Source organism: Equus caballus, chromosome 3, assembly GCF_041296265.1.
Source record: "Equus caballus isolate H_3958 breed thoroughbred chromosome 3, TB-T2T, whole genome shotgun sequence".
Lineage (NCBI taxonomy): Eukaryota > Metazoa > Chordata > Mammalia > Perissodactyla > Equidae > Equus > Equus caballus.
Genome location: NC_091686.1, coordinates 5,133,811 through 5,277,989, shown reverse-complemented (window position 1 = coordinate 5,277,989; position 144,179 = coordinate 5,133,811). Strand labels below are relative to the sequence as shown.

General features: G+C 40.9%; 1 protein-coding gene across 5 annotated transcripts; it reads left to right on the top strand.

Annotated features, from left to right (window-relative positions):
• The first annotated feature begins 35,042 nt into the window (after positions 1-35,042).
• On the top strand, positions 35,043-137,378 carry TOX3 (TOX high mobility group box family member 3). Of its 5 annotated transcripts, none has more exons than XR_002806128.2 (8): positions 35,043-35,385; positions 107,671-107,736; positions 111,762-112,016; positions 124,642-124,911; positions 129,193-129,420; positions 131,376-131,456; positions 135,418-136,234; positions 136,411-136,777. XR_002806128.2 is itself a non-coding variant. In XM_023634763.2 (8 exons), exons 1-8 carry the CDS (start codon positions 35,299-35,301, stop codon positions 136,462-136,464), a joined length of 1,764 nt encoding a protein of 587 aa, XP_023490531.1. In that variant the 5' UTR covers positions 35,043-35,298; the 3' UTR covers positions 136,465-137,378. The 5 variants fall into 5 exon arrangements, 4 of the variants coding, with proteins under 4 accessions (XP_023490531.1, XP_023490991.1, XP_023490533.1 ...); XM_023634763.2 differs by having other exon boundaries at positions 111,765-112,016; positions 135,418-136,143; positions 136,411-137,378; XM_023635223.2 differs by having other exon boundaries at positions 135,418-136,143; positions 136,411-137,378.
• The last annotated feature ends 6,801 nt before the right edge of the window (positions 137,379-144,179 follow it).

Genomic DNA, 144,179 nt, shown 5'->3' with positions numbered 1-144,179 from the left:
GGGGGGGCCGGGGGGGGTGGCCACACAGCTAAGGCAAGTCGATGTACATGGTGGACGCGATGGCATCTTCACGGAATAGAACCTGTTAAACCAGGCCACAAGCAGGGAGACCCTACTTTTTCTTATGGGATGCAGTGATAAAGAAATTACATAGTTATTTGAGAGGAACATAAATAAAGATTAATAGGTTAATGAGTTATTTTCCTTTCATTACTACACTATTGTACTTTATTATAATTGCTTTGCACTCATTTAATTAAATTTGAACTGGGGCCAACACAAGATAATTTGTTTTCCCTGTACTGAACAATGAGTATGCAGATTGGGTGTGCTGAAGCAGTAATCAGCCCTCTGTTTGCAACACTCTTCTACTCTGAGCAGACATTATAATTGATAATTTGATTGTTGCAGCACTCTGTGCAATATATTTTAAAGCAACATTAACATAATGGAAATTATGTTGTGAGCTTAATCTCCGCTCTGCACCAAGAGGCTATCTGGCTCCTCCGCAAACCAGCGAGGGTCTGACGGCAGCACTTCTCCCTCTGTCTCTCTCTCTTTCTCTTTTTCTCTGTCTCTCGTTATCTTTTTTTCTCTCTGTCTCTCTCCCTCCCTCCCTCCTTTCTCCTCTCTGTTCCCTTTCTTCCCATTTCTTCTTTCCTCCTCTCCATCCTCCTCTTTTCCATAGTTTACCCACACCTCCCTCCTTTCCTCCCTCCCTTCTTTTCCATCTTCTCTCCCCTCTGGCCCTCCTTCCTTCCCTCCCTCCTTCACTTTCTTGTCACGCCTGGTTCTCTAGATTCATGGAAGAAGGCAAAAGGATGAAATAGGGGTGTTGACAGCAACCACTCCTCAGCTACATTTGCTAATTTTGAGACCTGTTCATGTCCAGGACCTGCAGGGAAAGCAGACAAGGGCCTTTCCCGAAAACACCCAAACGAGAAATTATTCAATGTGGTCAGCGCGACAGCCACCCCCACACTTCGTGCTTGCTGATAAACATAATGGATTGATGCCCAAGGTGGTCATGTGCTCTCTGAGGGCATTTCTGCAAATTTTGACAGAAGAGGACAAACCCCTGGCATTCCCTTTGTCTCAAGTCCAACCTTCCCTTGGAGGTGCAAACATTTTCTTAAAAACATTTGGATTTATCCTTCTAGATACATTCTGGGAAATAATTATCTTTGGTCCAAGGATTTCCTGTCCCACAATGGAAACTAGGTGTGACCTTCTGTTTGATAATCCCAGGACACAGATCTCGCGCACAGGTGGGGAAACCTCGTGCCCAGGTGACTTCTGTTGAATTTTCATAACTCTGTAAATATTTATTTCTATGTTTGTTTTGGGAGGAAAAACACCTGTGAGTGGTTGGCAATGACCACGTTTGTTCTGGAAGAGCCTAAGGAGAGGGGAAAGAAAGTTCTTTGTCCTCCTTTAAACTGTCCAGGCTTTGAATTTGTGGTAAAAATTTAATTTCTTGTAAGAAAAGCCTGCTCTTTAATCTCTGCTCTTTCTAAGGCCTGGGCACCCACACTGTAGTCTTCTGTTAGATTTTCAAACTCTCTCTCAGTGTGGAGGGAGGATGCTGTCACAGAGAGCATGTCCTTTGGAGTAGGCCACTTTTTGGAGAGGCTGGATTTGTCTCTGTAATGTATTAATTTCTCCAGTGAACACTTGAGTGTCAGAGCAGGCTCTGAGTCTCTTTTTTCCTCTTCTCCTTCTATGTTTTAATTTTTTATAGAAAATTAGCCAGAACTTTACTTATGCACACACCAGTTCCCAGTTCAGAAGCTAGCTCTTTGAGGTTTTCCTCTTTACCTTGCTGTCTCCTTGTTTGCTTGGAGAGTGTGTCTTTTAGTCTCTCTCATGTCGTGAGGTGGACTTCTCCCAGCTGGGTTTACTGTTCTAATTATTTATTTATTTTTTACAGAAAAAGGGCTCAGAGACTTAAGTGTTTTTACACTTTACCCCTTGTTAAAATAAGAAGAAAAAAAAAGAAGAGAAAATCCACTTTGCCTGAACGGACGTGCTTCCTCTCGTTCACAGATGCTGTGTTTAAGCTGCGAGGCCCACAGCTGGGATGTGGTTCCAGCCTAGAGACACAATCCCAGCTTCTTGCATCAGCCCACCCATGGCTCCCTGCCTCCAGGGACATTGCTAAGGAAGCCTGCTCCCAAGCAAGGACCCAAGGGTGGACTCTCGAGCACAGGTATCAGGTATTCAGACGTGCAGCAGTTTCCCACTGAGAGAAACCACAGCAAATGGCCTCTTCCTGGGTCCTGACCGTGGATTCCTGGTACCTGCAACCTAGACAGACATCATAGCACTTTGGCATATTCAGCTTGGCTCCTCATCTCTTATAGTTTTGTTCCTAAGAAGGATTCAAGTGCGAGTAACTTGTTTGGAGATGATCCAGTACACACTAGGAGGGGAATAAGGGATTGAGACCAGGCAGGAAGACAGCCAATAAATGATGTCATCAAGCCAGTGGGCAACTGGAGCTCAATCCTGTCAGGAATCCCTGGAACCAGTGTAGAACATGCAGACAGAGTTAGCTCACTGGGACGCGAGGGAGCTGGGGTATCCGTATAGCTGCTCCTGTCAATCATTGGTTGAATGGCTGCTCTAGAGGGGTGTTCATTCTCTGAGATATCCACCCTGCTGAACACGTAGGCAGAGCAGGCTCTGGACACCAGAGGAGGATCTCAGGTGAGATACGGAAGCCGGCAACTGGAAGGCCGGCCACTGCAATGCACATGAGCCATGAGGTTAAGGCCTGAGAGAATGCGGTTGAGCATCAGCAGCCTCTGCCACGGCTTTGCTGGTGATGGGAATAATATTTATCATCCAGTCAGCGCTCATGATGGATGTCATACCAAGCGCATCACAGAGTTGGCTCTATCAACCTTCACAACAGCCCCAAAGTGGGTATTATTATTGTCTCCATCCCACAGATGAGGAAATGGAAGCACACAGAGTTAATTAACTTGCTGAAGAGGTAGCGTCAGGATATTCAAACTCAGGCAGCCTGGCCCCAGAGCCTCCCTCTGGGGGGCTGTGCTAGACTGCCTCTCATGGCTTTCTGGTCGAATCTGAGTCCAGAAGCTCTAGAGACCACTGCTGCCCAGCCATAGCTGCCAGTTGTTGACTACTCATGTGCCTCATCCTGGGGAAAATGCTTCCCATTCATTATTTTGTTTTAATTTTCTCACTGGGGCCGAGTGGTATATATAGTTCTCCCCATTTTAGAGCTAAGGACAGTGAGGTTCCAAGAGGGTAATTGCACAGCTGGCGGATGAGAGTCAGGGTTCAGACAGAGGCATCTGCACACCAGACACCGAAGCCATGACGTCAAGACGCTGCGTGTTCTGCCCTGGCCTCCACAGCAGGAGCAGGCAAGTGATGAGGAGAACCAAGAAAGTTACATCCCGAGTCAACCCAGAGGAAGCAGGTGCATCGAGGTCAGGCAAGAAATGAAGGTCACTGAGGACATCACAGACTCCCGCTTCCTATCATGAATGTGGCACAATTAGGTGCGGTGGTTGCTGTTTTTTAATAACCTTTCATAAGATCTAAAGTGCTTTACAATCTACTTCCCCTTCACCTGGCGCAGTGGCGGGGCTACCGGAACGGAGCCAACTCTGCCAGGCTTTCAAAAACTATTCCTCCAACACTTCTTTGAAAACTCTTCCCTCTGTCCCTGAGACTAACAGCACAGAACAACAGTGTCCCACAAGTTGGAGTTTGGGGGTTGCATGCATTCTGTTTCACACATGGGGGCGATAGCCAAACCCTGCTGAGGGCACATGGTCATTTTGGGGGTGCTGGATCAGGCGAGGGAAGGAGTACCTGCCTATGTTCCTCTGACAGGCGTGCTGGGCACTCACTAGGTGGTGCTAGTCAGGGGTCTTCCTCTCTTATCTTTCCTTCACTAGCTCCTTCTCCCCTTTTCTTCTTCATTTGTCTCTTGTGTCTTCCATTTCCTGTCAAGAAAAGGAAGCCCAGTGTGATGGAACAAGCAGTGCCCAGGAAATCAGGAGACCAGGTCGTAGCCAGCAAACAATGATGGATGCTGCATCCGGACCAAGTGGCCCAGCTCTGTGCTTCAGTTGCTGACCAGCCAAGCGGCTTCCTTCCACCCTAGGTTTCAGTATCCGATCTATACACGTGCAAATGCACTAGATTCTGATTTTCACCTTATTTGAAAAGATAATAGAACTTTTCCTACACTGTTTGTAGTACTTTCAAGCTTGTATTATTAAAATGTTATATTTTGCATCAAAAAACATTCAAGATCATTGGCATTCCTTGAAAAACCAGCTCTGGCCATGTAGGCCATGCTGACCTACACTCCTCGTGCCAACTGTCTGTTGGCGCTGAGTTCCACTGCCTCTTCTAGGTGGGGCGTGCCTTCTGTCCCCAGAACTTCATCTCACACCCACTCTGCTTTGGGGTTTGTAAGAGGCTGAGGAAAGTTATAGCGCTGAAGGGACCTCAGACACTCCTAAAAATGCATACGAATAGGGAATTTATGTATCTGTGATTTACTGTGTGAGAAAGACTGCAAACAAAACAAGAGGCCAGCGATAACCTGGGACTGACATTGGACGACGGTAGAAATAATGTGTCCGGCATGCACCATTTTCAAGATGCCTTCGCAAGTGGGAGTTCATGGATCCTCCAACCGGAGAGGCGCGGCCACCAGGTTCTGCTGTGCTCATCGCAAGATGAGGAACCTGAGACACAGAGAGGTGAAGTCACTTGCCCAAAGTTACAAAGCTGCTGACTGTCAACGGCCAAATTCAAACTCAGGTTTGTGCACTCCTGGCCGGGTGCTGCTTCTCCTCTATCAGGAAGTCTCTCCACCTCCGTTTGAAAACTACCTTCTGTTTCCCCATTGCTCCGTCCACTTGGCTCCTCTAAAAACTTGGCAACGATACAGGGCAGCTGTTACTGAACACATTTCAACAGATAAGAAAACTGAGGCAGTCAGGTCAATTGACATAAAAGCAAGCAAGCAGTTTTCTCGGTGGCATAATTTGAGGGATAGTACAAAGCCTGTGCCCCTCTCTCTCTCTCTCTCTCTCTCTCACCCCCTCTCCCCCCTCCCCCTCTCTCTCCCCTTCCTCTCTCCCTCTCTCTCTCTCTCCCTCTCCCCCTCTATCTCCCTCTCCCTCCCTCCCTCTCTCTCCTTCCCTTCCTCTCTCTCCCTCTCTCTCCCCCTCTCTCTCCCTCTCTCTCTCCCTCCCTCTCTCTCTCTCTCTCTTTCCCCCCTCTCCCTCCCTCTCTCTCTCCCTCTCTCTCTCTCCCTCTCTCTCTGGATATGAGAGGCTCTAATACACACCCCCCTTTTCTTCAGGGAGAAAGGAGAGATCAGAAAGTACCTAACACCAATCTTGCTCACTTTCAAATTTGGAAACATCAGTCCTGGATTCTTTTCTCTTTTTCTCCCCTTCCTTCCTGCTTCCCTTCTTTTTACTATGAAAACAAAGAATTATCTAACCGTATTTCAGATTTTCAAAATGCTACCTGGACTTCTCAGTTCTTCTTATCAAAATACATAAAAGGCAGCGGGATGATGAGTTGTACTTCCTGAGTTAGGATACTGAATCAGCAATGGAACTAACAAGTCCGGTTTCACTCAGGGACTTAGAAATGAGGCTGAGAACAGACCCTAGATCAATAGCTCCCTATTTCAGGGTGAGCCAAGCTAAGTCTCTCAGAAGAATTGTTGCTTCAGTTTCAGGAACATCTACTTGTGCCAGGTATCTACAAAGATACCCAGGTATCTGCTGGGTACTTTATAGACAAAGTCTCATAAACCCGCAGGATATTCCTGGGAGAGCATATTGTCATCTCCACTTCACCACTGGGGAAGCTGAGGTGGGCCCAAAACGCACAGAATGCTGCCCAAGGTCATCCCACAAGCTGCGGTCTGATTCCAAAGGCCGCATTCCCTCTACCACACTGATTTTGCAATAGAAAAAAAATTGTCCATAGTGCTCCCCCCTTCCACCAATAATCCTGTGAGTCAGGATCCTTCCTTCATCCCTTTATCCCTGGTGACCCCTCCTGGCTTTCCTACAGGTCCTCTGGCATTGTCTGAAGGTGAGATAATGTTTGGGCCATTTTGCCATCAAAGAGGCTTCAATAATACAAAAGGAAAGACAAAGTCCTACATAGTAGCCAGTTGTGCACTGGAGTCAGCTCTTGATTCTCTGTTCATTTTAGAATTGTCACTTTTAATGTCCTTTTGGAAGAGACTAAAGCTGATTTAAACAGAGTAACGAACATTCAGGAAGGGAAAGGCTCACGCCACACCCTTGACATGGTGTGCTAAGAAGGAGGGAGTAAACATTAACCAGAAGGCAAACACGGAAACAGAGAGGTGGTGCACAGAGCAAAAAGCAAGCGAAGCTGGATAACAGGAGCTAAGCGCTGGGATTTGGCAATCCGCCAAAGTCTGGGTTCAAATCCCTCCTTTGATACTTACTAGCTACATGGTATTAGGCAAATCACTTAACCGTTTTTAGCCTCAATTTTCTCTGTAAATCTGGGGTGGTAATAGTACATTCCTCTGAGTCTTGTTCTACGGAGTAAATGATACAATGTATAGAACACATTTAGGACAGCGCCTAGCTTTATTATGGGCTCAATCAATCATAGCTCTTATTATATACAATTAAACTGCAATTAACCTATTTTCAGGCTCTCTCCTCTCAAATTTCTTTGCTATGCTCATCTTTCAAGAAAAAGATAACATTGGGGTTTTTATTAGTTTACTCTTTTTAAATTTCTACAGCATCTTCTGTGGCCACTACAGATGCAGCTGAATCACGTGCAGTGCGAAGCTCTGAGCCCCGGTGAAGAAGGGCTCCTTTCTGATGAGTGGGTGAGACTGTGTAAGCACCGAAGAAAGGGGGTGACGTGTCCACTGGCCTCTCCTTACGGAGGAAAGAAGTTAGACAGGAAACCAACAGGTTTTTAGAAACCTTTGCAGAACAGCATTTGGGGAGAATGCCAACTGTCGATTAACCCATGTCCCAGTCCTGGGTAGGGGCATCCTGGTCAACTGATGTCATGCAGAAATGGAAACTGGCAGAGATCGGAAAGCAGCCTCCATAAGACTTAGAGAAAATAAGCTCCTGGTTCGTAAGAGGCAGGATGAAAACGACACCGGACCTTCCTGAAAAGAGAAAAAGAGGGTATCCGATAGAACAGTGCGTGGTTTCTGCGATGAATGCGGCGATTCTGGCTGGGTACAAAAGTCTACTGTGCCATTTTGGATACCTTATTATGAAAAGGATATTGTGCCATTAGTGAGGCCCAGCGCAATACAGCCCAAGTGATCGGGGGCACAAAGAGCCGTGGATACTTTAAAAGGGAAGTGAAACCAGGCTGGTATTCTCCAGGAAAGGGGAGATTGATGGAAGGGGATTCACGGAGTGACACAGCATTCTGAAGTGAAAACGGAGAATACAAGCTAAAAAGACTATGGGAGTTTGTTGGTCTTTCTTTCTTTTTGCCTCTTTTCTGCTTTCTTCTAACCCCAACAAGTAGGCCAGTCCAAAGAATTGCATATTAACAAGGGCATTCAACGTATGGGCATTTAAAAAAATATGAAACATTTACCTGGGAACCAAACAGAGAAAAGAGAAGAAGAGAATGATGCGTTACAGAATTAAGGCAAGGAGTGCCTACAGCAACCATTCTGATGATTTTGGAATTGCATCAAACAATTGGAGAAAAGGAAAAAAGCAAACCCAAGAAATGCTGAACAGTTCATATGCTCCAGAACTGGCTTTGAAGTCAAACACCTGGGTTCAACCCTCACCCATTAGCTGTGTGACTTTGGGCAGGTCCCTTAACTTCTCTGAGCCTCAGGAGCAACAGAAGCCCCTACCTCATTGTGTTTTTGTGAAGATTAAAAATATTAATGTATATAAAACAACAAGAATAGGGCCAGCCATGGAATGGGCCCTCTTGAAGTAGTTATTATTGTTGTAGCTGTTATCAGTGTTGATCCACATAGCACCCCTGGGGGAAGGTGCATGGTTTACATGTGAGGAAACCAATACTCGGGGAGGTTAATATTTCGGCCAAGGTCATAGAGGCAGCAAATGATAGAGGCCGTGTTTTATCCCTCGTTTGTCTGACACGTTCATTCCCTATCCTGCCTCATGGCAGGTGACAAAAGGAAAGACAAAAACCTTCAACTAGCTTGTTTAATCCATGCTTCCTTCGTAGACAATGCATTTTTCTAGGAATCTAAATCATTACCCATATTTATAAGATTTCCACGCTTCTGAGGGCTCTGCAGGCCTCAGTAAAAATCGGGCTTGTATTTGGAGATCGTGGGGAAATGCACATCCTCAGCTGTCAAAATAAGTGGGGCGTGGCGACTGCATGCGTTGCAATCGGATAAAAATAGCGTTTAAGACAACGGCTTGGGAAAAAGGGTTCAGTTATTTAGCAAGCGACTACAGAGCATTGCTGAAGAGTCGTAAAGCTTCTGTGTGCGTGGCTGTGCTCCCGCCCTCTGTAAGCTTGCTGTCCCCCAGAGGCATCTGTGTAGAAGGCTGCTCTTCTGATTCACCATTACCCACTTCTTTCTTGTTTACAGTTCAGAGCCTGGATTTTGTGGGGGCCATCTAGCCCCAACAGTGGATCATGCTTGGCCTAAAGCAATCTGCACAACCCGTTCTCCTTTGCCAGTGATAGGTCAGGGATGGGTGTACGGCCCAGTTTTGGCCAATGAGATGTAAGGAAATATCTGCAGGAAATGGCTGGTCTCTCTCTGGCAAATGAGACATATAAGAATTCTTCTCCCATGACTGCTTTGTTCCTGCTTGATAGGCTGGTTTGAGGCTGTGATGCTTGGAACCACAGCAGCTGTGTTGCAACCATGAGGGGAGAGATTGCTGATACACTGAGAATGGCAGATGAGAGAGACAGAAAGAGCTTATGTTCTTGGTAATAACCTCATTAAAGTGCCAATCTTAGAACCACTTGCTTCCATATAGTTTGTTATGTCAGTTTACTAAATGTTTTCATTGCTTAAACCACTATTACTTGGATTTTCTGTTACCAGATCAATAATACAAGACTATCTTGGGATGGGACCTGAGTATGTATGTTTTAAATATTCGCAAATCACCCTAATAGGGTTAGGGTTGAGAACTACTTTCTGCCCCATGAAAATCCCAGTTCCATGAGAAGTGTTAGGGCTATTCAGAAGAGGAAGAGACTTCTTTCAGGGTGGAGTATCAGTGAAAACATCTCAGAGAAGGTAGCTTTTGGTCATCCCTGGGTGAGATGAGTAGGATCTGGGCCTGTGGGGAGAAGAAAGAATGGTATTTGAGTGAGCAAAGCCCTCAGAAGCAGAGGCTGTCTATGGGAGGGGAAAGTAGCTCAATTTGGCTGTACCACAGGGTGTGAAAGTAGGAGATGAGGCTGGAGAGATGGTTTGGGTCTGGAGTGGGTGTTGGGTGTTAGTTTAATGCCATGCTAAGGACTTGGTGTCTGACGCTGAGCTGGTGGCTATAGATGATGAAAAAGAAGTTTAAGACCCAGCCTGAGCCACTGAAATGCTTCCAAAACAGGTGGCAAGACTAGAAATACTCACATGAAACTCCCAGGGACACAAATAAGCCATATATAATTAAACTTCCTAGTGGATGGCACAAGGAGAAATAGACTCAGAATTTCAGAGTTGGGAGAGAAGGACATGAGGCAGAACAGGCTCATGGAATTATAGGATGTTAGCAGCAGAAAGACACCAAGCAGCTCAGTGTCTGACTTTCTGAATGATGCTGGAATTCCATCTATGGCACTCTTGGGAAATGAGCCACTGAACTCTGTCTAATCTCTTCTGAGACAAGGATTTCACTAGTTTGCATCTATTATTAGACAGTTTCAATGATCATTCAGTTTTTTTATTACATTATACCAGCATCAATCATCTTATAACTTCAGCCCTAGTTTTGTTTTGTCTTATAACTGACCCTAGTTTTGCCCTATTAGTCTGGGGTGGAATAAATTGAATTTTTGGTTCCATTACTCTAAAATGCTCATACATCCGGTTCCCTTCCCATGGCTTCATAGTGGATGAAGCATATTTCCTTGACCCTTGACTTTGGGATGGCTTGACTTGGGCATTTGGGATGTTGGTGGATGTGGTGCCAGCAGAGATTTTAATGTGTGTGCCCATTTGGGAACACCCTTTCGTGCTTCTTCTACCACTATCAGAAAAATATTCCTAGGGGCACCTACTGATTCCCAAAGAAAAAGACGCATATGGAACAAAACTCAACCCAAGCCAAGACCTGGAGCCAAGCCCAGCCAAGCCTACATCAGATCAGACAAACTCCAGCTCATCTGCAGATATGTGAGAGGCAAATACATGTGGTCATAAGCCGACCCAGCATTAATGTGGCAATAGTCAACTAAAACATAACAGCAACAAGGAACAGGTTTAGTCCCTTTTCCACCTGAATGCTCTTCAAATAGATGGAGGTCACTATTATTTCCTGAAAATATTACCATTTTATTCTCTTTTATCCCCACTGCTGATGAGCATTCCTTGTGTGCCATGCATCCAAATCCCTCCTGTATGTAATTGCTCATTCTTTCACCCAGAACAGAGCACACGGTGGTACAGATGTAATATGCCCCTCACAGAAGCTACAGGATCACCACTGCCCTTTACGGAAAATAATACTTTATCACTGTGACCTAAAATAGCTTTAAATAAAAAAAGCGGTTCCGTTATCAGATCATATTCAGCTTTGGGTTAATTAAAACCTTCTGCTCTTTTCTGACTCAATTGCTGTCAATCCAGCTCCTCAACTGTGTACTTACACAATTGACTTTTTAAAATGTTAAATGCAGATTCTATTACTCTTAAATTGCGTATAGTTGGTTTTGACCTAACAACCTGGCCTGTCAATACAGTTTGAATCCTGATTCTGCCAGCAAACATACCAACTATTCCTTCTGTATTTATGCCATCCATAAATTTGGTGAGTATGCCTGCCATGTCTTCATTCAAATCACTGAAGAAAGAATATCGAACACAACAGGGGTAAAGAGAAGAACCTTATGACACATGTCTAGAGACTTCCGGGTTGAATGTGAATATGATTGGCGGAAATCAGCAACAAATCCCTTTTTCATTGTACAGCCATCCTGTGTTTTAGCATGTCGTCCACAAGAATATTATGAGTGACGTGGCCAGAAGCCTTGCTTAGATCAATGCTTACCAGTGAAGTAACTTCACCAGAAGTGGAAATTGGTTGGTACAGTATGATCTGCTCTTGGAGAACCAATATTGGGTCTTAGTAATTACCTCTTTTCTTTCCTATGTGCTTATCAACATTGTTTAACGATCTTGACCATATAACTGTCAGGTAGCAATATTGAAATAATGTCTCTAATCTTGAGAACCTGTCTTTAAAAACTTTTAGGAAATTTCTTACTGATGAAGTAGCGTAATTTGGTACGATGCGCTCTAAGAGGATGTGTCTTATCAGCACAGCCTCCTGGACTCTGCCCAGTCTCTCTCATTGTCTCCTGGACTAGACACCACCTAGAGCACCATCCCGGATGCATCCTGGCCTTGCTACAGGTGGGCGGCCCCGACATGGGCTTGCACTGCCCCCACAGTTATGAAGCGGGGTTCCTACAGACCCTGCCGGGGCTTCCAGAGGGAAGGGCTCACCACAGTGGCAGCTCCGGACTCAGGACAAGCAGGCACCCCCTCTTCTCACTCTCACCTTATGCACTTCTCATCTCCTGCCCCAAGACCTTCTGTTGCCACTGAGGGGCAAGACACCATGACACCTGCTGGACACCTTCATGTGTGCGACCCAGAAGTACAGAGGAACTGAAGTCTCTTGGAAATCCTTCTTCCTTTCTCCTCACAGAGGGGTAATATGGCGACGAGGCAGTTTCCTATTGTCTCCAAGAAGACATCCAGTAAGACTAAGCCCTGGGCGTGTCCTAAGTAATCCACTTCCCTGTGTGGCTCTCCTTCCTTGCCTCAGAGCACACAAAATTTGGCCACAGCGTTGCTTCCTAAGTGAGCTGATGCTGACAGTGCCCCGCGTGATGCCCTTGGCACTCGCTTCCTCTACTTGCTGACGACTTCCTACAACCAGAGCTTTCTCTGGCGTCTCAGCCTGCGATGTGGCAGACCGGAAGTGCAGGAGAATTGATGCCCCCAGGAGCAGAGGATAAATACCTCAGATTCCTCCCTCTTTGGGTGGGATGCCTCTAAAGCAAGTTCTGCCCCGTCTCTCAGAGGTCCCCAGTGGGACCGAGCCCCAGCTGCCCAGGGTGCTAACCATTCCACACATCCCTTATCGAACCCTATCCTTTCTTGTCTCACTTTCCCACCCCTGTTTTGGTGCTTCTTGGGCTCACCTCCCAAATAAGTTACTTCCACTAAAATCCTTGACTCTGGACCTGCTTCTTGGACAACAGAACCTAAGGCACTAGGGAACCTGAGGCCTCAACCATGATGAGAACACTTCCTCCCGAACATCTCCCATTCTGATGGAATGAGTGACAAGGGTATTCGTTAGCCAGACGGGGTTTTAATTCTTTCCTCTATTTTTGCATACTACTTCTGAGTAAAATTTTGTCAAAGACCTAAATCATCAAGGTTAATATAATAAGGTGTTATCATGGTGTTGCAGCTTATTATCTGCAACATTATGTTAGTAGAGCTCACTGTTTTACTTTTGTGAAAGTGTTATTTCTGTGATTTGAATAGGTAAAAGTGGGAACATAGTAAAAAATACGTGAGAAAGGACAGACAGTAAAAGTAAGTCCTCCCCTTTCCAAGTCTACCATTCTCTTATTAGTTTCTTAAATATCTTTCCAGAAATATTCTATACATTAACAGTCACACATGAGCGCATACAAGCACACATGGTCACACGCAGGCACACGCTTGTCTTCCTGTAGTGCAGGTAGAATCCTGTGCTGTAGACCCTTCTGAGTGTTGCTTTCTCACTTGAGAGTAAATCTTGATGATCATTTCACCGCGGTAAACCTAGACTTGCCTCACTCTTTTCATAGCTGGGCAAGTCTCCATTGTATGGATCAATTTTGCGTTGATGGCTATTTAGATAATCTCACTTCTTTAACATAATTTCAACTGTAACATAATCTAAAACCTTAAAACAACAACTGTTTTACTTGCTCACAATTCTGCAACCTGAACTAGGCTTGGCTGGGCAGTGCCGCTGGCCTGGCCTGTGGTCGTTCCTGCAGAGGTGTGCGGCTTGCCGGCTGATTCGGAGCTGGGCCCACTGGGCACACTGGGATGGCTGGGTCTCTTCTGCTCACTTCACATGCCTCCGAGCCTCCCTCTTTCCTCCTTGGCCTCTCTATATGGCCTCCCCAGCAGGGTAACCGGACTTCTCATGCAGTAGCTCAGGGTTCTGGACGCTGCCAGACCTTCTCAGAGCTGAATCCAGAAACCGGCCTGTCTTTACTTCTGCCGTATTTTGTTGGTTGGACCAGGTCATGGGCTCAGACCAGATTCAAGGGGAAGGGACTTCACAAAGGTGTTGATGTAGGGATACGTGGCTCACTGGGGGTCAGCAACCTGACAGACTACCACAAGGGACTTCAGGGAAACTCACTAGATAGAGGATCAGGGCTCCCAGCAGATGTACCTCCCCTTTTATCGGATTTGTGATATTTTGTTTGAAAAGATAATTACACTTTTTAATAATACCTGAAAATCACTAATTTGCATCATGGAGTCATAAGAGGATTTGGAGAGATCATCCAAGCCTTTCCCTTCATTTGACCTATGACAGATCTGAAAATCTGAGAGGTTAATGGTCAAAAGGATTACAACATTCCCCTGACTCATGGTCACAGCGTCCGTGTCCCAATTCTTTATCCCTCTTCTTAGCCTTTCTTGCTTCCCATTGATTTCCCATCTGTGGGCTTCCACCCATTCAGTTCCTGGTTTAACAAACATTTCTTGAGCACCTGCTATGTTCTCGGCACTGTTCCGGAAGGTCAATATTTCAGTAACATAGTAATTCTAGCCTTGCATCCTATGAGTGCTGTGCTGGAGCCGGCTTGGACCATCTCCTGAGATCTGCTTGTGTTCATCTACCACTCCACAGTCAGTGATGTCCGCCATGTTGGTAGCTTGAAATCGGCCATGGTGGGGATATTTACAGCACAAAATTGGCAAGCACTACCATCAGGACATTTTTCCCCCCAAGAGTTGGTTGTTAAACGTTTACCAGCACATCCTAGACTCAATCTTTAATCACATTCTCTTTCAGGCTGAGAGGGGTTCCTTACACAATCTACGCTGACTGATAGGTCTCTGTATTTTCATTTATTTACTCTTCATTAAGTAAATCTTTATGGATCAACTACCGTGTTATAGGCCATGTCTAAAGGAGGCAGCCTCTGTTCTTCACCAGATAATTGCTTTCAGGCAGGAATGTGGACCTAGTGTTGCAACATCTGATTGGTTTAAGAGAAGCTGGTGATCCAGATTTTTGCGTAGAGTTGCTCAATTTTTAAATGTGAGCAACAAATAGAAAATTTCAATTTTGAATTTTCAAATTCAAAAACCTAACCACACCTTTAAGTTATATTGGTCAGGGGGCCACCAGTTTGTAACCTCTGTTCTAATCCTAACAACGGTGCATGACATCAGGCTCTAGCCTCTCCACTCCTCCCTCCCACCAATCTTGCTGCAGTTAAGCCACCTGGAAATCCAGGCACACACACACTGTACTTCACCCTGTACCCTATGTCTATCCTGGTAAGTTTTAGATGCATGTTTAAAATACTGTCCTTTGCGTAAAGACCTTTCGGTGCTCCCCAGTAATGCCCACTTCTCCAGCTTCACATTCCAGTCTCCACTAAGCTGCACTGGCCTTCTTTTAGTTTCTGGACAGCCCACGCTGTCTTCTGCTACAGGGCCTTTGTACTTGCTGTTCCTTCTTCCTAGAGCACTGAACTTTCATCTCATCAACTCAACACAAAGATTATTTTCTCAGGGAATCTCCATTCTCCTAGACCAGACCAAGTTCCTCTAATTTATCCTGTTTTTGCCATATTTTGTTTCTTTGTATCCTTGTGGTGGCCATGAAAATGCACTTCTTAGATCTCTTACTGAGGGGAGTTTAATCGACTGAAACCCTGAGATGCTGTACTCTGAATGCACCGTCACCTCTCTGCGGAGGCCACACTTTCCCCATGACTGAGCACAGCAGGAAGACCAAGGCAGGTCTGTTCTTGAGAACATGGGACTCTTCTGACGGCAACCTTGGCCTTGCCAGGACTTCCTCAGAACCACACTGTCGTCTGAGACTGCCCATCCGCTCCTTCACAGAACCGCTTCACCGTTTGATGGCTCTCCCAGTCTTCTCCAGCCCCCTCCCTATTTTCACTCACAAATAAATCTCTTGCATGTTTAGTCCTGCCTTAGCATCTTCTCCTTGGAGGCCCCGAACTAACACAAGCATCTATTACAGTGGTAAATTTATATTTATATGTGCAATTATTTGACAAATGCTTACCTCCCAGACTAGACTGCGAGGGCAGGATTGGCTCAGGGATGTGTTTATCTTTGGCTTACCCCTAAATCCCAGCGTGTCCCCCGGGGCTGGCGCACAGTGGGAACTCGGTGAACACCTGCTGATGAGCAGACAGATGAAACAACTGAGAATACAAGGCATTTTGAAAATAGAAGGTGTGGTTAAATGTAATGTATGCTTGTCCTAACTATAGGCTGCACTCAGTTCAACATGGGAAACTGAAATTGGGGAGTGTCCCTGGAGAAAAGGTAAATAAACGTGAGACAAATTCAGCCAGTCCAAGTAGTCCACGTGGTAATTTCAAGACTGGGAATTGGAGCACATTTCAGTGTACTTGGAGGGATCTCTGGTTTCTCCCTTCCCTAAGCCATGACTGTTTGGTAACAGAGAACACACTGAACTGACAAGAAGAGTCAGTTCAAATACTGGTTGAGACTGACAGTCCTAGAAACAGCAGCCATGGAAGCAGTTGACAAAGGAGTTTTGAGACCTGACTAACTTGAAATCTACAAAGACCCAGCTCAGCATCTTGGGCAAGTCACTTTCTCTCTTCCGATTTTGATGTTCCCATCTGCACCACGGGAGTGGTGGCCTGGGGACTCTGAGGCACTTTGAGCTTGGACAACCGGATTCTACGTGGAGAGGACAGAGGTCTGGGAGGAGCGTCCTCTTTCTAGTTCCGTACTGCATTCCCAGTCATCCGCCACGGTGCCTGGTACCAGGAGCTCTCAGGAAATCTTGCTTGAATGAATTAGTGGAAATGTGAATGGAGGAACCTCCTCTTTCCCCTGGGTACACAGTGTTTCAGGGCCCCAATCTGGGCTTGCAGGGAAGGCAGGAAGCAGCTGTTTACCTTTGAGGGAGAGGTTGGGTGATGTGCCTGTGTAAACAGCCATTTACCCAGGTGTCAAGAGGAGCAACTGAGAGAAAACACACATTTATTCCTTCCCTTATGGTAATGATCCAGAAATCCCAGCTTGTCTCTCCACATTTTTCCAGGCACTGCTGGAGTGGGAGCCTGGTTTTTTTCTGACCCGGTCTGGGGGCCAAGCAAGACTTTCACCCTCACTGCCGCGCCCCCCACCATGCTCCCCACCCCATCTTACCCCAAGTTACTCTCTCTCTAGTGACCTTTTAGGGAAAATATCAGCAAATATCATGATGTTTTCGCCTGCTTGCTGTCTGTATCCTTCCGCTAGAACGGAAACACCTTGAAAATAGATCATTTGTCTTGTTCACTGCCCTATCCCCACACCTGGAGGAATGTCTAATACTTGGTGGGGCTGCTCAGTGAATAGATGTTGACTAACTGATGGACAAGTGAGGTTTGCTCCACGCCTGGTCTAGTGCAATCACTAGCCCAAAGTGGTGCCTGAAATTTCTACCACCAAACTCATCTCTTTGGGGTAAGTCAGCATCCTTTACTCAATCATGACATAACCACTTTCACAGATTTGTCACATCTCCTACTCTTATTTACTTAATATATTTCTCTAATTCATCTCTCCTCTTTAATTTAAATAAATTTATTTAAAATACACATTGTATGTCATGATTGTAAATGGAAATCAATATCACTTTCCATACATAGAAAGTAACCATAAAAATAAACACAGTGGTCATAAACCTTAGTGCCAAAGGGATGGTGGATGGAACTCTATTTTGACATATTTTTTCCTTTGTAATACTAGGCATTTTATTGTATGTATTAATAAACATTATTTTGATACAGGATCCATATGCTTCACCAGACTTCTGAAGGAGCTCATGGCATCTTCCTTAAGAACTCCAGAGAAGAGATACCAAGATACACTCTGTCAACGGTCCAGGCTTGAGGTCTGTTCTTTATTAAAAAAGAAGATCAAATAGCGTTAGGATAGTGTGAAAGATGTGTTAGCATCACCCTGAGACCCTCAGTGACATAATCAGAAGGACTAAAAGGGAATAGAAAAGTGAAAGACTTTTTCAGTGTAATTTAGTCTCTGTGGGCCAGACTAAGTCATCTCAGGGGCCTTGGGTTAAGGTAGGGTCTTCAGAAATCCCAAATAAATTGCACGAAAAATATTTAGGGTTAAATTAAATTGTACATAAATTATTTAGGGTGAGATTGTAAATCCACTATTTTGGATTAATTTATCAGTTCATATCACTAATTATTTGTTGCATGACTATTTTGTACAAAGCTCGTGTGCTGAGTTCGTGTACTAAACATTTCTTGAGTAATGGAGGCAGAATGTCTATATAACCATGATATCAATACGTATATGATAAAATCTAATATCTGTCATGTTAGGTGGATCCCATGATGCTAGGAGGGTGGTAAGGAGGTAACTCAGTCTGGGTTGGAAGGCGGGGCCAGGAAAAGATTCCTGAGGCAGCAATCTTTGAGATAAATCTGAAAGGGTAAGCTTACCTTTTATTTTTCAAAATTGCCTGGTCATGAGACCTGCCTGTAGGACTCATTAAAATACAGATTCCTGGGCTCTAATTCAGATCATTTGGACCAGAATCTCCAGTTAAAGGGCCTGGAAATCTTTTTTTAAAGAAGTGCCCCAGGTGATTCTTATGATCAGACAAGCTTGGGTGCCACCATGTCACCTAAGGTAGTGGCTTTCAAACTTGGCTGTGCATTGGAATCTCTTAGGTAGCTTGTTAACACGTAGAAATTGAGGCTATCTAATCAGATTCTCCAATTAAAACGACATGACCATGAAGGGGAGCAGTTATGTGGTGACAGTCAAGAAATAATGTACAACCGAAATCTCACATTGATGTAAAGTATTATGAACTCAATAAAAAAATTAATTAAAAAAAATGTCGTGACCATTTTAAGATACTCTCAAGATAATTCTTGTCCTTGCCATATCTTAAGAATCACTAAGCTAGATTGGAGGTGAGTGGCATTGAGGTTAGGGTGTGGACAATGAACATTCCACGCAGAGAGAAGAGTATAAGTAAATCCTACATGGTGTGGTATTTGGGAACCTACAAGTACCAGAGCACAAAGAGGGACCACAGTAGGAAGAGCCCCCAGGGTGGTGGTAAGGAGCCTGGAATTTCTTCTACAAGTCAGTGCTTCTTACTGACATAAAGCATATGTAGTTGGAGAAGCACCCAGCAGGATCACCTTTAGAAATTCGATGGGATTGGGGGCTGGCCCCGTGGACGAGTGGTTAAGTTCGCGCGCTCCACTGCAGGCGACCCAGTGTTTCATTGGTTGGAATCCTGGGCGTGGACATGGCACTGCTCGTCAAACCACGCTGAGGCGGCGTCCCACATGCCACAACTAGTAGGGCCCACAACGAAGAATATACAACTATGTACCGGGGGGCTTTGGGGAGAAAAAGGGAAGAGATAAAATCTTAAAAAAAAAAAAAAAAAAGAAATTCGATGGGATGAAGCATTAGAAGTGGGAAGTATATGAACAGGGAAGAACACCAGAATATTTTTTCCAGTAACTCCTCCAGCTTTAGAGTTCATTTAAAAAATTATTGAAGTATAACATACTCATAGAAAAATGCACAAATCTAAGTACAGAAATTGATGAATTAACGCAAAGTCAATATACCCACCCACCACTCTGATGAAGAAATAGAAGACTAGCATCATCCCAGAAACTCCTCGTGTTTGCCCTACCAGTCGCTTCCCTTGCTTTATCCCCAAAGCTAACCACTATCCTGACTTCTAACACCATAGATTCATTTTCTTTATGTTTTGAACTTAATAAAAATGGAATTTTTGTACAGTATATACTCCTTTGAGTCTGGATTCTTTCATTCAACATTATGTTTGTGAAACTCATCTGTGATGTTGCATGAAGTAGTTAATATTTTCATTTTTGTGTAGTATTTCGGTCTACGAATATACAGTACTTTATCTATTCTATTATTGTTTCCAAATGTTGGCCATTAAAAATTATAGTACTATGGACATTCTTAGATATATTTTTTTGCTGTACATATGTATGCATTTATGTTGGGCATATATCTTTGAGTGGAGTTTCTGCATCAGAGGGCATGTGCCTGTTCAATTTTATATACAGTGACAAAGAGTTTTGAAAGTGGTTTTTACCAGTTTATAATCCCACTAGAAGTATGAGAATTCCAGTTGTGCTGTACCCTCACCTCACTATAAACAGTCTTTCTTATTTCAGCTATTCTGGTGGGCATGCAGTGGTAAATCCTTGTAGTTTAATGCTGCATTTTCCCAGTGACTAATAAGGTTAGACACCTTTCCATGCATTTATTGGCCATTTGGAGACCCTTTTGTCAGGTGCCTGTTTAAATGTTTTGCCCATTTTTCTATCTTTCTCTTATTTATTTGTAGAAATTTATATCTATTCTAGATATGACTCTCTTAGTTTTAATATTTCAAATTTTTCTCTCACTCTGTAATTTGCTTTTCCACTCTCTTAATGATGTCCTTTAATGAAGCGATATTCTTAATTTTAATGAAGTCCAAATTACCAAGTTTTTCCTTTGTATTATTTACCATGTTCTGTTAAGAAATCTTACCCTATCCTAGGTCATGAAGGTGTTCTCTTATATTGTATTTTGGAAACTCTATTGTTTTACTTTTAACACGTACAGCTACAATCCATATTGGGTGTATGGGATGAGGTGTTGATGAAGACTTTTTTCCGCGTGGATTTTTAAGGACTCAGAATCATTTTCTGAAAAGATTATTCTTTCTTATTGCTCTGCAGTGTCACCTTTTTCATAAAACTAGTGTCCATATGTGTGGGAATCTTTTTCTAGACCGTCTGTTACTTCCTTTAGTCAATTTTCCTATCCTTGCACCAATACCACATTGTCTCAATTACTGTAGTTTTATAGTAAATCTTGTTCTCTGGTAGTATAACTCCTTCAACTTCTTCTTTTTCAACATAGTCTTGCTATTTTTGGACATTTTTATTTTAATATAAATTTTGAATCAACTTGTCAGTTTTCAGAAAACATCTGCTGAGATTTTGACTGGTATTGCATTTATTCTGCATAGAAATTTGGGGAGAGTTGATATCTCTACAATACTTATTCCTTTGTTTTTGAAGCTTCTCTTTTAAAATTCTAGGTTGGCAATTATTTTCTTTCTGCACTTTGAATATGTCATTCCATTGTCTTATGACATCCATCATTTCATTTAGAAGTCACCTGTAAGTGTAATTGTTACTTCTTTAAAGGAAAGATGTTTCCTTCCTTTAAGATCTTTCTGTTTGTCTTTGGTTTTTAGTAGTTTTACTACAATGTGCTAAGTATTAATTTCTTTGTATTTATCTTGTTTGACGTTCAAAATCCTTCTTGAATTCTTAACGTCCTTTGTTTGTTTTGAAAAATTTTTAGCCATTATTTCTTCATGTATTATTTCTGTCCCATTTACTCTCTCCTCATCTTTTGAGACTCTAAATAAATATCTTTTTAGAAAAACGATGTCCACGTGTCTGCTAGTTTCTTAACTCCATTCATCGTTCTTTCCTCTCTGTCTCTTTGTTTTAGTTCAGCTATTTTCTTCTCACATAGCATCCAGCTCACTACCTTTCCCTTCATCTGTGCTAATCTACTGTTGAATCCATCTGATTTATTAATTTCAGTTATTTTATTTTTCAATTATAGAATTTCAATTTCATTTTTTATAGTTTCCAGGTTTCTGCGGAAATACTCCATGTTACAATCTAATTTCTTTAAGGTATTAATCATGGTTATTTTAAAGTCCATGTCTAATAACTCCAATAACTGGACACTCTATCATCTATTTCTTCAGTCACGTGGTTTCATCTCCTAAAATGACTGGTAGTTTCAAATTAGATGTCAGGTGTTAGATATTAAAAAAAAATTAAGATAATTTGAGACTCTGGGTAACTTGATTTTTTTATTAAAAACAGAAGATTTGCTTTTACTTAACTGACTAGAAGCAAATCACTTAATCGAATCAGGGACTGATTTGATTATTCAATTATTAAAACTGGACTTCACTCTTTGTGAGGGCTGGCTTATTGCTGGTTCATTCGTACTTCTGGGGTATATCCTTTTGTGGATGTCAACTGAAAATCTGGCATGCTTATCATGGCCCCTTTTCTGTATTGAGTTCTGAACTACCATTTTCCCTCTCAGTATGGTAAGCCTGCCAGAAGCATTGTTCACCTTCTCTGCTCTCAGTCACTGATTATAAATCCGATAAAGGTTTTGGGGAGAGGGGGGAAGCAGGCTGAATATTGAGCTAACCTCTTGGCACTTAAAGATCTTATACCCTCATGTCCTTACAGCCTTGGTAGCTCTCTGATGCCTTCAAACTCCATCAATCAAATATTTCATCTGGCTTTTCTGGTTGCCCTTGCCTGATGGATTGCTGTGGGGCAAATATGTCTGCGCTTACTGGCTCTAGGATATTGTTACATAGGAAACGGGAGTTAAAGAGAATATGTATGTGATCCTATGTTCATTAGAATAAAAATATGGATAATTTTTTAGAATATCCTTAGAAATATAATCTGAAAAAGGAGTCACCTAACCATTTATGTTAATTACATATTACATATTTTCTACACTGTATATTTTTGTCACGTTTGGACTTCAGTTTTTGAGGAGGATATATTCATATTGAAAGGAAAACTCATAAGATTATTTCAAAACATTAAAGAAATAAAAATGGCATAATAGACAAAGCAGCTGGAAAGTGAGATTGTCCTTATCTCTGTTTCCTAATTTGGGAAAGCCAAGCTTCCAGAATATCCAGCTATCTAGGGAGAGATATGGTACCGTGTTTGGATATTACAGTAACTTCCCCTTATTAAGCTACATTACGGAGGGGCCTCTTAGTTCAGGGGTTTTCCAGGTTGGTGAGTTACCTGTGGGGACCCAAAATTAGTTACTGGATCTTGTTACCTACTTGATCTGCAAATAAAAGAGAAACCAAAATTATGGGAATCTTCCAACTCTAGGAAAACATTTACTTAGCCAAACTAACTTTAGCATGCAACTAATTAAAAAGGACTTCTTTCTGGGAAAGAGAAAACACAGCTCTATAGAGTGCTACAATTTATATAAGGGCTCAATTTGAAAACTCTATTCCATCATTTGGCAAGTGAATACTGAAATCCGAATTTGGAAGTTAATACTTATCTGAGCTAATTTTCATCTTATTCATTCTACCCAGGTTTCTAGTCTTATATGATCATTTTGAATCTGAATTTTGTTCCCAACTATATGAACTGATGTTCCCATCATTTTGTCAACTGAAAATTCAGTAGGCATAACTTCTATGTCCTAAACTAAGTTATTTATTAAAATGTTGGAAAAATTTTACAAAATCAGAATCAAGGGCAGAATAAAGTGAGATTTATTAAAGGCTTCTCTGCAGGCTGTCAATAACAAATCAACACCCTTTGTGTGTGATCGTTCAATCTACTTCAAATCTACCTGACTACAGTATAAACTTATCCACATCTCCCTCATTCCTCTAGAGTTGCCAAATGTTTCATTCTAATTCAAATCTTCTCCTTGGTGAACTTACTTAGGTGTAGACCACAAGAGCTAGCCGTTATGTACCTGGCCACAGTAGACTGGACCAAGGGTGAACAAGTTGGGCCAGTCAGATATTCTATCTCAAGAGTTTTGTAAACAGTTGACAAGAGAGTAGATCGTAAAAGTTCTCATTGCCAAGATAAAAATTGTAACTATGTGAGGTCGTGAATGTTAACTAAACTAACTGTGGTAATCATTTTGCAATATATACATATATCAAATTGTTATGTTATATGCATGAGACCTATAAAATGTCATATGTCAATTATATCTGAATAAAACTGGACAAAATTTTTTAAAAAGAGGTATGGAGCCCGAGTCTGTTAGCTGTACAGAGCCAAACAGGAGGGTCATGTGACTTAGGGGCTGAGGCCACCATTGTGGTCCACCCATGATGGGCCTTGTACAAGCAGAAGAGTTGGAGTAATCTGTAGGGATAAAGAAAGAACCAAAACATACATGCTGGGAGAAAGAAAAATTTAAGAGCAGAAAGAGGGAAAAAGATGAAGAGAGTAGCTGCCTGTTGGCTTTCTAGTTCCCATGAGGTCTAACTTTATAACCTGCACTTTGATTCTGTGAGTTTTTCTGTAGTTTTAAAATAAACTCCCTTTTTGGCTTAAGCAAGTGTTATGACTATGTTCCCCCCTAAATTCGTATGTTGGAGCCCTAACCCTGAGTACCTTAGAATTTGACTACACTTGGAGAAAAGGCCTTTAAAAAGATGATTAATTTAAAATGAGGCCGTCAGGGTGGGCTCTGCCCCAATGTGACTGGTGGCCTCGTAAGCAGAGGAGATTAGGACATACAGAGAGACACTAGGGATGTGCGAGCATAGAGGTATGAACACGAGAAGTGGCAGCAAGAGGGCGGCCATCTGCAAGCCACCAAGAGAGGCCTCAGGAGAAATCAAACCTGCTAATACCTTGATCTGGGGCTTCCAGCCTCCAGAACTGTGAGAGAATACGTTTCTGTTGTTCAAGCACTCAGTCTATGATATTTTGTGTAAGAACCCTGGCAAACTAACACAGCAAGTTTAAGTGGGTTTCAGCACTTTGAGTTGCATATAACAGAAGACTTAGACTTCATAGGATCAGAGGATAAGAAAATGTATTATTTCGCATAACTAGAAATCTGGAGGAAAAGATCTCCAGGGTGGGTTAATTCAGTGATTCATGACATCATCAAGAATCTATGTTCTTTGCATGTTTCTGCTTCACCATGGTCGTCTCAGTATGTCGGCTCTGACTTCAGGCTAGATCCCTTCATGTTCACAAGATGGTTGCAACATTTGCAGACACGACCTTGTCCAGAAGAAGAAATTATTCTATCTTCTGGAGTGTTTCCTTTAAGAGCGAGGAAGCCCTTCTTAGAAAACCCCTTCACTCTTCTGCACATGTCTAATTGACCAGAAATGCATCAGAGTCTGTGATTAAACTAATCACCGGCAGTGAAAATGGGACCATTGTGATAGAATCTACCTTGGATGAATATGGCCCATATGGAGGAGGGTAAGGCCTACATAAAATGGAGGCAGCGTTAAGCAAAAAGAAGGGGGAATGAATTCAGAGCAGGTACCCAACAGTGTCTTCCCAGTTCCTTTTACCAATGTTCCCTAGACAGCAATTATATCTACAAGACTATCATGGAAAGTTTTGACAAATGTGTTGCTGAAATAGAGATACCTGCCCTAATCTATTAATCCAGTGAATATATACCAACAAAAACAAATACAAAGTAAGTTTGGATTTCTGTATTTTTATAATTCTGCATATAACCCTGCATAATTTAAAAGTTTTTGTATGCATTCTCTCATTTGCTATGGATACATTTTACAAGAATGAGAAACTGAGGCTCAGAGACTTGAAATGATTTGCTCAAGAACACATGATATTTACTTCTGAAAGAGCGGAAAAGTGACGAGGGGGTACATGTCGGTGAGCAGTGATAGATTAAATTAGAGCCATAAAGTAGTAAAATCATAGGAATCTAGGTCAGATTATGAGGACCCTGAATGTCAGGGGAGGAGTTTCAAATTGATTAAACATATAGGAAGATCTTACCCTGAGGAGTGATATGATGCAATGATATTTCGGGAAGATTGATCAGCCACTGGTTCCTCAAAACAATTCATAGGTGGCTTAACTAAATAGATACAGAGATCAGACTCAATTTTGGATTCATTTATTTCCTTCAGCCAATTTATTGTGCATATACCATGTGGGAAGTCCTGTATTCAGCAGTAGGGAACAGAGAATGAACAAGACAGATATGGTGTCTTTCCTTGTGTCAGTCAATGCCAGAGGGATCAGGCTAGGCTAGGCTAGGCTGCAGTAACAAGTAAACACTGATATCTCATGGCTCGATATCATAAAGATATGTTTTTGCTCATGTAAATTCTGAGGCTTGAATGGCCCTCTTTTGTCTTCTACCTATGGCATCTGGAACATCAGGTGTTCCAAGGACACCACAGCAGGGCAAGAGAGATGTGGAGGATGCACCCAGCTCTTAATTGTTTCAGCCTAGAAGTACCACATGTCTGCTTACAGTCCATTGGCCAGAACTTGTCACATGATCTCTCTCCTAATAGTGAGAAGGGTTGGGCAATACATGGTGGGGGTGGGGGGTACTACATGAACACTGGGAAATGATAACTGTCTCTACAACAGGTTTGATAATAAATATCTCAGGTAAAGACTTGTTTCTTTTTTATTTGCTTATAAAGTTGTACTGTGCAAGGAGTGGTTATATAAACATCATTTTAATGACAACTTCTGCTTGAGGAGAAAAAGTATCATATATATTAACCTTGCATTCAGACTGTGAGCATAAGGAGAAGATAAGGAATAACAAGTCAATACTAAAGAAAGGTGACATTTTTATTTCTTTGCCCTGCAGTGATGCATTAGAAAGAAAAGACCTCAATTTGCATCGCAGCTCTCCTGTGTGCTACTTATGTGTCCTTAAGCAAGACATTTAACCTCTGTGAGCCCACTTCTTCAACTTAAAAAAGAGAATAATACTGTCCAGCTCAGAGAGATGTCATGAGGATTAAAATGAAATAAATATACATATGCAAATATCTACATTGCGCTGCAACTGGCACACGGTATAAACTCATTAAATGTTAAATAAGTCTGCTGTACGTGAGTCAAAGCAAATTTTAGATCAGAGCACCCAGCCATGTTTTCATGTCATCCTCCATGTAGCTTCTTGCATCAAATCTAATTCAGTGGCCTGGCGTTCAAAACTCCATTATGTCGCACTTCTCATCCTGTCTCCTCCCCCAGCAACTGCCCAGCATTTCAGCTCACCAAGCTCTTCCCTTCAACACTCACTCACTGCTCCACCTAAACAATTGTACTTACTGTCTGAGACTTCTGATAAGACTCTAGAAAAAACACTTCCCATGTCACTAATTGCATTGTTGCAAAGTGTCGGGGCTCCTCTCTACAGGAGGATCATGCTTTCTGCTCCATTGGCATCAGGCTTGGCCATCTGACTTGCTTTGACCAGTGAAGAGGGAATGGAAGTGATGTGCGCAGAAGCTCGGAGAGCCAGAGCTTGCTTCCATTATCTCTTTCCGCTGCCACAAGACCAGAGAGGGGCTGCTGTTTCAGCTTTGGTCCTGAGATGAAAATGTGGAGCAGAGCAGCAGCTGGCTGGTGGTACACGGAAATATGGGTGAGCCATAGTCCTTTGTGGTGGTAACCCACTATGATATTAGGGGTTGTTACTATGGCATAATCTACCCAAGAAATGGCTGATATAAACCCACATCTTTACCACATATAGGATCTCTTCTCTTTAATAACTGATCTCTTTTCTTTAATAACTGTGTTCAAAACTTCCCTCCCCAGGAGGCTTTTTTATCTCTCTTGCCTCCCCTAAATGTTTTCTACTTTCAAATGTGTTCTCCATGACGGTTGCATTGACTATCCTGATCATAAACAATCTTTCCCTTTTCTTTTTTTTGTTTTTTTAGGAAGATTAGCCCTGAGCTAACTACTGCCAGTCCTCCTCTTTTTTGCTGAGGAAGACTGGCCCTGAGCTAACATCTGTGCCCATCTTCCTCTACTTTATACGTGGGACGCCTGCCACAGCATGGTGTGCCAAGCGGTGCTATGTCTGCACCTAGGATCTGAACCAGCAAACCCTGGGCCGCCGAGAAGTGGAACGTGGGAACTTAACTGCTGCGCCACCGGGCCGGCCCCAATCTTTCCCTTTTCTAAGCAACACCCTAACATGTTATCTGTAAGAATATCTGTAAATAAATGGTTATTTACTTTAGCGAGGGAATGCTTCTCTTGTGACACTGATGACAATATTTCATTATTATACTTTCCCTGTGTCCTATAATCTTCAGTGTGGACAAGGATCATGCTTTTTTCCATTTCTGGAACCTTAGCACCACGTACCTAGAAGGGCATGGTAAAAACTTGTTGAACACTTGGCACTTCAAGCCCACAGTGGGAACTCACTTAGCGACATTTCTAGATTAAGAGAGCTTAGTCTTTCAGCAAAATAATAGCTGACATCTGACTACAGACTGTGGAATGGGTTTCTTTAGACCAGTTAAATGCAAAGCTTCCTGAAGTTTCTTCCCCGGGGGCCTGAGAATTGGCCAGTTCCACAGACATTAACCAGAAAGTTGAACCTTCAGTGGCTGTAATGTTGTTGTCATTGGTGTGTAAGAGACCAACAAGGGTTTGTAGCGACGCCTCCCGAGTTATGACTGCTGTGCCCCTAATGACACGTGGAGAGAGGCATGTGATGAAGTACCCCAGGGATCAGAAGGAAAAGAAAAGGCAAGGAGGGATGGTCTATAATGCTTGGGGTAGTGTTTACAAGGCAATCTGCATACCTTGTGAAATTGGCTTCATTTTACAGTGAAAAAAATATTTTGAGGAACAGTAGAGCATCCTTCTAAAAAAAAAAGTCATAAATACTCCTGGGGAAAAAACAACACAGTTAAAGACATGGTAGCATGGGACAGATAGAACCATAAATAAGCAACTTGAGGGGAAAAGAATCAAATTTGGATTTTAATTTAAGATCTAGAAGAATCCAGGATACTCACGGAATGTGTCATGGGTGATGAGGGAGGGAACCAAAATGGGGGAAAGAAAGAAGCTGGTGGTAGGGGAGGCCAGCCTTAGAATCAGCTATCCAAGTTAGGAGGGTGTCACATTTTACTAGTGATTTTACCCCAAGATGTCTCAACCAGGTACCGGTTCTGAAGAGCCTTCCGCCCTTGTGATCTTCATTTCCTGTCTGCCCTGGGGTCACTGGGGTGTGTGGGTTGGGAAAGTGGAGGAAGGGAATGGCAGTGCTATTTCTTTGCACAACTCTAGGGGGCACCAAGCACACTGCATTTATATAACGGAAGGAAGTTGTATCCTCCTTTCCCACCAGGAGTCTCCACAAGGAGGGAACATGATGTCTCCCCCGAACCACTTGCCAAGACCAACTTCCTATTTGATTTCTACCATATAGTTAACCATTCTTCAATTCCCAGAGCCTTTGTTCGAAATTTTTAATATGTTCATTTTCTTCAGCATGTTGTTGACATAGGACACGCTGAACAGATAAAACTAAATGATTTTACCTGCATGCCTTAAGAAGAAAATCTCCTTTGCTAACTACCCTCACTTCCCTAAACACGCTTTTAAAAAAGTGCAAATCCTCTAATCGAACTTGTAAAACATTTAATATTTTGGATATATGGCTTTAAAGACCATCCAAAAGTCAGGCCGGCTGCACAATGGGAGCTGCCAGACTATTGTTCATTGGCCACAAATCCATGAGGTGGCTCTTTCTCCCGGGTCGAGAGGTCAAGCTCCACAGCATTAATTTTGCTGAGTTTCTTTGTTATAAATAACAAACAGGGTCATCTATTTTCATTTTCTTGTTTCTACTCCCGAGGATGAACTCCATAAACAGGTGGCTGGAATGCTGGGGAGAAAGCTTGAAACTGTTCCAGAAAAGAGGGCATGTCTCACTCTGGTGAAACAGTTTGACGAGTTAGAGGTTTCGTCACTGCAGGATATGCACCTGCACTATTACTCAAAAAGCAAACACTCACTCGTCTGTTTGGCACGCACAGATCTATGTAAATTAGGGGAGATTATTTTGCGCCCAGTCCTTGGCTGTTCTGTGATCAAATGTAATTGTCTCTCATTTCTTAAGAAACAGAATCTTTATTAGACTCAGTTCTGTTCTTGGTTATTTTTATGATTTTATTGTCCTACAGTTATTAAAAATAACATGCCATATAAATTAAGCCTAGAATCACGGCGCTTATCAAAGAAAGGATGTCACCAGAGGCTCCAATCATGAGAGATATTTATGTGCAATGGTATATATATCTATCATGGAAGGGTTTAATTAATATCTGCCTAATGATTTTCTCTACTTAACGCCCCTATAGCTGTCCCCTGGTGAAGAATGAAAAATGGACTGACTCCCACCCATCGCTAAGAGAGTACGGGTCCTCAGCTTTCATTGTTCAGCCAGTGGTCTTTGTGGGCCACACTGCAGGGTATCTGAGGCTGGAAACCCTCCGAGCTTCCTGATTTTCACTTCTGCATAAACCTCCTCCCCATCACTACCTTTGTCTCTTTGAGAAAAAAAAAAATCTTTTTCACTTGAGCAAGTAAAAACTACCCAGTATTTGTTTCTGGAGTGTAATTATAAACTTCATTGTACGTTCTTCCTGGCTTTGATGCTTATCTTGAAGGGTTCAGTGAAAATAAATTGTTTTTATGAAAGCAGAGAAACCATTTGATAAACACGCTGTCTCTGAAAATTGTTCCTGCAAAAGAGGTCATTCTTTCACTTTAAAAGAAATAGAATGTATTTCAGAAAACAGACAGGACAACAGTTTAGGATTTCTGTGAATACAGGATATTTCTTTTAAGGCAAGGTGTAAACACACTGAAAATTGCACACCTCCTGATTGTGTTGAGTGTATTGGTTTTTAAAACAGCTTCATTGAAGACTTACTTAGGTCACAAGCAAGTATTTGCTGCATTTCATGTTTCTGGGAATGAATTCTCAGCTCAGTACTTTTTTGTTACCAGGGTTTTAGGGGTTACTATTCTGTAATTACTATGTATTTGTCAAAACCTACGGATGTATCTATTCATAGTAATAGTCAACTGGGAAAATGATTAGTTTTCTAGGGCTCTTCTTTTCCCTGGTAACACAGAGACCAATATGGCCCAAACGAGTTGTAGTAACATGAAAAGTAATCTCACACACATGACTAAATATATATTGATTATCAAGCATGAAAATCCTGCTGATTTTTTCCCTTTGCTACTTTTTCTGTATTTTTTGACCTCAGGAAAAATATCAAAACAGTTCCTATTTCCAAACCTGGAAAGTTTGGATTCACTGAAAATTGAAACTAACAATGACAATACTTGGGGATTTTTTTTCACGCTATAATTCCTGTGTGGAACTCTCTCCTGGTGATTAGTTTTTGAGCCTGTGCTTGAGATGTGTAGTAAGGGCCCCAAGGTCAGAATGCTTCCTCTATACCATGTGTATATTCACTATTGTGAGAGCCCTGGGAGGTCCTGACTCGATCTTGTCTGTATGTGCTTCAGACTACGAATGTGAGGTGTTGATTCTCTGACATGAAACTCTCTTGAATTTCACAGAGATGAGTTATACACATGCTAAGATTCCATGCTGGATAGAAATGCTATGCTTTATGACATGAAGCCAAATTCAGATATAAAACCAAATATAAGACATTTTACCGGTAGAATACACTAGCTGTTACTATGGGAATAGATGAGAAGAAATTTGAGTAGCTCTGGCCTTGTTAATTTCCATTCGGAGCTGCTGTTAATTTGGCTACATTACATATTGCAAACAAGGATCATAATATTTGGATAGGATCTTTCATCACCAAAACTCGAGAAAATTAAACTGTATATAATGTTTAATAGTATCTTCATCTCATCTGAGCAAGCAGAACACAGACAGGTCCCTAAAAGAGGGGGTCCCAGCAAGATCTGCGGTTATAAAACTCCACAGGTTTAATGTAGTCCTCATGGGGACTTTCTTGCTTAAGTTGGAGCCAGATAAAGTAAAGAAATAAAGTTTTCCAGTTCTGTCAAGACGTAAAATAGTTTTCCCATTATGAAAAGTTTGTGTATTTTTTCCCCCATTTTTTAGAGATTCTTGGATGGCAACTGTTCAATTAGAAACATCAAGCTAATAAGACTGAGAGTTTTGACTCAAATCAAAGAAAAACCCTACAGTTTTCTTATGTGCAGAAGTCGTATTTTGGCTGCATACATGCTTCTTGTGCTGACCCTTCTAAATTAGTAACTGTTAGCACTGCTCAGCATAAATGCAAAGCATGTTTAAGATATGTTCTTGAAGTTTCTTCAAATTCAAGGCTAACCTAGTACAAAGGAAACCTTTGTCTGTGGCATTTCAGAAACAAAACCGCTGACAGCCTGAAAAAGGTGACACTCTTAAGATGACAAATAGCATGACAGTTACAATTGCATTAAATTTTTAAAAGCATCATTCTCAAGTTTTTAATGGATGGGCTTCAAATCCACTGGAACCCTTAAAATTAGATGGTATTCTGAATGCAATGGGGAGTTTAATCAGATCAGCTCTAAAGGAAACAACATATAATTCTAATTTTAATGTATACAAAGGATCCAAAACAGCAGGGTGCAAAAGGCCCCCCCACCCCACACTCAGGTAGTTTGTCCTTATCCAAATCAGAGGTTTTGGGTTCACTATTCTCAAATCTCACCTGAACCAGGTCCCCTGGGAATGATATCTTACTATTAAAACATCTGTCTTTCTTCCCTCCCTGTCTTTCATTTTCTCCCTCTCCCTTCTTTCCTTTCTTTCTGTCCACTTTCCTTTCTTAAATTAATATTTATTTATTGCAAACCACCTAAGTACCAAGCGTGGTCCAAAGTTCCTGGGATACAGCAGCGATCCAGCTCCGCATCTTGAGCAGGGCGTCCAGCCCCCTCCCTTGAGCTTTCTTGAAAGAATACCAGGGAGGTGCGGAGCCAGGCCTCCCTCCAACTGTATGTACTTGAATTTATCAGATTACTTCTCTCAGTAGCAGCAGTGGCTGTGGCATGGCAAGATCTCCAGGTGACTGGATGGGACAGGGCATTTGTACGTGTGTGCACGAAAATGTTTGTGTGTATGTGTGTGTGAAGGAGTGTGGCGAGTCTACTATAGTCTCCTATGAGAACTTCCATGTATGTCATCTTGGGATCCTCTTTCTCATTCACTGGTTCCTAAACCAGTGTCTGGTACAGAGCAGGCATGCAAAAAACAGCTGCTGAGTGCGTGGAGACTGACTGTGGGCAAAACCATGCGGTTGGCAGCTTTCCCAAATGACCCATGTCTGTTCTAGTGACTTTTTCATTCTAAGTGCCTCAACATGCATATCTTCAAACGCATCACACAGTTCCTTTTTTCCCCGCTCCTTAATAAAGATCCACACTCAGAACCTTTGCTAACCTTACCTCCTAAATCATCATCATCAGATATTCACTGATGAATATTGTTTCCCTCTCAAAGGTATTTGCACTGTAACAGGCCGCAGGGCTTGAAGAGAAAGGTTTTTCCAAAACAATGGCCAAGAGGTTGTATCGGATATGACCCAGCATTCCTAACCCCCGGGAGCCTCCTTGGAGAAGGTTCTCCCTCATTTCCAGGCTCCATAGCCCAAAGTTCAATGCAACACTTCGGCCCACATGCAGTTCCCCTTCCCGCAGCTAGTGGGGTTTCCACTGCGAATATTTGTATTCCAGATCCTCGAGGGCTGATTGCAACTTCAGGTTTAGTCTCTCTGTAACTTTGATTATACTTTTCTTCATCCTCTGTAATCAAGCTCAGATTGCTCCAGATGCACGACAGAAAGAGCAGGTGAGGGATGTGAGCGTGCAAGTAAAACTCTGCCTCCCAGCCTTTTGGGCTCCTTTTAACAACTATCTGGAAAAAAATAATTTCTTTTTTGGTGCCTCAGATCAGCAGGCTGCTCCTCTCCCGTGTCCAGATGCTGCACTACACACCATTGTTAAATACTAATAGTGAAACTTAAAAGATGTTCTCTTGCGAGACAACAGGTGGCCACTGCAACCTCCAGCTCTGATTGGTGGAAAGGCCACAGGCGCCCAGTGGCCCAGAGAAAGGGCTTCCACTTCTGCGTTTCAAGAACCTGCTCAATGGGGTGTTGTCCTGATAATATCTCAGCTCACTGCCAATTTGTGCAACCCGCTGGGCCATTAGGGAGCGCCGCTGGGTTGTCAACGTTAAATGGAGGCTCGGGAGAGGAGACCAAAGCTTCTTCGGGAGGGGGGATTGGAGTCAACCCAGGGACAATGCGAACAGTTGTTCCTTTCCTGAATACACACCACTCTCTCACGCAGTCTCCAAACACACGTTTCTGCTAAGAGAAGAGCAAATACACAAACTTTCACCTAACTGAAGTTTATTTTTCCTGCTTGGTTCCAGAATGATAATATTGGGAGAAGGTACATGCACAGGTGTCATCAAATCGGAGCGCCTACTTTGGAGAACAGAAGAAATGAAAAGAAACTGCTGTGACGCTTGTCTGAAAAAGTTCAGGCCCTGGGCCAGCAAAGTGTTAGTCAGGGTCAGCTAAAATAGTATTTCTAAATTTCTCCCTTCCGGTTCAAGGAGCTCGTAGATCGCCGAATTGGGCAGCGGGGCAAATCGCAGTCTCTCCCAAACGTTCTCATGTAGCATAAAGTCCCTTCCTTTGCCAAGGCGGAGGGCCAAACTCTCAAATTAACTCAAAGCAATAAAGAGGAGAGGAAAAAAAAAGATAAGATGCAGGTTAAAGAAAGAGAAAGATATAAAGAGGGGATGGGTGATGCAGTGTGAGGAAGTTAATCACCCAGAACCTTTAGGAAAATAGGGACATTTTCTCTCGGAGAGCAGTGAATGATCCGCCTAGATCCAGTTACTCAAATGCCTTTCGAATACAAACAAGAGCAAAGAAAATACGAAGAGAACCGACACGAGGCTTAACCCGGGAAGCTTCAAGTCAGCCTACCTGCGAAAGGTCAGGCCCCAACGCCCCTTCTGGAAAATATCACAGGTGTACAAGGGGTCCCGGCTCCCGGCTAGCTGCTGGGTTAGGTGCCTCCAAGCAGGGGACATTTGTGGAGGAAGGCAAAGTAGGGTAGAGGGACCGGGACCCCGGTACCCACGAGGAAGGAATAGGGGCGAGGAGAGGCGACCGATGGAAAGAGGAGTGAGAAGGGAACGGACCGCGTGCGGATGCGGTGGCAGAAGCTGGGGGCCGAGAGAAGCGGCGGTCCCAAAGGGGGCGGGAGGGCCACCCGGCGCACGGGGCTGGCGGCGGCGGGGCTGGCCGAAGCGGCCGAGGAAAGGAGGGGAGCGAGGAGCGCTCCGAGGCAGCGGGGACAAAGAGGACCGGAGAGGGAAGGGGGGCGAGGTGGGAAGAAGAGGGGCCCGGAGAGGGGGAGGCCGAGGCGCGGGCGATGGGGAAGGCGAGCGCGGCGCGAGGCGCGGGGTGAGCGGCGAGGGGCCGCGCGGGGCAGGGGCCGGCCCGGGGCGGGGTCGGCGCGCCCGGAGGCGGGCCGGGCCGAGGAGCGCACCGGCGGGGCGGGCGGCGCGCCAGCTGCCCGCGGTGGGAGGGGCCGAGCAGCGGCGGCGCGGGGAGGGGACCGGCGGCGGAGGCAGGAGGGGGAGCGGGAGGGGAGGGGCCGGGCCCCTTGTCTCCGCGGCTCCTCTCCTCAGTCCGCCCGGGGAGGAGGAGGAGGAGCGGGGCCAGCCGCCGCCGCCGCCGCCGTCCCAGCCTCGCCCCGCGCACCTGAAGTCGCCGCGCCGCCCCGGGCCCCCGCGCCGCGCCCCGCGCCCTGGGCGCCCGGCCCGCGCGCAGCGCTGCCTCGGTGCCCCGGCGGGGCGCGTCCCCCGGGCCGCCTCCCGCTCTCCCGCGGCTCGCGTGGCCGCGCCTTTGTGTGCGGCGGCCGCGGCTCCCGGGCTCCTCCGGCTCTGGTCGCGGCGCCCCTCCAGCCGCGACTCCCGCGCGCCGCCCCCGGGCAACCCCGGCCGGGCGCCCCCGACGGTGGATCTAGCGGCTTTGAGGAGGCGGGCACCGGCCCCGGCGAGCCCCAGTCTCGGCCCCCGGCCCCGGGCCCGGCTCCGGCATGGATGTGAGGTTCTACCCCGCGGCGGCCGGGGACCCCGCCGGCCTGGACTTCGCGCAGTGCCTGGGGTACTACGGCTACAGCAAGGTGACCGGGCCGGGCCGGGGCCGGGGGGCGGCGGGGCGCGGGCCACCTCCCCATGCCGGGCGCGCCCCGCGCCCAGCTCACCGCCTGCCGCACTTTTCTTTTCCCTCTTTCCTCCCCTCGCTACTCCTTTCCCTTTGCGCCTTCGTCTCTGTCCAACTCTCTCTCTCTACTCTTTCTGCCCCCTTCCCTCCCTCCCCCCCGCTTTTTGTCCATCTGCCGGCGCTCCCCTCTGCCCCTCCGCCTCTCCTCCCACTGTTCCCCCCCGCCCCCCCGCCGCAACCCGGCCGACTCTCCTTTGCTGCCCCAAAGAAGGGAAGAGCAGCCCGACACTGAAAGGGGGGACTTGCGTGTGATTCTTTGTTGTTGTTATTAGTAAACACGATCGCAGCCCCTTGAGTTTGGGTAGGACGCAACGCAGGAGTCGCTGAGCTCATGGTCCGATGACCTCGCCGCCCCCTCCCAGTCCATCTGACCTCCCCCACGCCCTCGAGAGCTGGACCCGGGGCAGCTTAGGGAAGGAAAGGAACAAACTTTTGAGCGTGCCCTGGACAGGGGGGTGGGGGAGGTGGCGAAGTGGTGGGACCCCCGCAGGTGGCCTTTGCTGCCCTCTTGCTAGGGCGCTTTGGACCACAGAACTGAGGTGCCCGCCCCTTCCTGGTAAGCGCAAGTGGCTTCTCATCTTTCATTTTTTGGGGAGGGGTAAGTTTTGCATTTCGGGGAGGTCAGGGTTGGAGGTCTCCACACCACGCCCTGGGGCACCCCACCGCCTCCACCTTCTCCTGCGCCAACTTCGAGGACCGAGCGTTTCAGGTGGCCGAAGGTGGATCTCAGCAGGGCGGCTGGCGCAGCTCGGAGCGGCGAGTCCGTGAGGGAGCCGCAGCCCCGGGGCCAGGGCGGCGCGGGCTCGCGTGCCCTGTCCTTTCTGAAGCTCCCGGGGCCAAGCTTTGGAGGAAACATCACCCCGAGGGCGAGACGCAGAGAAAGAGCTGTGCTCTGGACGTGCCTTTTGAATGTGGTTTTTCTTTCTCCTTCCTCTTGCTCCTCCCCCACCGCCCCTTTTTCTTTCAAATCCTAGTTTGTTTATGATTGCTTGGATAACAGAGGAGGAAATAAGGAGCCTGCTGAAAGAAAGGTGCTATACAAAACTAATGAATAAATAACAGGAAGAGGAGGAATTGTATCTAGAGTGAGGAACAGTTCGCTGTGCCCCGTGGCTGATGGAGGCTCGCGTTCCTGTGTATTTGTTTATCCTCGGTTCCTAACTCCAGTGCTGAAGTTTGTGAAAGACCATTAGGATTTCTCTTCCTCACCCGTGTCAGCATCGCCCAGCTCCGCGCCTGGCACAGGGGGCCTCCCAACGAGTATAGAACGAAGGGACGTTATTCAGTGTGTTTTAACCCTTTGGTATTGGGGGCGTTCATGCTCTCAGAATTCCAAGAGTGAGACCTTAGATGTTGAAAGAGAAGCCAGAGAAGGCCTGTCCCTGTGGCCAGAGTTAAGGTTTAGTTTCTGTCCTCTGATTTTGAATTTACTCAGGTTATTAAATGCTCTAAAAAGTCCCCTATGTATGCTCAGTTAGGGACTTACACAGCCTAATTAAGTATGTGGTGTTTCTGAGAATCCACCTAATTGTTTCAGTGGGGTGTTATTTATCTCCTTACAACTTAGCCTGTGTATGCAAGCCTTGTAGAACTGGGCATGCTCTTATTTTTGGAAGCCATTACCTTGCCTAATGTAACTACTTCTTTCTCTGATTTAAGATCAGCAACACTCAAATGACACCAAAATAGAAACCTTTTGTACTAATCCAGTCACTGCAATGCGTGGCAAATCTCTGTTCACTAAGATCCCAAGGGTACTTCAAGGGACCAGAGGAAATTGTGGGTGTTTTGTGTGTGTCTCTTTTTCTTTTTGAGAAAGGCTATTTTGAGTCAATTTAAACGCAGAGCATTTATTTCGGGGAGAGTATAGAAAGCTTGAAAACAGACATTTATTGAGACGCCTGTTCGACTTTCAGGAGTGAGGATGCAGTATTGCCGTCATATTTCCTTAATGCTATTTGCCTGAAATCACTTGGTTTCTTGATAATTCAGCAATCTGGTCGTCATAAATGCTGTGTGTACCCAACTTGTGAAAGTTAGTCACAGCACTTAATATTATGGAAATCAAATCGTACTTATTTTAAGGGGTGTTTACATTTAATTCCTTGCAGATAAAAATACATAATCTTTAAATTGAGCCACAATACTGTATTTTCCTACTCTTAATTTCAGAAGTGAAAAACCCGATTTTATTCCCTGTAATTTTTCTTTATTGGGAGAATGTAGTGGAAGAGGAAGTATTAACTTTATGGGTCTAAAGCAGCAAGTGCTAATTAAAGGTTTATAGCATTTTGTTTCACAGCTAACTTGTGTGTCTGAAGTGGTGCTATTCAGTACAGATTTATATTGAAAATGTAAAAGCTAGCATACAAAGACACGGATTTATCTTATTTGAAAATACCTGTAATTGTTAATCCTGTAAGACTTAACTTTTGATGGCATGTATTACCTTTCTGGATGAAAAATGATGGATTTCAAAGGAAGTATGTTTCTGCCCTTTCTTGTTTTAATGACCATCTGGGAAACTTTAGAAGAAATACAGAACCTTCCACTCCAGGCTTAACAAGTGAAAAGTTAGTGCTTATCTTTAAATTTATTTACAAACCGTGAATAATAGGGTTTCATTCATTTCTTTCTTTAACAAATGACCCGAGTCCTTTGTATAAATTATATGCATTTGTATTATCTTTACATTCTGTGAGTATATGGATCCTTTTTAAATGTCAGCGCTCATGAAAGTGTACTCTGTTCATGGAGAAGGGATGAAAGAGTTTTGAGGGTTCAAAAGTCGTTGCAAGTAGGAGAATAACTTCAAATAAAATATAGCCAGGATCATTAAAATCAGTTAATAATTCATGAAGCAGCCACTGATGTATAAACTTAAAGTCATCTCTATTTTCCAAGGGCTAATTTCCATTTTAATTTCAAGTGGAAAATCTACTGTTTGAACATTTCTTTTGCTGATATGATTAAAAAATTAAACTACACCTATATTAAAAAAAAAAAAAAAAACCTTTATGTTACTCAAGTGAATTAGTGACCCTTTGTCTGTCTATCTTGGGTTTTTCTTTCCTCGGGTTCAATTTGTCTTTTCGCTAGTCAGCATATAATATGCAACATATCAATTGGCATGTAGTTCTCGGGGGTCTTCCACCTCAAATTAAACTGTTGTATTTAACATGGGTGTAAGCAAGATGAAATCACACAGTGGGTTAATTATGACCTTGGAATAAACCCTAGTTACTAGCTTTTTATGAGTATTCTTAGGGGTTTCCCCCCCTTTCAAAATATGGCAATTGACTTCTTTCCCTATGTCGAGCAGTCCTGTGTTGTTTTTACTCCATCAGTCCCAAACCTTGCTTTCTAATTATAATATGTGTTATTGATCACTCTGCTTAATTAAGATGTTCTGATGTGACTGCTTTCACTTCAACTCATTGGGCCTCTACAGTGGCTAGCTTGAAGAGTAAGGGGACCTGGAGGGTAATTTGTCATTTGTCTCTCTTATTGGGGACCCTTGTTCAAATTGAGCACAGATTGAGAGGGGAAGTTGATTGAAAATCTTGAGCTGATACCTTGCATTAGCATGAGAACTAATGATTTCATTTGTAGGGTCTGGAGTATGGGGTGTTGAATTTTGAGAGCAGATTGAGAAATTTCCACGTCAGATCTTCGAACTTGATACTGAAACCACATTGTAAAAGAGAATTAAGGTTTTTCTAAGGACCTTAGATCAGAGATTGTATACTCAAAATGTCTATAGGGACAGCCAGTTAACCTACAGGAAGACAGAGTTTGTGGTCAAGTGGAGAACGTGCCCCATTGAAAGGGGGCATTAGTTCAACATTAGTAGATTGTTGCCAGGCCAACATTAGGGCCCAACAGCTCCACGTTTTGCAGTTATTTTTTCAAGAGAATGATAATTGGGGTTTTGATGTGAAATATTTGGAACTTTTAAATGTTGGCAGCAAATTAAAGATTAATTGAAATCATTATGTGGGACCCTCAAAACTTGCTTATGTACTGCTGCTTTGCAACTTTTGTCTTAGACAAACTCACGTGCAGATGAGGATTCAAAAATCGTTTTTAATAAGTCGTTTATGGTTTATGTTCAGTTGTGCGGACAGTTCTCCTCCTGTGTCCGACTGTGTGGTCTATTCAGTTGAGTGAGTGGACGAAGTAGAATCTAACCGCTTTCAGGATACTTCTAATCTGATCATTTGGATGCTACCTTTCCATAATTTTATGGTCTCAAGTCAGTGGAATAGTTCTAGATCAGGGGTTGGCAAACTGCAGGCCGTGGGTCACATCTGACCTGCTGCCTGTTCTTGTATGGTCTGTGGGGTAAGAATGGCTTCTACATTTTTAAATGATTGAAAGACATCAAAAGAAGAAGAGTATTTCCTGACTGTGAAAATTACATGAAATTCACATTTGTGTCCATAAATTAAGGTTTATTGGAACACAGCCCCACTCATTTGTTGTCTGTGGCTGCTTTCGTTTGACAGTGGCAGAGATGAGTATTTGCAAAGCCTAAAACATTCACTATTAGACCCTTTACGGAAAAAGTTTGCTGACCTCCATTCTAGATAATCAGACCACTTGATGATGCCTTGATCTTCATTTGTTCCAAGCCTCGCAGTAGAAAGCAAAGTTAGTTAAAGAGATGGAATAACTGGAAAGATTACTATCTCAGGGGAGGTTTCTCAGAATGCTTCTGGGACACTGGGTTCTCAGTTCTGGCTATACTTTAGCCATGGTTGGGTGGCAGAAGGCTTGGGAAAGATACTCAAGCTCAGCCTTACCCTAGACCAGTTCACTAGGAATCTCTGGGGACGGGACTCAGGCACCAGGAATTTTTAAGGCTCCCCAGGTGATTCCTTGTCGGCTGGGGTTGAAAATCTTGTCCAGGCCGGGGCTCCTGCGTTGGAGTGGGTAACCCCAAGGGGCAGTGGAACTGAAAAGAAGTTTGTGATTGCTGTGAAGAAGGGAAGACTTAGGGCAGAATTATTGGCTCCAGGTGGACACTCAGGACCTTTTTAGGACCTTGACACATCTTAACTGCCATTGCTCTGGGTTCCTCGCCACATCGTATCAGACGTTAAAAAATATCTGTATCCTGCATTTAATGTAGTATGAGATGACACCATATCTGAGTTGATGTTGATTAGTTGACTAATATTTAAATTTCATAGGCATTTAATTAAGCATCTATTGATTTTAATTTTGTAGTTTATGTGTGTGTGTGTTTTATAGCCAGTTAATTTTTTTCCCACATTTTAAACATTTTTGTAGGCCCTTGAGAAGCTTGTAATTCTAAGTGTCCAGTCTATAGTGACTAATGGATAAACTCGTCCTGCTGACACTAACCAGAGGTCCATACCCTCCCCATTTTGCCACCCCAAACAGTGGAATGTTGCAGTAGAGACTAACATACAGTTAACCAAAGAAAATTGATCTTAGTCATTTTAGATGAAGTCAGTGAATGTATGTAGCAACAACATTCAAAGTGTGTGTAGATATTTCAAGAACTATCTACTTCAGGTCAGAAACTGTCAGGGGGATGCTGAATCCATTTTAGGACTTGTTTAATTTGCACCAGTATTTTAAAAAATTCAATTAATTGTATTTAAAAATCTTTGCATAGAAATCTGGATTTCCAGCTTTTCTTTAGACATAATCGTAAATTTGGCAGTACTGGACCTGTCTCTCGCATGGCATCATCTGCTTGTTGCCCTTCAGATGGCCTTGAACTCCACACTTCATCACGACCCTCTCCATTCCCTCTTTCTTGTACTTAGCGCTCTGTGTTCCTCTAAGGTCTCAGGAAACTTGGAGTTTGAAAGCTTTAAGAAGAGGTGAAATTAAATGAGCAACAAATGATGCTCAAACCTAGTGAAATGAGGTCACTGTCATTGGAGAAATACAGACCCAGTGTTCCTTATGGCATCTAGTGTCATACCATACTACATATGGAATGGCAATGGAAAAAAGTAATTTGTGATCGTATCATAGAGCAATGTTTCTCAAACTTCAGCAGGCACAAGAATCACCTGGAGAGCTTTTTATAACACAGACTGTTGGATCTTACCCCTAGAGATCCTGAATCATGGGTCTGGAGGGGGCCTCCCAGGCTATGCTGATGTTGTGCTGTGAGGAGCATGCCACAGGGGGCCTTCAGTGGTAAAGGAGAGAGTTTGTTCTCTGTAAGTTCATCAGTTAGAGTGCTTTGGGCTGCAGGTAACTGAACACTCAGCAAACAGTGGCATAAACCATAAGGATGTTGTTTACTTACACGTCTTTAGGTAGGCAGTCTCAGGCGATTTGGGATGGTTCAGTCATGTCTTCACGGACTCGCTTTACTTTCCTTTTTCTTCTGCCGTCCTTGGGGTTTCAGCAGTGTCCTCCCGTCCTTGGGGTTTCAGCAGTGTCCTCCTGGTCACGGGTTGTCTGCTGTAGCTCTAGGCGTCACATCCTCATATGACAGCTTGCAAAGTGGAAAGCGAGGTAGTGATGGGAGTGGGAGTGAGAGCAAAAGAGCACGGTCTCCTTCTGTACATGTCTTCTTAAGAAGGAATAGCTTTCTTGGAAACAGTTCCATTAGAGTCTTTTATCTTATTGATCAGAAATGGATCACATGCTCACCCTAGGCCAGTCATTGACAAAGAAGAAGGAGATTGCTATGATTAGCTTAGACCAATCCCGAGTCATTCCCTGGGGGTGGACACATTGTCACATGAGCATAATTGATGTTGTGCTCCGTTAGCAAAGAAGAAGACTCTTGGAACGACAACCATGACTACTACTGAGCACATTTGAAGAATTTTGAATGGGCCAGTGGTGTGGTTGGAGTTGTACTTTGTGAAGATGGAGCTTACTTTTGATTTGATTAGCATAGGCCTAACAAGAGGTGGGGGACCAGGGAGGATGCCACTACCCAGTCAAGATAAAAGTGGGAGAAGGATTTAAACTGAGGAGATCTGAATATGGGTGTGAAGGAGAGGAGGGCACTGAAGAGAGCAGCTCTGTGCCTTAGGAAGGGAGAAGGCGGAGGCGGAGACAACTTAGGGTGTTTGAATGTGGGGCCTGGACAAGTGGTAGGACCTTGAACAGAAACAGATAGATGAGAGGAGAAGCTGGTACTGAAGGAAAGATAAAGCTGATTTTGGATATTTTGGTGGAATATTCCCACAGAGACATCAAGTAGGCACTTGCACCAGCGCACTGGAACTTGAGAGAGCTCAGGGCTGGAAAATCAAAGTCAGTCTTCCTGTGTGCGGTGCAGTGATGAAATGGACATGACTCCTCCAAGAGTGAGCAGGCAGGAGTTGCAAGGACACATTCTTGGTCTTGATTGGTTGGTCTTTGCTAATTCAGCTTCCCAGTTAATGAGGCAATAATTTAGGAAGCGATGTGTGGAACTGAGAAAATTTGGAAATCCTACTGTACCATTACAACAACAGTATAAAAAGAAGTGTGTCTATATATGTGTGTGTGTGTCTGCATGATGATATATCCTCTCTATCTTAATAGTTATTTGGAAAGAAGTATTCTTATATGGTTAAGTGGGAATGATGCAAAATTTTCAATAACATAATTTAAAACCATGTCAGCCATTTATGAATTAAGCGACTTCGTGTTTTTTTCTTTATATAAGAGATGCAATTTCAGATTGGGTTTGTGACATGTTGATGTCATAAGGACCTTGGAGAATCTGTTTTGAGTGTGGTTAAATAAGGAAGGACAGGAGTTTTGCTAGAGGTGCTTATAAATTCAATATGTTTTGAAGGTGGATTCAGCTCTTTAAGAAAAAAATCCTGTTTAAAATATAAGGAATAGAGGCTTTTATTCAAGGTTTACGTGAGCTTCTGACAGGTTTTATCTTCTCCCTTTGTAGTAGATCACTTTATTTTCTTTGTTTCCTAGGTTTGTGTCCTTAATCCTTTCCTCAGGGAGGCCGTGTTCTCTTAAATATGTTCTATGCTGTGTAAAACACATCAGCCACTGGAAAATGGCTCTTCTTGTATGACCAGCATTCTGTCTTTAATCTTAACTTAATTTTATTTTCTTTATAAAAGAATAATTTGAATGTCTTGATAATTCATGAGTTAAGTGGCCAACATCAAGAAGCATTTGGATCACACTCTAAATACGTATTTGAGTGATACAGCTTCATTCTTTTGGAGGAGAGAGATTTTAAGCTGGACCCTTCTGTTCCAAATGTTGCAAGTTTTGTGGGCTTTTCTGCATTGACTAAATTGTTTATGTAGAGCAGTTATGTGAAGTATGGTGATGGGAGTCACTTTTTAAATATTTTATATTGATGTAGTGTAAGTAACTGTACTGCATTGTGAGACTTTCCAGCAAATTCTACACCTAATTTGTAATGAGCAAGAGATTTTGATGTACTATAGAATAATAAAAGTTTTACAGTCTTAAAAATCTTCTAGGTAAAGGAAGTAGAAGTTCCAAAAGCTGACCTGACTAGGAAACTTTGATGAAATATGTGTGATTGGTTGGAAGTTGATTTTCTTGAAAAAAGGATGAGTTAAATTTGGAAATATTGTGCATTTAAAAAGCATACTAAGAGATCTGTCTTGTTACTCCTTTATGCCTATGTCTTTAATGAGAAACTCAACTCTTATTATTTGGCTTGCTTAAAAAATCCTAACAAAAATGTTTAATGGAGAAGTAGTTAAAACTGTTGTATTAGTGAAAATTCTTTGCATTACTGGGAAACAGTCCTCAAACTGAGTTAAACAGAAAAGGGGTTGTAAGTTTGGTTTCAGGCATAGCTGGATCCAGAGGTTCAAGGAATGTTGTCAAGACTCATATTAGCTCTGCTTTCATCTGTCTGGCTTCCTTGTCAGTCAGGCTCTACTCATGTGTGGGAAGATGTCCAGCAGGAGCTCTAAGTCACACCCACAGCTCATCCTCCCCGAGAAGGGGAGAGTCTCTTGCCCACTTGTTTCAGTACCTTCTTTGGATCGAGTCTCACTGGGCAGACTTGGGTCACATGCCAGGGCCTAAGGTCATATATCCATCTCAGGAGCAGGGGCGAGTACTATCATCTCTGTGGAAGCCACCTGGGCTAAGAGTCGGGAGCAATGGTTCCTCAGAGGAAGAGCAAAATGCTGACGTCATAATGAAGGAAAGTGGGTATGAGGTAGGAAAAAAAGTCCATTGAAACTGCTAAATGAAGTGAAGCTTGATGGTTTTGAAGATTTCTGAGGATTTGAGTTGTCCATTCTCTTCTTCTGGGGCAGGAGAGGGGATTCCAGGCAGGGCTTTCTGCGTGAGCATTACCCTTAGCAAATGTCCCTTGAGAGCCCTCTGCAGGCGGGTCCCCTGGGACAATCGATGGAGATGAGTTTGTGTCTGTGTAGAAGTTTCCTTTGGTGGGAGATGTGGTTGGTTGAGAACAAATTGTGGAGGCACTAGAATGTCTAGTGAAAGATTTGAGGTTTTATTTAGTAGGTCCTAGTAAAGTATGTGGGTATGTGTGTGTGTGTAGGTACATTTGCATGTGCAAGTGTGTATGTAAATACATCTATGTGTATGTTCAAGTTTGGGGGTGTGGGTGGGTCTGTGCGCATAGAGGGTGACAGTTTGAATGGGGAGGCTGATGAGAAGATATTTTCAAGACAGTTCCTGGCAGTGTTTGAGGGAGAGATTAAAGAGACACAAAGAGAGAGAGTGATTGAATGATGGATAGGGTGGTTAGTTGGTGATGGAATGAAGATAAAGGGAGTTAGCCTTGAAATGAAAGTTTGGGAATTCTTTGAGAAAATAGGGCAGAAAGAAAAGATCGCTAAGGATTCAGATATGCATTTCAATGGAAAAGGTAGGGGAGGGGAGAGAGAGAGAGAGAGAGAGGGAAGAAGGAGGCAGGGAGGGAGGGAGGGAGAGAGAGGTGAGGGTGAGAATGAGAACATGAATGGGTGTGGGAGTTGATTGACAAGCCCAAGATCTGCCCTGCCTGCTTCTACCTTATTTCTATCATGCCTCCCCTCCCCGCCTGCTTTGTGTGTCTCACCACACCAGCTTCTTTCTGCCCATTTGCACTGCTGTCCCTCCATCTGGAACCCTCTCTCCAAAGATTTTTTCAGCATTCAGGTCACGGCCCAAATGTCACCTTCAAGTATGAGCTGACCATTAAAAAATATCTAAATATCTAAAATATCCTGTCCCCCATCCCGCCAGTCACTCTCTCCCTGCCCTCATTATTTTATTCAGAGCACATGTCCCTATTTGAATTTGTGTTTGCTCATTTAGTCATATGTTTCTTGTATATCTCTTTCCACTGGAATGCAAACTCCATGAGGGTAGGGACTGTGTCTGCTTTGATGATCCCTGTTTGTCTAGCATCCAGAACAGTGCTTGGCACTTAAAGGAAAATGTGATCAGGAGTGATCTAGAGGTGAATACAAATTCTGTTGACTAGAAGATCTGGTTGCAGTTTAATCTTTCAATAAACATGTTGGACCTACCTAGTGTGAGACACTTCTGGGCGATGGGAATGCAATGATGAAGACTCGGTTGTCCTGTTCTCAAGCTGCTAGCCTACAGTTATAATGATCCCTGTTAGGAATTTTTAAGTTTAAGTTTTCTTTTAGATTTCCTCTCTCAGTGTTTTGTGTGTTGGTGAGTGGCAGGAATGGAGCATGAGGGATGGGATGAGTCTGGTAGATCTGGCCTGAGCAGGAATAAGAGAAGGGGGATTGAGGGTAACAAGTGAAGGACATGTTGAAGGGACTCTTCTTAGTCCAGCTGTTCAGGCTGGTGGAGAAATGATCAAGGGAGGCAGGACTTCAGTGCAGGCAAAGAGTGTGTTAGTTAAGATTCACCTGCAAGTTAACAGAAAAAAGATAACTTGAGTAGCAATGGCTAAAATGAGTTAGGTGATGTCTGTCTTTTCCCTAAAGAAGTCTAGAAGTAACTAGTCCAGGGCTGGTATGGGGGCTTCGTAGACATCTGGGAGCCAGGCTACCTTCAGCTTTCACGTGACCCTTGTCCTCAGGGTTAGAGTAGAGTGCCAGGCATCATCCATGGGCCGACCAGCAGGAAGGAGGAAATGTAGTCAAGAGTAAAGGGAGGTTTCTGGAAGCTGCCACATGACCCTTGCTTATTTCTCACTGGCCAATGCTGAGACGCATGGTCACACCTATGACCACAAGGTACCCAGGAGATGTAGTGTATGTTGTAGCCAGCCATGTGCTCAGGGAAACCCTCAGTTACTGTGGCCGAAGGGGTAAGTGGTAGACAGGAGCAAGAAGTAGCTCGGCAGGTGCCTGTGAGTGAGTGAGGGTTGAGGTCCATCAACCCTTCTTGGGTGTCTCCCAGTTTGAGATTTTGTGTACAAACGATAGTGTTATATTTCGCTAAGCCTCATTCAGTATTTTAGTTTTTATTTGCCACTTGGAGGATCTTCTTTTAGTGAAAGAGATACAGTGTGATAAGCTATCTTTTCAATCCTTTCTTCAGTTTGGGGGTTTATTTTGGGCACGCTTAAAATACCCAATGATTTATGTTCTGCTTTGCAGGAACTGCAAATCCTTATGTCCTAACTTTAATTGATTACCTATATTTTAGGCACAAATTTCTCTTCTTTCCAGAATACCTTGTGAGTTTTTATACTGCCATTTCTCAAATTCTAACTGTTGGTAACAAAGTTTCAAGCACTCGTCAATCTTCAGTCACATTTTTAAAACCGGGTTGTTTTTTAATTGATGCTTTTCCTTTTTGATCAAACCCAGCTTACTTCTCACTCCTCACATCCCTACATCCCCTGAATCTTCTTCTGCAGAAACCTGTAGTCCTTTATACTCTTTCTTCTCAATCTGCTGGCCCCTTTTGTTAACTCTTGACTCTTTATGCAGCCTTGACTACACAGACAGGTCAGCTGTCCTGGGCACCACCCAACCTCCTCAGTCGTCTTTCCTTTTGGTGTGTATTTTGTGTCAGCTTTCATTCAGTCTCATTTCTCAACTTTAGGATAACTGAAAACTATGTCCCTTTTCCTTACTAAAAATTAGCGCTATCTGGGTATACCTGGGCTCTCGTTGCATAATCCTTTCATTCATGTATCTTCTTGGACGTTCTCCACATGGACAGTCCAAGTCTTCTCCACTATTTTCAAGTCCCAGTTGAACTAGCCCTTACCCTCATTCTTAGAAGGGAACTTTGATCTTTAGCTTTATGAGGAACGCTGATAGTGTCTGCTCTGAATCGCTCATTTGTCATCCTCACTTGTCTAGTTCGTAGACCTCATGAATTCTCTCTTTTTCCAGACCCAGAGGAGAGAGCAGTTTCTACTCTCTGAGATTAGTCCCCCCCACATTGTTTATCCCTTTGTGATTGTTGAGTATGCCTGGTTCTTCAGACAGCTCCCATCTTCCCTGTGGTGTTCCTTTCTGCTTTCAGATGTGCCAGGTTGTCCTCTGACCTCCACTACATTCCAGTGTTTCAATCAAGACTTTCCAGTCTAGTTTCTTGAGTGCCACCTCACTTGTCACAACTTTTGATATCTCCTCATTCCGTCCACATTGTAATACACTTCATATTTTTATTTAACTCACTTTTTTCCCTTAAATAAATTAATGTGAAATTAAGACTACCACAAATGGAAAATCCTATCCTTTCTTACATAGAAGAAAATCCTAAAAACAAACACAAGGGAAGTAAACAGTGTTATTGAAAGCCCGCTGGAGACCTTGCTTGCCTCTGGCTCTGCTCTGTTTGTTGAAAAGGGAGATTTGCAAGTGTTGGGGAGGTGTTGAAGACGTGTTAGCACCAAGCTGAGACTTTGTCTTTGATTTTACGTGGGGGCCTGGAAGGGAATTCAAAACAGAATGACTTTCTCAAGATATAATTAAATGCTCTTTTGTTCCTTGTCTCTGTACCTCCTAGATCAGTGCTTGCCAAACTTGAACGTGCATATAAGTCAGCTGGGGATCTGGATAAAGTGCAGCTCAGCAGGTCTGGGGTGGGCCTGAGAGTTGGCATTGCTAACACGTTCCCAGGTGGTGCTGACGCTGCTGCTTCCTGACCTCACCTGCAGTTGTCGAGTCCTCTAGAAAGGACCATTCACATTTATACTTTTGTCTGACTCTGTGGACTTTCTTTTTACCATCACCTCACTCTGAGCAATTCCTCAAACAATAAATGTTTTCCTAGGGTTCCGTGTCCTTCCCACCCAGGCCCTGTAGTCTAACATCGTGCAGTTTTCTGCTATTCTTCGTGACATCATCAAAACTATCTTTTCAGTGTTCTCCAGCAAGCTCTGCTTGCCACATCAGACTTCATTCATTCACGCAAGAATATGGAGTGCCTGCTTTAGGCCAGATACTGCTCTGAGCCCTGGGGTTATGCTTCTCTGATGATGCCCTGCAGTCTCCTGTCCCTACCCTTCCCTCTGTCTCCCTCCTCTCCCTTGTCCCTGGCTCCCTGATAGTGTATGTTTGCCTGCTTCTGATTGCTTTAGCTCTGTCCTCTTTCCTCTTCCCAGGCAGTGGGAATGCCCTCCCAAAGCTCGGCTTCTTGCTCTTACTCCTCTGTATTTTTTTCACCCTGATTGTGGATCTTGTTTTCTGCCTTTAGCTGTTCCTTCTCTGATGTTGTTTGTATCAGTTTATTGCTGTGTAACAAACTAAGCTTTGTGGCTTAAAACAAAAAGCACATATTTTGCTCATAGTTCTGCAAGTCAACAGTATAGGCTGGGCTCCACGGGGCAGTTACTCTCCTCGTGGCTGGGTTCCCTATGTGTTTGCATTTGACTGCAGGCTGGCCAGGAGGCTTTGCTTCTGGAGCTTGGTTGGCTTTGGCAGGGGCCCCCGTTTCTCCTGTGTGTAGTCTCTGGCCTCTAGCTTGCTGAGGTATAGCATGATGGCAGCCTTCTGAGAAGTACACAACCTTGGGCCCAGGCTCAGAAATGCCACACTGTTCCTTCTGCCACATTCTACTGCCCAAAGCAAGTCAGGAGGCCAGCCCGGATTCAAGGGGAGAGGAAATAGATTCCATTTCTAGAAGGGAGGAGCTGCAAAGTCACATTACAAAGGGGCATGAATCCAGGGAGGTGTGAAGAACTGTGGCCATTTTTGCAGTCTACCCCAAGACCTCAAATCTTCATCTCTAGCTCCATCTCCATCTCTTGTCTCCTAAATGGCAGCTCTCTACGAGATAGCACCGCTTTGCTGTCTGCCGTCAGTTCAAATCCAACAAAAGCTGTTAGGCAACCTGCATCCCCTTGACCCCCAAAGCCGCTCCTCAGGTTTTCACCATTTCTCTCAGTGCCCCCATCATTTCCAGACACAAAAAATTAATTTTGATTACTTGGCCCCCTTCATTCCCTCAGGGCAATGAGCCTTCATGTCACCTTCATTTTCCCTTATAATGATCTCTCTTGCTCTGTCTTCTTTCTTTCCACTGCTAATATCCTAGCCTGAGCCTCTGCTGTAGCCACAGCTTCCTCACTGACTCTCTGTACTCTGAATTTCTCCCACCTCCGGTCGAATCTATGCTCCACTTCTGGTTTAATTTTCAAAAGGATATCAGTTTAAGCAATCATTCTCCTTCTAAAAACACCTCCAATGTCTTGTCTTTGTCTATAGCAATGCTTTCTCAGACTTGCTCCCTTCATTTCGGTCATATCTATCTACCACTGGTATTATTTATTTAATTTTTTTTACATTGACACATTTTTTAATTTATATCCTTGTTGCATAAGGCAACCTTGTATCGTTTGCAATATGTAAAAATTACCCATACGATAAGTGCATTACTATTAAAATTTTAAACATTTATTCATATGCCACTTAAGTTAATCCAGTATGCATAGTAGATATATTGAGAGCACTGGCCTGCAGGATAAATTGCTATGTCCTCAACTTGACATTGAGGCCCTCCATATGTAGTATCAAAGTTACCACAGTAGGCAAAAACAAAATTCCTTAGAAAAACGCTGGTGAATTTTCCTAACCATTAGAGTTCTGCTCAGGGTCATTGTCCTGGTTATAGGTCAGTCTGCACAGCAGGATTGCCTGTCTTAATATCTTTGCGCATTGCCTGGACACTTTAGTTGTTTTAAAAATATTAATTTGAAATAGCTATTTTCCCTGTCCCTCCAAGCCCAGTTATTCATAATAAAATATCTTTCTTGGTGGCATAATAGCCTTGCTCTGTCTGCATTAGTGATTTGTCAGACGTCATCTCTGATTCTGGCTTTGGCTTAACAGGTTTGGCTTAACTCACATACTAGATATTCCCCTTTTTATGGCTTGTCTCGATCCTAGATTCGAGAAAACTCTGTGGTTCTGCTATGTACCCCATTGATCTTCTGAACTCTGCATAGACATGGACACTGAAAATACTGGCGGTCAGGTGGGTGCGAGGCGGCGGCTTGCAGTTAGCTTCCCTTCCTCCATGTGTCTGGATCCAGCGTGCTGATCAGGGGGAGACTTGCGGAAGTTCAAGGCAGAAAACAAGCGAGGGAAAACTAAATCAAGCTAAAGGAATTCCCATAGACTAATAAGAAGAGTAAGAATAAGTGATAACAGAGGACAAGAAGAGTGACAGTAGAGGAGAGTGTTCTAGAAGATTCTTGCGTAAGGGAGGGAAACAAAAAACAGCACTATCCAGCTGTGGAGAGGAAAAAGAGAATGGTATATTTTTAAAAATGAGGCCAGTTTAGCCCTAAGTTAACAGATACTTTGGACAACAGATGACACCTCATTGCTTGATTACAGTTGCTGACTAAAATTTCCTATTGTAACATAACCAGATGTTAGAATTCAACTTTCTGGGGAATTTTTTTCTGATGATAAATTTTGCCATCATATTTCATTGTTGACTCAGAATTTTTGTCCTTTAGTTTCCTATCGGAAATTATCGTTTTGAAGTCTTGCCGCTCAGTCCTTATTAAAAATTCTGTTGTGAGAAATAGTATGTTTGTGGAGACTGGCCTGAAAAAGATGGATTGTTTCCATTTATCCAGGTAACCTAATTTCATGGGGAGCTCCTGCCAGACTGAGAGCTGTAATGCTCAGGATGGCACAGTGTTGCACACGACACTGCACAGTTGCCTTCATGCGTCTCTCACTGAATCGCATACTCTTAGGGTTCACTTCTGTTGAAGGGAATCATGAATAACAGTTTCGTGAACATTCTTTTTTCAGGTTCTGCTTAGAATATAGCCCATTACAGAGCATAGTGTCCTTTTCTGTGATGCTTTATCAGAGAATCTCCTTAGGTTACTGTATCAAGAAGAGCTGAAAAAAAATCACTTAGTTTTATTTTATGAGTATTATTAATCTCGTGATTCTTGTTTCTTTCTTGGCCTTGGCTGCCAAGAAGTGTGGAGTCCAACAGGAAACTCATGTAGTAACTGTTCGAGACAGTAGGATGTGCATTCCTGTGTGCTGGTCATCTTGGCTTTATTAGATTCTTGTAAATATTACTCCTTTTTTTAGAATCAAATATATTTTTAAAAGTCACCTCTGATACTTTTGTGGAAAATCAGCTTATGAATAAATAGTTACAGTGCTTAGAAGTACAATGAATGTGTTTGTATAGTGTCAAGGATACTTTGCATGTCTTTCTACAGGAGAAATTTCCACTTAAAAAATTAAAGTCTGCTTGTGTCAATATTGTAAAACTAAAAAACAAGCCTATCACTTCCCCTTTTGGTCTTTTTATAAGGATGAATATAATTCTTAATTTATGGCACTTGCTAGAGTTTGTTTTTATAGTTTATCTCCCTCAGAATCATAGAATTGATTGAAATGATGAAAATAGAGAAATTGGCATCCTCCCTGAGCCTTTAAATTAATGTTTGATCACTCTTATTCAAGAAGTACTAATTCCTGAAAGTTCACATTATGCCATCATCAGCATCTATCTTAATAGAGACATGGTTTTAATTTTACCTGAAGACTGGGCTAAGATTAATGGCATTGGGGGTCCATTGGCCTAGTTGTCAAGTGTGGACTGGTCCACACATGCATCCCCTGATCCATGAGTTGGCTCCCTAGTGGTTGGAAGGAGTTTCTACACTCGCCCAGGAACTTGGTCCTTTGAGAAAGCGCTGCTTTCTTGGCTTGGGGAAGCCTGCCTGGTGCTTCAAGAGCCCTGCTCAAATTAAGAGAAATAGTTAACCTCTTGTAAAACCAGCCACCCTCTTAGATCGCTTTAAGTGACTCATGGCACTGCAAATGTCATTTACTATTGTCTTGGGGTCATTGTTTTGTTTAATCGGCTTCCTGAAAAGTGGAGAACTTTACCTCTTTACCAAGATAAGTTTGCTTTGGAAAGCAGCCCGACTTATTCCTCCTAAGGTGGTTGTTGGTTCTGTTTATCTAAGGTTAGACCCAAGAGGGCTAATGAATTTTGGTGACTCCAAATATTGAGCAGTTGGCATGCTGGTAGGGTGTGAGGGCAGAGGCCCAAATTGAACCAGTTTCCACCATGTATTGGTGTGATCTCTTGCACATTCCTGAGCCTCTCACTGTCTTAATCTCTAAAATGGGGATTCTACTATACTGGGTGCTGGATGCACGGTGGCGAAGGAAACAGAAAGTCTTGCCCCATAGCACTTATGTTCTTGTAACTTATAAATCCACGCACTACATAGGATTGTTGTGTGTAACAGATAAGCTTACTGTGTAAAGAATAATAATAGTATTTATAACCTAGGGTTGTTGTAAATGTTGACTATAACTGTATATACTAAGCATTTCATTAATGTTATTGTCATCATTATTATTCTGAGATATTATTGTTATCCTAAGATTGGGTAAATTTCTTAACATATGGATAGATTGCTGAACATAGACTTTGGGAGAGGAATCTCACCTGAGAATATCCTATTTTAACAGAACTGTTTGGAGGACTTTACACCTTAAGCATTGATGGATGGACCTTCTGTTCTTTGCTTAATGTATAACTTGAGCAGTTTCTCAGCCACAACACTATTGATGTATTGGGCCAGATAATTGTTGTGGGGGGCTGTCTTGTGCATTGTAGGTTGTTTAGCAGCATCCCTGGCCTTTACCCACTAGATGCCGGTAGCACCTTGACAACCAAAAATGTCTCTAGACATTGCCGAATATTCCCTGGGAAGCAAAATCACCCCTGGTTGAGAACCACTGAGCAAGAGGCATATTTTGGAAAACTTTCTGGTTTGTCATTTAGAAAGTGCTAACTGGGATGAGTTACTTCTTTGTTACAAAGGGCATCTACCTAAATATAGGGCAGCTATTTCTCTGGGGCCGGAGGGAGCTAAAAGGGGCCTCCATCACTGTGTGTTCCTCAGAATAGCCAAGAAGGCCAGCATCCGTTCTGAGGAGTAGATGGTCTCCAGGGAGGGAGGCTCCTAGACCAGGTAGAAGAGTCTACACCTGTCTTGGCACCTGCCAAGTGTTTTCTTTCTTTTGCCTTCTCCCTCCTTCTGTTTGGGAATCTCTCTGAGTTAGTAAAAATATCTTTAGAACTTGCAAAGCTATGTGTTATGGTGGACTGAGAAGGGAAGGTCTGTGTTCGTTAGAAGGAATAATTGTCCATGAACTGGGGAATTGGCTCAGTTAGGGCTTACCTGTGTTTCTAGGTGCTCGGGGTAAGTCAGTCACAGGTCTATCTGGGACGAACTGTTAAACACCTCCAATGACTGCTTCTGTGCAGTGATTGTAGTAGAATAATAGACAGGATCTAGATGTCAAGGATTTCGATTCTCATTCCATTTCGTCTAATTTTGGGGGCACACTCGAGTTGATTATTTCATGTATTTGGCCATTCGCAGTATATCTGCTAGTTATTTTTTTTCAGTCATGAGTCACATGAGCCCTAAGCTCAGAAGTCTTTTCTCCATTCATTTCTCAAATATTTATGGAATGGCTCTTGTGTGTGTGTGGTATGACATGCATAGAAGTTTAAGAAGTAGTTTTGGCATCTAACTGTGACTTTCAGAGCTCAGTGACCATGTCTGTTTTGTTCGATGCTCTATCCTCAGTACCCAGCACGGTGCCTGGTGGGTAGGAAAATCTCAATACCTAACTAGTAGCAAGATTTTATGCTAATATTCAGTGTCCCTTGCTTAAAGATTTCATAGGTTGATGACTTTACAAACTTTTTGAACAGTTGACAAGATGTCTTAAGGAACCTGTAACAATGTGTTTAAAAGAACAAATTCCAAGAACATGCATAGTGGTGGTCCCGCGTTTCCCAAGCAGTAAATCTCAAAGCATACCTGGTTGATCCTTCCCAAAGCAGTTGTCACCAGGCCCCTCCCCTCTCTACCACGCTTGGAATTCCCAAAGGATAGGGGGTGTGCTGCAGACAACAATGTCCCCTCTCTGGCTCTGATCAGGGTTTTATTGTCAGGAAATCCCCCTTTTCAGGGACTTCATTGTCTGCAGCATCCTCCAACCAGGCCTCCCCCACCCCCCCATCCCCTGCCAGCCAACGATTTCAAGGCTTTATGGAAATGAAAAGTTGCTCTTCTTCACAAAAAAGATTGGGGGAGATAAAGTGATTAGCACTTATTCTGTTCGAGAATCCATCCGAGCTACCATCCTTGAACACTCATTTGGCTTGTTGGAAGGGTAATCTCTTTCAGAAACATTGGACAGAATTGACCAATTCATTATGTATGTAAGTCTGCTTAAGAATGTTTAATTCAGTGAGCCCTCATCTCCTGGCTTTGTAATCTCCTGCCTTGGCTATTCCGTTCTCTTTGAGTTTCTGCAACTCATTTCTCCCCTGATTATTGAATCTTTCCCTGGACATTCCAGTCTTGGTAGACTCTCAATGAATAGATTTATGGGAGAAAAAATTCCATACTCTTTTAGTTGATTGTTGATGACTGGATTGTTCTGAGGTAATTAAACTTGGACAATTACAAGTTCAGGCAGAAAAGTATGAGAATACTTAAGCCACTGGGAATGTTGGAGAATATCTTAGATGCAGTGGGAAATTCTTATGAAAATTAGCTACGTTGGACAACATGGGCAGTTGGTATAGACCCAATTCTCGAAGATCTAGATGAAAACAAATGAACATTTAGTTCTTTATAAGCAGAGCAATATTTTTACTATTTAAAGATGGGAACAAATAATTCAATTGTGGGTATCTTTCAATGGCATTTATTGCACACTTTTAAAGTTTCTTTTCTTTTTGGGTTTAGCTGGCAGGTTTGAATTACAGTACTATTGCCGTTACCTATAACAGGGAAGGGAGGGAGGTGGCAAAATATGACGATATGGGGAAATGTTAGAAGGGTGTGTGTTTGTGCATGCATCCACACAGGTGCATCTGCACTGCATGGGACTCAGATGGACCTTTCAGAGTTGGAAAGGAGCAGAGGCATGAGAAGAGGCCTCCCTTTAATTACTGCCTTTGTAGTTCATGCCCCTCCTATCTCTGATAGCAAAGAAGCAATGGCATAAATTCATAAATGCTCGACAGTAGCCACTGTTTTGAAATTAGTGTTTGCCCCTCCAGATATAGCTGGTAAAGTTGCTGATGGCAGATGCCCACTTGCTTCTTAGCAAGTGGCCAGATGCCTGAAGTAGAATTTGATTTATTATTTTATTTTGTATGTGCTGTGCTGTCTTAGTAATATAGGTAGGGGCTCTGGACTCCAGATAAGTTTTCTTTCCATTTCCTTTCCAGTAGGAGGGCTTCAGGGAAAAGGACAAAAGAAAAAGAAAGAGAAAAAACAACCTAAGTGGATCATTACATCCTAACCGATACGTGGCTAGGCCCTCCCGTGGTCGTCAGCCTTTGCTTCCTCAGGATTCTTCAGCAACTTCATTGACTCTGTCTGTAGGTCAGCGGGCTCAGCACAGACAGTTGCAGTCAGGTCCTGCAATTTTATTTTTAAAAGACCAACCAAAAAAACCTCCCTTTTTTCTGAAATATCTTGCCTTTTAGATTTTTGAAACCAGAATAGAGCAAAGTAGAATTTTTCTTTTATAATTATCACTCCAGCTGAAGAGACTTTTTTTGGGGTTTTACCTTAACAGAAGAACATCGGGGTGGGTGTGCCAGGCAGACGGAACAACATCCTGCAAGACGTGGAGTAATGAAAAGGCAGGAAAAATGGGAGTTCTCAGAGCAGAGATCCAGAGAGGACGATTGAGGCCAGATTTTGAAAGGTCTTGGCTGTTGCGCTTTGGTTTGGGCTGTATCTTATGGGCATTTTTAAGCTCAAGGGGCTCAGGGGTGGTGCTTCGATGTCTGTTGTGGAAGGTGAGTGGAACTGGTGTAAGAGGGGGACCAGGGAGAGGAGGAGAAAGAGGAGTGGCCACGTACTTGTCACAAGAGTTGGGTCCCTTTTAGCCCTTTGTGGGAGCAGGAGGGGCATGGAAGGTTCAGTTCCTTTATGCCTAGTTCAGTGAATGCCCAAGTCTTCTGAAATCTCCTTAGGAGACTTTGTAATCATGGACACATACCCGTGGTGATTTGAAATCGTTTGCATTTACTGCTCCATACATGTAAATCATAGTAATTTTAGGAAGCAAGAATTGCAAACATCTAAAAAATTCATTTGAATTCATTTCTCAAATACCATCTTCAATATATCCTTTTCTTTCAAGCAATCTAAGGTCTTACCAGAATTTTTTTTAAAAACTCGAATAGACCACTTTTAGGCTCTGTTAGATTCAGTGAGTTATTAAATTTCCCGTCTTCCAGAGTTTATTTTTTCTGATACCATAGTTCAAGATAATGTTTTTTTAATACTACATGCAGAATTCCAGGGATTCATAATAGCTTATGACATCTTAATGTCCACAGTGACATTCCACTGGTCACATTCAACTGTGATAAACAGCTCTGTACTCTAGAAGGACGCCAGTCACTAAGTAAAATGCAGGAAGATGCACAGCCCCTCAATCCTCTGAATAATGTTACAGATCCTGAATGTTAATTTTGAAGAAAACACATGCTTAAGTTTAAAGTTTATGCCAATTCATGGTCCTTTTGTTCTTCCCGGAAAAAAAATATCAAGCAGCTATACTTTAAATGAATTTAATGAACTGCAAAGACTGACATTTTCACTATAAAAGTCACACTTCATTTAATGAGTAGTTAAATATTGATGCTATATTAAAATACAGGCAGAATAAAAATGGCACGATGGATTTCAAAATAGGGAGTGAGTGTTCTTTTATGCTGAAAATTTCATGAACAGAAAAAAAGTATCATTCATCAGAATGTCTTCATAAACACAAATATTCCAACGAAATCGCATATTAGCCTGCAGTACATAAATCCCAGTAGTTGAACTGAGGTAAGTCTTTCTTGTCACTGTTTGATTCTCCGTTGATCTTTGTGGCCAAAAGACCCAACATTAAACGTGGCTCCTGCCTTCAAGTGAAGGGTGCTGGAATTAGAGAAGACGCGCAGTCTCGTTTCCTTCAACTGACTGACTTGGATACAAAGAAAAAACAACTGTATGTTGATGACCATTCTAGAAAAATAATTGAGCTAGGTCCTATTACTTCTCTGCTCGGACCTCTTCAGTGGCTCTCTGATTCGTATACAGCAAAAGCCAAAGTCCACTTAAAGACCTGCACAGCCTTAACTTGCTGGCCACCACGATCTCCTTGATCTCATCTGGTAGGCTTGGCTCACCCAGCTCCCGCCACATACCTGCCTTCCTGGAGGACACTCGGAGACTTCAGGCACCCTCCCACCTCAGAGCCTTTGGTTTACTTCTCTCTACCCAAATGCTGTTTCTTCACATATTTTCGTGGCTCACTTCCTCATCTTCTCAAGGTCTTTTCTCAAATGTCCTTTTCTCAGGAAGACCTTTTATGACCACCCTATCTAAAATCGAACTCTCTTCCCTTTCCGTGACTTCCTGCAACCCCCTTCCCTGCTTCATTATTCCCCAAGTGCTTGGTCTTAAAACAGACCATTTATTTTGCATTTATATCTGCATTTATTTTGTTGATTGCCTGTCTCCCCCATTGCCCAGACCTGTGCGTGCTATAGAGGAGGCACTCAAGAAGTATTTGCAGAATGCACAAATGAGTGAAGGAGAGTGTTTTTGAGGCAAAAGTGGGATTTGCGAGGGAAATAGTCCCCATGATTGCTGGAAATTGGAACCAGCGTATCAGGGAGAGACAGATATCTGGAATGTAGACTTGGGAGTCATCTGCACAGATAGGGTGATAGGGTGACCAGCTCATTCTGGGTTTCCTGGGATTCTCCCAGTCTTAGCATGAAAGGCCCATGTCCTGGGAACTCCCTCAGTCTCAGGCAGACTGGGATGATTTGACCGAAAACATGCTGGAAGCTATGAGTTTGTAAGAGGACAGGGCTCACAAACCCACGGGTCATAGACACCAGGAAGGTGGTGCATGGCTGCAACTGGCGGCCTGTGTCAGTGGCTGGGGGCTGTGATGGATGGGAGAACATAGGCCCCTCTGAAGTCAGTGGTTGCAACTCCACTCTGGCCAACAGTAGATCTAGGGGCTTGTAGACCATTGTTGTCTGAACTCCTGATTTTTCAGAGGGAACCAGAAATTTTGATTCTGTGATATTTTTAAATTTTTAAATGTTAGTAACTAATTTGAAACTGTCTAAGGATCACATATGGCCTGTGGAGTGTGATTTGGCCGCCTCTGCTGACGTAGACCCCTGCTTCCAATTCATTGGGAGACAAGGCCTATGAACCTTAATTTTAAGTGCTAGATGAAAAACATGGTTATTAAAGGTCTTTATTGTTTGGAGGAAAAAAAATGTCATTGTTAGCTGTAGGTAAGGGTTTTATGTAGCTTACATGGAATAATACTAATACTTGCAGAATATTTCCAGGAACTATTCTTAAATACTTTACATGTATTAAATGTAATCCTCAACAACTCTATAAGGTAAGTACTCTTAATGTCCTAATTTACAGATGAGGAAATAGAGGCATGGCTGGATTAAATAACTCATTCAAGGTCACCGGCTAGGAGGCGGTGGATCTGGGGTTTAAACCCAACAGGCCGGTGCAAGGTCCTGTGCTCCTTCCCCCATGCTTCTCAAGTTTTGATAAGCATCAGAATCACCTGGAGACCTTGTTAAAATCCAGATTGCTGGGTCCCATACCTAGCATTTCGGATTCCATTGGTCTGAGGTGGGACCGAGGAATTTGCATTTCTAACATGTTTCTAGGTGATGCTGCTGCTGCTGTCTTGAGATCTCAGTTTGAGCACCACTGCTCTGCACCATCCTGAGGCCTCTGAAGGGACCAGGGACCATCGGAGAGAACATGCTTGCATCCATTGGAGCTGTGTACACACACTTGCTCTCTGCTGTCCTACTTGCATGCTCTGGTGATTATAGCATCTTCTACACAGGCAGCCGCCAATAAAGTCACAATATATTTCACAGGCATAAAATGGGTTTTTTGGAAAATGAAGCACATTGTGGACCCCTGTGGTCTTACAGTAACAACTTAAATTTCTTTTCAGCTCAATACTGCAGACTTCTGTGTGTTTTCAAACATCTGGCAAAAAAGGTAGGGCTGGCCAGCGACTTGAGCTAACACAAGGATGAGTTGGTGTAGGATGAGAGGAAGTTAGGTGGTGGTGAGCTTCTACCATAGGTAGGATGTGATTTGATTTTTAGCTACAAGGATGTGTCATTAAACCATATTGAATTACATAGAAAGCATTTCCTTTCCATTTCCCTTTTTGGTCTCTTATGACATCAATGAGAAAAATCTCAGTTTGGTGCCAATATGTCTTTAACACCTAATGCTTGCTAATCTCTTTTTCCAACAGAGAGATTGAGAGACAGGGAGAAGTAAAAGCAGAGGGAAGGAGGGAGAAGGAAGGGAAAGAGGGAGAGAAAGAGAAGGAGGGAGACAGCACTTAGTTACAAACCCTTCTGCACCTGGTAGTTTGCTAGAATGAAATAGATTATTTTGCTTTTATTGTATTTCTTTTGATGGTTATGTTGTATTTATGGCAAAGAATACCAGTTTTCCACTTAGGATATCAAGTTTCCTTTTGTTAATAAAAAGGCACAATTGTTTTTATTCAAATGGCTGAATTAAAGAGAAATAAAGGTTCACAATACCTTATCCATCATTCCAAAATTCTGAAAGCTCTGAAAAACAAAATAAAAAAAAAAAAAGTTTGTGGCAACACATTTCCAGCAAAATCTGAACTGAACTCAGGCAAGGCTGTTTCTGTTCTGTATTTATCTCCCCTTGTGTGAGCATTCAGACATTTTGCTGCAGAAATATTTGTGTGTTTGCTTAAGGGGTGCTACCCCAGAGCGCTAGAGGTATTGTGTGTTAGATGGAATATGCACTGTGTTACTTTTCTAAATCTTAAAAACTCGCAACTGTAAAACACATCTGGCCCCAAGATTTTGGATAAGGAAGAATGTGGACCTGTGTTAAATGGCAGAATCCATAAAGGCAGTATACAGATAACTGAAACTTGACAGACACTGGTATAGGGTGAAGAGCTGTAATTTGAGGTAAGTATGTTAACGGGAACAGGACAAAAATCACATCTAATGGAGTTTCTCAGCTTTTGGTTGCTATAAATAATTGGAAGTGGTTGCATCTCTATTTGTTATTAGATAACTGTATTTTGCGTAAGATAAGGTGTGAGTCCTGGCTTCAAGCCTGACCTTTTAAAATAGAAGCTTCTGGTGAAAGTTATACTGTAATAAATTACACTACTTTCATCGGAAAACTGAAGACTTTCCACCAAGAGCCAGCTTTTAAATAGATTTAGAAATACTATCTCAGGATTTTTTTTTTTTTTTGAGGAAGGTTAGCCCTGAGCTCACATCTGTGCCCATCTTCCTCTATTTCATATGTGGGATGCCTGTCACAGCATGGCTTGACAAGAGGTGTGTAGGTCCACACCCAGGATCCAAACTGGTGAGCCCCAGGCTGCCAAAGTGAAACATGTGAACTTAACCGCTACTCCATCGGGCTGGCCTCTCTGGAATTTTTTAATGTACTAATTACTCTTATGAATCTGCTTTTTATGTCTGGATTTTATGTATCCCCACTTCATAAAATTGGGCATATCTGACATGAGATATCTGTATCCATATTCCAGTTTCTCTTGGCCATTGGGGCATTGTACTAGTAGGTCATTTTACTACTACTTACTTGGTAAGAAGTGATGTCTCATGTTTAAGCCTGTCTTCTCAGTGTTAAAAATGGCTGATTACCCAACCATCACATCCCTTTCTTATTTTGTGCAGCCTAGGATCCACTTCTTTCCCCCAACCCAATCCAGCTGAGGGACAGAGGAGACAAGTGGTAGAAAGGAAAGACTCTGAGGCTCACAGAAGATACAGTGAAGGCAGCCTAGTTCAGGGAGCTGGGCACATTGACGTGAGCCTTGGTTACTTGATAGTAAGACCTAATTTTCTGGTAAGGTTGGCTAATGGATCTTGGTGGGCCAACTGACAGTGTACTTTATTGGTTTGTGTGATGAATGAACTAGCCTTTGCATTTCTAGCTTAAATAAGGTGAAAGTGGTTGGAAGTAAGGTGGTGTAGATTTCAATATAACATGCACAAGCTAATGTAGATTCCATGGGCTTCAAAAACAATTTGTACCCTCCAAAATACTTGTAGATAATTTAAGACAGTTTAGCCTATCCCCCTGCCAAGGACACTTAGTGCTAGAAAAGGTTGGTTTTACATGCCTTGAGTGATACTGTTTCCCTTTGATCTTCTTGCCAATAGCCCCATAAGTTGTCCTCGGCGGGAGGGAGGGTTTCCTGAGAACTGACATTTTGCCCTTCTGTACCTTCTTCCAGCTTCGAAATCCAGGCTCATTAGTCACTGTCCTTTGTGTTTACACTCAAGTGTAAATTTTGGTAGAAAAAAATTGAAATGATTTACTCAACCACAGAATATTAATGATCGTTGAAATATGATTCAAATCAGAAACATCCTACCAAGGAGGAGAGTGTTTGGAAAAGCAGGTCATTGTTCATCATGCTTGAAAGCTGCGAGAAAGATATCAAGTAAAGTAGTTGTTCTTTTAATTTACATTATTCAGATGACCAGTAAGCCCCCAAATCTAAATTACTGTAAGGTACTCTTCATCTCTATGCCATATAGTGTTGCTAGAATTGCATTTTATCAATGTAAATGTAGATATTTAAGAAATACATTGCTGACAATTCTTGTAAATATTAGAATTCTGTATGGGAATATTGATATTAAAGCTGTATTAGGACTGATACCATTAGCAGCAATATAGAGAGGATGTTTTATTAAATACTAATTTCATATGTTATTTAACAAGTAGCTGGCTTTGAACACATTAATCTCTCTTTTTAATTCAAGGTTGATGGTCTGGGTCTTACATATTGTATCCCTGAATAGGCCATTCAATAACTATGCAAAATATCTATTTCTCCCATGGGTATTTGTGCTTTGATATATTCTGATCCTTATTAAATTTAAACAGGATCAAATTTATACAGCTCTGGCAGAGATTTATTAAAATACACTGAATGGACAGCTTGTGGGAGCGCAGTGTACTGTAATAACATATGCCTTTTACCAGAGAATAGTAATTATTGAGAATCAAATAAATCTGTAGGAGGTTAAGTATATGTGGAAAAGATATCAATTGCAGTTCTTTAAGACCAGCCAGAAATATTTGAAGACGTGTTACCGTGCAAAATAATGAACCTCATCCTTTTAGACTCTAAATATTTAGCAATATTTGAAATGCGGGTTTTTAAGGATGTTTTAAATTCCAAAAGGGGGGGGGGGATTCAGCATTATCAGAGGTGTTACATGTGTTTAGCATACTCCATCTGTAGAGACACCTGTTTTTTACTTTGCCCTACTTTTTATTAAATAAAATTGAAAGCACATGTATTATATAGTTTGCAAAAAATCATTTTTTGGAAGCAGAGCTCTTTCTCCTTTGCTTGGGGTTTTGAGAGAGGGATCACAGATGGACTAAACAGAAACTTTTTTCATACTCTTAATAGTTTACATTTTAAAAATATTGTCATGTTCTTAATTTTGTGTTTTCCCGTATATTTTCAAACTGGTCTTGGTGTATTTAATCTGATTGAAAAGATTACAATATTCTCAATTTACTAGTTTTCTTGATGTAATGGCACTGTCAGGGCAGTTAGGATTTTAAATACTGAACTTGTAGGTAAGATGCACATAGCCTATCCGTTATTTCAGAGCTGCCTGGCTCTAATATTTTATCTTTCATAAATTACTTAACTATGTTACATTTGTCATTATATTGCTTTGTCTCTTCTACTTGTAGACACTCTTGGGGACTGGCTTTGGTCCCACCAAGGAGAAGGGAGCTATCATTGTGGCAGGAGGAGGTTTTGCTGTAACAAACGATCCTAGCTTGCCACTACAGTCTTCTCTTTCCAGTATTTGAATGTCTTTCTCTGCCTGGTTCTTTCTAGTTTAGAGGCAGAGGCATAAGTGAAGGTGGACCACTCTTCCTTTCTGGTCAAGATAATTATGAGCGTCAAGTGAGACTAAAGTGTCCAGGAGTCAAGGGAATCTTTGAGTGGTGGTATCTGGAGGAAGTGAGTTAAGACACTCCTGGAAAGTCCCTCAGTTCTGCCCTAAATTAGACTGAGCATCGGTGAGGGATAGGGCAGGGGATAGGAAATTCATTTTCTGTTCTGTATTATGGTGTCTAACCTAATTTTGCATTTATTATTTCTTCATGTATAATGTGTGTGTAGTTTTGTAGGAGAACACTATTTACTTTGTGCATTCTTTGTAGTATTATGTTGGGTCATAATTAATAGTTATGTGTACATGATGTCCCAGGTAGGTACTCCATAGAAATTATTTTTAGGTGTCATGGTACATCAGGGTTTGGGGTTTTTTTTCCATCAGATTTATTGAGATATAATTTACATACAATAAAATTTACCAATTTTAAGTGTGCAGTTTGATAAGTTTTGATAAATATGATAGTTGTGAACAACCACCACCATGATAATAGAACATTTCCATCGCTTCAAAAAGTTTCCTTGTGCCCCTTTGCACATCTTACCCTCAGCTACTGATCTGCTCTCTATGTGATGTTTTTTATACATGTTATTGTTTAAGGCAACTAAGTTAAACCAGTTAAGTATGTAAATGTTTAGATATATATCCATATTCGTAAGTCTTTATGGTTAGCATATGTGTTTTATTTTTTTCAATCTTTTGCTACATTTTGGTATTGTTGAGTCATTATCAGAAAGAGGAAGTGTCTGAAATTTGAGTAAAAAGTTTATATCAATTATAGTGAAAAAGAATTTTAAATACTCCAAATTATTTGTTAGTCATACATTGCTTAATGATGTTTTGGTCAATGGTAGACCCGATATATGACAGGATCCCATAAGATGGTACCATATAGCCTAGGCATGTAGTGGGCTATACCATCTGGGTTTGTGTAAGAACACTATGATGTTTGCATGACAGAATCACTTAATGACTCATTTCTCAGAATGTATCCCTGTCGTTAAGCGATGCATGACTGTCCTTAGAAAATAAATATAATAGCTCTATTGCCAACTTTTCTCCTTCATTATTACTGATGAATGAGACAGATTTTTCTAAAAGCGTGTAAGTGATACATCCAGGTTCCTTTCTTCTGTAGTTAATTTTCATTTATATGTCTTTTCTATATAGAGAAAATATTGTAATTTATCTTTTCTAGTGTTAGATCTACAGGGCTATATAGACCTAATTCCTAAAATTTGAAAATTGGTGAAGAATATTAAATGAGATGATTTTTTTAATCTAAATATGTTAATATTAATCTTTGGTTGATTTTTTTTCAGTACTATATTCATGATCATATATTCATGATAGCTGTTTGAAATTTGTAGATTATTTTACATTTGAGATTATCTTCAGTATGAGGACTTTGGACCAGATGAGCTCAAATGTCCTTTCAGTTCTGAAATGTACAGTTCTTTGAGATTTTTTTTTGTGTGTATGTGTGTACATATACAAAAAAGTATATGTGTGTGTATTTGATTTGTGTGTGTGTCTGTGTGTACAGAGTCACATGCGCACATGAATTATAACAGGGAAAGAGAAAAATCCAAAGTGATCGTGCTGTTGATATTTTAGAGTTATTGGTTCACAGTGTTGATTGTAAAGCTAATTAAAAGAAAAAACATTGTAGATATTGATTATACCAATGTGAGTAGTGAAGAAAATGGAAAGCTGAGTAACTTATTTTGCTAAGTTGTCCTTAATACCAAGAAAAATACCAAGAAAAAGGGCAAAAAGAAAAAAATGAGCTAATGCTATTCTTCTGTTTTACCTCCTTCAAATTTAGAGCGTAACGTGCTCACCAGCTTCATAAATGCCAGGCTCTTAAATCCTCTGCAAGAACAAGGGCATGTTTTACTGTTGTCAGAATTTTTGTCTGCACCTGGTGTTACACTTGGTCACTGAATAATTGAGTGATAATGACTGTTATTTTTAAACTCAAGTATAACATCACAGGAGGATGAGAAACACACAACGCCCAACTTCCCAAAGGGAGTAGGGAAAATATTTATAAGTGTCAAGCATGATAGAACTGTTGAAAGTACATGCAGTCAGCTATGCAAACTCAGAACAGAAGTCACAGAATGATTTGTTCTGCAGCTCAAAAACTCAGATTCTCTTTTTTATTTCTTAAGGATGAAAATTCGAACAGGAAGAACTGGTAGAATTTAGACACCAGTGAGCTGGCCTTAAGAAACTGTATCTAGCCAGACACAGTTATTCAGGACCAAGGACAGGGGCACGGGCGTATTTCTCCCCGTTTAAAACCTTTTTTTGGTAAACTCTTCATAGCTTTGCTCTTCAGTTGTCCAGTTGCTTCATTTATTCATTCAGAAATTACCTGTTGAGTATCTACTATGTGACAAAGCAAGACAGACCAGAGCTCTGCTCTCATGGGGCTTGTATTCTCTTGCATCTTTTTATAAAGTTAGCTGTTTAATAAAGTTATATGCTCTTTCTCTTCTTCTAGGGCCTGGCTCTTCCTCCATGGTAATTTCTAGCTCCCATATAAACACCTCTTCTTAGATTCTCAACCTACTGGTCTTCTTCCAATATAGTCATCCTCCCACAGTCTTCCCAAGCCTTCTGTCTATTTGTGGCTCTTGTTAGAACTGTTCTTATCTCAGCTTTCACAACCATACCAAAAAAATAATACCTGTTTTCCTTGTTTTTAAATGGCTGCTCCAAAGATGAATGAAGTGTACTGGGAGTAGTTTAGTGGTTAAATACCAGACGGAATCTTGCTCAAAACCAGTCATGTGGAGTTAGAGTAAGCATTGGCTCTTGATTTATGGCTGAAATGACACCCAGAAACACAAGAGAAGACATACAATGTTTAGTAAGAAAGATATCTATTTAAGTCCCAGTAATTTTGAATTTGTTAAACTGGTATATTTGAAAGGCAGTCTGATATAGTGGAAAAACATGCATTTGGAGCCTGGTAACTATCTGTTTGACTCCCCCATTGCCATTTGTTAGCTTTGTGCCTTTGTTTACAGTATTTAATATTTCTAAACCTTGATTTCTTTAGAAATAAGGAGATAGCAATACCTACCTCAGGTCTCTTGTAAGGCTTAATATGTGTAAAGCATGTTGAAAAATATGTGTAAATTCCCTGCTCTCCTTCTAACTATTTTAGTGAATCAAATAAGTAGTGAACTTCTTATTTTAAAAGTTCTACATTTTAGATTTTTTCATTTTAGATTGACCTTTCCATCACAATTCTAGGTCACTCTGCTTTTACTCAGTAGAGTTTGTTTTCGAACTAGAGTAGAAGCAACACAGAAACATCATGTCAGTTTTATTTTGGAAAGGAACTAACATTTACTGAACCCTTACAGGATCCTAGGCACTTGGTTACAAGCTTTGCATTTACTATCGCATTTTAACTATGAAAGAAACCGTTTTCGGTATATTTTCAGTTTCTACCTCATCTAGGCTTCTGTAATTTTCACTCATGCCTTTACCCTGCCATTGCAGTTCTAGTTGTATGAGTGTTTGGGAAGCATGGGCCTAGTCCTTGACGTTTCTGTACATTGAATATACAAAGAGGAAATGGTTATTTTATCATCTCTGTGATGAATAAACCATACATCTCCTGTTAAAACACAAAATGTATCTAGAACACAGGCACTGTATTTCTGATTGGAAGATGGTGCTACTGTTAATGATGGCTCTCAGTGGGCGTGAGTGAAGTTGGAGAACCTTTTCTATGGCGTAGATCCTTAATAGTGTTCTTTGGGTAGGGCTGTGATTTATTCAGCCTTTTGTGTTGATATCTCCACCTCTTTTTTCTTAAGCCCCCAAAAGAATCAGTTGCTGCCTGTTTGCATTACAGCTATTCTTTCCTTGTGACCCACTGCTATGATACACAATGTGATATTATGTATATACATAGTTTTTGGAGTTGCAGAAAGAAAATTGATCAACTTTTGGATGTTGAGTGGTATTATTTACCTTGCTCACACCATATTCAGTAGTCCCTTCCTTCCTGTCCAAGCTCAAGTCATAATACTCCCAGGCATTCATTTGGCTTAAGCCATCTTAGCTTTCTTTTTCTTTTTTTTTTTTTTTTAACATGCCAGGCACATTCCTAACTCAGGGCTTTTCCACATGGTTTTTCTTCTGCAAGGAATGCTTTCCCCAGCTCCTTCTCATTGTTTATGTCTCAGCTCAAAATGTCACCTCCTCTGAGAAGCCTTTCCTGTTCTCCCTCTCAAAAAGTATCCTTCCACCAAGTCATTTTAAGTAGCATAATATTATTTTATTTTCTCCGTCTGAAATTCTTACTTATTGTCATCTGTCTTTGTCCCCATTTGTCAGGGGCAGGGACTGTGGTCTCTTTTCTCTGGGTAAAATAGGAAACAGAGGCTCATGATGGTTGGAATATCCCTGGAGGAAAGTTCTGGGTTATAGAGCCTTTTGGGTTGGAATCATTTTGAGACGGTTGAACGCAGTCCTTCAGCTTTGTGGTTTTTCTTTTAAAAATCTTCCTGGCATTTTGTTAACTATTTCTGAGGCAAATTTTTATCCATTTGATTCAGTTGAAAGAAAATCAATTGGAGCCAATATTTCTGTGTCTTTTCCAGAATGTGTCCTGATTTCTGGGGTATGGTAAGAAAAAATGTCTTATTCTTTTCATGGTCAAACTATCTTAAAGATGAGCCAGCAAATACAAGCCACAGGGATTGTCACTTTACACGCATTATCTCATGCTTGAGCCTCCGTTTACGCTGGGAGGGAGGTGTGATGGGTAGTAGTATTTTTAAAACAGAAATCGGCAAAATGTTGCTTGGACCTGGAATATGTAATTCCAAGTTCACTTCTCCACCGTGCCCTGCTTCTTCCCTCAGGAGTTCTGAATTTACCCAGTTAGGCATTAGCTGTTTTGCTTGGTTTTAAGCCTTCTTTGAAATTAGAAAGTCAAACATGAGTTTTACACTGAAGGATTTTTTTAAAGTACACTAATTTTAAGTCATTAGAGTGTGGACTAATAGTTCTCAAACTTCTTGACACCTTAAGACTCACTTTTCCAACTGTAGCTGAGATCCTTCATGTTTTCTTGGAATAGTTCTTACTTTTCTGGAGCTATTTGAGTTACTCAGAGTTCCCGTATTCATTCTTTCCTGCAAACACACACAATGAAAAATGCGGATCTGTCCTTTATAAAGAAGCACAAGCTTAATAGGAGAAACAGAACATCCAAATTTGTGAACACTTCACCACCTCTTAACATATTTTAAAATATCTTCTTATACTCACTCTTCTTTTGTATTCCAAATACCTTTTTTGGTATGCTTTACATTAACTTTTCTATTTTAGTGTTCTGAACTCAGAGCTTTTTATGGGATACACTTGTTCTAATTAATTATGATTCATATGATTCATATTCTCATGTTGATGCTCAGATGGTCACAGCATGACCTGTAAGAATCTCTTTAAGCTTCCTTAAAGAAGCTTGATCCTTAGCATTACCCCTAGACATTCCTGAAAGCGCTTTTGTTTTCTGAGAACCACAAGAAGTCCCAGTTGACCTTGATTTTCTCCTGTCCCAACATGTGGAATCAGCTATTCTCCAAGGAGCTCTGATTCCTTTTAGCAGAGAATGATATTAGAGTCTAAAATTTGGATGCTGTTCCATTCAAGTGCCTTTGGAAGGAAGGAATGACTCTTCCATCAGTCATTTTAGGGACAGAGCTGAAAAGATAATTTTTTCTTAAGGTCATGAGTTCAAATAGCTGTTTCCAATTTAAATCCAGTATTACTAAAAATCCATTTTTATTTTGATCTCTTGTAATTTTGGGGGATAGATTTCTGCTCAGCATAACCTACTCTAGATTTTTAAGGCCCACATCCTTCTATTCCTTTGTCTTCTTTAATCTTTGTGTCTTGTTCATCACTTTATTGTCATCACTTTATTGACACAAATGTTTTGAGATTATCCATGCTTGTCATAAGAGAAAGGGAAAAGATAGGTAAAAAAAAACCTTGCATTTTTTCTTGTAAGCAGCATGATTTTTACCAAGGCTTTTATCTTTGTTCTTTCTCTTAGAAACACAGTAGATAGTTTGAGGTATAAGGGGAAGGGGTAGGTTTCCAGGATTGGAGGAATATACCTGACTTTGTACTTAGGAGCTCCTGCCTCGCCGTTACCACCAGCAAATATCTCTGGTTTCTGGGAGGGATGGGACTGGGGGTCCTCTTACATTCGTCTCACAAATACCATGAGTCCCTGTTACAGCACTAGCTTGAGAACCGCTGCTATGGGTCTTAGACTTTGGACTTGCCAATTCAAATGTAAAGGTTAATTGTATTAGTAGAACTGCTAATATCAATCGTTATGATCAGTATATAGTGAGAGGGTATGCTAAAAGTCTGTTTGTTTTAACCAATACCTAGCAGTTAATATGTTTATATGTATTTAAGCATTATGTGTGTTTGTGTGTGCACACGTACGCACACATACACACACACGTTAGGCTGCATTGCATTATCTGGAGGAATTATGAGTGGGTGTATGTGATTGGCAAGTGTGAAATGGACGTTAATATGAGATTCTCTGTCTTAGGTAAAATATTTGAAAAAACATTGATAGTGAAAAGCTGTCTAGCTTAGAAAAAATGGCTTATGTGTTTTGGGAGCAAGAGGTCTGAATGTTAAAATTTCATTTAAATGGCAAAACACTTTTAGAACTATACTGAAGAATTTGGCTTTAGTGGGAAAACTTTAATTTGCCTATAACGTGAGGTACAAGTTATTAATTGCACCAAAGATAACATACTAATTAAAAGGTTCATGTATAGTTGTCAGAGGTTAACAGTGCACGCTGACAGACTTGGAATAGAAACTAATTATATTATGTTCTCTAAAAGGAGTATTTTTACCCGCTAATGTAAGATACCTTATTATAGTACTGGTTTTTCTTAGCTTGGAAAGAAATCTTTTAGATGTTCTTTGTAATAAAACTGCAGTGATAAGCATTCAAACCAATGATGAGGCTATATAAATAGCTTTACTTGCAACATTTGCTTCAAGCATAGTTATAGAGACAATTCCAAGTAAACATTTACTCATATTTACAGCTTAAAAGAAGGATACACAAAGTGGAACTTTCCTCAACTTTGTTATCCTGGGTTGAAAGAACACTGCAACAACCAGGATTTCTGGAAATATTTTGATGCTTCTTTTTGAATTACTTTATCAATAACAATCATCTTTTGATTGTTAATATGCCAGAGATTTGGTCTTATTCACTCTTTTAAAGTATTTTGAACCTTTTAATTGTTTTATATATATGTGTATATATAACTATACATGTGAATTTAAATTACAAAATACATTCTACATACAGGACTATAATTAATGAGCATGTTTAAAGAACAATAATAATATCTATTTACCCAACACCCAACTTAATTTAAAGTTCTCAGTAGTTTTGAGGCCGCCTGTGTGTCCTCAGTTGCGGCTCTCTCCCTCCCCACCCCCAGAGGTAGTCACTTTCCTGAATTCTACCTTTATTATTCCCCTGTTTTTCTTTCTAGTTTTCCCATACATCTAATTATCCCTCAACAATATATTTAGTTTTGCATATTTATGATCTCTTTAATAGATGGAATTATACTGTCTATTTTCTTTTCTGACTTGCTTTTTTCCCTTCATTGTTTTTGTGGTATTCATCTACATTGATGTGTGTGGCTGCACTCCTTTTGTCTTCACTGCTGTATACTATTCCATCGTATGACTGTGCCATTTCTGTCAGTGGACGTTTGAATTCATGAGCAGTGTTCTGCTATTGGGAACAGTACTCCTGCAGACATCCTTGGCTCTGTGCCCCAGGGCGACGTGCAAGAGCTCCTGCCATGTGTTTACTTAGGAGCAGAGCTCATGGGTTCCAGCGCAGGGTATGTGTTGACTAGGTAATGTTGAACTGTTTTCCAGAATGATTATACTAATTTTCACTCCCACCCAGCATGTATCTATGTTAGACATCGCCTCCAAATGAGCCTTCATAATGTCTCTAGATATTTGTGTGATTAGTTAATTCTCCACTTAAACTGAGGGGAAACTTTTCTTATATGAGGGAAGCTTATAGGAGTTCTGCTGTGATAGCATATTTCTTTGCCTACAGTGCTTAGTCAAACGTGCCCAATATTTTTGGTCACATGTTAAACATATTCAGTGACAAACCTGAAATTCCTTCATGTTATTATAGTTATGCAGTCTCCATAGCTTAGTTGTGATATACTTGAGTCATCTGAATTAGTTTTACTCCTTCTTGGGCTGTCTTCTGCCCACCAACATGGTTGGAAGTCATTATTTTCAAATAATATAATCTGGCCACCAAAAAGGAAAAAAAAAAAGGGTAGTATTAACCCTAATAAAATGTAATTAAGATCATAGATAAACTGTAAAAATTATCTAATGTATTTCATTTCTTGGTGCATGACTCCTGGACTTGAGTTCCAGTTCTGGACTAACTGATGTCTTGGGTTATCTATGGCCATTCCTTTGCTCCATTAATATGAAATAATTGAGTGTAAATCATTTTCCTTAAAAATGGTTTTTGACATAATATTTCTCTAAGCATTTCTCTCCCTGTTTGTGGCTTATTTTGCTTATTAAACTATGTGCAGGCAGTTAAGCATAAAGGTTGAAGTGAAGGCTTCAGTGACTCCTTTTAGGTTCCTTTTCCTAATCCATCACAGAAGCACCCTGATGGCAAAGAAGGTGGGGAACTCATATTCTTCAAAGTCTCTTAGTTTGCAGCAATTCTTTAAAATCTCTTGTTTTATTTTTGTTGATGCAGATTTTGCATTCTTTTACATAGTATCTCTATATTTCCTATAAAACAAAAGTCATGACTCCCTTTCTCGCCCATTCTTTGAGTAAAATTGATTATCTGGGAAGCTTATCAACTTCATTCTGTAACTTTGAAAATTTTGTATGTGTGTCCTACGTGTCTGTGTACCCCAGTCAAGAAGGTGGGGAGCCACGTATTTTAACATTAAATATGAACTCTTTGGGTGTCATCCCCTTGAGAGGCAATGACGACCATTTTGTTGGAAACTTTGAATGGTTTGAGCAGAATTCAGATCTCTGTGGGTGACTCTAAACAGGGTTTCCAGCTACTTAAATCCATTAGCCTCCGTGATAACCTCTTTTGAGAATTTGACACGATCAACGCTACATTATAAATGATAGTGCTTCTTAGATGAAGTAGATTTAGAAGGACAGTCTAAGGAAAGTCAGAGTTCTAAGGAGGAGAATGTTAATATGTGATTTAATCTTGTTTTTGAATCTTTAAAGTGATGATAAGTGGTGTATCATTGTTGGAAGCCTCCCCTGCAATTCCCTCCCCCCAAAAGAGTCTTCTTACCTGTACCTTGCCTGCAGCTCTTAAAGAGTTGTAAGTACTTTGTGAACCTGACCAGTATGCTTGTGGTGATGAGCATCTTATGGTAGGGGGCTGGCCACCATGACCCTGCAGTTATGCCACTGTCCAGAAACCCCTGTTCTTTAAATGAAGGGCCAAGGATCCACAAGGCCCTTCAGTTGTGCACCGCAGCCCTTTTATATGCAGTCTCTAATCTGTCTACAGTCTGATGCAGTGCTTAGTGGGTTGGATTGAGATGAAGGCACTGGGGACTCTATGTTTTGAATTCTTACCTATGAGAGGTTGTTTACCTGCTTGTTCTATCCTCTTTCTTCGCCTTGGACTTGGTTTCTACCAATTGGGGAAAATGCTCCTTTTTATCTGCCGTATTTGTCCTTGTCTTCTGTTAGCTAGACTTTGGGTGCATGAGCAATAAAGCTTGAGCATTTTATGTGTTTCAGGCATGTGACTGGTGAGATTTGAAACCAAGAGGTGCTTTATATTGTTTTTAGCGTGAGAAGAGTTTGAGCTGCACTGCTCCCAAAATTCTTGGATGTAGGTAAAATAGCCTGGAGTTTAGTATTGAGACCCTTCTCTTGCAATGATTGTAATTGTGACTAGGAATGTCAGTTCAGGGCTAAGGTAATAAAATTCATCACTGAGGTTTCAAATAGGTTTAGATGGAAACAGGCTTTCCTGGAGATTCTTAATTCTTCTGGTGATGTAAAATTATTAGCTGGTTGAGTGTGAGTTTTGAGTGTTTTGCATTCTCCAGAAGGAACTTGGGGCTTATCCATGAGGCCATTCTCTGGGCGCCAAAGCTGTTGATTTTTGTGGCAAAATCCAGTCATCAGCTTCATGAAAACCCAATCTGTGTTGTCTAGCATCATCTGCAATTATTCCTGTGCTTCCAAATTGTCGATCAATTTGTTTAATGCTTAGTTTGGAGACCTTGGCGTTCCGAGTTTATTATAGCTAAAAAAGCAAGCAAGCAAATATTCCCTCTAAAGAAAAGGATTAGTCAGGTGATTATTATTGTTCACATGACAGGTTAATAAAATCAGAGATATTGGTGGCATAAATTAATCATTTTATCTTAACCTCATGGATGACTTACATGAGAGTAGTGAAATGGGAAGATTCAGGGATGCTTAGCCAGGCCTTTTCTTTCCCACGTGTTGCTATCCTTACCTGATCTTCACTATCTCACTTCTTCAAGAAGTTCTCTCCTTGTAACACATCACCAGGGCTGCTGTTCTACTGGATTCTTTCATCTCCACTGTCTGTTTCCCTAGGTCCAGCCCCTCCTCTTGCCTTTCTGTCTCTCACGTGTGATCTTTTACTCGTCCATCCCAGTAGGTCTTTAAGAGCCTCCTTAATCCCGTCAGTGAAACAAACCACATCCCTGCCATCCTTTGAACCTCATCTGTGCTTTGAAATGTCCTGTGAGCAGGAGAGAATGTAGACATGAGCATGCTCTCCAGCTAATGTGTGTATGTGGGACCCTGTGAGCTCAGACATTTCTTGTTCTCTTCACTTGAGAACGTGAGTTTCTTAAGAGAATATAAGGGCCTTTTCATCCTTCCCAACAACAAAAATTATTGCACAACTAGGAATGGTTGGCGTATGCCGCCGTCAGTTTCAGTTTGGCTAAAAGACCTACGTAATCCCTGGATTTCCGTGATCTATTATTTATTAAATATCTCATCTCATGCTGTAGTGAATATGAAAGTGGTGATTCTGTTGGAGAACAAATACCAGAATGTGACTACTTGATTTTAAAAACAACGATGTAGCAGGCCTTGGAGTGATGTGTAATTATCTGACACACTTGTTCTTGGAGTATGGTTTTATTGCATTGAAACTGGTTAATGGACAATATGTGTGTTGTTCCCATAAACACATTGTTTGGTTCAAGTAATGTTGTAAAATAGCAGGTCTTTTTACTTCCTTTTTATTGCTTATTCCTTGGGAGTTGGAGAAAAATTCTATATAGAATTTGCTCTAGAAAACCTATCAATATAGTTTAAATATTAACTGTTAGCTGCCGTTGCCTTCCTCTTTTGTAAAACCTCAGAAGATTCAGGTTATACTTTAATTTAGAAACTGAGGTAAAATTTTGCCATCTCCCTCCCTCCTTCCCTCTCTTTCATCTGCTCATTCTTTCAGTATGAGCCCCTCCTGGTGTGGGCATTGCCCTGGGTGTTTTCCAATGTCAGGAGAGGTGAGCTAGAAGGCAGCTGACAGTAGTAGTAGTGATGGGGTGGGGAGGAGGATTATGCTTTATGCGTATTCACTTGTCTGGTCCTCACAACGAACGACAATGGCTGAGGTCAGGACTGTCATCATCTCAGTTTTACAGGTGAGGAAACTGATACTTTGAGCTGCTAGGTTATTTACCCAGAGTCTCGCAGCTGACCTGGAGCCAAGCCCCGTTTGACTTAATAGCCCAAGGCTCTTTCTTCCTTCTGCATTTTTATACTTTCCAAATTTCTTTCAAGAACAAACATAATTTGTATGATAGAAAGGCCACCAATAAACATCAATCTTTAAAAAAACAAAAGTAGATACAAATATTTGGACCAGGGATCAGCAAACTCTGGCCCCAGGGTTGGTTGCCTATTTTTGTAAATAAAGTTTTATTGACACACAGGCATGCTCATTCATTTATGTACTGCCTGTCTTCTGTGGTTGCTTCTTGCTACAGCAGACAGAGCTGAGTAGTTGCAACAGAGACCAGATGGCCCACCCAGCTTAAACTATTTACTGTCTGGTCCTTTAAGAAAAAGTTTGCTGATTCCTGATTTAAGGTAACACGTGAAAACGCATTGTTATTGTAAGTATTAGTATTATGTGATTAGTATTAAGTATGTGATACTTAATGCAAGAAGTAATATTGTTTGATGATGTTTAAAATTCCCAGAAACTGAGTTATTGAAGTTTAGCCTTCATTAGGATATTATGGAATTCTTAGGTTAGTCCCTCAAAAAGTATTTCGTAATAATTGTTGAATACTTCCTCTGCTCTTCGTTTTGTTCAAAGTTACACTGGAGAGATCTTTCTGGAACTTTTCATTTTGACTACAATGTAATTAATTTATTTGATGGAACCTCAATACTAAAGATTTTCTTAAAAACCTTACTGCTTTTCATTAGACATGGCAGCCTGGATCAATGGTAATTTTCTTTCTTTGCTATTGAAATATTTTTTTCAATCGGTGCTTTTTGTTGAGAGTAGACTTTTGCATTTTTACTGAAAATTGTTTCCTTTTCTTGAAGACCCGTTCTTATAGGTTTGACCTGCATAATATTGTTGCTGCTTTTCTTGCTAGAAACTGGCTTTCTGGCTAATATACAGGGAAGATATTTTAGAAGTGAGAATTAAACTTGAAGCATGGAAGAATGTGGCTTTTGCACCCATGTTAGATTTTCCTCCTGCTGTTTACTTTGGAATCTTGTTCCTGAGTGGCTGCAGGTTTTGCTTTTGTGTCCCTGGTACTGCACACGGGGTGGCAAACAGCAGGCACTCAGGAACGCTTAGCTGTTTATCTTCTTATAGGTTTGGAAGGAACGTTCAGGAAAAAATGGAGTTGCATGTCCCAGAAAACTGTGCATTGATGAGCTGCCTGGGAGGTGTGGCCACTTTCTTCCTTATTGACACAGCCCAGGTTTTATTTGGGGGGACTAAAATGACAGGAAACTGATCTATCCTTCTTCCCTTTTCCCTCCTGGAACCACAGGGTGGTGAGCAGAGGCCATGCTACGCAGGGAGTGAGGCAGAGGGAGCCTCAGTTGGTGGCATGGTTGCCTCTTAGATATCATTCTAGATAGGGAGGGTCGTCAAAAGGAATGTGTCTAGATTAGTGGCTTAGGGCAGTCTGGGCCCCATATGGGCCACACAGCTCGGGGAGTCACCTTTAGCATTGCAGAAGAAAATATTTGTAATTCTTTCTGTTTTCTGTCATCCTTTTTCATTGCAATTTTTGATATATTTTGAAATATACATATGAAATAAGAATGCTGGTGAGTTTGTATATAATTTATAAGTAAATAAACTTGCATATATTGGGGGTGGATGCCTGTGTTTTTAGAGAGAGAATACAGTGGCACAAAAATGTGGACTCAGGAGCCCACTTGTCTGTATCCCTATGTGGCCTTGGCCAAGGTGCTCAGGTTGTTTCCCTGTCAAATGGGTATACTGATGGTACCTGTCTCAGGTTGTTGTGAGGAATTAATGAGCAAACATATTGGAAGGGCTTTGAACTATGCTTAGCACTGTGGTAAGTAATGTGAAAGTATTAACTGTTATTATTTATATGAACATCTTTAGTAGAGGTATGTAGTAAAAAATAATTGGAGACTACTTATTTAGAATTTAAGATTTCAGAATTAAGTCATTCTTAGTTTGAGTCCAGGCTTTCTTGCTGTGTGATTGTGGGCAAGTTACTTAACCTTTCTGAGATTTGTTTCCTTTGCTATATTGAGGACAGTAATAATAATACCATATTTCATCGACTAAGGCACACACTTTTCACATTTAACTACAGACATGTTAAATGTGAAAAATGAATGAAATGAAGTATGAATGAATACTACCAATGAAATATGGTGATATTATCATTAACTGTGTCTTACAATCAGTGGCGTCTTAGATTTTATGATCGTTTCTACTTCCTAAGGTTGTTGTGAAGGATAAATTAGATAATTAATAGGAAGTGATTAGCATAATGCCTAGTATACAGCAGGTGCTCGGTAATATTGACTGTTATTATTAAGACACATTGGCATAAGCATTATTCTAAAAAGGAAGTGAGAAAGCAAAATGTAGCGACAGTAGTTGAAGGGTTTCGGAGCTCAGCACTTGATATCTGTTAGGAGTTTAGGTTTCAGCCCTCACCGCTCCTGGAAATGCTCCTATGGTACTAGCTCAAGCTATGGTACCTAGCTTGAGAAACACTGTAGCATTTGATGCTCTCCAGAAATAGGTGTGAAACATCCCTGTGTGATACTATTGGTTCATATGATCAGTGCTGATGAGGTTGTACCAATACTGTGACAGGAGGTGATGTACGTGGGAAACGCCTGTTTTATTTACAGACTCCTTGGTTTTTGTTCGAGTCATGATGCCATTTCTTCCAGTAACTGAGGTTTAAACACAAAAAGGAAATGTGCAGATAGAGGGTAAAATTTGATACCGTCTGGCTTCCTTTGCCAATTAAACATTAGTAAGTTGGTTTTTTTTTTTAAATCTCTTAAATATAGCGTAAGCGCTTTCTGTTGGAGATGAAAACCGTGATCACCAAACCCTCTTCCAGTTCTAGAATGCCCTGTCTCTGCACACATGGAAAAGTTCTGGCCTACGTAGGAATATCTCTTCTTACACTGGGTCAGAAGCCGAAATTTGCAGTTGTCACTTTGGAGCCAGTGACTTTTGTGTTTAGCTGGAAGATTGGTGCTTGCCGTGGTTTTCTGCTTGTCTCGGACATCTTGTGTACTCTCACAACCCAACAGAGAGCTGACCTGGGAACAGCTTTGTGAAGGGCCTTGCATGCCTACTTCGTACTTGGGGTGACCCTAGAATTGTACTTCAGCACCTTCTCTGCTCCCCTTGTGCCTGTCCAGGCAGGGGTATGTTTGAAGCCATAGGGAAAGCATATTTTCAGCTCAGTAGAACCTCAAGTCTAGGTGTGTACTCTCTGCCCGCTGAGAGTATCCTCAGGTGGGCTTAGATCCTTCCAGACTGCTTGGGAGGAGATTGCTTTAGAAATAATCACAATGACGTTTACATCCTTTTATTTGAGGTGGGGGACAGCAATAAAAGAGAGACTTTGACCAAAACCCTCAGGCAATTTTACGTCATCATTTTGTTTATTGTGGATTTTCAGAATCAGTCTGGTCCTAAAAATCTGATTTCAGAGGTGATGCATTCTTCATACTTTCCCTAGCGTTCTCTCATTTATTTATTTTTGTTTTTATTTTTTGAATCAGAAAACCTCGCATTAATACTACTCTCGAACACAGCTTTAGTTAACGTTGTGAGTATTTGGAACACATGCCATGAAGAAAAACGAAAGGAATACCTCTCAAATAATGCACAAGAACTGGGTTTTGCATCTCGTTCCGAAGTAAATGCCGCCTGGCTTCATTCGAGCAGCTGTCTGTATCGCTAGCACTGGGGTGGGGGCACCTCGTTCCTTCTTGCCTACTGGCTTTCTAATTTTGCCCCTGTGATCATAGTTATAAAACCTAATTTCCAGGGGGTCTCGTGAATCATATTAGTAGCTTTGTGTTATAATAGCAATTTTATATTGCATTGGTATTCATTTTCACTATTACGGAATAATCAAATCAGCACCTCTCTTATTATGCCGTTGAAATAGAAAATAATGGGTCTGTAATGTAAAACTGCTAATGTGATGAAACTCGCTCATTGTGTTCGGCTAAGAATGTCCTCCTTTCTTGTTCCAGCTCACTTGAAACTGTGATTGAGGAAGGAAATGGAAAGCATTTCTACATCTGTGATAAGGCCTGCGTATATCCTTCATTTGAATACGTAATTGTCTTTCTATGGCTCAGGGGGTGCTTGTTCGCACACTCAGAGACCTCCCCTGCCACCGGGGTGACACGCTGGCGAGCAGGCGGCTGCTTGGACCAGTTTTATACCGAGGTTTCCCTTTTAATCATGAGTAGCATTTGATGTCTCTTTGCTTCCAGAGGAATTGTATGCACCTCTTTCATACACATTGAGGCCTTCTGGCTTTTTTTTTTTTAAAAACCCATGAAGAGCACATTTAGATTACATTGTTAAAAAGTACAACAAGCCCCCCAAAGGTTCTGATTTGACAGGGACGTTGGGAGGCAGGTCAAGTGACTGCCTAATGAAGATGAATGAAGAAAATTGCTGGTACCAGGATCACGCAGGGGCTCCCAGCCCAGGTTGTTGAAAGTATGATGGAATCTCATCGCTTCATTTATCAGTGTCATATTTGGGCTAAAAGTGAGCAGTATTGTTCTCATTTCTCCCAGATGGATAGGTCAACTTTAATATTTATTGCTCTTGTAGAACATTTGTTTGATGTATTTCCATTAGCTAGGCAATAATAGAAAAGCAGTGGAGAGAAACATGAAACAGTTCCCTTCCTATTCAGTTGAAATACAGCGAACGCTAATGTATGACTACGGCTTGAAGTGCCACTGATTCCCCCCCTTTGGTTGATGACATGATTGTATATATTAAAGATTCCCATGAAAATAATGGAGAGGCAGCATGAATATAATATATATTGAGAGCAGCTGGCAGGGTATAAATTGTGTTGTCTTTTGATTTTCATGATTTGGCCATATAATTGGTGAATTTCTCCAGGCTGTATATTAAATTCTTAGCCCAATATCATATTTTAGAATTGGGAATAATGTGCAGTAGATCGCATCATCCTCTGGGTCCTACGGCAAATCTCAATAAACCTAGAATTTTCTTCACATTATAGAGCAAATTGTTTTCAGTCGCTGAATAACGTTGGTTTTTTCTTTCTATCTTTGTGGGAGAAAAATACCTTGTTATAAGAAAGTATTTTCCCATATGTTTTGAATATATTAAAGATAAGACCCTAAACGTTCAAAAGATTGGTTCTGCAAGGACATCCAGCTCCCGATTTATTAGCTGATGTCCACAATTTGCAGGAATTTGAACATTGGGATATTATTTTATACTGTGAAACAAACCTAGTTCTTTGTGAGGTAGGTGTTGTCTTAAGTGCAAAGCAAACATCCTAGCCATATGTTTCTATAATTTAAATTAATTTGGTACAGTCATACTGTTAATCTTTAGTGACTTGTTGATTGGCATTTTGCAGACATATTTCTGGAAGGCTCCCAATACCATTTTCTGCAGCCTTTCTGGCAGTAGCAAAGAGCAACATTTCCACAAATTGGAATCTTGTACAGCACTGGGAAGCGAGCCAAGATTTAAATTAGACAATAACCTCTGCTCTGTATATAGCTTCTATTCTTCAGCTGTAGGCAGAGTGATTTGTTTAATGCAGTCAGCCCTGTAGCATATAATAGACTGATATATGAGTCACTCCTTGGCAATGTGTGTTTCTTAAATTTATATAGATTGAACAACTGGTTGGTAATGTACTTAGTTACAGTTGTACAAACAATAACTATCAGCGGGGCTGAAACAGGCCTGGAAAGGCGGCGCTGGGCTGCTGTTGGTGAGGATCCTGAAGTACTGCCGAATTTCAGAATAATTCCCCCTTTGAGGCTAAGGGACACTCTATTTCATAAACATGAGTGTGCTTTTTTAGCAAAGAGGCAATAAAAGTTTTATGTTATAGTTTTCTGTTTCTCATTTTCTATTTGTTTAAAATTGAATTGAGGAACCTAATTTGCTTCAAAAATTAAACTTAGCATCCGTCTACGTTGGGGCAGGATAATTTGGTTGCAGGCTTTGTGTGTGTGTTTTAACATTTGCTATTTCTTTTAAGAAGAATTGGTATAAATAGGCATTTTCCATTTTTTTGCCAGGCTAGCCTGTCACTGGCATTAACTGTTCATGGGTTGAAAGAGATCTTTCTGAACAACAAAGATCTTTTCTTAAGGGAAAAGCTTGTGTTCCAAGTTCAGTTCATGTTTATTTAAAAGATTAAAATCATTAGACCAGATCTCACTTTTTTGTCCAAAAGAAAATTGATTTTGCTCCCCCTAAAAGTGGGATCTGAAAGAGGATATTCAGGAATACGCAAATAGAGGCAATGTAGAAATCTGTTTGTGCAGCTGAACAGAGCAATTCTGTTTTTACCGCCGAACACTGTCTTAGCCTTGGTGTGAAAATTTCTGAACAGAATTGTCACCTGTCTTTAAAAGTACTTCTTTTGTAAGGCAAAGGGGATCGTTTTGATCTGAAATGTTTTAATGCCTTTTTTTTTTAACTTATGCCAACTCTAGCATTTATAAAATAACGTACCCTGTAAATATTGAACAATACAAAGACGTCTTTCATAACAGTTTATAGTATGTTGCCTGTGCTCAGTGGAAGCCAAGCGGTAGTTAGTGGCAAATGATATGCCAATCAAAAATTATTATTGCGAGTATAACCTGGTATAATGCAGTATCTTATCTAGAAGTGTCAACTTGATATAAGCCAACTCTTTGTCTTTTAAAGTTAAGCTCTTGTTTGCCCTCAGTTAATTCTGTCTCCCAAAGGCTCATTTGAATTGCATAAAGGATAATCTACTTGACAGTTTTATACATTTAAACAATCTTGATTATATGGTATTTTACATGTTTTTTTAAGCTCCTAGTTACTATTTTATGTAGGCTTTTAAGTCTTCAGTTAGAAAAGAACGAGAGAAACTCATAGGTAGAATTCCATACTCTTTTGTGAACAGCATTTAGTAATACTGGATATAGTGCTTCCATGGCGCTGGCCCATGGTTCATGATATTAATATTTGGTAATTGTTGATGATGGGGTGGAGGTTGTTTTCAGAATTTCTCTTAGCAAAATTCTCGTGAGAATAAATGGAAGAAAATGTAATACTCAAGTTTCACTGTAGTGAAATAGAGATTTATCGATAATCTTCTGCCCTTTTCCCATGAGAATTTGGAGAATTTCCAGATGAATTTTGGGGGGAAATTCAGAATCAAGCACCTTGCTGCAAGAATTTGAAGATTATCTATGAGCCAGCTGTGCTCTGGAAGGGCAGGAGTGAGTATAAACACTGCAGCGGTTGTTAAGAGCACACCGTCTGCCATCAGACAGACTGGATTCAAATCCTGTGTCCATCACATGTGCGTGTGCTATGTGACTTTTGAACAAGATGTTAAACTCTGAGAATCAGTTGCATCTGCAACCAGGAAAGACAATAAACTTTCCTGGTAGGGTTATGGTCAAGGCAAAATGTGGTGAAGTGCCAATAAATATTGCTGTTAATGTAGTCTATCTGTTAGAGCTTTTAGCGCTGGTGAGATTTGGAAAAGCTGGTCTGGAGTGCTGACTTTGATACTTACTTTCCTTTCGCAAATTATTCGGTAATTATTAGTGGAGAGCCACATGGCTATTCTCCATGTTTACTGAAGAAATGAATTTTGAAGAGTTACTTGGCATCAGGGAATGGCATTTTGAGGAGACAAGAAGATCTTCTCTGTTTCCAAAATCACTGTCTGAACTCCTGACTCCTGTGAAGGCCATGTTAGGATGTCTTAAAGGTAGAACGGATTTCTTCGCATCTTTTGTCATCTGATGGACCAAGGTCGGCATCAGTATCATCTCTGTTCTGTAGATGAGGAAGTGGGGGCTTTGAGGATTTAAGGACCTTACGTAACCCCAGCTGGGGGTGAGATTTGAACCATGTTCACAGACTGCAAACCCACGCCCTATCCACCACAGCAGGCAGCGTTCCTCTTTTTAGGAGAATAAGTTCTTCACGGAAGATCTGTTCACCACTCCTCCCTGTGTGGTGCTGATGGTGTTGTCATAAATGAGCTAATTAAACCCTTTATTGGTCATTTAACATAAACCCTTGTAGCCACTGGCATGTGACACAGCTGGATTGTTTGTCACAGGAAAGCAAGCAAACTGAAAAAAACTCCTTTCTCCTCCAGTGTCATATAATCAGGTTGGCAAAATAACTTTGCGTCTGACGTAAGAGTACTGAATAAATATTTATTGATGGAGAGATTGAAAGAGTGATGTAACCAGCTGCAAGTGAATGTAATACAAACAATATCTAAGTGGTGAGAGGATGATTTTTGGTGGAAGTTTTTATTAGAGAGGTGGAATTGATCAGAGATTAGATCTCACAGAATGATCTAATGTGAAACCATTCAGATGGCCTCAAAAGCTATGAGAAGTAGAAATGAGTACGAGATGGTGACCCAGTCAGAATAGCCTACCAGCTGTAACAATTAGACCCAAATATATAAAGAGGTCAAGGTAGAGGTGTATTTCTCATTCACCTACAGTTCAAGGTTGGTCTGGTTGGCTGGTGGAGGCGCTGCCATCTTCTTTTTAAGTGCCAACAACCAGCTGGGATAGAAGAGGAAACAGAAGGTGGAGAAGCCACACTTGCTTTCCAACCGCTTTGGCCCCAAAGTGACACACATCCTTTCTGCTCACGTTGCATTGGCGAGAGTGATGGTGGGAGATGATTGCATGGCCCCACCAAAATGCAAGGGGTTTAGAAACTGCCTGTAGTTCTGTACCATGGAAGAGGAGCCTGACTTTTAGAAAATAATTAGCTGTAGCTGCCATCAAGGACAAACAGATTTGTTTGCCAGTATTAGAGGATTCTTTTGGGAGTTTGAAGGAGAGACTATAAAATTACTCTTAAAATTGTGGGTGGGAGGGTTGTAGGGGAGTTTCGGATTATCAGAAAATATCTGTTCCCCTAAGACATAAAATTCTAGCCTTTCAATATTGGTGAAGGTAAATGTTTAAAGAGCATGTGCCCACAGGGAGAGTTATAAACACTGAAGACGCATCTGAAGGATTGACGTTGAATGTAAGGAGTGCGGCAATGACTGAAGAGCCGTCTGAGTAGGTGTGCTCTTAAATGGATAGGAGTTTGGGAAATAGTTACCACACTTTCTTCCAAGTAAAACGGGAGGCTTTGTAGGAAAAGTAGACTTTCCAGAGGTGGCAGAAAGGCACTGACTGCGTGTTTGGATGGGACACAGTCTCTACAAGGCGCCATGTTCATAAGATTCTGAAATGGACTGGGATGAAATAGAGAAGACATTGAGGAAATTTTCTTGTGAGAAAAAGAGGGGTTGGGAAGGACAAAAGAGAGTGTCTAGGGTTGTCAAATATTTATAACCAATTGTCTCTCTTTATTCTTGCCAGTAAGTAATTCTCTTCAGATGATATTCTGTATAAAATGTGCTTTATTGCTTTTCATCACCCTGTAGTTTATTTATCCATTTATTTTTTAACCTCTCCTGGGAACTTACCATTACTACTTTCATTTTGTGGTGCAATTTATGGACTTGCTGAACTTGAATAAAAATTGTAGCTCTCACTTTCCCAAAGAGCTGGTTCCTGAGAGGAAGAGGATGGATGTGCATGTGGGCATATGAGTGTGTGTGTGTGTCCAAGCTTAAATACTTTTGAACATTAGCTTCCATTTATTTCTCCCTTGCACATTATTCTGCATAAGGTGTTTGGAATATTGCTACTGAGATCCTGTTCCCTTTGCCCCAGTTATAAGTCACTGGTTTCAGATGCCTGTTCCTTTTGCAGGACAGAAATCATCCTTTGCAGGTGTGAGTATCACGGAAGCTGGGGGAAGCTTGGTTTCTGTCCACTTCTTCTGTGTTCAATGAAAGTACAAAGTACATGTTTGTTTCACTTGTAAGTATAAAGGGGAAAAACCCACCTGTTTTGCCTTCAGAAAAATTCTTTTGATCTGACTGTTCTCAGAATGAAAGCTGGGTGAACTTTTTTTTTCAGTTGGGTTGTCTGATCTACCTTGTGCCTCTCATGAAAACAAAATTGGGAGTTGAAAGAGTCTACTCTTGAGGAAAAAATATGAAGATTTTTTGATCATTCTGCAAATCAGAAGCAAAAATATGACCTCTTATTTTTCTTGTCACATCCGTTAACACCTGGTCACCTTTGGAGCCCTGACTCAATTGGGAAGGGGCAGAATGGCTTAATTTTGATTGGCCATCTATCTTAGGTCCCAAATACAGGATAGGAAAATTCAGTTTCTCATGAATGGTCTACCTAAAAGGAAAATTAAGGAAGTCTTTTGTAGTTTTAAAAGTGGCTCACAACAAGAGCTCCGTTAAAAAGTTTTCGAAATATTGCCAAATTAATTTGATACCAAAATTCATTGTACACATCCATTTTGAGAAATAGATCTAATTTACAAAGCCAGGAACAACTGAGGGAGTTATATTTCAAAGCCAGCTTTTGTCATGTCAAGGGGGCCTATCAGAGCTGTTCAGACTGGTGTCCTTCAAAAGCCAAACTTCCTATTGCTCCTGGCAACATGGCATATAGCCCTGAGCACAGCGTGGCATGTGGCTGTGGGTACCTTCTTTCATGAGAGACAAGAAACCTTCAGAAAAGTTATTATGGGACATTGAAACATACTGACATGTTATCTTCTGATATTTGATGTGAAACCCCACCAAACATCTCTAAGGATGGAGATCACACTATTCATGACCTCACAGGGTCATTTATTCATTTATGCAGGAAATAGTCATTTAGCACCTACCACATTCTACACATTATGTCCAATATTCAGAACAAAACGGTGAACAAAAAGGGATGCAATTCCATTGTGACATTTACGGTCAATGCACAGGGCAAATATGTCAATCAAATAATTATCCAAATACATGTAAAATTCCAACTCTGAAGTTCCAACATCAGACATGGCACATATACTCTCATTATAAGTATTACATAGTAAGTTCTACACTGGTGACACCCAAATGAGAAACCCTTGTCCTGCTTACTAATTTGAGGGGCTGCCATGAGTCTTCAGCTATACAGTAAGATGATGTGTCTCCTGGAGGGGCTCACAGCCTAATTAGGGAGAAGGATGAAGAAACCAATCATACTCTGTGTGAAAGTCAGTCTGGGCATCTTTGCAGCAAGGCCTCTCATCATTGGACAGTAAGAGGAAAAGGCACTTCTAGGGGAGGAACTGGCAGAACCAAGAAGTGAGGGATCGTGGGAGTAAGAGAGTGAGGTTGACAGCAGGGTGGAAAGAGGGAAGGCTATAGAGATAAGGTGGTGTCAATTTGTGAATGACCTTTTCCCCTACTGAGGAAAGGAGTTTGTAATGAGTCAACTGTGGGCAGTCTTTGATGGATTTTAAGCCCCACAGGGACATGCATGATAAGATTTCCATTTTGGAAGGCTAATCCTATTGAGAATTGATGAAGTAAATTATACTGTACACATGCCTTAGCATACTGTGTAGCTATTAAAAGCCACATCTTAGAAAGTAATGGTGAGGAAAATGGTTGTGGAATATCTTTAAGTTTAAAAAGTGTATTAAATATACACTTTCCTCCCAATTTTGTCTTAAAGATTACATACATTGCAGAGAGGAAAAACAAAAACGATGGGAAAGTCTTATGCCAAAACACTGAATGGTCATATTGGGGTAAGGTGAGAAATGCTTGTTCTGTTAGTCACACTTTTCAGTATTTTCCTCTTTTTTTTGTACAATATAATAAAATGTTATTTAGGAGGTAAATTGAAAGAAAGGTAACTCCAGACAGTGTGGAGGATGAATTAGGAGAGAAACAGGAATTTGAGGGTTGGTTAGGATTGGCAGCACCATTTGAAGAAGTGATATGAAAGATGTGTGTGTAGTTGGCAGAGCTGAATGACCTTATGTGGAAGATAAGGGAGAGGATGAGAGGTGGCGATGTTTTTGGATGCAAAATTTAACAGATGGTGATGGGTTATTTGAGGGGAACATGTCTGAGATTGGTAAAGATAAGCTCTGTGTGGGATTTGTTGAATTTGAGTTGTTGGTAAGACATCCATGGTGATATTCAGAAAGAGCTGGAAATTGCAACGGTACAATGACAGAGATGTAGACTGGAGAGTGTTGTTGGTGGTTGATGCCTCAGACCTGATGAATTATCAGAGCATGTGTTAAGAAGAAACTGAAAAATCTTCAGTTTTTGAAAACTGGTGGAGAGTAACTGTTTCCAAATGAAAATACTCTTTCAGAAAGAGAATGGTTGAAAATAGAGGAGGAGGAAAAGTGATCATTTGACACAGAGATACTAGGGGGAAGTGTCCATGAGATTTGGGAATTAGGAATGCAAAGTACACTGAATGACAGCAGTTCGTTAAATAGAGGAAGACGTTGCAGGAGGTTTAGGAGTGGATGAAAGATCAAGATGTGGAGATGGACACTGGGTTAGCGGGGATGAAGGAGGGTGGTGAGATTCATTTGAGAGAGGCTTGGTGGTTTCAGTGGTCTTGACCCACTCTACTTCCCAGCCTGCCACCCCCTCCCCCTGTCCAAGGATAGGCAGGATTTGGACATTTTTATAAGTCGAGGGAAGAAGCAGTGGAGTTGGAAAAGTTGAAGAATCAGATGAGAGGTAAATCGTTAGAGGCAAGTCTGGATGGGAGTGGGAGTTAGAGGTGGATGGACATATTTTCCTTGGGAGAGGAAGGAAAAGCATGATTTAAGTGCTGGTGTTAGGGTGGCAGTGGAAGAATTCAACTGATGGCCTCTGTTATTCCTCGGTAAGCAACTAAATTTTTAGTGGAGGAGGGGGTGAGGATTTGGGCAGAGACCTTGAGGGGACGGGGAGAGATTCGGCAGAGCTGCTCTGGGAAATGGGTAGGAAGAGTTACAAGGGATTGCTGAGTGTTCCCACGGGCTCTGCTGAGATCAGAACCCAATAATAAAGAGAGCCTGCCTATTGGGAGATAGTATTTTTGGTGCTTATGTCTCCAAGGCTTATTAATCCTGTGTGTGTATATATTCCATAACGAAGGCTCAGTACACATTTGTTGAATAAATGAGTCAATCATTACAGATTTGCAGACTGTTTTTGGGGGGTTCCTTTTCCTGGAACCCAAGTAATATAATGTCAAGATTTGAATCCCTTTTTCTTATTATGCCTTATTTTTGTGACTTTTGTTTCTTTGCTCTACAGTTGTAATTTCCTCTTTCACTAAAAAAAAAAAATTCATGTGAGAATGAAAAATTAAGTCCAAATACTTATTGTGCCCCTTCTGTGGATAAACAGCTGTATGTAGCTGATCCTGCAAAAGAGGCATAGGGCACAAGATGGGTTCTTGCCCTTAAGGAGCTTCCAGTGTGGTGGGGGATGTGGGTGATGGGATCAAGCATAGGAAGAGCTCGTTATTATCAGCACACGCTGATAACACCCATAAAAGAGACAGGAAGGAAGGACTTTGAGGATTCCAAAGGAGACGGCAACTCCAGTGGCCTGAGTTGAGAAGGGTCCCTGCAGGAGAGGAGGTGTTTTAACCCGGAGGCCACTAGCTGGGGGATGGGGGGTGTTGGAATCAGGGTGCGAAGAAGCAGCATTTCAAAGGGAGGAGATGGCCTGAAGTTGGGAAAATGTGGGATGTGTTCAAGAAAGAAAATATATACCAGAAGCCTACTTAGAGAGAAAGTGTGGTCAGTCAGTTACTCATTTTCAGGTTTTGGGACCTGGAAGTTTATCTTGTGCTTACTTAATAGAGCTGACAGGACCTCAGATGAAAGGGCAAGGATTCACTGTGGGTGATTTGCATTCTTTACACATGTTAGAATCAAAGGGAAAAATTCACTTTTCCGATTAGTCTTTACATTTTTGATTCCAAAAATTGCAGACTTGTAGTAATTCACGTTGCTCTGTAGACTAATCTGATAGTTTAAAAGTTCCCCAACATCAATGTTTATCAAAACTAAATTGCTGTGTGAGAAATAAAGTTTCAAATTTTATTAGAAATTTTCAGTTAATATTTCATGCATTAACTTTAACTACAAAATCTCGTCTGATTCTCTTGTTTTTCGATCAATATTGAGAAAGTACATGACAGTGGCCATTTCAGGCTTACCAATTTGTTGTCCCAGAGTCAGAGGCAATCCTGTTTCTTGTAGTAGATGTCGTTTTCTTCTGAACACGTCTGGATAATTGCTCATATGTAAAGGGTGTGGGTGAATGAAATTGGAGGTGGGCGGTATTTCTTGCTCAGCACTTGTATGTTTGATTGTGAGCTGTCCCTTTTTTAGAATCAAGTCTTGAGGTGAAATCAATCTACAGTACCTTTCAATATATGACATTTCCCAGCAGTGAAAGGGTGTCGGGAAGGCTCATTTTTCCTCCCTTTTGCCACCACTTATGATGCAGAGGATGACTTTTTCTTCTTCCTTTTTTGTCATCTATGACTCAGCTGCTCCAGTGGCCCCTGAGCTAATGGCGATGAGGAGGGACATGCTGCAGAGGAGCAGGCATGGAACTGCCTTGTGCTTATCACAGCCAGACACCAACAGTTCCCAGGACGTGCAACTCTTACAGTTTATTGGCAAATGAGGCCTTTTCACTGATCCCAAAAGATGCGTCTTCTGCTTTATTGTAAGAAAATCTTTTTTGTCCGTTTGTTCTGAGGTATTTTCCTTTACAGACATTTTTGGACTCTGTTTACCTATTGAGGGATAATTTATATGCTAAGGACATAATCCTTATTATTTTTTCCTTCCATAATAAATCAAGACTGTATGATAGGGATTCACCACATTTTCTTTGTATATGTAATGCTTCATTAGCCACAGGATTCCCTCTCGCTCATCTACTTTTCTATATTCTCCTACTGAGAGTGGAGTTGAGTTATTTGAGTTTCTTCTGGATGTGGTTCTGTGCAGTTGCGTGCCTGTCTTGTCTTCACGACTCCTTGAGGGCAGCTGACACTCTCTCTCCCTTGAATTTCTTTTGTGAATGGCAAGGTGACTTGGTGTCACTAAATCCAACAGATAGATTTCAGCTTCGTCGTCCTTCATGTTTCTGCAGTATTCAACGTGACCGATCCCTCTCTGCTTACTGAAGTCTTCTCTTGACTTCAGGAATGGCCCTCTCTCTCAGCTGCCCTTCCACAACTCTTGCCACTCTTTCACAGGCTCTGTTGCTGAATCGACGTCCCCATCATTAAATATTGGAGTTGCTCAAGGTTCTGCTCCAGGCTTCTTCTCTTCCCAATCTCATTCATGTTCACTGAACATCTGTACCTATGAGTCTTAAAAAGATTCTCACAAAGAAGGCTCTCTATTCCAGACCTTTCCCATGAACGACAGACATCCTTTGGTGCCGCAATCCCAGTACATTTAAAATGTATCCATGATTCAGCCACTCCCCATCCCAAGAGTGATCCTCTTCACCCTCCGCTACTTCCATGAATGGGCTTGCAACCCATCCAGGTATGCAATCCCCAAACCTAGCTGTCTTCCTTGACAGCCCCTTCTTGCTCACTCCTCCCAACTCATCCTCAAGTCCAGGGGAACATCTCTAGAATCCATCCACTTCTCAACCCTCCCCATCGTCACTCCCACCCCGCCCCCTGCCCTTACCACTTTAGTTCTTGCTGTTGTCATCTCTCATCTGGTCTGTTTCATTATTTTCCTTCTGGTCTGTCAGCCCTTATTCTAATCTATTCGGCACCCTATGGCCTTCTTCACGGCAGGCTTCATAGGTGAAGTTTCACCATATATTTCTGCAGTCACTTGATTGCTATCTTATTTCCCTGCTCTGGGTTGTATGCTCCATGAGGGCAGGAACCATCTTTTTTGGCTCATGTTGTATTCTCAGTACTTTAGCAAACTGCCTGGCACATAGGGATGTTATCAGAATATATTTGTTGTAAGAATAAGTGAATGAATGAGCAGTAAAAATGGATTATTGCTTTTTTACTTTTCAAGATTTTTATTTACTTATTTGCTTTATGCTGATAGAGATTAAGGAAATCCTTCTCAAGCAGTTCCATTGTAAATATATTTTTTTCTGATTACAGAACTATTAGATACTAATTTTAGAAAGCATAGAAAAATAAAAGAAGAAAAATTATACCACACTTTATGTGGTTTTGAATCATGGTTTTCTGTTTATGCCATGACCATTTTCCTATGTCATTAAAACCACTTCAGAACTGTTTAAACTAAAATCGACAAATCCGAAACATACAACCTTCTAGAATACATAAAATAAAATAAAATAATAAAAATTAAATTAAATTAAAATAAAAAATAAAAATGAAAAGAAACAATAAAACTCTTGGAAGGACTTTGTTTAGTTAATTAAGTTTCTCTACACTAATTGGAGTCTATCAGGTTTGATGAACTTTAGTCTCCATTTAAAATATATTACATTGTGTTTAGTGTCAAAGATATGTTTTCTGCTTCAGTATTCCTGCTGCTTTGTAAAACTCCATGTTATTATCTAGACCTAACATCATTTAGATTTCTCAAGACCAGGGTGAAGATTCCTAGGTCAGGGGCTGGCCTGGTGGTGCAGCAGTTAAGTTCACGTGTTCCACTTCGGCAGCGTGGCATTCACCAGTTCGGATCTCAGGAGCAGACCTACACACTGCTTGTCAAGCCATGCTGTGGCAGGCGTCCCACATATAAAGTAGAGGAAGATGGGCACGGATGTTAGCTCAGGGCCAGTCTTCCTCAGCAAAAAGAGGAGGATTGGTAGTGGATGTTAGCTCAGGGCTAATATTCCTCAAAAAAAAGAAAAAAGATTCCTTGCTCAATATTTGCTACCAAGCGACACTTTATCTAGTTCTAGATGACCACATGAAGCATCATCTTCAGGTTCTCCCATTAGAAGTTAAATCTTATCCCTTTGGTAAAGTTACTTTTCTTGTATTAAAAACTGCCCTGAGTGGTAGAGGAAGCAACTTTAAAAAATTTTGCACAACAGTGGATGGGTGGGCACCTGGGCACGTGTTTTCAAAAGGCACATGCGGGGAGTTTCTGATTGTTCAGTGCTGGAATGAGGCAAGCCTGTCGGTGTTTTCTCAGCTCTTCTCTTCTAGTCAACACAAGAGTCAAGAACTTTGACTTAATATAACATATTTCCTGTTGTCTCTGGAGCGTTTATTTTCCCATGGAGAAATCTGATGTTTTGTTTTTTTTTTTTTTTCAGTTGTACATTAGGATAGCCAGCTTCACCTCTTTATAATCTTATTAAAGACAGAGAAAATTTGGGTGAGATGTGTAGTTTTTGAGGATGTGGGCTTTCTGTGAGTGCTTATTTTGGCTATAGTGTGTTTAGACAGCACAGTGGAGAAGGGAGCAGCTTATGGTGAATGCCAGATGGACATCCCTCATGGAATCTGTTACTTATCCCAGGAGCCCTATTATATGGGGTTTATTTTCAATATTAATCTTGATATGAAGGCAGCTGCAGTTCTTTAAAAAAAAAATCATACCTCTAACTTATTTTTGTGATGGCCAAAGAAATTTATAGATAGGCTTTATGATAGATCTTACTTTTTCCCTCAGTTATTAACCAGCACTGTGGAATGTGTAGTAATTTTTCCTTTGTGCCATATATATTCTTCCGCTAGTAGCAATGTGAAAAAAAATTCTCTTTCTAGGAATAAATGGAGTCAGTATACGTTGATAATATGTGCACTTTGCTAGAGTCACCGTAAATAAGGTGCTAACAGTTTACTTTAAAGCCAAGTAATTTGCCTTTTTTTTTTTAAGTTTCTAAACAAATATTTCTTCCCCCACTAGGCTGCATTTTAACTGTGGCATGTCAAGAGGGCTAGTATGTTTTTAGATAGTATTCACATACTGTCTTTAGGTTCAAATCCAGCCTCACTAATATCCCTTTATGCTTGTTTTCCGATTTTTATGTCTGTTTTATCTCCTTTTTGGTCACTTTTGCATTTACAACTTGATATAATTCGCCTCCATATTGTTGAGTCACTCTTCTGAAATAGAATTTGATTTTTGCTGAAGTGAGTAAAATTTGATAGATGATTTAAGAAGAGCTGCTTACGAATTGCTGTATAATCATATCTTTTTAAATTCATGCAAGGAAATGTTTAAGGTAATCTTGAGTGTATTCGTATACAAGGACTGTTTGGGATTCCAAGAATAAAGTGCCTCCCTTATTTAGGAATACTTAAATTCATGGTTATTTTATGTAAAATGCTAAAATAAGTTTGTGCTGTATGGTAGATTAACACTGACATCTTGACTGAATTCCATTATTTGTCTTCAAGATGAAAGCCAACGGCCCCTACTTTGAAGGAATTTCATTTTATGCTTGTGTTTAAAGAACCATTAGCCTCATACTCGAACTAATTAAAATATAGGTCTAGGGGGAAAAAAAAGCCCTCCTTCTAAAATAAATATAAGATAGAAAATCTTAAGTTGCTGATTTCAGAATAGTTGGTTGGGAAAAAAGTAATTTCCCTCCCTCCTGCCTGGGACCTTACCAGAAGTGGGATTCAGAGTCTCGTGTGAGCCCTTTCCTCGGAAAGGTTTAGATAAATAAACAAACTTAACTGGTAAGATGCAGAGAACTAATGAAAGCTATATGATCACCCATCTGGTGAAACGTCCCTACAGAATTCAAGCAATCGTAAAATCACAGAAAAATGTATGTAATCAAGATATTCTTGCAGTGTGAGCAAAAGCTCCCCCCCATCACGCTTTGCAACACTAGCCCTGACGTGCTGCGATAGCCAGACCAGAGCCAGGAGCATCCAAGACTTGTTTGTAAACTTTTGGAAATGATAGATATGAATTAATAGACCTCATGTAATCCCGTTTGATTTAAATGATTATATATTGTATATGCTTGTGAACTTCTTATCATTGATGACTTTTGAGTTAAGTAAGCTTACAACATTTGGTTTATCAAATATGATTGAAACTGGAAAATAAACACATTAAGTCACTTATGATTCTTCAGGAAGAATTTATAGGTTTATTGATCTTTTTTTAAATGTTAGCCTTAGAATATCATGTTAAACTGTGTCTATTTCTTGACTGACTTGCAGCAAGGGAAAAAAAAGCAACTGGGTATTTATATAAATGGAAAGCTTCGTAGCTGACAACCAAGTAGTTGATACACATTTGAAACACATTTAAGATAATCTTTGATTGCAGTCAATAATCTTCTAAGTAGATATATCCAAAGTCAGCATAATGCCCACTTGACGGAAAAAACGCTGATTATGTTTGGATAGGGTAGAAGCAATGATCCTATAATATTTATTTTAAAATACTTTAAATGCTTTTTGTTTATGCTTAATATATAGATTGATCTATATCAGGGTTTCTCAGTCTTGGCACATTTTGGACAGGATAATTCTTTGCTGTGGGAACTGCTCTGTACATTATAGGATCTCTAGCGACATCCCTGGCCTTTATCCACTAGATGATAGATGCATGCCCTAGTCATGACAATAAAAATTCTCTCTAGACATTGTCAAATGTCCTGGGGGTAGGGGAGCAAAATTGCCCCTGGTTGAGAATCACTGATCTGTATACCTAAATATTTATATCTGGATGTCTATATGTATAGCTTCCTCTGCATCTATATGTTAGTATATTTGTTTCAGGCACCTGAACATGATGTGGTCTAAAAGCATTAAATTTTGGGCCGGCCCCGTGGCCGAGTGGTTAAGTTCCCGTGCTCCGCTGCAGGCAGCCCAGTGTCTCGTCGGTTCGAATCCTGGGCACAGACATGGCACCACTCATCGAGCCACGCTGAGGTGGCATCCCACATGCCACGACTAGAAGGACCCACAACTAAGAATATACAACTATGTACCAGGGGGCTTTGGGGAGAAAAAGGAAAAAAGTAAAAATCTTTAAAAGCATTAAATTTTATACTTTAGAGATCAAAGCATGGAAGACAATCTAGGAAGTCACTGATGTTTTGATGGAATTCATCCCAAATCATAAGTCGAGGGGTTGATTGACATTAGAGAACGTGTGTTGTACTGTTGGTTGGTAGAGTTTGGTTACTGAACTAAAGTAATTAGTTAAAATGTTTTCATTTAAAAATACTCAGGAACATTTTACTTAATTTGTTGTTCCTTTTTTACATTTAAATTTCATACGGTTGTGTAAGAAGTAAGGCCCAGGAGACTTGCTCAGGGCGGTCACTGTAAATGTGGCGCGTCATTAGAGACCTTAAAGTTTGTGTTCAGCAGAAAGTCTCTAAGGTCCTTAGTCATTTGATTGCAGCATGAACTACAAAGTCTGGCAGTATGAGGAAAATAACTCAGATTTTATCTTATATGGCTTTCCATATATTTTGTTTTAAGACTTGGTGGTCCTTTGGCAAACCATAGCAAGGATTCATCTGAATTTGATGTGAATGGAGTCATGTGCACAGAAACATAAATGGCTTAGTTAGACGTCTTTAACCGCACTGAAGCTGCCAATTGCAAGTACCCTTGAGGTTGATCCTGAGGCTGTTGCATTATCAGTTGAGTACCTACTGTGTGCCAGGCCATGGTACTGCAGTGGCCAATGAGGCACATACAGCCGCTACCCTGAAGGGAGGCAGACCCAGAAATAGATTATTTTAGCATAATGTGGAATGATGTACAGGTTGTCTTGGAGCTTGGAGAAGGGGAATCCAGTGTAGCCAGAGGTCGACACAGTGGTGCCAAGAAAGGCTTTTCCAAGGAATTGTTTTCTGAGCATCCTTGAAGGTGATACCTACTGTGTTCACCAGTGAATCTCCTTTCTATAAACGAATTCACATAAAGAACCCATCACAGAGGACAGCTGAGTTGTTATTTCTTCCAGGATGTTGGAATTTATCATGGGACACAGCCCTTTCTAAACCCATACTGCTAGTAAGGGAAATTTGCACATGTGTGTCAGATCTCTGGGGGCCAGAGGAACGGGTCTTTCTGGTTCTTACAGTGACATCAAAGAAAGTAGCCACCTTCTCCATCCAGACTAATGGCTACTCTTCACTGTCATTTCAGTGGTTTTCAAGAAACCAAAACAGACCAAGCACATCTGTTTTACAAGTTGCTGTCATTATATAAAAGATGTCTATAGTTTGCCAATTACAACAGAAGACACGCAGAATAGGCATTATTCTTACCTTCTGGAAGTTATACTCCGAATCTTATCTTCTGCTTATTGTCGACTGATTTTCCTTCTCTGTGTTTAGTCTTTCCTCCACCTACAAACATGTGCATGTTTCCTTTTATTGATACAGCATTTTTACAGACTAAACCTTTCCACAGTATAGGCAGTACATGCTGGCTCCCATTTCAACCCTCCCTCTGTCCTCTCTGCCAAGAATGTGTGCATCCCCATTTCCTGGTCTGCCAGGCCCACTTTTATGACTTTAGGCCTTAGCCCAAGTGCTCTTGTCTCACAGGCAATCTCTTACACATCCTTCAAGACCCCACTCAGATGGATCCTCTTATTTGGAAACTGCTGCTACCTTTGTAGGGGGAGTGCCGTGCATATATGCCTGGTGTAGCGCCGGCCTTGTGGCGTCCTTGGTGTCTTTTCCATTAGAGCTCTGCTTGGGTGCAAACTGAGTCTTGTTCACATATTTTTATTCAAGATTAGCCGTTATGTCCTTTGTATTGTCTTTTATATTGTAGACAATAAATATTACATAAAATGTTTCAACCATCCATTTGTTTTTCCAGATTATCGAATTCCAACCTTTCTTGTCTCCTAACTCTCAGCTCTCTGACATGTATCAAGTGCCTCTCCAGTATGAGACCCTTTGCTGGGGGCTTTGTGCTGTCTTACTTCTCCTTACACGGCCCAGTCCCTTGGAGTTTTACCCTTTCGTCTTTAGGAATGAGGAAACAAATTCAGAGAGGTAACGTGAAGCAACTTACCTGATGATCCCCAGCCTGTAAGTGAGAGCGCTGGGATGTGAACTTACATCTCTCTGCCTCATTCATTTACTCATACACTCAACAAATAGATACTGAGCACCTCCTACCATGGACCAGCTAGGGCCGGAGGAAACGCATGGAACCAGATGAATCACTTTTCATCATGGACTCTCCACTCTAGTGAGGCGAGAGACAGTACAGAGACAGACAGCTAAATGCAGTGAAGTCAGGTAGTGACAAGTACCCAGAAGGGATATAAAGCAGAAGAATAGACAAGTGAGGATAGGGTGTGTGGGTGATGTTAGCCAAGCTGATCTGGGGAGGCCTCTGGGGAAGAGGAGATAGTAAGCAGAAAGCTACATAAAGTAAGGGTAGAAGGGAGGGTGGTCCTGGCAGTGTGGACAGCAGGCCCAGAGAAAGGATAAAGGAACAGCCAAGGCAGTGTGCCTGGAGCTCAGTGGTGAGAGTGGCCCTCTTAGGAGGGAGCTAGAGAAGGAACCAGCAGTCAGATCATGTGGGAACTTGTAGCCCGTGGACAGGAGTTGGATTTTACTGCAAATATCATTGGGAAGCCATTGGAGTTATTTAAGTAGTAAAACTCTGCTGTACTGTCATATAACGTACAGCAGTTTGTAAAACAGATATGCTTAGTCTGTTTTGGTTTCTACAAGGCTCATTGAAATGTTAGTACAGACAGAAAAGGTAGCTTTATGTGCACTAACCCATTTAGCCCTCAACACTCCCAGGATGAGGCGAATGCTGTTCTTGTCCAGGTATTACAGATGGGGACACTGAACCACGCAGAGGCTGAATAGCTTGTGCACAGTTACATGGCTAGCAAGTAGTTCAGCGGGGATTTGAAGGTGTCCTTAAGACGAGTTGGGTGACTTGCCTCCTCTCCCAGAACAGTTTGGAGGGATTGGAGTTCAAAGCCAGTTAGTCTGACTCGTGATGAAATACTCTCTGTATTTCATTCTTCGTCCTGTTGCCTCTGCTGAGTCTAGACGTCTGCAACCTCATGGCCTCCTTGAAGTGTTCTTAACTGGTTTCCATGCTTCCAGTCTTTCTCAGTACTAATTTTGGGCACCTCAGACCATGCATGTGCTCCAATGTGGGTTTTACATCCCTCTACCTCCTGCCTCCAACAAAATCTTCCGTGGACCTTCTGCTTCAGTACCTTTCAAAATATTTAGATTGGCCTTCAGGGCCCTCGAGAGCCTGGCTGTCTACCGTCTCTCCCACTTCCCTCCCCTTCTCTCAATACCTGGCACCTCCCCTGCGGCCAAATTGATCTCTGCTTTGTTCTTTGAACAAAGCCTGTGCACAGTTAGGTCTGCAGCTTCGCCCACGGCATTCTCTCTGCTTGGGACGGCCCCTCCTCCTGCCTTCTTCTTTGGGTCGAGACTTGTTCCTCTGAAAAGCCATTCCCTTTTGATTCCTTCTCCTAAACTTGCAGACCATTTGTCAGTGTCACTCATTGACTTGGCCCTTAGGTTGATAGATGTTTTTGTCCCATCACCCTAACTGAGATGTCATCTCTTCAAAGCAACAGTCGTATCCTCTACTTCTACTTCTCGAAATCTACAGAAAGGTAGATATATTCCCCAAATATATCCTATTAATTAGCATCTAATAGGTACTCAGTTAAGTGTTGGTACAGCTTTTGGGAGGAAGGAGTTAAACCAGAATTACACAAAAGTTGTGGTCACTTAACAACGTATGAGTTACCATTGCCTTTTTTTTGTTTGGTGTGTGTTTAGGGTAAATCGGCCTTCTTTTCCCATTCTCTGAATATTGGTGATGCTTGGTTGCTGGGCCAATCCCAAAGACTGCTCCATTTTTGCTAAAAGGAAAACGTGATTTGGGAAGCTTCATATCTTCTCCTCTACTTATATTTGTTTTTCTGATATTAAACAAGTGCAGTTGGGTTTGAGAGGGTGTTTTTTTTTCTTGCCACTTCTAACTAGTCCAGATGGTTATGCAATTCACAGACTCAAATGTGTCCAGATCATGAAAATCCAAAGGCCTCCGTGTTTGGGTAGCGTCCATATGTTTAGGCATTGTTGTTCCTCGTGTGGGTCCACAGAACTCGTTGAGGATCTGACAGTGGAGCTTGCATTTCCTAGTTGGTCCAACTGAGCATGTTCCTGTTCCTTCTTCTGGTGATGAGGGTGGAAGAGGGGGCGGATGGTCACCTCACAAATGATTGCGTTTTCCTATAAGCGAGGAAGGCGAGAAGAGATTGTAAATACTCGAGCTACACCTTTGTTGCTCCAAACAAAACAGCTTGTGCTGCATCAGCGTTTCAGTAAGATCATCCTCAGATGTATGGGAAGATTTGCTTATAAAAAGAAATTTCCGGGGCTGGCCCCGTGGCCGAGTGGTTAAGTTTGCGTGCTCCGCTGCAGGCGGCCCAGGGTTTTGTTGGTTCAGATCCTGGGCGCGGACGTGGCACTGCTCATCAAACCACGCTGAGGTGGTGTCCCACATGCCACAACTAGAAGGACCCACAGCAAAGAATATACAACTATGTACTGGGGGGCTTTGGGGAGAAAAAGGAAAAAAAAAATCTTTAAAAAAAGAAAAGAAAAGAAATTTCTACCACATTACTCTAAAATGAATGAGGCTAGTAGTTTTCAAATATTACTGTGTTTCGAGTTCCTGAGAAGCTGATTAAAAATAGAGACTTTTAGGGCCCCTATTGCCTAGAGATTCTGAGACAGTGAATCCAGGCTGGGGCCAGTAAGCTGTGTTTTTAACAGGCATCTGGTTATTCTGTGGTCCCTAGCAGCCCACTTTGAGGAACGCTGACCTAGACTATAAAGAAAAAATATTAAAAACCAGAATATTTTAAATTAAAAAAAAAATCAGCCATCAAGTTTAATACTCAAATTCTTGCCCCATTGATGTTAGACTAGTGTTCTCTTCTCAGCTTTTTGCCTGCAGGTCAGAAGCTGTGTTGTTCATTGCAGCTTGTTTCCAGTCACTTGAGACACCATCCTTACACTCCAACCCCAGCCATGTAGGCCTCTATATCTTTTCTATAAAAGGGTTAGTGCATTTTCTAGAATTAAGATTTTTTTTTCAAGTGAATTAGCTCTAGTGTTTAAAATATTAATTTTATTAGACTATATAATTCTACCTGTTACCACTTTTTGCCCATAGGTGTGGTTTGTGGAGGGACCCATGATGATAGACGCTTGGTTTCTCCTTTTCACTTGAACTTCACGTGCTTATACCGTGCCCTGCTTGGCTTGGAGAACAATTATGCATACCATCATTTCACTTCTAGGAATCCATTCATTCAGTAGAGGTTTACTGAACACCTACTATTTATCAAACACTCTTCTTGGCTCTGGGACATCAGTGTAAATAACAGACAACACATTCTTATCCTCATTAAATTTACATTTTAGTGGGGGGAGAAGGACAAAAACTATGTTATGTTATATAATATAGTTGAAAAGTGTTATGGAAAAAACTGAGTAGGGGAAGAGGGGTAGAGAGTGCTGGATCTGGAGGAGGGCTGCAAAGAAATTTTATAGGATAGTCAGAGAGAAGTTGACATTTGAGAAAAGACTGTAAAAGAGAGAGTGAGCAAGCCATGGGGATATTTGGAGGGATGACAGTCGGGGCAGAGTGAACAGCCAGTGCAAAGGCCCTGAGCTGAGACCGTGTCTGGGGTATTGAAGGAACAGCAAGGAGGCCAGCAGGGCTAGAGGAGGATGAGCCAGGAGGGGAATGTTGGCCAAGGGTCCAAGAAGAAACGCGGGCCACTGTAAGGTCTTGGGCTTCTTTGCTGAGTGAATAGGAAACCGTTGGAAAGTTCTGAGGAGTGATGTGATCTGACTTAGATTTTCAAAGGATCTCTGTGGCTCTGTGCTGAGAGGAGACCGTTGGGAGCGTGGGAGAGCCAGCGGGACCTGCCAGGAAGCTGCGGCAACGATCCAGGAGGGAATGCGTGGCTTGAGCCTGCGTGAATCTAGTGTAGGTTGTGACAAGTGATCAGCTTTGGGAATAATTGGGAAGATGAGCCAGCACAATCTTTTGATGATCTGATGGGGGAAGGGAGAGAGAAAGAGTGGATTCAAGGATAATTTTTGGCTCAAGTCACCAGCACTGAATCCCTTTCCCATCAAGGGACCTAGGGAAGGCTGTGGGTGGAGCAGGTTTGGGGAGAAGGTGAGGAATTCCGTTTTGCTCATAATGATGGAGATGCCTGTTGACATCCAAGTACAAGTGCTGTAGGCAGCTGTATATATGAGTCTAGCGCTCAGGAGATAATTATCTAGGAATTTTTAGCATATGGAAGGCAAATAATATTTTTGAAACTTTATTTTCTTAAAAAAAATCTTGCTTTGTATTTGAACCCATTAATGTATGTGTGCATGTATCTATGTGTGTGCATATGTATAATTATACATGCGTGCATAATTCTCTATATAATTGTAGTGTATACATAATGACCAGAACAGTGTGTATATGTGTGTGTGAGTGTATATATTCTCGGGCTCATTATACCTCATAGCCCATTGTTTGCAGTTTTTTGTTTCCAGACTATTGTTAAACCCCTAACCTTTGGTATAGACTGTCTTTGTTCACTAAGTCATTCTTTGTTTCCTGGCGCTCCAGATCCACCCCTGATAATCATCAGTATTCTTATCAATTGTCATATTGGGCTTGTGTTCACTCTTTTGGGCTTTATATCTTGGAATGGATTACCACTGCTGAAAATGGTTAAAACTTGATTATCTCCGGTAAGTTCTTTTCCGCAGACTGGTTAACAGAGCCTTTGAGAGTGTGTAAACTTTGCAATGCAGCCTTTTCCATCATGTGACCGTGCTTGGCACACTTGATCCATGATGGCACAGTTCATTTGTGTAAGCAACTTGACAGATGTCCTTACTGAGGCATCAAATTGGATGGTGTCTGCTAACAAATCTAATGGGAAAAAAGAAAAGAGAATTCGAAGGATTATCTTTTTTTTTTAGGATTAAATTTGTGCCATTTAGCTGTTTGAGACCCTGTAGTTAATGCTGCTTTCTTAGAAGTCTATACAATTCTTCACATGGGTGTCAAAATAATTTCAGTGAAAACGATGTTGTGTGGACTCATCAAGCTGAAGTATTCGTCTTGTCATTACAGATGGGGTTATTGTCTGTGCTGTTCCAGTTTCTTCCAAGCCTTTCACCGGGCGAGCTACACTTAACCATCTCCATTAATTTGCTTTGGCACTTCACACGGTTAGACAGGCTACGAACACGATGGTCTTTAATAAATTTTTTTTTAAGTCCTGCAATGCTCCTTTTTAATTGATGTCCTTCATAAATTGTATTTGCCAAAGCTATAATTACTCATCAAGCAGCAAAAGCAAATCTACCTCTAAGTACAATGAAGATGTTCTTTTGTGAAATTATTAAGATACAGAAGTTCGACACGCAGAGTAATTTAGTTCTGCTTTATAATTATATCTTTGGGGATTATATCTTTGGGGATCACATCTATTAGAGCCTATCAAAGTGGAAAGGACCGATCAGCAGCGTACCTCCTAAATGCCCCTGCCTCACAGTGGCCATTTCCCCCACCACATAAGCTCTTTGAAACAGTTGGAATTGGCCTGTTTCTTTCATAATGTTTTTGTATGCTCTTCAGAGTAGTTAACGCTCTGTTTCAGCTGATATTCACTTAGTCTATCTGAAATGTTTTGTTTTGACTCTTGAAATCGCATAGAGGAACTATAGAGGAGGCGGTGTTCAAAGGAGCATTAATGGAGAGTTACCATCCAGAAAGTTTGGAAATGGGACAAATTAAGGCAATTTAGGCTGCATAATTTAGAAATTCTTATTTAGTTGATTCACAAAATTCATGAACTTTACCATGGTGCAAAATTTGGATATTATAAAGAAGGATTCAGGGAAAATCAAAGAATACTGTCAATAAAGAGTTGGGAACAAGGTTTCAAAGTGTGTTCCTACAGGGTGTTGTGGGGGAAACAAAAGCAAGTGTTCCACAGCAAATTTGCGGGGGAGGGGTTAGTGTCTCCCATTTACAGAAAGATATACACTCCATTCAAGCAGGAACCTTGTCATCCTGTTGACCATTTTGTCTCCAGTGCCCCGCACAGTGCCTTGCACATAGGCACACAAACATTTGCTGAATGAGTGAAGTGCAGGGCTTCTCACAGCCTTTAACTTTATAATGGGCATTGTGATCGTCAGAGAGGGCAGTGGTCTGCAGCCTTTCCCAAACTTACTGGGCTGTGGAACCCTTTTCTTGAGGAGTTTCATTAGCCGAGGTACCTTCCCAGACTAAAACCCCTTGGAAATTCTACCTTTGAGTAAGATCAATAAAAATAAAGTTTTAAGATTGAATTGATCACTAACTGAAATGTTCAAGGTTTTGTGGATGCTGGAATGTGGGTGATGGAGATGGTGAGGCAGGAGGGATGCCAGACCTCCAGGTTTGAATCTGTGACCTGGGGCCAGTGCGTGACCCCTCAAAGCCTCAGTCTGTTCATCCCTAAAATGGGGATAGTGCTTACATTTATCTAACTGGTTGTTGAGCAAATAAATTACATTTAGTCCCACTTTGGAAAGTTAAATGAAATAGTGTATGGAGAGGGCTTCACTGGGTGAACACTTACTGCTGTTACTGTCATTATCATCATGAAAAAAGTAAGTGAGAAAATTACTCCAGTTAGGATGGGTGCTTCTGAGACACTGAAGTTAAAAGGTGATCGACCTTTCTCCCTGCCTCCCTTCAGTGCTTACAATATGCCAGGCATTGTTGTTGGTTCGTGGGGAGAGAGTGGTGAACATAGTTAGGGCTGCTTCCTTCATGGACCTAGGGAGTTTTTGGTAATATAACGTGTTTACCAATGTCACTGTCTCTTAGAACATACAGCAAATTTAATTGTACACAATTTGTTTAAAGTTAATTGTTCTGAGGTCATTATATCAGAGATCTTCCCCAAAGGATCACTTTTTTTCTCAGAATCAGATCTGTTCTTACGCAAAACAAGTAAAGCAGGATTCATAGGTCACATTTTCAAACAAATAAAATTAAGCTAGCGTTACTAGATAAGGTTAAGCAAATGGAAAGTGATGTTCTTTTTATCCTGACCGGGTTAGCCACCCACAGCAGGGTGGCCAGATTTAGCAAATAAATACTCAACACCCAGTTAAATTTGAATCACAGATAAATAAAGAATGCTTTTTTAGTATAAGTATATCCCAAAGAGTACATGAGACATACTTATACTAAAAAAAAATAAAAGTTGTTTACTGGAAAGTCAAATTTAACTGGGTGTCCTCTATTTTATCTAACTCCTCTTCCACTCTAACCCGGGGGCCCAGCCACCTGCGCAGGAGAAAGACAGTTGGCTGCAACAAGTCAACGTTTGAAGCCATCTTTGTAGAGGAGATATTTTACCCAAAACAGAATAGAAAGCTTTGCTTTTATTTGAAATGATTTATAACTGTTCCCGCCTGATCGCCAAGTGTTTCCAAATTAAAAGCCATTAATTAAGGCCTTATATAGATACAAAAGATATGCAAGGAGTGCTTTGTAATTCTAGCTCAGTCCTTCAGGTGAGAGCTTTCAAATTACGTGGACCACTGGAGCCACCTGCTTGACTAAACGCAGCGCGGCCGGCGTGTGGCTCCTGGGCGCTCCGCCTGCCAGCGTGGTTACTGATTCTTCTCATTTCTCCAGGGCAAATACTAATTAATGGATACAATTCACAGCTGATTAGCTGTAGTTTCTTCAGTAATTACATTCGCATACTAACTGTTCAGAAGAGGATTTCTAACCCAGTTCTTATTTCACTCTAAGCTTAATTTGTTTTTTGAATTGTTTAGGCGCTCAGTTTAATAGCCATTTTATTTTTCTTTGTTGTTTTAGGTGCTATTAGATAATAAGTGAGTTTAATCTTAAAAAAAAAATACTCTCTGATAATGAGCTGTTTGCCTTAAATGGATTTCTAATTCCTCCACAAAACCTACATTTAAGTACCTTTGAAATTGTGATGCAGGCTGTGGGCCGTTTGGGGAGCCGGGGTTGGTGCCGGGAGCACGCATGGTGACCCAGGTTCTCATCAACATCCAAAAAGAACATGCGGAATGGAAGCCTGAGATTTTAATTCTAGGATCATTCATTCATCAAAAATTCCAGGACAGAAACCTATACTTTTTCTTGCATATATTTAACATTGTAGACAAATGGGGAAAATAAGTGTCTGTGCGTGTGCGTGTACCTGCTCCTGTGTTTTTAATTTTTAAATTATTTTTAAACCACTTTATTGAGGTATGATGGACGTACAAAAACTGTGCAAAATTAACATATACAACTTGATGAGTTTGGAGATGTCTCCATTTGTGAAACTATCACCACGTGTTTTTGGTATCGCATGCCTTTGGAGAAGCCAGATAAAGGTCTTTCTTAAGTGCTAACAAATACATCTTTCAGAAATCCTTAGGAAGATACTTATCCAAATGAATCTGCGGGCTCATTGTCTGCGTATATTTAGGTGTCGCTTTCCAGGGTGGGATTGGGCTTCTGTAGGCATGAGAGCCTTTAGTATCAATCCTGCTTAGTTCTCGGATCCCTGACATGATAAAGTGTGGCGCATCAGTCCCGCCTCTGTGCACGAATCCTACAGGTTCAGAGTTGGGGCCTGTGAGCCCCTTGGAAATAAGTGTTTGTGGGTTTATTGAGTGGAGGATTATGTGGGTCTTCCATATCTGTGTGTTTATGTCTATGTTTATTCTCTGTATTTATCTGTGTATTTGTCTTCATCTCTCTCTCTCTCTCTCTCTCTCTTTCTCTCTCTCCCCCTCCTTGGGAAAATTGTGCCTTTTACTTTAAATAATTACCAGCTCTATTTATGTTAGAGAATGGATATATTCATTTCACCCTTTGGAGACCAAACCTATGTGTTATTTGATGCATTAAAGGAAGGAAATAATACACTTTATAAAAAGAAGAGCATTCTTTTACCATTTAAAAATCATGAAAATAATATAGCTCCAGATAATTATGCTCACAGAGCCTTTCCATATTGCCAGACTGATAAGAGAATGTTTAAAGCAACAAAACGTGCCTACTTAGACCATCTGAACCTGAAAATACATTTCTGCCAAACTCCAAGTTTTACATTTTGATAACAGGTCTCTAGAAGTAAAGAGCTTATGTCTGAAATGCTGATACAGTCTTATTTGTGGTGGTATGAATGGGCTATTGTGTTAGGGAATTAAATAAAAATTGCTGTGTTCATAGGACCCTGCTTATTTTTTAAACCTCTTTGCACTTAATGTTACACTGAGAGATTAAATATCACTGTTTTCAATAGCACTGATGGATATAGATAGGTTTTAAACTCTGTTTGGAGATTTTTTAAAATATTCTTTAGTCTTATTATTTATTTATCTTCACGCCACACCCCATTCACCAGAAAATAGAATTTGAGTCCTGGGAATTGAATTCTATTCCCTTAAATTCACGTTTTAACCTACCCACACTTGTGACATCTGTTCTTGAAAAGTAAGCTGTGAAATCCCAACATGCTTTAAAAATGTGTCAAGGTGATTTTCTTGGAAACTCTTTTCCTTCTAACCTGACAAATGCCAGTTCATAAAAACTAGTGACCAGTTGGCCACATGTTTGTAATTGTCTGCCTTCGCTATTAGTCTTGATGAGAAAGAACACTGTTTTCGAGAATGATAGAGTTAGGTTAACTCCATGCTTTATTTTCTGAGGGAAACAGCCGACAGTATGTAGCATAGTGCTTTGAAAGCTCTGTCACAGTTCACATTCGCTCTGAGTAAAATCACCCTTTTATCTCGTAACACCAGCATTCTTTCCAAATCCCATCCGAGCATTAAGTAAACCTTCAGAATTCTGTATTATGCTGCATATTAACATAAAACAATCTGCTTTCTTTCAGTTTGGAAATAACAATAACTACATGAATATGGCCGAGGCAAACAACGCTTTCTTTGCAGCCAGTGAGGTGGGTGTCTGTCTTCATGTGTCTCTTCATGTTTTGTGTGTTACTTAGATCATTTAGAGGCTTGAAGGGAAAAGCAAAGTATTGAATTTATCTCTCTGTTATGTGGCACAAGGTAACGACTTTGGAGGTGAGACAAGAAAAACCTATTGGAAAAGAAAATAACCTGACAAGTCTTTATCACTTGTCCATGTGCTGTTACGAATGTTAGGTATTCACACACATCTCTTGATGAAAAGAAATATATATGCAAATGAAAGTAAATGTATCAGAAAGTATATAAAATCTGTCTATCTATCCAAACTATATTGGTATCTAAGCAGATAAGTAGTTATTTTGGAACCCAGGATGGGAGTGACTTTTAATAGAAAGTATTTTAACTTTACATAGGTCTGGGGATGATTTCAGTAAGTTGCCGTGGTTTGGGAAACGATGTGGCAGAAGAGTTTTATAGTTTCTTAAGTCTTTGGTGAGAGTGATGCAGAATGAGTGTTTTGTTTTTTGTTAGATTCCCCACAGCCTAGTCTAGTGCCTGGCACATAGAGTGTGCTCAATAAATATTGAACGAATGAGTGAATGAATGAGTGGGCATGCTCCAAGACTTGGTCATAGCTGGGAAAAGTGGGTGAGGCATCTAAAGGCAGCACCGTGTGGGTTCCGAGTTTGTTTACTGTTTACCAGTGCAGATGCAACGGACATCTTCTTGTTGCTGTTTTTGTTGCTTTCCCTACTTACTGACTTAGGGCTATTGTGTGGTCTTATTGGCCTGCCCTCCAGAAAAACCTCAATCTTGATTAGATCAAGAAAATGGTTTCCTAAAAATGGTAGACTATGTGAGATTTAAGATTTTAAAACAATAACAAACAGAAGTGAAATTGGTCCAAATGGAATATTTCCTCTTGCAGTTCCTGTAATAAAAGGTCTTCATTTTCCAGGTACATTCAAATGTAGGAAACTGAACTAGCTTGACCCCAGAGAATGAAAATCATAATGGCTTTGTAAATGATCTTGATCTTGGTACGGGGAAGCAAGTGGTACGAAAGAAATTAACTTTGAGAAATTACTAGAAAAAATGGGGAATCAAGAATTAAGGGTACTCGTAGATGAATCATTTTTACAGTGACCGTCATCTCTCTAACCAAGAAGACAGCCTAGATAAGGGAATATTGTTTGGCACTGGCTGCTGTGTTGTTTGTGATAATGAACACAAACCCCATCTGTAAGGACAACATGATGTTTCATTCTGTAGGATTTTTTTCCCTACATTTGAATCAAACATTGATGAAAGCTCTACTGCCAGCAGCTGTTCAGAGACAATTTAATTCCAGCTGTGATAATTCACCGTGTCAGACATTGGCTGTTATATGTTGATACAACAGTTCTCCAGATTTGCATTTTTATCAAAAGGAACAAATGTTTTGAACATTTCAGTACAGATGGTATTTAACCATGTACATACTACTTTAACATGTTCAAGGTAAACACTGGAAAGTCAATATCTGTAAAAAGTAATTGTATAAACTCCAAATGATTAATCTGATTTTGGTCATATGGCATAGTTATAAAAATCAGTCTCTTTTTTTGGTGATGTCTTATATGGTTATTTTTATAATCTCAGGTAACCAGTGATTTGGTTACTGTTTTCTCTAAGGAATAATTAACTTTATATTTAATATATCACCTCTCTTTAAAAGTGGTTTAAGATTTTATTAGCATTTTCTTGGTTATATATTATAATATAATTTTCTAGTATTTTATTAGGTTATGATATCGTATGATACTAAATTCTAACTTAAAATTAATTTATCTTTTGACAAATTATACTGTAGGGACATATTCTGTATGACATCTCTTTCTATTCCTTAGCAAAATAAAAATGAAAACCTCCTTAATTTTGACTGCCTAGCATAGGACATGCTTTATGGTAGTGTTTGAGAGGTAATCTTACGTAATGATTTCACTGTACACTTTTTCTAGAACAAAAAACGAAGCCCAAGTAATGTTAATGCGCTCCGTTATAGCATGTGCCTAATTTCCCAATCACTGCATTAAAAGTAAATTTATTTGGTTTTTTAACATTTTAATGAGTGCAAACTAATTCAAGGAGACTTGAGGTTTGATGCTGTAGAGTCGAAATTCTGCCTGAAACCAATTCCCTTCACATGGCTGTTGCCTTGTGGCTAACACTGTGGAGACTAGGATACTCCGAGTTTGAAATTCACACATTTGCTTGATGTTTTCTGTCTGTGTCATGATTACCCTGACCATTTTTAAAGTACTTTAAATATTTATTGAAATAATATTTCAAGTGTTAATTACAGTGGTAATGAAAACAGCCAAATGCCACATATCAAGAATGAGTGTTTATCCGTATTGTTAATGTGATATGTTAGATTTCATTAAGCAGTAATGGGGTAGCAAATGAGTCACAAATTACAGTTGCATCTGTTACTAGACCACATTAGTGCCAAAGTAACGGCAAATGCAGCCATAGGGTTACGTTCATTAGCCAACCACGTTCATGGCCAATTCTTCCCTTTGTGTTTCAGAACTTGGAGTGTCACAGTAAGAAACTGACATCTTTTGGGGGGATCATTGTTAGAATAAACATGTCAGAAAATCTAATATTTCATTCTGGCTTTCAAATGTGTTATTTTGCTGTAATGTTTTGCATATATTGAATCTCCTAAGAACCTTAAGATGTTCCATTGTCCCATCACAGACTCCCATGGCTTGTGACCTCTTTATTTCTGGTGAGATGCAAATCACAGTTGACAGGTTCTAGATGCAAGAAATGGTTTTTTTTCCTTGAGTTTGTTTGTATTTTCTCTCAAGTGGTTATTAAGTTATGTCATCATTGATAGTTTGAAGGAGGATGATTTTCAGCTCTGAAGTAGTTCTCTTAACTGATTATAGCAGATTCAAATTATCTTACACCAATTCATTCTTCAAAAAATACTATTAATAGTAAGTCAACTATAACTTTGACCCTCTGAGCTAGGAATAAAAAATATCTGAGTGGCTCCCCCCAACGTCTTCACCCCACCGACAATAACATCCTAGACCTTGGCCTTCCCATCCCACAAAATCCCAGTTCTACTGTAAGAGAGATGGTTAGTGTAGTTGAGCAAGGCAGCCCTGATTTACATCAGAAGGTCCTATTTAAAACACTATCTGTAATAATCTAGGTAGCAGGGAAGAAACAGTGCATTATTTACTTAGGTCTTGAGAAATAACGCTTGTCTTAGTAAGTCAGCAACGTCAATGGAGTTAGTACAGTGATATCAGTATATCTCCATGCTCGTTCTATAGCGTCTTTCAAAGTTAAAGACTGGTAGAAAATGTTCTGATAAATACATATCAAAATCTTCACATAAAAGAAAATAACTCTCCTTATAGTTTAAATAAAAGCACTGGAACCTTTTAATATATGCTCTGATATAATTCTTATATAAAATATTGTGTTAGAAATAGGAACAATTTCCATAGAAGCATTCACTGCACCTGGGAAATACCAATAAGGAAATTAAAAAAGCAAACCACAAATCTAATATTACTTGTTTTATACGTTGTGGCAGAAAGTAAATATGTGTAATGTTCACTTCTGGATTAATGTTGTGTGTGTGCACCACAAAATCATCAGCATTTTATGAAGCATGTGGATAATGTAAGCGGTTTGAGCTGTTTCACTAACATATCAATAAAGTGGCAATTTGTTATATCGCCAAATCTAATGTTGCTGATGCTCAAACTAACAACAAAGACAGATGTTGCTAATTAAGTACACATTAAAAAACTGTTAATACTGATACTCCATTAAAACCATATGATAATGAGACTTAAATCTTTAATCAGAATGATCAGCAAAACTTTATATGTGGAAATCTGTGTTTAAGATGTTTTCATTTGAGAAATAAATATTTGGCCTAGCTATGTAGTGTTTTTATGCAAAATGTTTTTTTTCCTTCCAAGGAGAAATAAGATATAGGAACAGCTTATAAAAATATCTATATTCTGTTTCCTTTTAGCAGACATTCCATACACCAAGCCTTGGGGATGAAGAGTTCGAAATCCCCCCGATCACACCTCCTCCAGAGTCGGACCCCACCCTGGGCATGCCCGATGTGCTTCTACCCTTTCAAGGCCTCAGCGACCCGTTGCCTTCCCAGGGAAGTGAATTCACACCCCAGTTTCCCCCTCAAAGCCTGGATCTTCCTTCCATTACAATCTCAAGAAATCTCGTGGAACAAGATGGCGTGCTTCATAGCAGCGGGTTGCATATGGTAGGCACCAAATTTATTGTTGAAAGTATTTTTTTATCATTTGCACTTCTCATGGTAAAGCTCTGGGAGTCCATATTCTGAAACATGCTCCTGCCTGTCTTCTGGTGGACATGTGGATTGTTCTTCCTCGCGCCATTTAAACACAGGTGCCAGAGCAATCCCTGGTTTGGACAAGAGGATATTGAGTTGGTTGACAGTCACGTGAAAGCGGATGACCCAACAAAATCCTTCTGATTTGAAATGATTTTTAAGAAGTCTGATTCATTGGTTTGGAAGCAGCCAATCTTCCCTTGCCTTTGGCTTACCAGAGGTGTGCTTGAGTTGAAAGTTAGCCAGGAGAGATTTTAGAAATGGAAGCCCTTATCAGGTGCCTAGGTTTTTTGCATTTGTTGGATTATAACGTAATGTTTATGATACATGATTTGCTCCTACCTCAAATGAAATATCAAACTGTGATAAAGAGAAAGGGAAAAAGAATAATTGCTTATAACCAGCAGAGGAAAATATAGAGTGGGTGATTGTGTGAAATATACCTAATTGTGTTATTTATTGTTGTAAACATCGACTAAGGCACTCTAGAGAGCCAGGATTACTAATGCAATAATTTTGGTTCTATTTTTCTTAGTGTGCAATTATAGTCAGCAATCACCAGAGTAAATCTGCTTAAGTATTTTAAACTCTTCTGCTGGGATTGTTTTTTTCCACCATCATATATAATGCATTTGTGTCTATCTAGGTGAGATACTAAACAGATATTTTAAAACAAGATTAATAGTTTAGGGGGCCTTTTTTTTAAACCCTGATAAAATGAAACAGATGTGTTGGTATAACACAAAACAAATCCTATTGCTTGTTTACATATTTCTCTGCACATTAGGACCATGCCAGTGATGTTTATTGGTTTCATTGTTAATTCCCCAGATAACAACAGATGATTGCGAAGTATGCAGTGGATTAGCGGTGCAAAGATTCAGTGTGCTCTCTGAAATATGAGATTACTTTCCCAAATAGGATTGCGGCAACATAATTTTCTTTGCCTGTGATCTTTTGTGTTTGAGCTGAACATCAGGGTTTTTATTTTTACTTTTTTGTCAGAAAAGAATGTGGTGAACAGTCGGGAAATGGTCATTAAGTATTCATAAACGTTCCTTGCCACCACAAATAATTGTTTCCTGTGGACTTTCTTACATTTTTGTCCCTTTGACACCAGAATGGAGGGTTCGGTCCTCTGTTCCTCTACAATCAGGCTTGCAAAGTTGTGCCTGGGAAATAATAAAAATAAAAAGGGTGTTTAGGCACCAGGGGAGTTTGCCAGGGTTCACCATGATTCATAGATGCTCAGCGAGAATCATTTAAGTTGCAGAAATAGTTAAAAGACCATATAATGCATGCTAAAATGTGTACTTTATTAAATTGGTAAATATTTATTAATAATATAAGAGAATCTGCCTTTAAATTAAACATCTGATGAATTACCTTGCCTTAAAGCTATAAAACTGTTATTGCTGCTATAAAAAAGTGTAAAGGAGGCATTTTGACTATGAAATTTCATTTCATGGTCAATTGAATTTACTATATTGGAAAGAACTAAAGATGGAATCATAAAATAATTATGATATTCATATACACTTAAAGAACAATGCTTTCACGGACTGGCGTTGGGAGAGACGACTCAATTTTTAATGCTTCTTTTGTAATGTATTGCTAATCACTAAAGCAGTTGAATTATTTCATTGATTTTTAAAAGTATAAGTACTCTAGCTAAGTGCATGCTGTTGTCATGGTGTTTACATGGACCTCATGACATTTATTGGTGCCTTTCTGAAGTTTTGCTGAATCTGAATGATATTTATTTTGGCTTGAAACAAACTAATCTTGTTGAAAATTCTAGTAGAATTTCACCTTGAAGAAATGTCATGGGATTTTAAATCACAAATGTTGGAAAAAATAAAATGTACTAGGACAGAATTATGATGAATACAATGTGTCGTTGGCTTTGTTCTATGTACTACCTGACATGTTCACCTATAAACTTGAATTCAGAATCGCCAGAGGCATGGTTAAAAATAGGTTATGTCAAGGTTCTTCTAAATCTCCCTCCGGGTACCGAGTTGGCTGGCTCCATCGTAATGCTCCACAGCAGCTCCTTGGAGATTTCCCTTAGGAAGGTCACCAGAAAAATAATAAATAATACTTTATACATCATGCATTCGGCTTCCCAGTGTGCATTGGCTATTTCATACCTTATGCAAGTAAGAAGTTTTATTATCCAAATGAATATGGCTGTCTGTTAAGAATTGCCATGGTGAATTAAGACTATCATCTAAGAAGAAAAGCCAGCCTGTTATGTTGTATCGAACCAGCTTTTCTTCAGAGCTCCATGGGTTTTCCTTTAGAAAGAGTGACAGTTTGTCACATTACTGATTAGCTGCATTTTTTGTTGGCAACAAACACAACATGTTTATCTTCCTTAAATTTATGCCATTATATTTAAAAACAGAAAGCGGGAACAAAAAGGGGGGATTAAAAAGAGTCCAATGATTAGCATGCACATTTCAAAATATGCAAATAATGCCCTGGTATTCAAAAGCAAATTGTTGAAAAATTGAAAGTCGATGCATTTGTGACTTCAAAGAACAACCTTGATTTGCTTGCTGTGGATACGTATATTTTAAAACAGGATGTGGTTGGCAAGTAGAAATCAACAGTGTGTTTTGTTTGGGTTAAAAATTCTTTACCTCTAAGCATTTTTGTCAATTCACATGATCATCTGGAAATTATTTTAATCTACAAAAGATTGCAATTCTAAAAATCTACAATGTGCGCTCTGAAAGGTTTTTTTTTTTTAACACCTCTCTATAATCTACCCAGCCTGCTGAGTAGCATTGACATCAGTAGTACATCAATTTCAGAAAGTGGATTATTTTTACTAGACAGCTATTGTGACATATTGGGTCAGTCATAAATGAAAGATATTCATGCAAGCATGCAATACTTGTAATGAAGTCTCACTCTGACCTTCTGTATGATTGATTCTGTAATTTAGTTTTCTCAGGCAGTGCCTGAAATGAAATGAAATCATGTTGAACAAGTTTTGAATACCCACAGTGCACCAGGAGAAGAAAAATCTGCAGCCCCAGAGGCTTGAGAGAGAGCAGCTGAACGATTTATCTCTATGCTATTATAGCCTTTGCCAGCATTCAACATTTCTTTTTTTTTTCTTATTTGGCTTAAGTACTTAATTCTGCAGGTAGCTGTAAATGGGAAAATAAAATGCTGTTCAGATTTAAAATGACAGGACAGGAGTATGTGCAGGGGACTGATAAAATATCTTGAATAGAACTGACCTTTCATGTAGCTGAAAGTTACTGGGGGATTCATCCTCATAATTACCATATAGATTATTTTTATTTCTTTCCTGCAATGAAACATTTCAGAGAGCAGTAGTGCTGATTGAATGAAAATTGAACTTGTTAACATTCTTTTCAGCTTAGCCTGTTGTACATAACAGAAGGTTAGCTTTGATGAATTTCAAAATTCTCTTTGATATCCAAGAAACAGACAGTAAAATAATTGTCTCTAGTCTGATATTTTGTGTGCCCCCCAAAAGAGACTTTATAAACACACTGATAATTCACTTACTTTTTCTTCATACATTATATTTCATGTTTAGAGGACTGACATGTGCTGTTTTGATCATGCCTTGCATTTAATTGTGATAGCACCTAGGTATAGAAAATGCTACACTGGTGCTCTGGGAATATCAAACATAGCGTTAGAAAATTGAAAAGTTGGAAGTGAGGGAGGTATATTTGAGTATGGTAGTCTCTGTACCTGTTAAGGAAAGAGAAAGCTCTATAGAAGATAGGCACATAGAGAAGAAAATTATAAGGTTTTAAAATATTCGTAAGACTCTTAAGTCATAATCCAGACAGATACCAATTTTGATCAGAAAAATGGGAATAGATCAAAATAACACATCTCAAATAACCAGGTTTACTTTAGAAGTTTTTATTTTTCATACAGTCATTTAGTATGGCTCTAAGTTTGAAGTAGAATTATTTTTGTTTTGACAAAATGATTTTCATGCCATTTTTATACTTTCAAAAATCTTACATTAAGAGAAATAGCAGACTTTCAATTAATACATTGTTTTAGCAATGATGCTTAATGTGTTACAGATAAAACAGTTATTTCATGGGTCATTAATGTGTTTAATGCGTGGAACGTTCTATTAAAACAAGCCCTGATTATTGTTATGAACATGTTCATTGCCATTGTCAATAGATGCTGCAGAGCTGGGTTCCACAGGATGAGTACCATTTAGCCATTGGGGGACCAAGAATTTCTCATACAAATTGAATGATTACTTCAGTGATGTTTATTTTTTGGTCAAAAAATATTTTTATTGTAAATTAACAATAGAAAAGTCACAACTTATGTAAGCAAAAAACTCACTTGGAGTGGAATAGGACCTATCTTATCTGTTCCAAGCCCGAATTATAAAATTGAAACTATAATAAGCTTCAGCAAATATTTACTGAGGACCTAGTAAGTGCTACAGATTGTTCCTAATAATTAGAGGCTGATTATGCTATTTATACAATTTTCTTGCTTGCCGGTATCTCTTCCATGTAATAAAAAAAATTCAGATTCTGATTACTGCTTTAAAGATGCTTTTCGTCAAAAGTCAACTTTAATTTGGCTGTTACTATATACCTGACAATTGGGGGCCCAGATGCCCAGGCCACAGACATTTTTACAAGTTGCCTTTCTTTGTAAAGCAAATAGCCTTGTACCATACACAGCTTAAAATAAATATTCTTTAGTCTTGGCCTGTAAATACCTACTGACCCTGAACAGATGAGTGTTGTCTTTAAGGCTGAATTAACTTTAGAGTTTTCTACCAAAGCGGGAACGTGTTGCAAACTTCTGCTAAACGCGATTAGCTCTTGTGAAGTGCGACACGTGATTACTTGCTTGATTTATAACATTCAAGGAGAAGTGTTATTAGAAAGTTACGCTGTGATTTATTTCCCTGTGCCGTGTTTCTAACATATATAATCCATAGTCATCTACTCTTCTGTAGTCACGCTGGATCTTCCCAGTGGGGCAGCAGAGACACATTTGACATCACTCAGGTTCCTGAATGGAACTGGCATGGCGGCTCAGACCCCTTTTAGAGGGATGAGAGGCACTCTCTGTGTCATTGCCCCATTTTCTTTTGTTCACAGCTCTTGTCTCCCTTTGACGTGATCTCCTTGGCATGTTTACGGCCTGTCTTCTCCCCTCGCCTGTCTCATTTGCTGCCTGGAACAGTGTCTGGGCTGGAATACACTGGGCTCTCAATAAATATTTTATTTGTTGAATATATGAATGAGTGAAATGAGAATGAAAGAATATTTATTTGTTATTAAGAATGTACCTTGACTACTAAATTAAAAAGGAAGGGAAGGGGTTTAAAGTATAAACAGCTGTAAAAATGGAATGCCTCTTCAAAATTTTAATTTAGGACTGAATAAAATAAGCACAGAGCTGACTCCCTGGCAAAACAAAGGAGTTACAGTGTTTATGAGTGAAATACCGTTAAGTGTTTTATGATAAACTCGTAATTTTATTTTGCTAAGAAACTATTAATTAACTTTTGGGAAGACTGTTTTTCACAAAACGTTCATGTGTAGGTATGTTTGATTATAACTCTGAGAGTAGTTATTAAGTAAAAATTATCTATTTCAGTGGAAGATATTTTGATGAAGTTAAAGTTTGTGGTAGCTAGGTCTGTAATTATCATTGGTATGCATTTCGCATAACTATGTCTGTTTCAGGTTCTGTTGGGGTTAAGAAGATCCTAGCTATGCGTAACTATTGATTGATCGTTATTAATTTGGAAATCAAATTTTAACATTGCTATAGGACACAACTAAATAATTGAGCATAAAATTACTGACTTGAATTTCATGTTTGCAGTTCTCTGATATTTATTAATATGAAGCAATTTTTATTAGTGATAATTGCTTAATTACTCCATTTCTCAAGAAATATTGATTAAAAAACTGGCACAGTAAAAATGCATTTAGTCACACTCTCTAATACATTTGGGTTGTTTGCTTCTTAATTAGATGTTATCCTCTATTATGAAAACCTAACATTGGATCGTTACAGAGAATATTTATTTGTAAATGTGGAGGAAAGGTGCATTTAACACATTTGCATATTACATTTTTTTTAAATCCTTTATGATAAACCCAGATGGAAGTAAGCACCATTGTAATGAGTAAAAATAGGCATAATAATGTGTGATGTTTAAAGTAAAAAATCAGTTTGAAAGTTTATATCTTAACATTTGCAAGAGAAACCAAAGCACAAGACAGGAGGACATGTAATTCTGTACCCCTGAGTGTGCCCTGCACAGATGCACGCCAGGGCCCGGGGGAAGGGGGCTCACACCTCCATGACGTCATGGGGAAGCTGGTCCTTGCTCGAGAGGCCTGAAAGAATGAGTGAAAAGATTTAACTGCGTAGGGGAGGTAGAGTTTTCTGGGCTAAGGAAGAACGTCGAAGTCTACCCAGTCCCCTCCCCGGGGCCCCAGAACCCCACATATCTTCTCTGAAGTCTGGATGAGGTGTGATCATAACATAGTGATTTACACAGTCAAGATGTTTTTCACCTTTCAGTTCTCTTTCAGGCTTCAGTCATGGAGAAGGTCTCAGTTTGGGGCTAATAAGACTTTTACACCTCTCTTTCATCCTTTTTAAATAAGAGAAAGCAGAACTCTAACCCAGAGCCTTAGACAGGCCCCCATGTTTAGACTGACTGTAAAGATGTTCTTTTCTTTTCTTTGTATTTATTTGACATTCCACTGATCACAGGTGATCCCGGTTTTTCATTTCTGCTAGTGATCTAAAATTTCCTTTTTAATATAAAATTATTTGGATTTTAACAGTGCATTCAAATGATTAATGTTTAGTAATAGACTGGGTTTCAGGCAAGGGACTGCTACCAGAAATATCCATTCCTTGGTTTCCTGTTTAAAAAAAGACAAAGAGGCTCTTTCATCAGGTGGAGAGAGAAGCAAGCCTCAGCTGAGCACCCCCCCCCCGCCCCCCCGCCCCCAAGACATGCACAAGCCATCGAGGCCTCAGCCAGCAGGGCTTTGTCGAATTGTACTTATGGGCAAATAGGAGGCGATGCACTTCCTCTTAGAATGTTTCGTGAAGTCCGTGGCCTGCCCATTCTGCTTGACCTTCTCTGATGCAAAGATTAATCCTTGAGTAGTCTTCAAAACCTAGGTTGAGGTGTTCAACTGTATGTTTGTGTTTAAACAAAATCAAATTGTCCACAGTTGATTTAGACGGGTTGCCCATGAGGCATGATCGGGTCGTATTTATTGCAATGAATAACCCGACTAGATAGATACCAAGCCTTTAAACTTTTGATGGCGTCCTTCTACTCTGTGAATAAAATCCAGACTTCCCAGGACGGATCACAAGACCTGTCACTTTATGGCCATTCCTGGCCTCGCCGGCTTCAGAGCCAGCCTTGCTTGTCCTAGCCCAGGAACACTGGCCTCTCCTTTACTTACCCATGATGTGCTTTCTCATGCCCTGGGCCTTTGCACTTGCTCTTCGCTGTCTGGGAGGCTCCTCCCTCTTTTCTGGCTCAGTTAACTTCTACTCCCCCTTTATACTTCAGCTCAATGGGTCACCTCCTCAGGGAAGCATCCCCTGATTTCTCTGTTGTGCCTGATCTGGCCCATTCCCATCTCTCCAATCCCGTTGCATTTCACTCTTCACCTTGCCTGCCCTGCTACCTTCTGTCCCGGCCTCTTTGTCATTTCTCAAGCATGCCAAGCTCTCTCCCACCTCAGACTTTGCACATGCTGTTCCCTCTGCCTGGAACATGCTTTCTCCTCATTTCCTGGTTGGCTCCTCCTCATCCTTTAGGTCTCAGCTCAGATCTCATCTCCGAGAGGCCTTTCCTACTGACCTAATCAGACTTAGCTGCCCTCCGCACAATACTTTTTTTTTTCTGTATAACCTACTTATTTTCTTCAAAGTATTTATCACAATTTGAATCTTATTTATCTACATCTTCTGTTTTTACGAACAGGATATAGGATTTGGACACGCCCTTCTCCTTCCCCACTGCCCCAAGAAGATGATTTCCATACTTATCTAATAAAGTAGTTCTCAAATGAGGGGGAGTTGGCCTCCCACGGGACTTATGCCACCGTCTGGAGACATTTCCGTTGTCACCAAATGACATTGGTTGCCACCCTCCTGGTGGGGGTGGGGAGGCTCCTGGAATCTAGTGGGTAGAGATCCGAGATGCCCCTCCCCCAAGAAAGAATTATCCAGACCAAAATGTCAGTCTTGCCGGGGTTGAGAAACTCTTATCTAATAACATCAGAGGACAGAGTGAGACCAAGAAGAGAGACTGGGTTGTTCCCAAATGATGAGCAACTTAGGAAATGATACAAGTGAACTCTACACATAAAATGTGATTATGAAAGGAGCTGAAGACGCTGCCAGTGTTCAGCTCTTACTGTGAGGTACGCTAGTGGCCATCTCTCCTAACCCACTAGTTGCTTTGCCTTTTAGCGATCATTGGTAAATCTTTCAAGGCTGAAATTTAATAAGTGAGAAGTAATAATTTACAAAAATGCATTAAATTTCTTAGGGCTATGTTGTCCACGGTTACACATTTCCTTATCATGCTGGGAAAAATTGTGAGCTGTTTTGAAGGAGTATATATAAATTATTCTTGCCTACACTTTGTCATAGTAAATGTATTAGTCCATTCTAAATTATGTTTAATTAGAGTAATGTTGAAAAGAATCGCCTGATAATTTTCTAGTTTTCAAAGTTATGAGCGTTGGTATGTTGGCTTCTCTGGCCTGACCCATAGGAGGTGCTCGATAAATACTTTGAAACTGAGCTGACACCATTCTCTTTTGAAGTGGGAATCCTAAAATCAAGGAGACTTCCTTTAAAGTTACCTTTCTTACGGAAAATGATTGGAGCAGCTCAGGATCCCAAGTTCCCCAAGGCAGTTGTTAGTAATTGGTGGCCCTAAAGGAACTGGAATCTCTAAAGAGACGTTTTCACCATTAATCTTCCTATACTGTAATCCTCACACATAGGAAGTTATCATCAGATAACTGGACGATGGGAAGTGTTAGCAGATTTTGATGCATCGATTATGTGGTTCAGAGGTTACTTGAAAATAGTTTAGAGGTCCTTGGTGTATTGTCTTGTGGGAGATGAGAAAGATGGGACCCACATTTTTTGGATCTGAAAACTACGTGGATGGCTCTAAGTTTTGGCAGGGCCCTGGCCCCACCACCAGCATTCTTCAGGCCTGGTTTGCAGTCTGTCCCCCCTGCAGAAGAACCCCCCTCCCTTTTTTTTCTAATGAAATGTTATGAAGAATCTCGATTTCTAACACAAATGAAAAGGAGTTGCTTTCCTTAAAGGGGAATGATGGCGGTCGGGAGCCCAGAGCCCCATTCATCTCTCTCTCTGTCGATACTTGCCTCCGCCCTTGAGGCCCGTGGCTCCTTAGAGCACAGTTTTTCCATCAGCCCATCACTAGCCAGCTCCATGGCCTGGGGAATCACTCTTAGCTAAGAGTGGGTATAATAGTATCTAGTTCGGAAGCTCTTTAGAGGATTGAATTGGAGAATGCATGTTAAGCTTGGCACAAATAGTGGCACATGCTAAACATACAATAAATGTTTCTTTTTAGTATACTGAACCTTTGCTGTTGGTCAACAGGAGCTCTCCAGCAACCGGGTCCATAATAAAGGTGTAAATTTCAGATGGAATTCAGCAAGAGCTGACGAAACCAAGAAAACTTGCTGCTTGGCCTTCTGTTTGACCATGAGACGCGTATGAAATGCTATAGGTGGGGAGGAGTCAGTCAAGTGTCTGTACGTGCTGATTTCACAGGCATTGGGGTAAAGAGCAGAGTGACTCCTCTGTGAATGAGAAAGCTGCGCGAGTCAGGTCCTCGTACTTCAGGGCCATGCCAGCTGACGAATTTATTACCATATAGCCAGAATTAAAATAGTTCATTTAAATGTACTCTGGAAGTTGCTGGTAGATACTTTAAAACATCTAGATTTAAATGACTACAAGGACTTTGAAAAGCATTCTGAAGGATGTATATATGGAGAGCAAAATTAAGAATAAGATAGCTCAATTGACAGTAGTTGGGGGGTGGAAATGACGTAAGCAAGCAGTGGTGAAACTTCAAAAGAACACAGAAGAGTGGACAGTCAGCTCAAATTTTTGAGGAGAAATGGCCAAATGTATGGTAGAATGCTCATCAGAAAAAATTAGGACAAACTGATGATGTAAAACCCACTTTTGTGATACAAATGTGCAGGACGCCTGCCAATTGAATGTAATATTTTAAGAACAGTGGAGAGAATATTATCAGTGAGACAAGGAAGAATGGGATGATTCTGATAACATGTGACTCATTTTTCCAGGCTTCCACAGCAATTTAATAACTCAGAAGTTATTAAGAAATGGGAAGTTTATATTTTAATATTAAACTCTGGCAATTTGCTACAGACTATTTTAACTGCTTATCTATCTTCCTTTTAATTTTTCCTGACTAAAGTGTTTTAGATTTTATTAATTTTGTTTTGTTTTTATAAGTGGAAAAAGTTAAGATGCTCCCCTCCTCACCCTTCTAGTCCTACTCCTTATAATGTAACCATTGTTAAGGGTTTGAATTTTTTTTGTTTTTAACAGAAAGGGGCTATACTCTATAATTATTTTGCAACTTGCTTTTTTCATTTACTGTAACTTGGATATCACTGCAAGGTAGTCATTCTCAACTGGGAGCAGTTTTGCACCCCAGGGGGCAATGTTTGGAGACATTTTTGATTGTCCTGACTGGTGGGCAGAGGGAGGTTGCTACCGGCATCTAGGAGGTAGAGGCCAGGGTTGCTATAAACATCCTATGATGCAAAGGACAGCCCCCACAACAAAGCATTATCTGGTCCAAAATGTCAATAGAACCAAGATTGAGAAACCCTGCACATAATACATAAATCTAATTCGTTATTTTAAAAAGCTTCATAATACTTTGTAGTGTAGGTCGATTATAATTTATTAGCTAGTTAGCTATTGATAGTTATAGCTTCTTATTTAGTGGCATTTATATATTTAACATTAAGAGACCAAATGCTTCAATTTAGTTATTTTACAATTCATTTGTTTCTTTAAAGAGCAAAAATAAGCCTTATCAGAAAGACTCAAAGGAGGAACGGTTAAGCATTCATGGGCTCATGTATAAAATTAGATTCTGGGTCACCGTGAGTCAAGAGAATTTGGTTTCAATAAAATCAGAGACTCACTCTAAATGACAAGTCTTAAAGTCGTTTGAAAAGCATGTGTTCAGATTTTGATTCTTTGGAATTAAAAAAAAGCAGCAGCAGCAACAACTCTAAAGTCTTTTCGATGGCTGCCCAAAATAGAGAAGTCTGCTTTTGAAGTGACTGCAGTAACTTTCAGAGAAGCTAATTCTGATGATCTCTACCTCTTCCTTATACATATTTTTTAAAATCCATTAGTCTATTAAATCGTGGTGGGTTGAACAAAAGAAAACCAAGCAGGATTAAGATGAAAAAAGTGATATCCAATCCTAAAGGCATTGAATGACTTCCAGATGCCGTTGACAGTGTAATTGAGAGTCAGAATGACCCTCTGGTTAACCGCAGAGAGTTTTAGAGAAAAGACGCCCCGGGGCGGACAGATGTTCCTCTGTGCTTCTCCAGCCCATTCTTTGAACGCGTCACATGCATTCCTGGAAGGATCAAGTAGAGCCCTGATCCTGCCCTTCTATGGAGGCGGGTGACGGTGGGGAACCAGGGCTGTGTGTGAGAAGGATGGCAAGCCAGTAGGCGAGCCTGAAGACTTTGGACTTCTGCTTCCGCCCTTCCCTTGTCATCAGTGTCCTCAAGAAGAATCAAGCGCTGGAAATTTATCTTTCCTTCGCTAATAGTCTTTTATTATTATTTTTTTATCTTGTCCAATGACAATTCTATAGTGAAATAGACTAGACTAGCTAAGTGGAGCTTTGTGCTTTTGACCTTTCCACTTTTTGGCATGAGTCCTTAGTTAATAAATTAATAGAGACCATCATCCAGGGATAGGTCAGACTGATCAAAATTGCAGCAGGTCAGACCTATCTAAGGAGCTGGCTGCTAACGTTATAAGTTGCTTGATTTTTTTTCTTTTTTTAAATTGAAATATAATTGCCATATAACTTACTAGTTTCAGGTGTACAATATAATGATACAATATTTGTGTCTATTGCAAAATGATCACCACAATAAGTCTGGTTAACATCTGTCACCATATGTTACAAGATTTTTGTGGGTGTGTAATGAGAACTTTTAAGATCTACTCTCTTAGCAACTTGCAAATATGTAATATGGTATTATTAACTATAGTCCCCATGCTGCACATTACATCCCCATGACTTACTCTATATCTGGAAGTTGGTGCTTTTTGACCCCCCTTCACCCATTTCACCCACCCCAACCCCACCCACATGAGTTCATTGATTTGGGGAAAAACTAAAAGAGTTTCCTTCCTCGATTTTTAGGATCAGAGCCACACACAAGTTTCACAGTACCGTCAGGATCCGTCCTTGGTCATGAGGTCCATCGCCCACATGACCGATGCTGCTCGCTCTGGGATCATGCCTCCTGCCCAGCTCACCACCATCAACCAGTCTCAGCTCAGCGCCCAGCTGGGGTTGAATTTGGGAGGTGCCAGTATGCCCCACACCTCTCCTTCACCTCCTGCCAGCAAATCGGCCACTCCGTCTCCTTCCAGCTCCATCAATGAAGAGGATGCTGATGAATCCAACAGAGTAAGTGAACTGCCTCAGTATGGAACCTACCGGAGAATTGGGGATCACCCCATGCTGATGGCTCTGAATTTCGTTCATGGTATTACCTTCTTTTTCGTCATGGATTTGGAGGAGCATTTCAACTTAGGACAGCTTAATTTTTTTTCTTCACTCTTATTTATTTTCTGTGGAAGGTATATTCAACTGGAAATTGGGAGATTTGGCTTCTCCTACTAGTTGAAAGGCACTGAGCAAGTCATTTAACTCTTGAAGGCCTAATTTTCCTAATCTGCTAAAGGGAAGGCTTGCGCTAGACTCTCCAGGAATTCTGAACCGCTCTGGTTCTGAGTTAATGTCCATGTGGATAAGTTTCATCCAGTTGGTTGGCTAAACTGCTGCCACATTTGACAGTCTTGCATCTTTGGTAATGTTTATCAGTTAGTAAGTTCTAATGATTTTTCGTCTCTGCTTTTGTCATGGAAAATGTATATTATTCAAATATATATAGTTTGGGGGCCAGCCTGGTGGTGCAGCCGTTACGGTCACACATTCCACCTCAGTGGCCCGGGGTTGGCCAGATCGGATCCCAGCTGCGGACCTACGCACCCCTTGTCAGGCCATGCTGTGGCAGGCGTCCCATGTATAAAGCAGAGGAAGATGGGCACGGATGTGAGCTCAGGGCCAGTCTTCCTTAGCAAAAATGAGGAGGATTGGCAGCAGATGTTAGCTCAGGGCTAATCTTCCTCAAAATAAATAAGCAAATATATATAGTTTGAAATGAAAACTTAGTTGCAAGTATGACTTTTCTGAATGCCTAGAAAAGTATTACGTTTCATTCAAGTTATTTATTCTAGGTGTATAATTACTCATTCCTTATTCATTCTGTGTTGTACACCTACTCTGTGCTTGGCATTTTACTTATTTCTGATGATATCAAGATTTATAAGAGAATTACTACCTATGGGGCTCCCCGCTGGGGATGCAGAGCAATGTTTAAAACTAGCTGCGGATGTGATTAGTGGCATAATTGATGTGTCTGCTGTGCTGAGATTGTCATTGATTCTGCTTGGGAGAGGGATTTGAGGAAAACTTTATTGGGAAGGTGTTATTTGAATTAGGTCTAAGAGGATACATAAAAGTTTGTGAGGCAGAAGACAGAGGCAGGCATGCTGGCAGAGGGAGCGGTGGAAGCACGTGTCAATTTATGGTATCATGACAGTTTGATCTGGGGGAGGAAAGAAATAGGAGTTGACAGAAATGGCTGAAAGGTGGGAGCCTTTCTCCTGTTGGTAATTGAGAGCTGATTAATTATTTGCATAGAGGGATGGCATAAGCAAGTTTGTGCTTTCAGAAAGGTAACTTCGGCTGTAGCTAGAATGCATTATAAAGGGAGGGACCAGAGAAAAGGAAACCAATTAGAAGACTCTTTTGTTATGAAGTGTTTCATTTTAGCAAAGGAAAGAATGGACAAGAGGCACCACATTAGTGAGACATTTAAGAGGAAGAATCATTAAGTTTTGGTGATCCGCTGGAATTTGAAGGAGTGAAGGATAAATTGAGTTTTAGTTTGAGAGCCAGCATGGATATCAATAAATGAAAGGATCAACCCAGAAAGAGAGGAGTGGCATATTTTTTCCCATGGGAAGATGAGTTTGGCATGGGATGGGTTCAATTTGAGACACTTCCATTTGAGCCTAGAGCTCAGTTCACTGGAGGTGGAGCTATAGATGTGAGTACCGTCAGCACGTGGTCGTGAAGACATAGAAGTAATCAGGATTTCTCAGAGTGTGTGAGAGCAAGTCAAGGCCAGAACTCTGAGCATCATTTATTTTTAAGCAGCAAATGGGAGAAAAGGAGCCAGTGAAGATTGAGAGTGATGAAAAGAGGAGGGAGCCTAGAGGAACATCGCAAGGATTTCAAGGATGAGGGTTTGGTGTTCGCGCCCCATTGGACGGCGCCTGGTCAAATGCACTGTCCGCTCACACACACAAGGACTTCAGTGAGATGAAGTGAGAAATAATGAATAAAGAAGCTCAGGGGATGTGACTAAGGCCCACCTGAGTTATAACTGGCCATTACACAGTTCAGATGGATCCCTTTCATTTCACTCCCATTTCCACTGATCTCAGTACTTCTGTACAAATCTGAAATTGTCATGTCTAAAGAAAACCTTTTATGCGACTCCTAGCTCACTCCATTTTAAGTGAGGGTCTAGGTTTTGTGTAAAGACAGGAAATCCATTTTATCTTTTAAGCAACTTAGCTGAGAAAGGAAGATTAAAATGATTGTTGATTATGTCTCTTTTGGGTAAAGCTATTTCTCCACCTTTCCCAACCCTCTAAGTCAACTATACAAACGTTTCTTTTGGAGAATTAATTCTGAGCTTTTATTTATACTGTGAGATTCTTCGTGTCAGGTTCATTCTTAAAAGGTAATGATGATTAGGGCAAGTCATGGTTATCCAAGAAGACATCACATGTTGTCAACATCTGAATGTTTTTTTATAGAGAATGAAATTGAACAACTCTTATTTGGAAAAAGCTGCACTGGAAATTACTTTCATCTTCATTGGTTGGGACGTTGTTGGTGCAAACAGTGCCAAATTTTCTTCCAGGAAAAGAATATAGTTGTTTGACTCAATTAGAAAAATCTGTGTGTATATATATATATATTTTTTCTTGTGTCTAAAGTAATATTTTTTCATTGAAGGAAAACTTGGCTCCAGTTTTCCTCTAAAAACTTCTCCTCTAAGTTCTAACTGAAAGGCATCTAAGTTCAGATTCATTAACTAGAGTTAAACCAGTCTCACTTACTCTGAGAATTAGAAAAAAGATTATGAGGTCTGCAGAATTTTATTGAATTAATTGTGCGAGTTATGAAAGATGACATTTTGGAGGAGAGGTGAGATATGGCTTCACAGCATCTGAAGTGTGTCACTACTTGTATAAAGAATGGATATTGTTAATCGCTTAAATAGTGCAAACAAGAAGCCCCCTCAGAAGTAGCCTAGTGGTTTCCTAACACCTTGAGGGGTCAGAGCTCTCAGAGAAAAGTTACTCATCAGTTTCCTCCCTAAGAATTTTAGTAATTGGATTAAGTTCCAAATGACCCTCAATTCATTCAGAGAGTAATGATACTCTAGGAAAATTTGAATTAGGATTCAAGGCTCAAGGCCATTAAAAGCCAGTCTGTTAGTAACTTGAATCTGTCTCTGTTGATCTTGCCCAAGGCTGGCTTTTAAAACAGATTTTGTCAAACACTTCAGCCTTCTTGATGAAGTTAACCGCAAAATTATCTTCAGTATACTCATTTTATAAACTGGGGGGTGAAACAAGGTTGGTAAGTCATTTCCCCTGCTTCTCTGATAAGTGTATTATATATGATCATTGACATTAGACGAGGGTAGCAGGTGAATCTGGAGCTCAGTGGATATAAATTTGGGGAGCTGCGCCCACAGCATGTCTGTGGTTTTGATCTCAGAGTTCATTGTGAATGTGTGTGAGCATCTCTGTGGCAGTATTCTTGTGGGTAGGGTTATTTACCATGTATAATAAATACCTTTTTATCATCTTTTTAGCCTTGGTGATTTTCAGTATCTACTGTTGCTCTTTTACAGGTTTTTAATTTTATGCAGGGTATCAATTTCCTTTCTATCTCTAGTTAAAGGAGTTTTGACATTTTTACATTTCTTGTTATCTTATTTAAAAAGTTATTACTATTTTAGAAAATAAAGATGACCTTACCCTTATTGTGCAAGCTTAGGGATTGTAGCTAATTTGAGTTTCCGGAGACCCATTAGTAAAGTAACATTCTGTTAAAATGAAAAAATCAAGCCTCAAAAAATCCATTCAGATTTATCATACATATGGTGTGCGTCTAGGACAAGGGGCCTCATTTAAAATATCTGAATATGATCAACATCCTGAATATTATTTAGGTTTACTTCTAAAACCTCTGGAAATGTAAAGTATCTTGTTTATGTGTACATGTGTAGCATAGCATATATATATAGCATCGCCTGGTAGAGAGTGTTCTGTTTTTCATTACTCATAATTGCTATTTAGAGCATATGTTGTGAATGTATTGAAGATACTTCTGGGTCTCATTAATCAATGTTCTAAATGCTAATCTCTGCTGTCCAGTTAACTGAGCCATTTCCCCCTCCCCCCGTTTGGTGGTGATTCATCTGTTGATGACGCTTAACAAAACCTTAGAAGAACAACTCAGCTGCAGACCTGAGTAAGCCTTGCTGCATTCTCTGCAAGTACATTCCAGGCAGTGAATTTTCTTCCTGCTTTGCAGGCCATTGGAGAGAAAAGAGCTGCTCCAGATTCTGGCAAGAAGCCCAAGACTCCAAAGAAAAAGAAAAAGAAAGATCCCAATGAGCCACAGAAGCCAGTGTCAGCATATGCCCTGTTTTTCAGAGACACACAGGCTGCAATTAAAGGTCAAAACCCCAATGCAACCTTTGGAGAGGTCTCAAAAATCGTAGCATCTATGTGGGACAGCCTCGGAGAGGAACAAAAGCAGGTGAGGCAAAGAGCCATCGCGGCCGTCTATTAAAAAGTTACCAGACTATTCCTCAGCCGGCCCTGTTGGTCTAGTGGTTGAGATTCGCTACTCTCACTCTCATGGCCTGAGTTCATTTCCTAGTCAGGGAACCACACCACCCATCTGTCAGTTGTGATGCTGTGATGCTGAATGTTATCCCCCCAGTATTTCAAATACCAGCAGGGTCACCCATGGTGGACAGGTTTCAGTAGAGCTTCCAGACTAAGACAGACTAGGAAGAAGGACCTGGCCACCCACTTCCCCAAAAATTAGCCATGAAAACCCTGTGGAAAGCAGCGGAGCACTGTCTGATACGACGCCAGGTGAGAGGATGGCGCAAAAAGACCCAGCAGGGTTCCGCTCTGCTGTCCACCGGGCGCTAGGAGTCAGAATTGCCTAGATTTCTAACAAAAGAATGTTCCTTACATCTTTTCTGAGTTGATACATTCACTTAATGTGGTCGCTTCTCATGAAAGCTTTTCTAAGCAATGGAATTAAAAAACACAAACATATAAATCCAAACCACTCTCCAGTTGCATGGATTTCTCCGTCCCCTTAAGGGTGCGTGTTCAGAACCCATTCAGAGGAGAGTTGGAAGAAATCCAGGCAATATCCTGCAAGCATAAACTTTTGATGATGATCTTTTCATTTTAAATAATGTGGAATTTTTTTCCACATTATTTCCAAAAGGACCCTACAAAGGGCTTAGGTCCATCCTGCTTGCCTTTTCTTTCATCATCTTTCTGAACCCTTCTGCCATCCTGGTGGGTTTCCAAACTTTGAAGCCACCTTTGCGTTGTCTCATTATTGTCACCAGGCATTTGAAATTTTATTCCAAGTTCATTTAAAAGCTCGGCAGTATGGGAGGTATTGAGAGATTAGCCATGCTGGTGGGAGATTTTCCTTAGGGTCTCGTCTCCTGTCCTTACCCTTGCAAGTCCTGCAACAAATGGAGAGAAGAATACCTTCCTTCCGGGTCAGTCCCCCACTGCTCCTTGCAGGAAACCCCATGACCATTAATAGGAACTAACTCTGTGGATCCTAGGAAGAATGCACCCCTATTAGTAGTGAAATAGAATACTTGTTTCAGGAATGAAGAATGGAAAACCCTTGATTTTTCTTTATAAGTCATCACCTTATTCCTAGTACTGGTTTCCTTGGGATGGTGCAATTATAGAATCTGCTTGTCTCTTTGCAGCGAGCATGTTGCTGTATATAGCAGACTGATTTTCTGCTATATACAGAAATCTAATCCTAAAAGACTGGCAAACCGTTGCACCTAACATAAATTCTGGAGAAAAAGATAGTTGTGCTTTGGTCTAACACCCAGCCATCAGACCACAGGTAGGAAAAGGAAGCCCAAATCATGTTTAATATACTGGGATTTCTATATGCAACTCATTAGTCTCAATAATGGAAATCTCCCATCTTTGACTATTTCTGACTTTATTTTTCTCCAAAAGAAAACCAAGGTCAAAAAGCCTCTATCTTTTCTCTTCTGTCTTCACCTGTTGCTTTTTCAATCCTCTGATTTGGTACAGTTTAGAATTGTGTGTGAGGGAAAGAAGACTGATAGAGAAAATTGTTACTTTCTATAATGTAAACCATTTGCCGCAAGTTTTACTCTCCTTGGTCCCTTATTTACCACCTTAGCATGAGGCCCTCAGCTGTGGCTCTCAAGGGGTCTGTGCTGGCACCTGAAATCTCTTTCTCATTTTCATCAGTAACCGTCAAAATGGTGCTCCAGCCAGGGGCCAGGGTTTTGTTTTGACATCTGTGTGCGTATGTATGTGTGTGTGTGTTCACGTTTAAAAATCAAAGCCACGGAGACCAATTTTTAATGTGAGTTCTGTTGTGTCCTAATTTATACAGCCGTTATTTTATAGCTGAGGATTTGTAGGCTAAAGGTGGTGCTAATTGTGTTCTTTTAATAGGTATATAAAAGGAAAACAGAAGCTGCCAAGAAAGAGTACCTGAAGGCCCTGGCTGCATACCGGGCCAGCCTCGTGTCTAAGGTAAACCTTCCGGGGGCGGCCTGTGTCCGAAAGAGTTACAACGTTGAAAACAGCCTTGGAGCGTTGCAGACCTCAATGCAGCTCCTCCTAGAGTCACAAAAAAGCGTCTTGAACAACTTGTAAATTTGTTTCCGTTAGAGATTGCCACCATGATGGCCTGAAAGATGAGTTAATTTCAACTGCTGGATCTAAATTGTTTCCAAAAGATTCGCTGATCTCTCTATATGTATGTTGAAGCTATTTAGACAAATTTTAAACGGCCTCTGATTCTTTTTGTCAGAGACTGAGGTCTGTGTTAATGGCCTCTATTTGAATGGGGTGGTATGTTTATCAGGCATTTTTGGACAGTATATCATAAATTCTCCAATGGTTACATTATTGTAAAGGGAATGTTGCAGTTTTGACCAGACTGTTCCACATCATATAAATAAATAAACCTCATGATTATTTAAAATAAAATTATGCTCCAAGTACTTTTAAAAAGACATGTATATGTATTATACATAGAATATACAGTGGACCCTGATGTATTATAAAATGTACCAGTATCCCAAAGTGAATGTCACTCTAGATCACTATTATCTTGATCCAAAGGGAACCTGAGCGGTTACGTTATATTATTGTAACATTTAATTAACTTTGTCTTCGGCCTTCCTAGAACTTCGAGAGGCTTTGGGAGGATAATTTGAACTCCTGTTTTTGCTCTTGGTCCTCTGGCAGGCCCAGATTCCGTTTCATTGTCTTTCTTGTTGCCTCAAGGACCACCTAGTGCCTCAGGGCATGGTAGGTGATGCTGGCAAAGCCATTTTAAAAGAGTTTATCCCTTTTTCTCTTCTTCACCTGAGTTCTTTCTTCTTCATATTAAGATCTACCATTGGCAGCTGCTCAGAATCAGATTAATACAAATCCTCCTGTCTCTGTTGACAGCTCTTAGGGCACTCCCACTTCATTAGAAAGAGAAAGCATTCATCAGGTCCATAGCCAAACCTTTTTCTGAGACTCTGGAAGACACACATTAAAAGATATACTGATCCTGGACTCAGATTTGCACATTGGCAGAAAACAACTGAACGTGTGTGGGCTGTAGGTGTTAAGAATTGAAGTATAGTTGATGGCTAATTAGAGAGAGTGAAACAAAGAGAGTAACAACGTGCATGTCCTTCTAAGTGGATCATTTATTCATTCATTTACCCAGAAGCAGGTATAGGTGATCTTTGTGCGTTAGAGCATGAATAATTGACCACATGTGGACTTAAGCCAAAAGCCAGTAACTCAAAAGGCCTTCAGGAACTAGCTGCCATGACTGGGCTCATCGGGTCTGTGACTGACTTAGAAGGGATAAATTAAAAGTTAGCCATTGGATACTAGAGTCAGGATGCAGAAGGATTTCTGAATGGAATTCCATGGCTCAAAAAACTCAAAAAGGATGGAATTTAAAAAGAATAAATCTAAAATATTGTTTGGGTTTTGGGGTTTTTTTCTGGGCTTTTTGTTTTTTCATTAAGTTCAGTTTGAGAACATCATAAATTTCTATTCAGAGACCTAGCAGCCAACTAAAATAGTCCTTGAGGTATAAGTTTAGAATGATTTCGACCAGAACCAAGAGTGAAATGGCTGCTGATAAGCTGATCTCACAGGAAGCAGCATCTAATTGTACAGCGTGATGATTAGACCACATCTGAAGAAGTGGTTCTGTTTTGGACCCCACAGTTTATAAAGAGGATGGTGGCCAATTGAAGCCTTTCTAGAGAGTTGCCTCCCTGATGGTGAGGACTGAAAATCAAATACATGAAAGAATCAGGGAAGCGAGGGTTTGGGGGCATGTGGTCTTGGTCCTCAGACATAAGAGCCCTTATGTAAGGGAAGCCTGAGTTTGATCTCTGTGCCCTGGACACAAGAAATCATCTAAGGAGTGAGGTTATAGGGAGCACGATGTCAGCCCCAACATTAGAAATAATAAATAGGATTGCATCCTATGTGCATTTAACTTACGCCTCTACATTCAGAGCCAGGATTCCCTCTCTTAAGACGTCAGTCTGCTATCACTTTTAATCTTCACAACAAACAACAGAATTAAGAAACTCAATATTAGACCATAAAGGAGGAAGCCTGGCAGGCAAGCAGGAGCTCTTTACAATCATCCGCCCGCTTCCATTCACCACTAGGGTGGCATCATAAAGGCTCAACACTGTGATTGCTTAGGTGTCTAAAGGTAGACGTTCCTTGTAGTTTCTTTCTTAAGACTACCTTGGTGATTTTAAAATATTAGAGTATATAAGAATCACGCTCATGTTTATATGTACAAAACTTTGTGTATTCTACTTTATGTGTGATTTAATGGTTTTTTAAAAGATATTTATGAGTATTTGCAGGCTTCTTCTTACCCCACGACTTTAGAACATGACCCTCCAGTACATGCAGCCCCACTGAGCTTTTGTACAAAACCAGGGAGCTGTCCACTGACGGATAGTGGTTTCCGTGATAACACTGTTCAGTCAGAACCATCAGCTATGGCTTTTTCTGCATTGAGTGACTCTCCATGTAAGATCACTTCTCAGGCTCCTTCTAATAGTCGATTTTATAAATGTGAGTAATAAAAATCTAGAAGTAAACATTCAAGACCATTAAAGAGAGTAAAGGATGGCTTGATGCCTCCAAGATGCCCCTTTGCTCCCCTCCAAAAACCCCTAATGTTGTGAAGAATAAGCGGAAAAAAATAGTCCTTAAGCGGAATCATTCCAATCGCTGTTGCATTAGTAAAAGAATTTATTTTTCTGGAGGGTATTATATGTTTTTAGCACAAAATGTAACAGATAGTTTGTCTCCATCTTGAACCCCAGGTCTATTGTTTATCATATAAGGGGCCACTCAGTCACATAGGTATTGAACATTCTCCTCTTGTCTATGACTCCTGTGGTAAATAGTGGAAGTCTTTGAAAATATTTGGCAAACTAAAATATTTCTAAAGTTATAAAGTACTTCAGTCTAGTATCCTCAAGGAATTCAGTTATGCTTTGCTTATATTCACACGAGCACTGTTATAAATCATCATGCAAAGAGAGGGCTTTGAAGTTTTCTAGGAGCGGTAGTTTTTTAGTAGTAGTCGTGGTTAATTAATAAAAATAGCTCACATCTACTAAGTGCTTCCCGTGGGCCAGGCGCTGTTCTAAACACTTAACAAATATGAGCTAATTTAATTCTCACAAGCGTTACAACAAGGTAAATACCATAAACCCCATTTTATAGATAAGGAAACTGAGGAGGAAATGGGTGAATTAACTTGCCCAGAGTCACAAAGTTGTTATCTGTAGAGCTAGGTTTGAATTCAGGTGGTCTGTGCTCTGTTGTCAATACATGATCCTTGACGGCGAGGTTAGTTCAGAGCTAAATGCTGAAAAATCAATCTGGAGATCAGTTATCTTTTGCAAGAGTAGTGCTATGTGACAACCAGCCACAAAGCCCAGTGACTGAAAAAGTAAGCATTTATCTCAGAAAGTACCAGTTAGCTGGCTGGTTCTTAAGACCTAGGCCAGGCTCGGTGGCATCAGCTGGTCCTGCTCGCCTGTCTGCAGCCATGTGGAGGTCAGAGAGGGCTGGACTCCTTCACATTCATGGCAGTTGGCTGGCTCTTGAGTGGGGTAACTCCTGTCTGTCATCACGCACATGGTGGTGGCAGATTCCGAGAGAGAGAGAGAAAGGGTGCAAGACCTCTTGAGCCCTCACTTTCCTCACATTCTGTTGACTGGAGCAAAGGCACAAAGCCAGCCCAGATTCAGGGTGTGGCGACTGGGCCTCCCCACCTCTGGGAGGAGCTAAAAAGTCCCATGGCAAAGGGCTTGGGTACAGGGAAGCATGAAGAATGATGGCCATTTTTGTAATCAATTTATAATACTTAAAAATACTTAAATATTTTAAATGCTTGTGTGTTTTAATATTCTGGAATTTTCTCCCCCACATGCAGGCTGCTGCTGAATCAGCAGAAGCCCAGACCATTCGTTCTGTTCAGCAGACCCTGGCGTCCACCAATCTCACATCCTCCCTCCTTCTCAACCCTCCACTGTCTCAACATGGAACAGTGTCAGCATCACCTCAGACTCTGCAACAATCGCTCCCTAGGTCAATCGCTCCCAAACCCTTAACCATGAGACTCCCCATGAACCAGATTGTCACATCAGTCACCATCGCAGCCAACATGCCATCGAACATTGGGGCTCCGCTGATCAGCTCCATGGGAACCACCTTGGTTGGCTCGGCATCCTCCACCCAGGTGAGCCCTTCAGTGCAAACCCAGCAGCATCAGCTGCAGCTGCAGCAGCAGCAGCAACAGCAGCAGCAGCAGATGCAACAGATGCAGCAGCAGCAACTCCAGCAGCACCAAATGCATCAGCAGATCCAGCAGCAGATGCAGCAGCAGCATTTTCAACACCACATGCAGCAGCACCTGCAGCAGCAGCAGCATCTCCAGCAGCAAATCAACCAACAGCAGCTGCAGCAGCAGCTGCAGCAGCACATCCAGCTGCAGCAGTTGCAACACATGCAGCATCAGTCCCAGCCTTCTCCTCGGCAGCACTCCCCCGTCACCTCGCAGATCACGTCCCCCATCCCCGCCATTGGCAGCCCCCAGCCAGCCTCTCAGCAGCACCAGTCGCAAATCCAGTCTCAGACACAGACTCAAGTATTATCGCAGGTCAGTATTTTCTGAAGACGCACGTGGCCGCTGGATTCGCGTGTCCCGAGGAGAGTGGCATAGGAGGGTGAACTACATGTGGCTGAAACCTGTAAGTTGGTGTTGGTTATGCAGAAATGTGTAACAGATCCCATGGTCCTCTCAATGTCTATTAGATAGGCAATAAGAACTGCAGTCTAGCTGAGTATCATCTTCTAGCAACTAAATCACTTTGTTTTTAAACAAGAAAAGCTGTGCTCTTTTGTGATGCCTTGTTTATTTATTCAGGCTGTACCTACAATATGTGAATCGAACCGTTTCATGAATCCTGGGACATACTGATGACTGTCAACTGGCCTCTGAGTCCTCGAAAATGGCCTTATTTCTCCAGAAGTGAATAAACCACACCTCAAGGCTGTTTGAACTTCCGAAGCCCTCAAAATAAAAAGCACAGTTGTAACTACCTGAAATATGAAGATCCAGTTTCATACAAACATTTGTATGATATGAATCGTTGATGGCATTTTTTTGTCATGAAAAAAATAATGTAAATCACAGACTTTTGCCAAAGCTCTTATTTTTTTTCCTAAATCTCTCCAGAAAAAAAAAAAATGCAAGTGATTAGATTCAATTATTGACTCATTTCCACTTTTTACCCATGACTTCTCCAAATCGAACCACGGTATATGTTGTAACAATATCTATGACCGCTGTTAGCCCATTTTATTCATTCTAATTAGAAGGAAAGAAGGTGAATATTATATTCTGTGTTCTGAGCGACAAGTTTCGAAAAATAAAAACACTGTATTTTTAAAAGGGAAATGCACTTAAATGAAAACAGTTATTACAAAAGTTAAGATTTAAAAAAGAAAAAGCGAGAGTTTTTATTATGATGTAATACCGGTGGAATATTTAAAAGGCGCACCACATCTGAATAATCAATGTAAATATTTTCTTTCAAAGTTGTAAGTTTTCATATCATGTGTTGTAAAGTTTTCATAAACGAGGCTTTAACGTAAACACTGGTGACATAAACCATTTATTGCTACGTTGCTTATTGTGTTTTTATGCTGTTTTATACTTTTTTATGAGTTATGATAGCAGCAATTAAGTTGTTTGTATTTTGCTTAACTAAAACAAAAATGCTTTTATCTTGCTATAGAATAAACACATTTCAGTAAAAACTGTGGACTGTATTTTGATGCAACAATCAGGAAACTGTTCACTTTTCAAATAAAATGATATGTCAAATTTCACTTTTGGTTCCTTGAATACATGAATGATGGGGAAATATGCAACATACCAACTTTTGTTTCAGCCCAAGCGTCATCTTCCATTTTCAGTTGGAAATATGATAGTCATATCTAAGAATCTGGATCTCACGGCCCCAAACCAGGCCCCTTAAAAGAAACTGGAAATATTCTTGTGATTATCTTTTTTTTAAGATGCAAGCGGCAAGGTAAGTACAGAGGCAAAAGCAACCCTCCTCTGTTTGGGGCTGAACTTGCTAGCTTTGTGTTGTTATTGCTATTAAAACGGATGGCAAATGCTAATTCTTAAGCCAAAATAATTATTTCGGTGCCCATCTCTTCCCCCCTTTTCTTGCTCTGTAGTGGCTCCTCTTTGAGAACAGTGTGACCACTATCCCCAGTTGTCTTGCATGATTAATTACAGCATCTGTCCTGTCAGAAGCTATAATGAAGAGGTCTTGATAAAAATTGCAAATTACCACTGGCAACAGTCTTAAACTGCTTATGATAAAATGAAAATTAAAAACAGCAAGTGTCAACCCTGACCAGAATCCTAATCTGGAAAAAATGAGGGTGTGAGTAGTGGTGTCCATAGCTACTGTGTGCAAGACATTCAAAAATGATGGAATATGGGCTCCTCAAAGTTGTTGTTGTATTTCAAAGAATATGTACTGTATGTTGTGGGCTATGAATTATGAATCCAGCTTTCAATATTTCATAATCCCCTCGTACTCTCTATTATGTACAAATATTGAACAGCAAGAGATTCTAATTATAAATTTATAGATTTCTTGCTGTAGAAAAATTTATGTCTAAATTGAAGCTTTTCATAAGATATATTAGTTGACAGGTATCAGTGTTCAAACGGCCTTAGAATGATGCCTAATCATGTCTACAAGGAGGCAGTTATATTCCACAAGGAAGCAATCTGCTTGTATCAGACACATCAGAAGCAGAGAGGATGCTAAAAGATTTCCTGTGAATTGAAACTAACATTACATAACAATAAGAACCATTTTATATTCTGTTGTGAAACCTTTAGACAAATGTCTTCAAAATTAATTGCTAAACTACATGTGACAGTAATTGTGTATTAGTTCTGTAATTGTCATTTTGAAAACCCATGAAGTATTGCTTGGAAAAAAATGTCACTAGTGATAAGACTTAATTGCAAGTGAAGTCTGTTTTCAACTGTTTGCAGTGAGAAGCAGGTGTTGTAACATCTATTAAATGATTTTATAAATCTTGGGTTTTATCACATTTGATTAAAAGCTGCTAAGCTACTGATGTGTCCATTTCAAGAAAAAAATAGTTTAATTACTACAGATTAAAAAATAAATAAACAGGCAAAACTGTGTGTTTAAATGTCAAAGGCTTGAATCATGAAAAGAATTCCCCAACCTTTTTACCAAATTCTTATTCTCAGGGTTTGCTACAATCAACTTGTATTTCAGTGTATACGTGTGACTGGCTCCTATTCCAGAGACATAGTAAATACATGGTGGACGTTTTTTGTTACAGGTCAGAAATAAATCAGGGTGATGAAAAATAGGCTTGAGAAATGTGGTATCTGATTAGTGAGACGCCTAAATGCCTTCCCTCGTAAGCGGCGTACAGACATTAATGGGGCTCTCCCACACCCCTCCTCCATCACACCCACCTTTTCTCTCCCCCTGCCGTGGGCACATTATTTTATTACTCTGGCTAAACGTGTTCTCCTTTTCACATTAACCTGTACTGCCATATGATGAAAGAACATAAGGAGTTTTCATTTTTAGCTGACACGGGGTCATTAGCTCCCAACTCAAAGAACAAAAGCTTAAATGCCTCGTACAGCATAATTTCTGCAATATATTACCACCTGATGGAGGTTTGAAGGCTTTCTAGACAGATGGATTAATATCTCAAGTTTAAGTAGAAGTCCTCCGCTGTGTCCATTCAGCGGGCTGCAGACGTCTGAATGGTTTCTTTCCCGGTACTCACTTCACGGAGCATTTTTCAGCACTGGACTTCAATCTAACCTTTCCTTCCCCCCCACCCCCTTTGTTTGGCTTTTGTTTTGCAACAGCTGTTATTATCGTTTTTGGTCAGCTGTGATTGCTGGAGGCAAAATAGGACCAGATGGTGTTTTGCTATGCATGAATGGCGAGTTAGAGGAGTTGGGATTGAATAGGCCAAGTTTGAATGGTGTCTATGCACCACCTGCCTGCCTGGGCTGTGGCATACACATCACAGTAGCATGATCTGCCTCAGACCTACTAGCATCGGATGGGAAAGTGGGGAGCTGGGGTGGATTTTCCCCATATTTATTGATCTTCCATGCACTAACAGAATAATGCAGTGTACAGTCAATTTGAGTTAATTGGATATGACACAGCACGGGCATGCAGTGTTTTGCTCTAGAATTCTGGTTGGCTTTAAAGGGTTTCATTGCTCCTCCAAATGCACACAGACAGCAATAGCAAAAATTAATGGGCTAAGTAGGTCCAATTTTTTTTAAAAAGCCTGTCTAAAATAGTAGCCTTAAGAGTCTGAGGTTGAGGTTATGGGAAAGGGAAGACATTTCATACTATTTGCATCAGTTAATATGCAATATAAAGAAAAGCTATGATTGTGATATGCATAGAGTCCTCATATTTGTAGGTTACTCATCAAATATTGCACATTTATAAGAAATTGTGCTTCGTGAGGAAAACCACACGGATACAGAATCAGATCAGAATTCTCTTAGAAAATATTTTTAATTATTTTGTATAAATTTTTCTCCTCCTTTCCTCAAATACGGTTTGCTGACTGTCTGAACTAACCTGAGGGATAAACACTTTCCCTGCAGTTTGAAGCTGGTGACCAGGGTTAGCCCATGTTGATGGTGTTCCTACAGGTGTGTGGGTTGTGTGTGTCGGTGTATGTTACCGCGGAAAAGCTTAACCATCCAGGAATCATGGAGTTAGATACACAGGCAGACAGCTCTATTTGCCTAAGGCCCTAATTACTTAAATTTACTTCTGCTACATGCAAAACACTGTGATAGTTCCCAAAGGAGACGCAAAAATAAGCAAGGCCTTCTGTTTACTCTGTATATGTTTGAAATTTTCCATATTAAAAGTTTTAAAAATAAAATAGTAATAAGCCATCCTTAACTTAAGGAGCTTTAATTTTTTACTGGGGTGGGGGAAGGTACCCACCAGACTGAATGATTACCGTGCCAACAAGACATAAAACAAATGTGGATGGTGGTATGAGTATGTGTTTTGTTTTCTGTTTTTTTTGATAACCTGAGGAAATTAAAACTTATCTAGAAAGGGGAGAGCCTGCAGCTGGTTAGAGGGATCGGGGAAAGCTGCGTGGCAGCATTGGCGTTGAAGATGTGACTTGGAGCTTGGGTAGGATTTCAGGAGGCCACGCTGGAAGTCACATCCTGGGAGAAGTAGGAGACGTGGCCACACAGAGGGAGCAGGAGAACAGCCCTGCACCTGGAAAGCACAGACACCATCAAAACAGCAGTAGAGGATATAGCAAATTGGACACACAGTGCTTCTGGGGAGGTGAGCAAGAGAAAGCGCTAGAAAGGAAGTTCGGGGTTAGATTTGTAGAAGGTCTTACATGCCTGACTGGGGACTTTTGCTCAACTCAAAAAGCGCTGGTGGTATGATCAGGGTGGATTAAATGCATGAAGCATTTCATCTTAATTTACTTCTGAGACGAAGTATCCATTTGGCACTAAAAGCTGAACGAAAGATGGAACAAGATCCCCACTTGAGAATGTATCTCAATATTTTAATTATTCACACTCACATATAAAGCTATCGCTTCGCGTTCTCTCTGACACCACTCCCATCTTCCTAGTGCAAGACCACACCATCGACAAAGCCAAATCAAGGCGTTTTGGGTGGCCACTGTAGAATCAGCCTTATCCTTACGTTAGCATCAAGAGGGAGATCATTTTCTGTGTTTCTGCTGTGAAAAGAAAGCTATTTTCACCACTGGTAAAAAGTCCCTCTCGGTGCTTGAACTCAAATGCGATGAATGATGAAAAGAAGCCCTCGCTTTGCTGCTGAGTAAAACCTCAGGCAGCACCGGGAGGGATGTTGGTTATGGTCTCAATTTAATTTCAAAGAAGAACCTTCACAGATAGAAAACGTGAACGTGGACGCACTCTTCTCAGCAAACGAATAATGCTCTTTTGTGAAGCATCTCATTATCCCTCGCATTTGTATAGCACTCTGTACTTCTCAAAGCGGTTCTCTGCAGATGACCTCATTCAGTTCTCTCTCTAGATAGGGCAGGAGTTAACCTCATGTAACGAAGTAGGAAACTGAGGCACAGAGAGACCTGTGACTTGTTCCAACTCTCCTTGCTTATATAAGAGGCACAGTCAACAGGAATGGAAATTTTCTCATTCTAGGCCTCCTGTTACTTCATTTTTCTTCTCATATTTGTATACATATGGTATATATATTTGACATATATTTGTATCTGTCATATAATTGCAAGTAGGATGTGCAAATAAATTTGTGTGAATAGATAGATGATAGAGCTAGCTAGCTAGATGATAGATAGTTGACAGAAATTCATCACAATACCAAAGAGAATAATTAATCCATGTTTTCCTCATGGCTAGTCAGGCAGTAAACCAGAGCGAATGCCACCTAGCCAGTGTTCTCAGTGGGGCATAATGCCACGTGGCACTTTTTTCGGTGTGAATACTTTCCAGTCTGATTGTTTTCTCTCCCACGGTCTCTCTCTAATTATGTTGTGTTCAGGCAAACAGCTTTGACTTGCGGTGTTCGAGTGTTAGGGCTAGAGGTGCACAAAATTGCCAAAGCATAATATTGCTTTATATGTTTAGAAAGAACCAAAAACAGGTTTCAAGGCAGATTGAGATGGGTGAACGTCAGGTAGGTGTGTATCGTTATGCATTATTTCAGGCATCCAGTGAATCAGTATCGAGCATGGGAAATCAATGACAGTATAGGGAACGCATCTCCCAGGGATTATGCAGAAGCAACCCTGCCACTGCTTCGAGAGCTACCACTCCGTGTCCAAGACACATCCCCCGCTAAGCGGGCTGTGTTCTATCACAGGCCACCACTTGTTAAAGGAAATGCAGAGGTGAGGTTTTATAAGCCTTCAACCCCCGTCCATAAGATTCTATCATTGTCTTAATTTTAAACGAGCAGATCTCTAAAGCCAGCTCGCAAACAGTTACTCGCTAAGACTGAATAGAAACGAATGACAATTCTAACATATTCATCTGGAACACCAGGCACGAGCATTCTGGTGAACGAATATTTGAGGGGTTTCATTTGCAAGGTGTTTGAGTGACTTATAGAGAGTCAACAGAGTCATGGTTATTTAGAGATGCAGGTCTTATGTTTATTTTCAGATCTTTGGCCTACTTTTTCTTTCTGGTCAGTTTGCCTTGCATCCAGAGATACATTGTTACCAAGTAAGATTCTTTTGATAACATTCCATGTTATATGTCATCCCTCTGACATGCAGGGAGAGGCTTAATTTTCAGTTTGTCACAATGAGCAAAAATGATGCCACATTCTAAACCTGCCTTATTGGTAATTTGCAAATTTGATACAAGATCTTAGCCCAAATTATTCAGGCTTGCTGTTCCACCCTCACCCTTTCTGCCCATTGTTAATCCTCTCCTCTATAATTGGTATTGAGCATGTGGAATTCCAGGGGACAAATAATAGTATCCGAGGAAATTACCTACATATAGTCTGACCTCTTGTGTGCTTTTGGGATGCCAAATGAAGACATCCATCTTTGGATGTTTGGACAGTTACCTGGAAGGACTGGCACCATTTTCTCCATAATAACATTTTTATAAATTGTATCCAAATGCTGGCATACCTAGCATGGAACTTTTTAATGATGTTCAGAGTATTTTGGCCAAGAAATGTGAGTACAGCTATAGCTCTTTCCAAAGCACAACCTAATTCCATGGGGGAAATGCACTTTCCTTTTGCAAGTAGAAAATAAAATCATTGTTGTTTATGCTGTTTGGAGTAGAACTTTCTCACCGATAAAATATATCGTTTACCCACAGCTTAAATCGTGAAATCTTGGTTAGCAAGGAGATTGGGACTATTAACAAGGAAAATTTCCAAGATTTAAATATGCTGAAAAGGTGGCAATGATATTCGCTTCTAGATCATCAGGAAATGTGATGCTTGGGCTCAATGAACTGCCAGACACAGCAGGCAGTCAAAGCAGAATGACCTGTTAGGATGGGCGCAAGTTATCTTTCTCAGAGGGTACTTACTTCCTGTGAAGAAATTTGTTTATTTGTAGGTGCTTGAAGTTTGTTTATTGCTGAAGAACAACTTAGTTATCTGTTGGGGACAAAATATGCACTTTGTTCGTATTTTGAACAAAATATGAAAGTCAGACTCTTGAGGATGTTAGGTAGCTTTCTGTAGAGGTTTAAATTCTGGAACCCAAACCTGTCAGAGATCAGTCGTCTTTTATTCCTTTTTACTGAGGTCCTCTTGGCTTAGAACATTGTGTAAATTTCTGGTGTACATTATTATGTTTCAACTTCTGTATAGACGGCATTGTGTTTACCACCAATAGTCTAGTTTTCATCCATCACAATAAATATGTGCCACTTTATCCCTTTCGCCCCCCCCCCACCCCCTTCTCCTCTGGTAACCACGAATCTGTTCTCCTTATCTATATGTTTATCTTCCACATATGAGTGAAATCATACGGTATTTGTCTTTCTCTGACTTACTTTGCTTAGCATAACATCCTCCATCCCTGTCGTCACATGGCATGGCTTTATCTTTT

What these genes read in the sequence shown, in the direction of transcription:
- TOX3 (XM_023635223.2), top strand. Translation starts at nt 35,299, where the DNA reads ATGGATGTGAGGTTCTACCCCGCGGCGGCCGGGGACCCCGCCGGCCTG. An exon ending in GGTACTACGGCTACAGCAAG is followed by an intron (nt 35,386 to 107,670) that starts GTGACCGGGCCG and finishes GCTTTCTTTCAG; the next exon opens with TTTGGAAATAACAATAACTA. An exon ending in TCGGAGAGGAACAAAAGCAG is followed by an intron (nt 129,421 to 131,375) that starts GTGAGGCAAAGA and finishes TTCTTTTAATAG; the next exon opens with GTATATAAAAGGAAAACAGA.